The sequence below is a fragment of the Pteropus alecto genome, unplaced genomic scaffold (assembly GCF_000325575.1).
Source record: "Pteropus alecto unplaced genomic scaffold, ASM32557v1 scaffold110, whole genome shotgun sequence".
In the NCBI taxonomy this organism is placed as follows: domain Eukaryota; kingdom Metazoa; phylum Chordata; class Mammalia; order Chiroptera; family Pteropodidae; genus Pteropus; species Pteropus alecto.
Window position 1 is genome coordinate 12,484,750 of NW_006431920.1, and position 120,405 is coordinate 12,605,154.

General features: G+C 40.8%; 3 protein-coding genes, 1 long non-coding RNA gene and 2 pseudogenes across 6 annotated transcripts in view; 4 read left to right on the forward strand and 2 right to left on the reverse strand.

Annotated features, from left to right (window-relative positions):
• Nucleotides 1–2,609, reverse strand: part of TMEM169 (transmembrane protein 169) — an 11,465-nt gene extending 8,856 nt beyond the window's left edge. Inside the window, exons 1-2 of one of the 3 annotated variants that reach the window (XM_006906742.3) lie at nt 2,465–2,609; nt 1,043–1,140 (exon numbers count right to left, since the gene is read on the reverse strand). The gene's annotated coding sequence lies outside the window, so the exon portion shown is untranslated. The remainder of the gene's footprint in view (nt 1–1,042; nt 1,141–2,464) is intronic. The other 2 variants (XM_025043302.1, XM_015585363.2) reach the window with 2 other exon arrangements.
• A 5-nt stretch (nt 2,610–2,614) lies between these two features.
• PECR (peroxisomal trans-2-enoyl-CoA reductase) lies at nt 2,615–20,626 on the forward strand. The gene is made up of 8 exons (XM_006906744.3): nt 2,615–2,807; nt 6,311–6,444; nt 6,795–6,960; nt 11,935–12,016; nt 14,185–14,281; nt 15,429–15,539; nt 19,481–19,592; nt 20,072–20,626. The coding sequence occupies exons 1-8, from the start codon at nt 2,684–2,686 to the stop codon at nt 20,206–20,208; spliced, it is 963 nt and encodes a 320-aa protein (XP_006906806.1). The 5' UTR covers nt 2,615–2,683; the 3' UTR covers nt 20,209–20,626.
• Nucleotides 20,627–27,665: 7,039 nt separating this feature from the next.
• LOC112475493 lies at nt 27,666–27,790 on the forward strand (annotated as a pseudogene).
• A 10,842-nt stretch (nt 27,791–38,632) lies between these two features.
• On the forward strand, nt 38,633–90,577 carry MREG (melanoregulin). The gene is made up of 5 exons (XM_006906745.3): nt 38,633–39,136; nt 56,044–56,203; nt 86,918–87,008; nt 88,258–88,421; nt 88,947–90,577. The coding sequence occupies exons 1-5, from the start codon at nt 39,042–39,044 to the stop codon at nt 89,043–89,045; spliced, it is 609 nt and encodes a 202-aa protein (XP_006906807.2). The 5' UTR covers nt 38,633–39,041; the 3' UTR covers nt 89,046–90,577.
• Nucleotides 40,627–40,746, reverse strand: LOC112475471 (annotated as a pseudogene).
• LOC112475405 lies at nt 66,742–67,447 on the forward strand. Its single transcript, XR_003044716.1, has 2 exons — nt 66,742–67,024; nt 67,275–67,447. It is a non-coding gene; the product is annotated as an uncharacterized LOC112475405 (long non-coding RNA).
• Nucleotides 90,578–120,405: the final 29,828 nt, after the last annotated feature.

The window sequence follows — 120,405 nt, forward strand, 5'->3', positions numbered from 1 at the left end:
CTTTCCATCTCCCACTCCTGCTCCCAACATACATACATGTTAGAATATAAATTCTACAAAAGCAGGGACACTTACATGTCTTATCCACTGTACTCTATCTTCCATGCTTAGAACAGTACCTGGCATATGGCAGATGCTCAATAAAAGGTGGCTGAATATCGGTGCACTGGTTAAAAATCTTATTTATGTAAGTTGGCTTGGGAGTGCTCTTACTTCAAAGCAGGGTGAGGCTAGATGCCTCATTGATATTCCTTAGACACCAAGATTCTGTGAGTCTGAATGCTGAGAATCCCACAGAGCCAGCAGCTGCTCTGCATAGATGAGAAAATGAAGTTACCAGGCAGATGGAGTGGGGGAGGGGTGGGAAGATGGGTGAGCAGTAAGTGCATCTCAGAAGATGAAGGGCGCCAGTGTGGGCTAATGCAGTACGACAGGGTGGGAATGTGGAAGGATCATGGCCATGATGATGCCTTTTTCACCAAGACAAAGGGGCCAGTGATGCAGAGTGCAGGGAAGACCAGCATTTGATTCAGTCAAAAGAGGAGTCAGTGCAGTGTGGAGTGGTTGGTCTGAGAAGAGATGGCTAAATCAGGAGCCAGTGTTAAAATTTGGAAACAAACAGCCTCCAAAAGGCAGAACTACTGCTGTGCCTCTAGGTCTTATGGGTTTAGCAGATTTTCAAACCCTGACCAATGTCAGAGGCAGAAGCATAGAGGACACGCTTCTTTAACAAAAGATCTCTCAAAGGAACCCCATCTCTCTTAATCACAGGCTCTCTCCAGACTGCGAAAAATAGCTTTCTGATTGCTCATTCTGCAACCTCCTTGCTGCTTCTTGTTATCTTCAGTAGTTAAAACTGGCTTGAGGCCAGTCCTGTCACATTTTCACTGGAGGACCAGAGTCCCTCTCTCAGTCTACTGGGCCACGACACACAGGCTGCAGTACAGCCAGGCCCACTCTGATCTGCCCTGGCAGAGCCCTGTGAATCCATAGGTCCCACCCAGTCATGAAACGCATTAGACTATATCTTTCATAAAATTACCTTTAAAAGAAATTTAAAGTGTTCCTCCTTCCCACGGGAGAAAACCTGGAATTTTCTGGAATAAGAAATGCCTCAGAATCGAGTCAATATTTCTCTTCCTGTTAAAAAAAAAATTTGTTATTGGGAATCAAAATACCAGGAATTATATTTTTCTGCAACAATACTTTGAACTTTCCCATACAAATTTACTTCTTTGTTAAGGAGGCAATGGTATAATTTTTTTAAATTTAGTCATAACTGCATAACTCACTTAACTAATAGAAGTAAGAGATTCCTAGATAAACTATTTAGCAAATGGGAAGGGGAAGAGATTTCTTCCCTTTTCTAATGAGTGTTGATTGGAATCTGTCAGCAACAAAGATTGAGGGGCAAATGTTTCTTAAAGGAGGGCAGAAAAGGGCAGGAGATGGAGGAATAGTGAAGAAGCTATCTAATTCCACTCTCTATCAGAACTATTTCAAATTTGCTTTGTGAATAACTAGGTGGTGGGCTCAACCAAAGAATGATGGCATTCGCTTGCTTTTACATTATTTTAATACCCGGCCGGAGGAAATTCAACAGATTTAGAAATAGCATCCTGCCTAGATTGTTAAAACCACAACACCTGACACATCCCCTAGATCTGCAAAGATCTTAGGCAAAGTCTCATCAGGCTAGTACAGGTGTAATCTCACTCTAGTGGTTTGACAGCATGATGCAAGATGAACAATAAGGAGAATCGGAATAATAAATCACTGTTACTGGGCGCCCAAACACGGATGAGAAATTTCCCCCATCCTCAGCAGGCTCACTCTCCTGCAGAAGGAATGAACTAGAGGATAGATTCTCAAGCAGACACCTCTAGATGCTCTCTTGCAGGAAGCAGGCACCCTTCAAGGAAAGATCCTCTTTTGGACTCATCAATTTATGCAGCCTGGCAAAAATGGATCAGATGTTGGATCTGGTAAAGGTTACTTCTTCCCTTCATCCTTGAGAGGGAGATGAGGTGGAGGTAGGCTGGGGTTAATTTTTGAAATCATTTATTATCTTGCTTTTGTGGATAACTGCAATGGTACCCTCCTCCTCCCTCATTCCGATCTCCAGGGTCCCTTCCGGAGAACGAAAGGATCTGAAAGCCGAATTTCTTCCCCTCAGCTAAGCCAGCGTCTTCCCTTTCTATCCAGCCGCACACAGCAGCTGGGGCCAGACCATCGCCCCAAGCGTGATGCGGGCGGGCGCAGCAAGGCTCCCAAGCTGCAGCCTCTCCTTTCCCAGATGCCCTGGAGATTTAATGTTAATTAACCGTGAGAGCTATAGCACTGACGACTGAAATTTTCAAAAGACAGCACACTCCCGCTTTCCGTCTGCTTCTATTCTGCCACCCACCCCCGACGACCCTATGGCATCGAAATTAAAAAGAAAAAAACGAACGAGGAGTCTCACCTACACGTGCCAGGGACAGAGGCTGGCAGAGAGAATGCGGAAGGTGAAGAAGCCGCCGCAGGGGAGTGGGCTTTCCCTTGGAGAACCGAGAGCTTCTGCAGATGGCCAGAGCGACGACGAGGCGGAGCCAGGGCGTCTTAGGCCCGCCCATCTCCGAGGTTCTGCCGGCGCTGTATCGGAAGTTGGTCTGTCCTACAGACTATCGGACGCTGTTTGGCCATGGACGCTAGTTTCAAACTCAAGAGCAGCCTGAAGGCCGGCTTGCTGCAGAATCAAGTGGCCATCGTCACGGGAGGAGGCACAGGCATCGGAAAGGCCATCGCGACCGAGCTTCTGCACTTGGGTTGGTGAAGCGGCCCCCTCGGCTGCGAATGCCTGATATGGAATAACTTTATATTTGAATGTTACTCAATACCTTATTCTAAACAAGTTTATCAAATTTTCAAGCTACTCATACAAACAAAAAAGTTTATCCAAATCATCTAGCATAAGAATCAGGAGAAGGATTATATTTAACCGTTTTCTCATGAGATAATATAAGAGCATTGCAATAAATTCAAATAGTATCGAAGTATGTAAAAGAAAAAGAAATAGAGCTTTGTCATTCTGCTCTGCTCTTAAATCCTTTTCCTGGAGATTTTCTGTGAATCTACCCACATGCCCACCTATACACACACACGTGTGTATTTTGTTACTTACAAAACTGGGACCACAGTATTCTTATTGCTCTGTTAACTCCGTTCCATGTGAGTACACATGGTAGTATTTAATTCTTTTCGAAGTTATATAGTATTCCATTGTATGGGTCGCAATAGTTTATTTAACCATTCCTTTAATAGAAATTTAGGTTTCCAGTGTTTTACCCAGCATTGCAGTGGGTTTCCTGGTAATAACTTTGCATCTTGATTCAAGTTTGTATGTAGTGAAAAGCTCTACATACAATTAAAGTAAATAGACTTTCAGAGTTGTGTTTCAGTACAGCTCTACTTGGATCACATAACTTTTCTGAAGCCTTCAGGGTCCAGGTAGGTTTCAGTGATAATTTAGTAAACTTCTAATTAGATAATTCTTGTGAAAAAATGTACTTATATGTCTTATTTGAGGCCTTGGATAAAGTCGGGCGTTAATGACCTTAGTATTCCTGAAGTAGTTTGTTTGTTTGTTTGTTTGTTTCATTTAATGAGGTCCATTTTCTTTTCTTTCCTTTTTCTTTCTTTTTTCCCCCAAAGTTGTCTCCATTTGGAGTTTACTAAATTATAACTTAAATTTGAAAAACAGCATTTTTTTTAAGTATCTTATTTTAATATTCAGAAGCTAACACATCTTATGTAACTAAAATAATTCTGTCCAAATGGAGAGCCATTTTACTCTCTGCCTTTAGTAACTTCATTTATTCTATGTATTACTGCGAAGTAACATAATTATCCTACAGCCTGGGCTTTAAGGCTCTATTAGAGTGAGGACAGAGACACAGGAGTATGTAGAAGGTGCAGCCAGCCTTAGCTTAGTGAGGGAGAGGGAGAAGGGTTATTAATATAGTGGTGATGATCAGTGCAGTTGAATTTAAATCTTCCATATACCTTTAGGCTTCTCAGAAACGGAGGCGCTCTTCCCTTTCTCTGCTTTGAGGCCGCCCTGGCAAACATTTCTGCTTTCTATATTTGTATATGAAAAGAAAGAAGCATTCTTTTTAGGATGAGCAAAGACTTAAAGCAACAATGGGCAATAAGGTTCAGGATTAGTCAGTAAGGTAAATGGATATTCCAAAATCTGGTAGCTTAGTATTTTCACTTAAGGAAAACACTAGGAGCAGTGTCAACATTCCCAAGGGCAGCTATTCCTCTTCCATTAACATTACAATTCCATTAACAGTGGTTCTGTTTTCACTTCCAGTGTTAACTAGTTTTTTTATTTTGTTTTACACTTTTATCTTTCTTAGCCAATCCCTCTTTCAGCCATCCATTTTTGTAAACTGTTACATAAGTTTATCATTGGGAGACAAGGAGGCAACAGGACTGCATGTTTGGCTGTCTGTGCATGTGCGGAAGTATAGATACATGGTGACCAATCACGGGCAGACATTGAAAGAAGTGACATGATTAGTCGATTTGTCGCTGATCAGGGTATGCCTCCATTATGCACATTGTGGACTGAAGAGCTAGCTGTGAAGTTTGTGTTCTATGCAATCACTCACACACAGTTAATATCCCATGGTATCTGAAATTTGAACCATGTAGGTGGGGGACTAGTGTTATTTAACTAAGCTAAGGTAACTGAAATGAGTGTCTGTTAGAGCCGAGCAAAACAAGGTCTTATGTTTCACCCTTCCTTGTGTTTTACCCTTCCTGGCTGTGGTGCTCCTTTTCTCATGAATTTAATTTCTACATGTATTATAAATCCCATAATACATTGTTGTCATTTTTACTTTAAACAATCACTGTTTTTTTAGAGATTTGAATAGAAAGAAGGAAATTCTTTATGTTTAGTAACATAATTACCATTTCTGTTTTTCTTCTGTAGATTTTGATTTTCATCTGGTATCATTGTCCTTCTTGCTTGAAAGACTTTTTTTGATCTTTTTTTGAATGCAGGCCTGCTTTAATGAATTCTTCCAGCTATTATATATGTGAACAAGTCTGGATTCTGCCATCATTTTTGAAAGCTATTTTCACTGGGTCAAGAATTATAGGTGCATAATCCTTGCTACTGCCCCCTTTCCCCAAGTACTTTTAAGACATTTCATTGTCTTCTGGCTTATATTGTTTCTGCAGATAAGTCTTCTGTCCTTTTTTTTTCCCCTCTCTCTTTTGTTCTGTACTTCATGGGCTCTTTTTCTCTGGCTTTTAAAATTTTTCTCTTTATCACTGGCTTATTTAATTATATCATCAGTGTCATTTTGGGGTATGTTTTTATTAATTGACTTTTCTCCTCATTATGGCTTATATTTTCCTACTCCTTTGCATGCCTGGTAGTTTTTCATTGCATGCCAGACATTTGAATTTTACTTTGTTGGTTGCTGGTTCTTTTTATATTCTTATAAATATTCTTGAGCTTTGTTCTGTGATGCAATTAAGTTACTTGGAGACAGATCAATACTTTAAAACAGGCTTACTTTATGTTAAGCATTGACGTGAACAGCCTCTAGTCTAGGGCTAATTTTGCCTCACTTCTGATGCCATACCTTCTGAGTACTTTACCCAATGTACCCAAAGTGAAAAGCTTTTCCTGGTGGGAACACTAACTACTCCCAGTGCTGTGTGAGTACCAGGGTGTGTTCTCTCTGCTCATTTGGGGTCATTTGTTCCCCAGCCTCAGATAGTTTCCTTACTTACATGCTCTGATCAGTGTGCAGCTAAAGATTAGAGGAAATTCTCTGCAGATCTCTGGAGTTGTCTCTCTCCGTGTACCTCTCTTCTCTCTATGCCCTGTGTAATGTGGCCATCTTAGCCTCCCTAGACTTTCAGCTTCATCTCTTCCATTCAGGAGACTGCTGGGCTCTGAATAGGTTCCTCCTCCTTGTGCTGAAGCCAAAAACTCTCTTCAGGAAGCAAGCTGGAATAATCATAGAGCTCACGCCACTTGTTTCCACTCTCTAAGATCACTGCCCAGTGCTACCTGATGTCCAATGCCTGAAAACCGTGGTTTTGTGTATCTTGTCCAGTTTTCTAATTGTTTTGGGCTGTTGGGTAAACTTAGTTCGTGTTACTCCATCTTGACCAGAAGCAGAACTCGCAATTCACCTTTTTTATGGGAACATGTGCAAATTTGCTAAATTATTATTATTATTTGGAATTTGGACAACCAATGAGAGCATATTTACTCGTTCTTTGGCTTTTTTCTCCTCAGGCTGTAATGTGGTCATTGCGTCCCGTAAGTTTGATGTATTAAAATCTGCTGCAGATGAACTGAAGACTCTCTTGCCCCCTACCAGCAAGTCTCAAGTCACTCCCCTACAGTGCAACATCCGCAAAGAAGAGGAGGTAATGCAAATATATCTGTATCATTTACTCATTCACTTTTAATATATAGTAGTGATTCCTAAACCTGACTGTGCTTCAGATTTTCCTATTGTAACCATCTCAGATGAGGTTCACAAGAAGCAGAGCCTGTGAAAGAGATTCTTCTAATGATTTATTGAGTAAGTCACCTCAGGAAAAGGAAAGAAAGGGAAGCAAAATAAATTTAGTTTTATGATCTTGTGGTATTGTGATACTCGGGGTTACCCATTCATGGTAAGAGATTGTAAGCTCGGTTACTCTCCTAGAACAAGACATCAACCCAAGTAGCAAATTAGGTTATTAACCAGTTGGCTTTTAATGTTTTTCTTTAGGTGAATAATTTGGTCAAATCTACCTTAGATATTTATGGCAAGATCGATTTCTTAGTAAACAATGGAGGAGGCCAGTTCTTTTCTCCTGGTGAAAGCATCACTTCAAAGGGATGGCATGCTGTCATTGAAACCAACCTGTCAGGAACCTTCTACCTGTGCAAAGCAGGCAAGTGTGATTTGTTTAAAGGTTACAGACAATACTGAAAGAGGAATTGTTAGGGGCTTAGAAGCTCCATGTCATCGACATTTACTGCCCTAATTTTCCCACGTACAACATAGAAATGTAAATTGCTACATTTCCAAATAGTAATTTGGCAATATTTATAAAGTATGGATGGCTTTTGAATTTGTGATTTTATTTCTAGGAATTTGTCATGAGAAAATTATTAAGGATCTGTACAAAGATATGGCTATAATGTTGTTCATAACATTAAAAAGAACTCTCACATTTAACTTTCTTTTTCTTTAATAAATGAATATGTTAAAGCTGTTATAAGAACCTGTTGATTAATTCAGTCAAATCTTAAGGGAGAATGCCAGAGTCCACATTCTTTCTGACTAACAGCTAATTAGCATGTATGTATAGTCTTTGTATTAAAGGTTATGTTTCATAGGCGGTGACATTAAACTCCTGAAGTTAGGTAATTGAAGTGTTTCCTTACAAACTATCCAAGACATTTTTATGATGCAGAACATAGAACGAGTTTATTCTGACCTAAAGGATCTTCACCCCAACGTGGGTTAGACTTTGTATTCTTAGTATCTCTAAGCCAAAGGTCTTGAAGGCATTCCCAGGCTTCATTGTATCTTTAAAAATATAAAGATCTATATTAGTTGTGATGCAGGATTGGCTGCTCCAGTGTAGAGACCCAGAAAAGACAGTTTAAAGAAGATAATGAAGGGGTTCAGAACAGTCTCTCCAAAATGTGCTGCTTTGGCAGGTGAATTATTTTGAGCTGCAGGCATTTGAGACCTGGCAGGTTCAGGAAAAACATTTGCCCCTCCCTTAACTACCTAGAAGAATTTAAATTGGGGGCCTAGCCCATTCTAAGAGTTATTACCAAAGATACCTTTTTATGACCTACATATAGGGCAAGACAAACATCTAATTACTGAACATATGCTGTTCTTATTCTTCAGAGACCTCCCTCTCCTCTCTAGAGACCCAAGGTACTTTACCTCATCCTTAGCTCAGAGTGGCATATATACTTCATTTTAACTTTTCATCTCAGAACCGCTCAAGTATGTGGAGTCATGACTCTCTCATGTATGTGGGGATTCCATTCGTATGTGTATAATTAAATCTGATTATTTTTTCTAGTTAATTTGTCTCATGCAGATTTTATTATTAGGCTAGCTGAAGAACCTAGAAGGGTAGAAGGAAATTTCTCCCTCCCTAATGCATAAAAGTTCAGGTAGGTAGTTTAGGGATAGTATTGTAGTTCCATAGTCATAAGGACTGTGATATTGTGATTTATAAGTACATCTTCCATCCACGGTTCCTGGCCAACAGCTCCCCAAAGCCTTGGAATTTCTTGATCAATAAGAGCAATGGAAGCATCTTTTGTCATATTTGGTCTCTTGTTCTCAGTTCTTGAAATTGATTCAGAGCCATTAAGGTGAAATGGCTGTCTTGCTATACATAACAGACCCTTATCAACCATAACTGAGTTAATGTTAATGAAGTGACTTTTGGAAATCCCCTAAAGATGGGAGCGGTACTGGTTGCCAGGGAACCAACTATGAATAGAGGGTTAGAACTTTCAGTCCTGCCCCCTAATTTCTGGGGAGGAGAGAGAGGTTGGAAGTTGAATCAGTCACCAATAGCCAATGATTTAATTAACTGTACTTATGTCATGGAGCCTCCATAAAAGCCCAAAAGGATGGGGTTCAGAGAGCTCCCAGGTTTGTGAACCATAACATTTCCACACACCACAATGCTGGGCCCCAAATTCTATGAGGACAGTTAGTTCCTTTGTTCAGAACCTTGTCCTATGTATCTCTCTTCATCTGACTATTGATTCCTATCCTTTATTATTCTTGGTAATAAACTGGTAATGTGGTGAGTAAATTAGTTTCTCGAGTTCTGAGAGCTGCAATAGCCAATTAGTGGAATCCAAGCAGGAGGTCATAGGCACCTCTGATTTATAGCCACTCAGTCAGAAGCACAGGAAACAACAACCTGGACTTATGACTGGCATCTGATGACTATCTCAAATATCTTGAAGAGGTATCCTCGTAATGGCCCTGGAAAAGTGTCAAGGGAGAAACACAAAGATGATTTCAGAGTAAAATATGTAGGAGTTTTTAAGCAGAAGCAAAAAGTCAGTGTAAGGTAATTTGAATAAACTTATTCTTTCTTATGCTAATTATCAAATCATTTTACAAATTTTTAAAATATTTGATGTGGCACAACTGCTTTATTAATTTTCATTTCCAAACCTTTTTTTTTTTTTTTTTGGGCTATTTATAACCATTTATTCTTTCAGATGAATTTTATGTTCTAGTTTCTTTCCCAAAAGTCCTGTTGGGGAATTTAATTGGAATTGTGTTAAACTTTTTAATAATTTGGAAATAAGTAACGTGTTTAAATATTGTCTTCCCATTATGACATGTCTTTTCATTAATTAATTTTTCTTTTATATCTAAACGTTTGTGGTTTTTGTCATGGAGAGCTCATATTTTTTTTATTAAGATTCACCTAGATTTTTTTTATGTCTATTGCTTTTTTGAATGGGCTTTTTCCCCAATAATTTATCAACTAGTTTTGTTGGTTTACAGAAGAATTATTTTTTTAAATTGATCTTGTAGATTTATCAATAGATCATTACTTACCGGTAGTAATTACTTACTGGTTTGTCAAATTAGTCTTTTGGGTTTTCTAGATATATGATAATGTTGTCTGAAGACAACTATTGTATTTCATTGATTCAGAGATACAGTCAATTGTGAAATGCACCATCATTTTATAGACTGTTAAAAAAGTAAAAACAGTACTTTTTGTAATTGTAAGATGCCACCAATTGCAGGACATATTGTAATTTGCAATGTGAAAAAGTTGTCTTTGATTTTAAATATATTATATTTCATGTCTTCTTTTCTAGTGGTTTTACTCCTTTTTTCTGTCATATATTAAGAATTGGTAAGAATTCCCAGTAAAGCATTAAGTATTAGTGGGGAGGCATCCTTATTTTTGCTTAAGTTTCTAATAGGAATTATATTGAATTGATCTCAGGTCTTTAATTAATCTAATACTCTAAAAATTAGATTTCTGTTGAAGTGAGTCCTGAGGTACATCTGTAGCCTTGTCTTGACTTGTATGAATAGAATGGATGCCTATATGTCAAATCGGACTTGAAAAATGATGCAATATTAAAGAATGAAGTTAACAAAAAAGTTTAAGACTAATTTGCTAAAAACTACAAAACATTACTAAGAGAAATGAAAGAAGATCTGAATAAATAAAAAGACATTCTGTGTTTATGAATTGAAAGGCCCAATATGTTGAGATGGCAGTTCTTCCCAAATTGATAGGTTCAATTTGTAGATTCAATGCAATCTCTATCATTTTTGTGGGTGTGTGTGTGTGAAAATTGACAAGCTGGTCCTAAAATGTATATGGAAATGCAAAGAACCCAGAATAGTCAAAACAATTTTACAAAAGTAGAAAATTGGAGGATTGATTCCTCTTGATTTCAAAGCTACTTCTTGATTTGAAAAAAAAAACTGTGATCCTGGCATAAGGATAGATGTATAGGTAAATGGAACAGAATTGAGAGTCCAGAAATAAGCCCTTATATTTATGGTCAATTGATATCTGTCAAAGGTGCCAATGCAATTCTATGGGAAATAATACTGTGGCAGTTGGATATCTACATGCCAAAAGACACTTACCTCTCAGCATAAATGAAAGTTAACCAAAAGTTCAAAATGGATCATGGACCTAGATGCAAAAAGTAAAATTCTAAAACTTTTAGAAGCAAACAAGGAAGAAAATCTTTCCGACCTTGGGTTAGGTAGAGTCCTAAGATACACTGCCAAAAATACCACTTATAAAATATAAAATTGATACACTGGACTTAAAATTAAACATGTTTGTACTTCAAAAGACACCGTTAAGAAAATGAAAAGATAAGCCACGGACTGGGAGAAAAGATATTCAAATCACATATCTGAAAAAGCACTCGTATCTAGAACATGCAAAGAACTTTTACAATTCAAAAATAAGAAAACAACCCGATTAAAAAATGAGCAAAAGATTTGAGTAGATTTCAGCAAAGAAGATATGTGAATGGCTAATAAGCTCATCAGAAGATGCTCAGCACCATTAGTCATTAGTCATCACCTGCAAATCAAAACTTTCACGAGATATCACTTTACATCCACTAGAATGGCTATAATCAAAAAGCCAGACAGTAATAGTGTGGAGAAACTGGAATCCTCATGCATTTTTGGAGGAATGTCAAATTGTGGAGACACTTTGGAAAGTAATTTGGCAGTTTTCTGAAAAGCTAAACCTAGACCCTGCATACTGCCCATAGATATATACCCAAGAGAAATAAAAACATGTTTCTACATAAAGACTTGTGTTCATATCACCCCCCAAAGTGGAAACTATCTAAATGTTCATCTGCTGGTGAATGGTTAAATAAAAAGTGGCAATCCATACAATGGAATACCATTCAGCAATAAAAAGTAACTATTGATACATGTCACAGTACAGGCCAATCTCACAAACGTTCCAAGAAGCCAGACAGAAAAGACCACATATTGTGTGATTCTGTTTATGTGAAATGTTTAGAAGAGGCAAATCTGTAGAAACAAAGTAAATGAATGTTTGCCGGAGGATGAGTTGTGCTGCAAATAGGCACAAAGGAACTTTTTGGGATAATGGAAATGTTCTGAAACTGGATTGTGGTGATAGTAACAGGTCTGTATATCTATTAAAAATCATTAAATTATGCACTAAGTGAGTGAAATTTATGATATGTGAAGTGTACCTCAATCAGGCTTTTGTAAATTAAATTTGGTAAATGTAAATTAAAATTTAAAATATATCAAATAAAAAGCATGCTGGAGCAGGATCAGAGAAGGGTTGGGACAGTATTTAATATAATTTTCATTTATCTGTTTTCTGCAGTTTACAACTCCTGGATGAAAAAGCATGGAGGATCTATTGTCAATATTACTATGCTTACTAAAAATGGATTTCCAGGATTTGCGTAAGCATTTTTATATATTTTTTCCTATGTGTCAAAGGTTCAGAAATAGCCAAAGTAAAACCAGTATATCAGTGAAGTAGTATTTAGTATCAATTATTGTGCATACATCAAAAAGATAGTTTGTGGACCAGGAGCACTCAAGCGAAAACATGGAATAAGGCTCAGAGGTATATTGTTATCAAGCAGCTTATCTGGTGAGACAACAGTGACTAGTCTTCACAGCGATTGTTTACAGTTTTTGATTTTTCAATAGTTACCTCATATACACCTTGGGAGACAGTTAAGCTTGCCTATGATTTCCAGAGGCAAAAGCAAGAAATGATTCAGTCAGGTTAGCTTTGCAAAACAAACTAAGTAAAGCTTTGTTTCTATAACTTAACCGGTTTTGTCTGCTCAGGGGGACTATTCAAGGCTGGTTTCCCTTTGCTTTTGATATTAACAATTGTCTTTGGATTTTGTCCTCTGAATACGGAGAGTCGGGAAGGGAAATTTTCTTAAAGGACTAATTTTATTACTCCTTTAATGAGTTATGATCTCAATATTTAACGTTTCCCTTTATTTGGACTTTAAAAATGTACTTCTGAAATTCTCATTCATATTAGGGGTGGCAGATTTACCAAGAAAAGAAAAACAAGCAAACAGGATGCCTTATTTAATACTCTTTTAATTACAAATATGTCCCAACTATTGATGGGGCATACTTATGGTAAAAAAAATTTTTGTGGTTTATCTTAAATTTGAATTTAGTTGAATGTCCTATATTTTATCCGCTGAGAACCTTGTCGATGTTTCTAAATTGGTCCCTATTGTTTAGAAACCTCTGTGAAGGAGTGGAATGAAACTAACCTAATCTTCAAATTTAGATTTGAATATCATGAATATACTTATTTAATTTTAGGCATAACTGCTAAATTGTTACTTAATAATGAAATTTGACATATTTGACTCTTATTCCGATTATGTTAAATTTTTACATTGCAAACCGATTTTTTTTAAAGGAAAGAAATCAAAGAACTAATGAAACTGAATCGGTAAATTTTTCATAATTATCCAAAAGGCCTTCCAGGTAGAAAAACAATGTGCCAAGGAGCTACTTGAAAACCACATGTACAACAGTTAAAAAATCTGGTTTAAGAAGTTTAGTTTTGCTCATTCCTTTAGTATCTTTTATAAGTTCTGATTCCTTTTATTTTTAAATAATTTTTTTTTTTTTATTTTCCATCATGGAATCTTTATTTCTTTGAAATGAACCTATCTCGGTGTTATAAAAACAATGCATGCTAGTTTTTATAGATATAAAAAACTGTATAAGGTAGAAAGTCAAACCCTCTAAACCCTCTCATCCCAAAAATAACCCATTAACTAATTAAAATCATGATCTTAATTTCTGTATAATTATTAAGTAATCTTTAATCTGCAGGGTGATATTTTGGCACTGTGTAAATATTCTCTTTGACGTTATGATTTTAGCAACCATTGCTGATTCTTACCTGAATCATTGAAGGTATGAAAATGTTGATTTTTCTGATTTCATAATTAATTCTATATTTTTTAGCTGATATTCTTCCATAAAAAGATTTTTTTGCCACAACTATCCCTTCTCTCTCTTTATATATATATGTGTTTATTAATGTTATCATCATTATTAATAATTTTTTTTGGTATACCACTATGAACTTATGGATTTCCTTTCAAATTCATTGTTTCAAATATATAGATTGTCTCAAATTTAATAGAAATTTGTATTGTTTCTACATTTGGGTATTACAGATAATTCTGTAATGAATGACATTGTATATATTTAATTCATATTTGCGGAGGTATATCTTCAGTTGGGTTGCCGAGTGAAGGGTAAATGGATACCGTTAGGTTTCCAAATTTTTTTCCATTTTGCACTCCCATCAACAATATATGAGAGTGCCAGTTCTCCACAACCTTATCCAAATTGGGTATTTCAACTTCTGGACAACTGTGATGAGCATCTCCTCAGTTGTTGAAGGGCTGTCTGGATATCTTTTTGTGTGTAGTTGAACTGTATTGCTGTCTTGGCACATTTTTCTATGGAGGTTCTAATAATTTTCTTCTTAATTTCATCTAAGTCTAGTCTGTTTTTCCATTGTGCAAAGAAGTTTAGACTGATTATATTGTTTATATTTTATCTTTTAAAGGCACAGCGCAGCTGCCAGAGAAGGTGTTTACAATCTCACCAAAACCTTAGCCTTGGAATGGGCCAGCAATGGAGTAAGGATCAACAGCATTGCTCCTGTAAGTAGATGTTCTGTTTGAAAGCTGTTGACAGATTGTGTTCTTCTGATTATTGTGTGTTGTCGATAGAGGTATTTGTTAATATGTATGTATACTAGAAAAGATTGGCTTTTAAAAATAGATAAAATTAGGAAAAGCCTTCTTTGATTTATAAGTATTGTTCGATTTGATTGTCAAGGTTAAATTAAGGCAGTGATTCTTGTATATTATTAGAATTATCAGTGAAATATTTTTAAAATAGTGATTATATATATAATATTTTTAAAATAGTGATATATATATATATAATATCATTGGTATGTTATAATTGGTATGTTAGTGTTATAAGTACATTATTAAACTCGTATATGTTCTTCTGAGACATTTTTAAGTTTAGTGTCTAAACCTTTATACTTCTAGAATATTCCTTCTCTTTGAATGAAAGATTATAAATTAATTAGAAATCAGTATGTCACCCCAGTATCATTTAGAATAAACAATACTGCTAAATTTCTTCATCTTACTTTTATGCCTCCTGTTTCTTTGCCTCCTCCCCATAACCTCTTATAGTTTGAGGCCAAAACAAATAACTTTATCCTGTGTTACAGAGTTTATAAAGTCATTTTCTTGGCTTTATAAACCCTCGAAAGCTAGTGAAAGCAATATAAAAGAATTCCTAAACAATTAAAATTTTAGCTTATTTATATTGTATTCAAATGTTTTATTTGTGATTTCACTCTAGGCGAAAAGCCATGACAATATTGCATTTTCTAAGCCTCACATAACCATAATCCAGTCTTATATTGTAAAAGAGAGAAGCTTGGTGGAGGATAAAATAGACTTCCCTGTCCCATTGCTCCCAGCTAAGTGGCTCACTCATCTACTCGTGTAATTATGCTTTCAGAAACCAAGACTTTTATGAAAAAATCCAGGGTGTGACTGGTTATTAAGGAAGGGGAAGCCACAAAATGAGCATCCAGATAATCCATTCATAACAGCAATATTTCTTTGACAGTACTGAGAAAAATTACTATTAGAAATCTTAACTTTTCTATTAAACTTAAACCACTTAATTTTTGGTATGGGTCGATAGACTGCCTTGATGTCTTTACAATTAAATTTTAATTTTACATGCTTTATTTTGTTCCTGTTTTATTTTTAAATATAGGGAGTTATTTATTCCCAGACTGCTTTTGACAACTATGGTTATTTGGCAGAAGACCTTTTCAGAAAACACTTGCAGAGAATCCCAGCTAAAAGATTTGGAGTTCCTGAGGAGGTAATGTGTATTTCTAACACTGATTAGAATTACTTTGGTTTGTACTTGGGAAATGTGTAACATTTTAGTGTCCTTTTTATGTAGTATGATTGGCCGATAGAGATGATCACTTCCCCTGTCATCAAATCATTTCCGTGGGCTTTCTGGCTCTTGGGGAGTATCCTGTGCTTTGAATACTCACAGAGGTCCTTATTCAGAAGGGAATGCAGTGTGAATTAAGAAAAGCATATTCTTTAATACTCAAAAATTGGCAGACTTTTAAAGATTATTCGCAGTGTGGAACCTGAAACCATGCCAGTGAACTTTTTGTATTCTGTTACATGAAAATCTATTGATCTTTCTTGCACTTTGTCTGGGTGTTTCACCTGCGGATGATTTCGTAACACCAGACCATTGGTCTTTTGGGAAATATTGGTTCACTGAATTATGCAGATCTTCTAAATGTTGACACACAATTCTATTCTAAGTGTTGACATTCGGTATCCCAAGATCACGTTTCGTAACATCACCACCTATCTCCTCAGAAAAATCTTTAAATATTAGGAAATTGTCAAGCTCATGATGACAAGTGCAAGTTTTCCAAAATTCTGATTTTCACTTGAAAGTTCAAATGTTATCATTGACAACAAATACTTTCATTGTTTCTCTTCGAAGTGCCAGTCTCACTGTACTCATTTTTGAAAAATGTCTGCCCAACATCCAAGTATGAATAACTGTACTTTGTTAGTCATTCTTCCAAGTAAAAAACAGTGTTTCACAGAAAAAGTGACTAGTTCCATTTGGAACTCAACCATTCTACTTCTATATGTAGCAGATGTGCTTAATGTGTAATTCCTATTTCATCATGCTGGATATTAAAAAGATGTAGATGATATGGTCAAGATTAATACAATTAATAAGTTTTACTGCTTCATCGAGGACATTCTAAAGTGAAACAGGCTTTCTCCCCACAATAAGTATTGGACAGTAAAGAATAAAACGACTACTAGTATAAAGAGATCACTTGCTCAATTTTGTGTTCCTGCCATGATTTGTGCTGAGGCTCTAACAGTCTTTCCCACCATTGCTTTGGCACCATTAGTACAGATATCAACAAAGTGGGGGGAAAAACCAAACAAATAAGGACTTAGTATTATTCTGAAACAAATTTTGACTTTGCAAATCTCCTGAAAAGGTCTTAGGTATACCCAGCGTTTTGCTGATCATGCTTTGACCAATAATGTAGGTAATACCTTCAAGAAGTTTGGTTGTGCAGGGAAGCAGAGATGATGGTAGCTGCCATGAGATGCAGCATAAGGAGAGAGTTTCAGCTTGTCTGATCAGGTGCTAGTAACCCTACGTCATGTTTTCGAGATACTTCTGATTGCCCAGCCAATCATCAGTGTCCCATTCGGGGCAGAACTTTCATACCGGACCATGAACCCAACTCTTTATCAGTGAGTTGCCTTCTTTTAGGAGAGTCAGAATGTAGCTATAGTTTTAAAAGGACCTGCCTTGACCCTCCCATGGGTTCCATCAATATCTCTTAGAAAGGGATATTACAGCACATGACAGACCCTTCCATTGGCTTATAAGATCCTGCACACTCATTTTTACAAATTAAGAAACTAAGGACCAATGAGCTTCTGTAATTTGTCTAAGGCCATATATAGGTCATGGTACTGGGGTACAAACCCAAGCGTATTTAAAATCCTCATTATTGTTCATAAACAAAGCTGAAAGTAAACAGGTAACTAACTAAGCTAAAAGAGGTGTTACCCACATAAAGTGAGTACAAGTTACTAGTCTCTAATAGGCATTATTGATTGAGAAAGCTCTTGTGAATGACTTAGTACTTTAAGCCCATCCATCAAATGGATTCCATTCAAATGAATGTTACGAATACCTCTGAAGATATTACAATAACACTCAGTTAATTTGGTCATTTGATATCAAAATTGTATCAGTTCAGTTTAGCTCCATGTTGAGCTCCAAAAGTAAATCAGACATTGAATAGTTATATGTCTTTTACCTAGCAGATAGCTTTAATTCAGTGTTATTGAGTAATGCCTAGTGTATAGGCAATCACTGTAGTAGGAGCTGGGCAATGCAGCATCCCTTCATTTGAGGGGGAAAGATGCATACAGATTCTTTCATTCTGTTTACATTTATTAAGTGCTTATTTTATGCTAAACACCATCAAAGGATGGGCGCCACCACCCAATATTTGAAAACAAAATTCAGCATAAAGCCACATTTATTGCTGGTCAGGCACAGTCTCTCTGAGCAGACTATGGATCTTTTGCTTTTTCTTGGGGGGAAATGTGGTTTCAGGGATTTGAAGACTTACAAAGCTCATGGTTACCTGGGTGAGCTGGTTGTTCTTTGGCTGGATTTAGAAAGGAGCTTATTGGAGTGAGGGTTCCTAACTGGCTAACTTTCAGAATCGAGGCGCTTTCATCATTTAGTAAGCTAACAAAACATGTTGACAGGAAGAGTTGTCAATGATAAAACAGGGTAAACTAGTCTGATGGTTAACTCGTTGCTGTGGCTCATGTTTCTCTACCCTTTCCCAAAAATATAAGAATTTGTAAATTAATTCTATGCCAGCTCTGTGTAATAGTCACAAATGCAATTTTAGGCTTCCAAGTAGCCACATTAAGAAAAGTTTAAAAGAAGTGAACTTGGTCTTCATAATATATTTCATTTAACCCAATATATTCAGAACATCATCATTTTAACATGTAATCAATATACAAAACTATTAATTAACTGTTTTACATTCTTTTCATATTGAGTCTTCAAAATCTGGTTTGTGTTTTATACTTATAGTACATATGGAAAGTGTTTTGGTAGCGCCATATGGCCAGTGGCCTCTGTTTTAGACCATGCGGTTCTATCCTAGCTGCTGGGAACTCAAGGATAGAGAGAATGCTATGCCTGCCCTCTAGGGTCTCAGAATCTCAAAGAGGAATAGCGTGTAAACAAACATGGTTACAGGGCTATGTAGAGGACCAGGACTAGGGTGGGGCAAGCAGGCCATGGACATAAAATTTAAGGACACACTCGCTCTTAGGGTTGTGCAAGTATAAAGTCTGCTCAAGAGTGAGTGCCTCCTTAAATACTGTACCCTGAGCCCCTCCCTCATTAGTCTCTCCCTAGTCCCAGCCCTGCTTGGGAGCCTGATAAAATGGCAGATTCTGGGGCTCTGAGTTTACAATTCAGAAGCTTTCTGGTAGGATCTAGGAATCTGGAGTTTCAATAAGCATCTCTAAGAATTCCAAGGCAGGTGTTTAGGATCACTCTTTGAGAAACTCGACCTGTGCCAACAGCCTCACATGAGAGTTCCCTTACATCCAGTGAAATAATTTCTCTTGTTCACTGTGGTTTGGGGAGTAGATGTTGCTGAACTCATCCATGAACTGTCTTTTTAGGGGATGCAGGGGGATTCTGAAGTCCCTCTTGCAGAAAGCTCCTGTCGTCTGAGTCGCCGGGCTTTCAGCTTGCAGGACCATAGACTGAACAAACTTAATGGCATTTTATTGTTCTACAGACACATTGGCTATCTCGGGGACATGAATATAAAAGGCACATGGCGGCAGTGAGAAGTGGGTTGTGGTTGGGCAGTGAAAGGTGTGGAAGGAACTGAGTTGTTTGAAATGGGAAAGAGCCAAGATTAAGCACTGTGTTCACTTTGGCTTCTTCACATTGTGTGGCTTATGTGACACTCTCAAAGGCTCCATCCTATCTTGCCATCATCTTCGCCCTTATCTCTTACTGATTTTCATGATGCTCAAATAGAAAAAGGCAGTCGTCTCTGTACTATCAGATTATGGTACACACACACTGTAGGATTCATGTTATAGCCACGTGCTCTGAGATGTGTTTATTCAAGAATAGGGAGCAACCCCAAATGGTGTGTATCTGCTTTTCTGTGTGCATGTGTGTGCTTCCATTTCCAGGTCTCCTCCTTGGTATGCTTCCTGCTCTCTCCAGCAGCTTCCTATATCACCGGACAATTGGTAGAGGTCGACGGAGGCCTATCTCTGTATGGTCCTGTATGTGAGATACCAGGTGAGCAGTCAAGAAATGAGTAGTCACTAACAGTATGCCTTTCCATGTCACATTTTCAAAACGTCTTGAGTAGTTACTTAAGAGATACAAGTTTTCTCTTATAGAGCATCATAATGTGCAAAATGTTTATATTCATGATATGATTTTTAAAGGAAATGTTTTTAGTCACAGACAATACCTAAGTATCTTTACTATAGAACTTAGCTTTATATATTTAAAAAAATTTTTGTAGTTTGAATGTAGTTTGGTAGAACTTGAACCATGAAAAATATTTCAATATGAATATTTATATACAGGAGGAGATATATAATAAGAAGAAGTTGCCATGTTTTTTAGATTTAATTCCTTTTTAGATTTAATTCCTCTTTGTTCCTCCAATAAACAGCTTGTATATCTGAGCAGAAGAGGGTTTGGTGGAAAATAGGAGGACTTCTGAGGTTAATAGATTTGCGATTAACTTGAAGTTTTGTGCTTAACAGATCATGACAACTGGCCCGAGGGACCAGGTGACCTTTCTGTTGTCAAAAGGACGAAGATGTCTTTAATGCCTAAAACCGAAAAACCGAGCTCTGAACTAGGGGAAGAAGGAGGTGTCCTATGTCCCCAAATGCCTTAACGTCTCAAGAATGCACTTCTGTACCTTATAGGAGCTTATAGTTTATATGGAAAAAATACTTTCTGCATTTTAAATGTTATCAATTGTGTCTATGCAAAAACTATTCCTGAAATAAATGCATTTTTAAAGTCCAAACCAATGCCCTTTAGCCTTTGATTTAAAGGAAATTTTTTAAGAATGGAAATTAACATCCTTTATGATTATACTTTTTATTTCTAAGAAAGGTATTTGAAAAATGAAATAATTTCAAATTAATAATAGAGGTATCATGATCTCCCAAAAGGTTGTAATATGTAATTATAAAGGTAGGCAATAAATCTAATTGTGGCATCATTATGATTCTGACAGCTAGAGTTATACAGTGACTCATTTTACCTGGCAAGTATTTTTGTATCAATAAAGCTTTATGGTAATTATCTATGTGTGTTTTGTTTTATTCATGAAGTCAAATTTATATAAACTCTCTTAATTTAAAAGAGAAGTAAAGTTATGTATAGATTTTTTTGCAGTGCTTGATTTATGTCTTGATTTTTTACCCAGAGTATTTCCTTTTCCCCATGTTTTTCCTTTTGTATGCAAAAAATTTTTGAATTACATTGTGTGTGGATGTACTAGGGTTCAGTATTTTGCCTTCAATTGATCCTTTCTGGCAGTTATCCTGATTTCTGAAATGCCATTTACAAATTACGAGTGTTTGTTTTTTGACTTAATTAAACCTCTTTCAATGGGCATATTCCCTCTTTAAACATAGTAGATATTTCCTTTTTTTTAAAATCAGAAACTCTCAGTTCAGGTACCTGTGTATGATTTACCAAGCTCTAGGTGGGTCCCCTGAATCTGCCATTTTATCAGGCTCCCAAGCAGGGCCAGGACTAGGATGAGACTAATGAGATGCCTAGAGTGCAGAGTTCAAGGAGGTGCTCACGTTCGGGTTTGCACAAGTGCCCAGCCACTGTGATTTTGTGTCCGTGCTATTAATGTGAAAAGAATAGAAATCTTTTCTTCCTAGACAACATTTTAGCAGTGGCCTCTGGACATGATGCTGTCATAGTTAACTTAGAATTACAAGCCATATTGGAGGACAAGGTGGCCCTGGCACAGGAAGAGGCAGGGCTTGCCTTTCAAATTACCTCACGTTGATGACTGCTAAGGACCACTTCAATCCCTATAGTGTTGACATTTATTTCTGCTGAAAGCACAGAGCCTGTTCTACATAGCTCTACACTTAGCTACAACTTCTTATTAGATCTTATTAGGCCATCACTGGATTGCTGATCATTATGAATATTCTAGAATCATAAGTCTACTCTCCAAGACTTCTAAATGTGTCATAATAGTGTCCCATCAGTAACGTTCTTATGCTACTAACTCTTAGTAATTTTTGCTGTAGACTGGATGTTTCTGAATAGGTTTACTCATTCACTCAGTTAATAGTTTGAAGCTATTGCTGTGTGGTCAGCATTATGGTAGGAGCTGGGCATATGGTAGGAGCAGTACTAAAAAAAAGAATACACATAGACCTTGGCCCATAGAGTGTATGAGAGTGGGGCGGGGTGGGGGAGGGGGAGGAGGGAGAGAGAGAACCATTAGTGAAGCCACACAAATAAATTGAAAATTCCCAAATGTTCCAAGGGTTATAGAGGATAAGGTCGTGGTGCTACAGGCATATAACAGGAAGAAAATGGCATCTAGGAAAACAGAAACAATTCTGTGATTATTCATGTAATAGAGTTTGTTGATAAAGAGGCCCCTTGCGGATGTTATCCCTCCCACACTCACTGCTCTTTTGGTTCCTGGCTGTATCAATTCAAGTCCTCTGAGAAACAGATACCAGGCTGTGCCTAAGACTTATTGTGGAATATGCCTTGGAGGTTAAAGAGCAAGGAGCCCAAGAAGGCAGTGATAGTGTTCACTGTGACGCAAGTCTGACACTTGTAGAAGAGAAAGAGAGGAGTGGGCAGGAAACATCTCAGATTGCAGCGAAGCGATACCCTTTTCAAGTTAGGGTTGCTGCTTGTGTGTATTCAGTCACTGTGGGGCAAGGGGGTGCCAGGAGACACTCAGTGGATCACCTGGGTTCCTCTTGTGCTCCTCCCTGTTCCCAGTGTATAAAAGTAGCTCTGATGACTCCTGCTGGTGGTGATGACTCCTTTTCTCACCAGCTAGTGCCTGGACACAGGGAGTTCAAATACCCTGGGATCAGCCATAGTTTGTAGTTCATTGGGACCTTGCTGGGTCCCCTGGCAATAGTTGTTCCCTTTGGGACCAGGACCTTCCATGCTGCAGGGCCTAGAATTGCAGGAGTGAGAAGCACAAAGTCCTTCAGTGGATCTCTAGGAGTGAGGGTAAGTAGGGCCACTCCCTCTTCTGCTTATTGGTTCCCAGACATGTTCCCAAAGCCACTGGGGATACACATTCTGAAAGATGGTACTTCATCCTTTCAGAGGGTCACTGGCACTTCCTTTGTGAGCCTGGCTGCTTCTGGAAGTGTGGTGTGTGATAAATCAGTGGTTCCATGATCAGGGACCCACCCTTGCATCTCTTTTACTGAGAAGTGGGTCACCTGGTTGGGTGCTGTCGCATGGATTTCATGCCTACGGATTAGGCTTTGTTTAAGCCCCCAGAGAGTGGTGGCATCTGAGTCCTGTGAGCAGGAAAACTCTTACTTGGCATGGATATCTGTCACTGTGAGGAGTGACATAGATGCCACACAGTCATTTTGAACAGAGAAAGTTTAATACATAGAATTATAAGTTACAACGGGGGATTGGAGCAATGAGGGATTGGCTAGTAGAAAGTAAAGAAAACTTTAAAGAATATGGGCATAGCAGAGATAAGGAGCACCTACCGATCTACTGCTAAGGCTGAGATGAACCCACCCCCCTCTCCAACCCCAGGCTGACACCCGTACCTTGTTGGGAGGGCATAGCCTGGCTCACTTGATGGCAGAACCATCATTAATGGGGCTATGCTGGTAGAACTTGCCTGAAATCTGCTCTCTAGAAACTGTGCACGGCAGGCGTCTCACCACAGGCCTCTGCCAGAAAACTGCCTGAAGGAGATGCCAAGGGAAGCTGCTGGCCACTTTGCACCACCAGGTTGGGCGGGCAGCCTGCAGAGCTGGAGTCTGGAAACAACCCTTTACCTCCTGCCGTGTCTCTCCATCGCCCTCTACTGACAAAGCTTCAGTGTCATCTGGTAAAAGAAAAACCATTTCAAGGGCCCAGAACCATTTTCACAGAGCTGAGAAGCAATAAATCTATAACCGGCCCACTCAGACTTGCCATCAAGCAGCAGCCTGTCACTCTCCTCAAGGCACAAGGCCATATCTTGGCTCGGCGTTGTTCTCTGCGTAGATAGGTTGAGCATTTAGAGGCAGCTCCAACTATATCAGCTTTGGTAAAGTGGGAGTCTGCGCTGTTGGGCCCTTTTGTAGTTTTCCTCCATTCGTGTGCCATTTCTGCAATGGCAGATGACGAAGGCCAGAGAACAGCAACAATCTTGTCTGCATGGTGTTCTGTGCCTCTTCCACAATGATGCTTTTCTGGGGGGTATTAATGTGTGAGACAAAAATAACACTTTTCGCCCACTTCCCAGTGTTTATCCACATGCCTCTGGCCCAGACCCCCTGGTTTCCAACCATTCAGTCCTTTCCTTTTCAGGTTCCTGGCCAAATAACCAGGCTGTGTCCCTCTGTTCAGAAATCTGTATTCCCACTTTCAGCTATTTTTTTCCAGCATGAATACAAGTTACACTGCCTACAGATAGCCTATTAGAAAGCTTTGCCCTCCCCACTGTCTTACAGGGCCACCCTTGAATGCAGCTGTGATGAAGTTCTGACAACTGTGAAAGAGAGAGGGGACGAAGAATCTCAGGCTGCAGCACAGGCCAAGAAAGGGTTGAGCAGGCTGATGGAGAGTCCCTGAGCCAGTCATCCCTTTGTGCAGCCCTACGGCTCAGGAATCAGCCTGAATTAACAGCCTGGCTGTGTTTGGTCCTTGGCTGGGAGCATCCCGAGGGCAAATGCACTGGAGGATCCAGAGCTGTCGGTCAATCAGCTATGTTCCTCATAGCAAAGATCTAAGTGGCGCGTTTAAAGGCTGCCACATGCTGTATCTTGTACTTGTTTTGGCCCCATTTATTTTTAACACTATGTGGGGGCTTGGCTCAAAAAAGGGTCACCTATGATTAATCATGAAACACCAGCCTGTCTGGGCAGTACCTTCTTGGAATTCCAAGACCAGTCTGCAAAGCTTCAACTTGACCTTTAGTTTCTTCTCTTGGTGTTTCTTCTGCACGCCTTGTTTACAAGGTTTCACTTCACTGAAGTAGCTGCCTCTTGAAATAAGATCAACTAGCAAGAAGGTTCAAAACCTTATTCAAAAAAGGTGTGTTAGCTCAAAAGCTAGGGATTATCTAGCTCTTGTTTTAAGACAGTTACATAAAGGGATACTAACTTCCCAGTTATCTAAAGGAATATTTTGAATCTTCTCTTGTGGACAGTGCTATTTATGATTTGTATGGTGACCAAGGCGCTCTGTTAGTTAGTGTTAGCTTTCATCCACCATGTAGAGTGAGAGGCATATGTGTATTCTGCCTAGTGGGAATCTGCCTGTGGGCACCTGACAAATCCTGATGCATTCTTGGGGGTCTTCTCACTCCCCCCATCTTGCAAGCTGCCCCACCTGTTCCCATCTGTAGCCTCCAAACTTGCTTTCTTTGAAGTTGTCAATTTCCTAAAAGGAAACACCTTGAAAACCCCTTCTGATTGGGCCACTTCGCAGAGGTGACCAAAAACTTTTCTGCATCCTGTCCCCCTGCTTATTTTGCCCTTTCCTGTCCATTCCTGCAGATCTCTTGGTGGGCTCTTTCCATGAGTTATAGATTTTAGAGTCTGCTTTCTGGGTTCAAACCCCAGCTTCTACCACTTACTCACTTTTGTGACAGCATTGAGACAACTGAGGAATTTAAATATGGATTCGGTATGGGTAGATAACATTAAAGAATTACTGGTTATTTTGTTAGATGTGATAATGGCATGATGGTTATTTTTTTAAAAAAAACTGTGCTTACCTATTAGGGAAGAAATGTTGGTATTTTGGATTTGCTTAAAATATTCCAGTTTAAGAAACAAAAGGAGGAGGAAAGCAAGTGAACCGAGATTGGAAGCATGGTGGCAGTTGTTTATGTAGGTAACAGATACATTATATGTTTTATGGTTAATTTTACTAGTCTTTCTATCTTTGGGTAAGTTTGGCAATTCCCCAAATAAAAAAATTGTAAAATAAAAATAGTTTCATTAATTACTTGGTTAGAGGGCAACCTGGGAGTTAGTTGTTTATATACAAGGCTTATTTGGGAGAAACAGGAGTGAGTTTGCATCAGACATCCAGTGGTTTATGGGGGCACATCAGTGTGGCAGAGGGAGTGGGAGACCAGGTTTCAAATGGCATTTGCATTTAGTGGTACAAAACTGTTGCCTCTTGACTTGAATTCTGCCCTGCAGGCCCTGGGCATAACCCATGTGCTCCTGGCCAGCCTTCTACACCAAACTGGTTAGCATTACAGTTAGTTCCAGCCAGCAGGGAGACATATACAGATGGAAGAAATGGACAGTGGCTGAATTATTATGGTAGCATTGATGTACTTGAGTTCATAGATTTGATTGGGAAAATAATATCCAATTGGGAAACCTGAAAAAACTCAACAAATCAGTAAAGTAAAAACAATATTTCTCGTGTTTCTTTAACATTTTAAACCATTAAGCTTCCGTTTGCATCTGTCCAGACCGAGTCACAAATTTAGAGTTTGTAGTTCTAAGTATGACTCAACAGAATCACCTTTTTCAAATGCTAATAATTATCATAGACCTAAATAGCAAAGGTTTTTTTTTTTTAAAAAAAAGAATCATTTCTGTGGGTGATTCAGAATAGATGTAAATCAGAATTCCTTACCCTGTAATTTTAACTTTCTGAAGTAAGAGCTGTATGCCAAAGCTTATTTTGTTAAATTTCTTTGGCTTCTTGTTTTCAGATGAACAAAGAAGAGAGCTGTAGTCTATTTTAATCTGCCTGGGGGAAGATACACCTGTGAAGCATTGAGTCTGCATTTGAGGTTAGTGGAATTGACCATGGAGGGGAAGAAGGAGGGACTGAGTAAACAGTTCTCTTTGATATTGTTGGGATGGAGATTAGGGGAATTGGGGAGGGTGGATGCCTTTATCTGATTAACTAAAGAGATTTCAGCAAGATACAGAAGAAAACATTTTGGTGAACAAGCAGTGTTTGTCTCTGTGTCTATGGGTGTAGGAATGAGCTTGTAGTTGGCTTGTGAGTTCAAATTGGAGAGCATATTATATTGCCCGCAGAGTTAAACTCTAGAATCAATACATGATGGATAATAAAAAAAGCTAGTATTTATTAATTACTATATGCCAGATACTGTCAAGCACTTTCCATGCATGATCTCCTTTTAACTTTACAAAAACCATATGAGATAGGTTTCATTAGTACCAGCATTTTACAATGGAGGAAACTGGCCCAAACAGGTCAACTTGTTCAAGATCTCAGTTAGCAAATGCCAGAAGTGGGATTTAGAGCGTATGACTAATGCAATATACTAAGAGAAACAGACCAGCACCAGAATATCAAGAGGTAATTAAAAAATTTTTTTTAACTATTCAAACGCACACTAAAACAAAGAGAATGGTAAAGAACACTTCCCATTACCCAGCTTTGATAATTCTCCATATTTTTCATTATTTGTTTATCTTCCCTATTTGATTTCTAAGGATTTTGAGCAATTTCCAAATATCCTTTCATTTCACAGCAAGAGTTAACTTTAATCTGATTGAAAATATTAATGTGAACAGGAAAAGATGTGCCTTTCAAAAACGGGAGAGTGATCCACCATGGAAGCATAAGGAAAGCCCATGTGGCCACCACAAGCAGTGCCCACCTCCCGCTGGGCATGAGGTACAAGCTCTATCCGTGGGCTACAAACATTTGGTTTGCTTGGTGTGTCTGTCCCATTTTTGGAGAAGAATGCTTCCAACTCTCAGAGCTAAATTCATCAAACCATCTCCCTTTCCTCTGAATCCATGTCCAAAAAGAAATTTAAAATTTAGATTTTCTGTAGAGCTTTGCCTAAAGAAAAATGATGGGCTGGGCTGGCTCATAGGAATTTTCAGCTAGTTTGAGAGTTTTGTGTATTTCCATTTCTGGTGTGTTTGTGAACATGGTTCAAATTTGAGAACTCTGGAGAAAGAGAACAAATTTGGGTTTCTAGACCTGTGCGCCCAAGTGCCAGCCTCGCTAGAGGTGGTGGGAGTGTTATTACACTTTCTGCCTAGTCTTAATCATTTTGTCTTTGTTGCCTGAACTCAGCAGCCTCAATCTATCTTTACTTCCCCTTTCATCAAGCTACCTTCATCCTTCAATTTTAAAAGTTCGTTATTTGTCTATGGCCATGCTACCCTGAATAAACCCAATCCCGTCTGATCTCGGAAGCTAAGCAGGGTCAGGCCTGGTTAGTATTAGTACTTGGATGGGAGACCACCTAGGAAGACCAGGCGCTGTAGGTGTAAAAAATAAAAAATAAGGGATTGTAAGCTGACAAGGTCCTTGCAATCTGTGAGGTCAACCAAAGGTGGCCTCACCTGAAAAAAAAAAAAAAGTAAATTATTTATTAAAAATATAATGTGTTTTTGTTTGTACCAGTATTTTAACTGGCATTGCTATTTGTAAATGCTCCGATCACAGAATGGCATATAAGTGGTCTACATTTCGTTCTACATTTCGATGGGGAATATAATCACAAATACTTTCCTCTCTCTCCTTCTCTCTCTCAGACCAGACAAATAGATAGATCCTTATTTTCTTTTTTTAATGTGGCAAAATATATATAACAAAACTTTGTCATTCCATCACATAATTTTTAATTGTTTGTTTTGCGTGTGCCTTTCCAAATAGATAATCATTTTAGAGATTATCACCTAGAATCTCTGAACAACATTTTTGTTTCAACTAACTTTTAAGTCTGTATGAATCACAACACCTTAAATTTATTTGAAAGGAATTTTTACTTCTAAACAGAAATTACCTCTCACATTTAAATGAGCTGCTCATAGTTGTACATAATTTGTGTCTATTCAGTGTCTACTACATGAATAGGATACTTAATTTTAAATACAGATAATTTTACTTGACTTGCCTCTTGAAATCTAAATATATTCTGAGGACATAGTAATGACATTCTGATAATTTCCAGTTACTCAAAAGTAAGGACTCCTACAGTGGAAAGTTAATCTTGATATATAAAACTGCTTCCAAGGAAAAAGTTCTTTTTTACTCATTTTTAAAAACGAAAATGAAAGTGACATAAAATGAACCATTTTAAATGAACTACTTAATGGCATTTGGTACGTTCATTATTATGCGACTACCACCTCTGTCCAGTTCCAAAATAGTCCCAAAAGGAAGCTTTATATCCTTTAAGCAGTTGCTCCCCTCCCCGCTCTGCCCACTCCTGGCAAGAACCAGTTGATGTGCTGTCCCTGTGGATTTCCCTATTCTGGATATTTTATGTACATTGAATCATACAATATGTGACCTTTTGTGTCTTGCTTTTTTCACTGACCATAATGTTTTTGAGGTTCATCCACCTTGTAGTATGTCTTTTTAATCATTAATGTGAATGGGATTGCCTCCATTGGTAGACGGAATTCTCTGAATCTTATTTCTAGAATGTTCCCTCCAAGAGCAGAAGGCTTTAGTGATAATGTCTGGAGAACTTAATCTATTTTACTACAATCAAAAAAAAAAAAGAAAAAAATATAAGAATCTACCTATCTTACATTGATGTAATGTGATAAAAGAATTCCTGGCATTCCCAGAGGAAGGAAATTCTGAACTTGTGGGACAACTCGCAGGGACGGATTTAGGTCTAGGGGTTGCCGGGCAGTGGACGCTGTGATGTGCCACACAGATCCTCCCTCAGGAAGGAAGGCGTTATTCGGCCAGCTTCTGGAAGTGCCGCCAGCAGCCAGCCCTCAGCTCTCAGCCTCCCTCCTGCACAACCTCAGCTAAAAAAAAGCTGCCTCACCCAAAGCCATGTTCCCTGACCAGGTAACCCTCACCAACTCAGAACAGCTTCGAAACTCATTCTTCTATCTCCAGAACTCCCACCGTGGCCGGCTGAGGCCCAGTCCTGCTCCTTTTTCCCCTTTCTTCCTTTCTCTTCCCAGGTGTTGATTCGATGCGTGTTCCCTATTAAACTTTCTGTTAGCTAACTCCATCTCAGAGTCAGCTTCCCTGAGACCCCAGTGTGTGAGACCAGATTTCTTGCATGGGGTGTCCAGCGGAGGAATGAAGGCCTGAACTTCCTCTAAGCTGAGAAGCTTTTGCTCCTGGAGGCTGCTAAGGATATTAGAGGTCCTCTCTCCAAGTTTTTAATTTTTTTCCTCTTGAGGTCTTTAAAAGCAACGTTTTCTGGGTATTTGGCAGGGACGAGGGTGGGAGTGGGGTAAATTAAGGGTTTTGCCTTTACTTGTCTTACTTTTCTACAGAAATCATTCTCTTATTGCCAATATATGCATTTTCAAGGGTTCTTTTACCGTTTTAAAGACATTAATGGTGCCAGGAATCATGAAGGGGATATACTCAAATTTGGGCTCAAACTGTTATACCAATTCTTCATCTTTCCAATGTTTTTTTTCAATGGGCCTAGGACCATTATATTTAACACAATCTGGGCAAGGAATGGGTCTGCCTTGGACTGAGGAGTCCTCATGATTTGTCCAGGAGGGTTATGGACAAAAACAGGACACCGTGTCTCTTTACGGAGTGTAAAGGATAGGAAAAGTGTGAGAGATAAGGAGGGTGGCTCCGTGTCAAATCCCTCCCGGAATTGACAAGGCAGAGCTAATGGAGAGAAGACGACGTGATGCTCAGCATGGGAAGAGAGAGTGAAGCTTATAGACTTCAGTTACCAGACTTTACAAAGTCACGGAAAAGGGCACTTCTGTCATATACTTAAAGGGACCTCAACTTTGGCCAAGTACAACATTAAGCATCTATTGGTTTGTTGAGAGTTTGACTCTTTCCTCATCTAAGTCCTGGTGTGTTGTGTTGTCCTGTCATGGAGGGGCTGACCGACACCTTCTTTAAGACATAGCTGACTACCAATGTTCCTCTGGCACCAGCCCCCTCCTTCCTGCTGCATGGCTGTGTTCCAGCTTCTCCCCACGCCCTGCTCCTCACACATCTCATACTTTGCCTCCATTACCTTGCAGAACCATGTAGCTCTCTTTTTCGCCCTCTCATAGCCCACTTATCTGAGATAATTTTTTCATAGACCAAGTGGCCCCTCGATGCATTTCACCAACGGCAGTTCTTTCTCTAGGGAACTGCACTCCCACCTTTTAATTTATGTCAGGCTGTTTCCAAGATAGACTTATTTAAGTAGATCAAAAGCAAAATTAATTAATAATAAAATTTAAAAACAAAAACTCTTCAATTTTATTCCCTTCTTTAAGATTACTTCTTTTATATAAGTTGAGAAATATATGTAATGGCCTATGCACTTTTCCATAGTTTTCAGGTGAGTAAATCAAGTAGCAATGCTTAATAAGATCAAAAGAAACAGTAAAGCGATAATTAGTGACGTCTGGCACCTGCTTACCAAGAGAAGCTAGGGCTTACTGCTCCATTTAGCAGTGCCCTAACAGGTTAGGTATAGCCAAAAGCCAGTTAAAACCTTCCATCTGAATAGTGAGCTTGCCCTTTAAGATCAAAGTCTTCCCTGGCATCATAGCTGCAACCACTTTCCAACTGCTGAGAGAAAGAAAGCTTTCTAACCCATTTGCAATCCATTTCCACAGAAACCACAGTGCACTTACAATGGAAATCCACGAGGTGGCAGCATGGAAGACGACAGGAGGATTTATATACTACGAACTTGGGGAGCTTTACAAGGAGTTTTGCTTGTGTAGATCTTGGGTGGAAAAGTTGATGGGTTCTGGCTTGTTTATGTATCTCTGTGAGTTTTATGGAGAAAGAAGTAACATAAATGAATGGGAAACTAAAAACACAGTGGCATAAATTTGGTTATTCATTAAAATTCAGATTGGTAGGATCTGGGCATAAAGTTCAGGTAAACTTTTGGGGGTCTTTCATAGGAAATATGAACAGTGCTCACATATTCTTCAATATCATCATTTCTGATGCATTTCTTCTATTTTGAACTTCATGTCGCCTTGCATAAAATGGGCTTAATAATGTTCATTAAATAGTTTAAGTGGATTAGAAACCAGCGTGGCATAATTTTAGTTAGGCATAATATGGAGAGATTTTGGAGAGTGTAAAATACTTGGGATTGTAGGGGAGTGATCTTACAGATGTGGGAAAAAGTCATATATTAGGTCACATCTGTGGGGCTAAGAATTGAGACTTTTTGGTCATCTGAAGCAGGATAAAGCAGGATAAAGCAGGATAGTTAGCTACGACAGTAGAGTTAGCTGTGAAAGTATAGTTAGATATGGCAGGCTGGTTGGCTATGGGAGTATAGTTAGATATGCCAGGCTAGTTGAACATGGTAAAGTCAGGGGTGAGGTAAAGAAGGGCATCAAAAAGAAGGGTGCCTTGAGGCACAGAGAAGTATAGAACATTTTGGTTTTGTAATTTTCCAATGTTTGCTCTGGGTAGTACTCTGAGGATGAGTACTGCTTATTTTTCAACTTTGTATTCCACAAGAGATTGAGCAGTATCAGGCTTATAAAGTTGACACTCAATAAATCTTTGTTGAACTGAATAATTTTAGGTGGTCACAACTGCTACATAAGGCAATGAATGAGGTAGAATCTGACCGAAGGATGCAGATATTGCTGAACTCATTTATGAACTATCTGAAATTTTTAGGGGATGCAGGGAGATTTTGAAGTGCTTCTTGCAGAAAGCTCCTGTCGTCTGAGTTGCTGGGTGTTGGACCTGACAGAACCATGGGCTGGCTCTTCTCTGTGGAGTGCTTTCTGTCCACTCCAGTTGGCAGAAACTCCTTGGACACACATAACCAAGTATGAACCTCCAGTTGGCAGAAGCTCCTTGGACAAACATAACCACACCTGAACCAGTGCATCAGCAGCTGCCATCAGAGTGTAGCGGACATGTATTGTTTTTGTCTTGCCAGCAACCATTCCTTTTTTTGTGGTTCCAGACAATTTTTTCTTAGGAAACTCTCTCCCTCTTACTCCAACTGGCTTACTTTTCCTGTCCCCACATTCCTCTTCACTTAAGCACTGCAAGGGTGCGCTTAAGACTCAGTAGGTGTATTCCCTCCCTCTGAAATAGCAATTGGTTCCATTTCAGGCCAAGGAAAGCCAGGCCCCGGCCTGTTGATCAAGACTGACTGGGTGGAGTGGTTCTCTTTCTGATGATAATCTCAGCAGAAAAGATGGTGCAATCCAGGGCTACTAGAGACCTGAAGAGTGTTACCAACTCAGAGCCCAGAGAGGAAAAGAGAGTACTGTAGTCCTTTTGGGCTGCTGTCAGAGAAATACCATAGACTGGTGGCTTAAGAACAACAAAACTTTATTTCTCAGAGTTCTGAAAGCTGGGAAGTCCAAGATCAAATCACTGGCATATTCGTCTGGTGAGAACCTGCTTTCTGGTTCATAGACAGCCATCTTCTTATTGTGTCTTCACATGGTGGAAGGGATGAGGGAGCTCTCTGAGGTCTCTTCTATAAGGGCACTAATCTCATTCGGGAGGGCTCCATCCTCACGACATAGTCGACTCCCAAAGTCCTCACCTTCAAATTCCATCACATTGGGGATTAGATTTCAACATCTGAATTTGAGGAATAAATAAAAATTCCATCTATAGCAGAGACTAACTCTTATTTTTCTTCTGAGTGCCTGGAGCCAATAATGTCTACAGCTAGCATAACTTCTAAATTTTCCAGTTACTTGAGCCAGTAAATTTCTTTTTTATATTTAAACCAGTTTGAGTGATTTTTTTTGTCATTTACAATTGGTTGCTGATTAATACCTGGAGGAAAAGGGTCACAAAAATCTAGACACGAAGGTATTATATACAGTTGACACAACAAGGTTAGATTCTCTTCATGGTGGGACTATAAGAATCAAGTTTTCTTGAAGAATCTCTTAATATGTTCTATATCTCTTCTAGCTTACCTCATGTTTTTGTTCTCTCCAATAGCATCTTTTTTAAAGGTTAGACTTATTCCTAAATATGAAGTTGTTTAGCAAAGACTTGCTACCAAATTTTGAAGTAAGCAAAGATATTTGTCTATGTAAACAGAAGAATGAGCAAAGACTGATTATTAAGGTTTTCTCAGAGTATATATTTGGGGGAATAGAAGGAAGTAAAACTGACCAGAAGACTGCACCAAATAAAAATAGTTTGAAAATTTAGAAAGTATTTTGCATTATGGGAAACCACAGAGTGATATAACTAAAAGATTCTCAGATGGCAGATATTTTATTTCTCTTCAGGGAGGAGAAACCAAACAGAGAAACAGAAATAAAAGATATTACCTGACTAAATCAAGTATATCAAACTTTGGATTGTTGTGCCTAGCCTAAAAAAGAACTAATTTTTCATAATTCTTTCTCTCTCTCTCTCATCACAATTATCATTTTCTTGCCTCTTAACGTTCCTAAGTGGAACTGTATGGCTTTAGTTTGGAAAGCAACAAAAAAAGAGGAAAAAAAATATTGATTAACGAGTTATGGAGTAACTCACAGAATGATGGGAAAACTAAACAGCTAGAACAACTAGATTTCGGGAAAAACAGGAACAGGAAAGCTCCAGGCATCTAAATAGCAAACTGCTGTTGGATCTCCTCCTCAAGATGCTGTCTTGAAAATAATTCATGTCTCAACTCCACACATTTTCCATCTTTGAGTCCTTGCTGTTAAAATGCAAATTTCACAAAGGGGGCCTGATTGGCCCTTCGTGGCCATGTGCCGATCTTTCATGGGAGGTTAGAGGTTGAGGAATGAGAGGAGTACATTTATTGTCATGCCCAAGCCATGGGACCGGAGGGCGGGTGTTTCTCAAAGAAAAACAAAGTATTGTCACCCAAAGGAGAGGTGGGACATACTGTAGAGGCAGAAATAAGAGACCCAATAGGAACACTTTTACCTTGGTGACATCCAGTCATTCCACTCCCCAATATGACTTCTCCAGAGATAGAAGGCATGTTGGCTGTTCATCCTGGGTCCTTGGGGTGAGTGATGATGCTGAGGGTTACTGGCTTGTTTCAGAAGATATCTGTTTTCTCTAAGGAAAAGAGTGCTCTTTAGATTTTCTCTACTGGTTTGGGCAGCTCAGAAATAGACTTGAGAAATTAAACAAGTTTTCATGCAAACTCAGGGTTCACAAAACGGTTCTTTTTTTTGGCTTTCACACATTTAATTCGACACATTTGTTAAGTGCCTACTACATGCCTGCACTGTTCTAGATGTTGTGACACAGCATATCCTTCTATTCACCATTGTATCTCCAACACCTTGTTCAATAAATATCTATTGAATGAATAACTGAATGACACTAGCTTGTGCTACGTTGCCACAAGCACAGCTTTTCTGTGGAATGCACTAATGATATGATGTTGCAACTTAAGTATTTTGATTTTCCATTTCTTCCTACCCCACATATGCCTTTTCCTCCAGCTCACAGAAGTCATCAGTAAATTCTTAAAGAAGGAGGACTTCAAACTACACTAGTTATTTTCAAAGCAGACTCTAGAGTTTTCCCTGCCATGGAAAAATCTGAAAATATAGACCAGCAGTTCTGGCTTGAAAACAAGCAGCTGATGGGTCTGTGAGTCACCAGTCACCCCAGAGGATGGTCTACTTCCTCAACATCAGGTGCTTAGGGGTATTTGGTAAATGTCAGCTGTTGTCGCCTGTGGTAGGTGCGTTGGCATAGACGCAGGCAGTAGGAACAATCTAGCATCATTCTAAAAAAAGGAAAGCTCACTGCTCTCCTGCAGTGATGTTTGAAACAGGAAATGGGGCTGCCAAAATGTGGCTGCAGCTGTCTGGAAGCTGACCTGCAAGGTTTAGTGGCGTTGTCATGCCGATCAAAGGTCCAATTTACTAAAACACAGGGAACTCTTGAAGGTATCCAATTTCTGGGAAGATGAGCACTATGAAAACACGTTTAATTATCCTTAGACAACTAAGAAATAGACTATTCACGTAGATTTGAAAAAATGAGGTGGTATTATGTGTACTAATAAGAATAGGTCTCTAAGCCATTTTAACTGTATTAAGTGAAAAAAGCTAGCAGAGAGATTAATGGGTACCTTTTATATTGATTAAAACTCACTACAAAAAAAAAATCACACACACAGTGATACTATACATACATCAAAGGGACACCTATGTGTATGTGTGTCCAGAAAATAGTTTGTACTGATAATAATGGTTACTCTGGGGAGGGCTGGAAGGAGACAGGACTGTGGATTGTGGATTGTGGTCAGAGGGAAATTTAACAGCAATATTCCTATTTTTTAGAGGAATGTTTCATTTATAAACTTTAAAACTTAAAATTAATTTTAAATCAAAAGTATGAATAATTGTTAGAGCAGGCAACCATTACACATGATCCCTAGGAAGGCGGAGCATTAATATCCCAGTCAAGTTTGTTAAATAGACGTGGTTCTAGGGCTTTCTAGAAATATCCCATATGAAACAGACCACTTAAAAGATACCCACACATTACTGAGGCACATATGTGGAAAGAAATATTGTCATACGCATGCCAAGTAGTATTGGAACTGGCGTTTGCCTGACAGGCCTCTATTATTTGGATTTAATCAATAGTGCTGAATTCTGGTATTTTTATAGTGCTTTATGGTTTTCAAACAATCTCATTTGAGTCTCACAGCTTTGTCTAGTAGTTAAGGCCAGACTCATCATCTCCCTTCTGCAGGTTAGAAAATCGAGGTTCAGAAAAATTAAGTGACTTGTCTAAGATTAAAATTAGTACCTCTATTTTCTAGGAGCTGAATGCCTTCTCTGATTTGTCTATACTCAACAAATCTAACTTCAATAGTTCATAGTAGCTGTCAGACCCTAAATTTCATCTTCATGCTGGCTGAGTTCACATTTTGGCAGCTGCTTCTATCTACTTTCTACCTAAACCCAGGTGGATTGACTCAAATCTAAAATCCAATTTCAGAACACAGTGCATTCTACCAAGTGGATTTTCTAGCTTGTAGGGGAGCTAGTTGTCAAGAGCAACACTCAGCCTGTATCCTGGCACAGTTACAAGTGATAAATGACATGGTGCTGGGCTTGATACCAGCCCTGTGCAGCCTGGTGACACCTAGTACTCTGTCATATGGTGTTAACGTTTCATGATGGGTCCATATTTCCCCAACTAAGTCAGAGTCCTTAGGGACCTTCTCTTATTCTTCCTTTTCCCTCAACAGCTAGTCTCTCAAAAAACATGCACTTGATAAGTTCCTTCAGCCTGTTAATGTAGCCAGCACAGGACAAACCTACGTGTAGTGACACAGTTTAAAATTAATACACCACCCATGAGAATTGACACTTCTGAAAATAAACTCTTGCTCTTCCTCTTCACTCTTGCAAACTGGCTCCTCCCACACTCTTCTCTATTTCAGGCAATTGCAATTTAACCTTCACAGTTTGTAAACCCAAAAGTTTGCAATCACTCCTTCCTTTTTTTACACCCTATTTCCAACCCTTTAGCAAATCTTATTGGCTCTACCTTCAAATTCCATCTAGAGTCCCACCATTTCTTACCTCCTCTACTGCCACTTCCCTGGTCCAAACCACTGTTATTTGTCACCCAGGATCATTACAATGGCCTCTAGTTGCATTTTCCTAAAACAGCTCTTGGCACCAAAATTCTTCTCAACGTAGCCGCCAATGGATCCTATTGCTACCTAGGTAGGCCACAGTACTCTCGTTACTCAAAACCTCCCAAGTTTTGCTCAGCTCATATGGAGCAAAATCCAAAGTCCCTACAAAGTCTGACAAGGTCCCACATTCCATCATCTCCTATTACTCTTCCTCTGGCCCACAGGTCTCTGAGACCCCTGGAATCCATGCTGCTTCTCGGGCACTCCACAGTTTATTCTCTCCTCTGGGGTTTTGCACATGGTCTTCGCTCTGTCCGAAATGCTCTTTCCTCTGACATCAGGGCTAGATTGCTTATCTCCTTCAGGTCTTGGCTTAAATGTCACCATATCAGGGGCCTTCCCTGACCACCCCATTTAAAATTGCAGACACTCCCCTTATTCCCAGTGTTTGTGTGTGTGCGCGCGCACACACACACACACACACACACTCTTCCCAGGCACTTCTTATCCCCTTGGCTGACTTATTGTGTTAGAAGGTGATATCTACCTTCTAACATACTGAATAATGTGCTGTTTTTATTTGTCTAACTTCCCTACTAGAATGTTTGCTTCAAGAGAGTAGGAGCAAACAGTGCTTCTTTTGCCCAGTACCTAGAACATTCCTGACACATAACAGATGCTCAGTAAGTATTTGTTGAATAATTCAGATTGGCAAAGATAAAAATTAGATGGTACCTTGCATTGGTGGGGGTATAGGAAAATAGATACTTTCATATGTTGCTGGTCAGACTCTAAACCGGACTTACCTCTTTGGAGGGCAATTTGGCAAGAGCCATCAAAATTTAAAAAGGCATCTTATCCAGCAATTCAACTGCCAGACATTTACTCAATAGATACACGTCTAAACACATCGTTCAAGGATGTTCATTGCCGCATTACTTTAATAACGAAAGGATAGAATTCACTTAAAGGTACATCAATAGGGGCCTGGCTAAATAACATATGGGCATCCATATGACTTCATAATATGCAACTGTTAAAATGATAGAGGAAGATATATATGTGCTGCTATGGAATAGTCTCGAAGATGTACTGAGTGAAACAAGCCCGGGGCAGAAATGTGCGTGGTACACTACTGCTTGGGTAAAAAAGGAGGGGGATTTGTGTTCATATACTTACAAGTCTGTACAAACATAAACAACTACATATATACATAAACATATAAATACATACATAAATAGCTCTGGAATATCTCAAGAAACTGATAGTGGTTGCCTTTCTTGAGGAAGTTATTCAAGGACAGGGAGGCCTGAAAACGATTTTAAAAAATCATTGTGAATATAGTACTGAAAAAAACCCACCTCTATAATGGGTCAATCCATATACTCTTTTGCTAATTTTTAGTCTGCGTAGAGCTGACTTGTTAAAAATGCCCTAAACTCTCCTTTGAACGCGTGGGGGCGGGAGGAGGACGTTTAATATCCTCGGGGAGTGAAGCCAATAAAACGTATGAATAGATTCAGCCCGATCTCGTGCTCCGTGACCCGAGGGCTTTCCCCCTCCTCCCCGCAGCTCGGGTGGCGCGTCGGTGCCCTTGGATTTTGCCGTCTGGCTGGAGTCCCTGCTTCCTCCTGAGAGGGCAGCAGCGGAGCGTCTGCGGGACGCATGCGCCCCAATTTGCGCCGGGGGAATTAAAAGAAAGAGAGAGAGAAAAAAAAGCCCCAACGTAACACGCGCCCCAAACAAAACCCAAGGGGAGGAAAGCGCGCGGCCCTGCAGACGCTGGGCGGTGGAGGCGTCTCCTGCTTCGCCCGCGACATTGGCCGCGGCGTGATGCGCACGGACCGGCCCGCGACGCCCGGGCCGCCACTGTCCCCGCACCTGGACGCCGGCCCGGTGGCCGCGCCCCAGCTGCGTGCTCTCGCAGCCGCGACTTTCTCGGAGTCTCCCGGCGCCGGCGGGGCAGCTCGCTCTCCATGGGGCTGAGGGACTGGCTCACGACCGTGTGCTGCTGCTGCCCGTGCAAGTGCCTGGAGGAGCCCAACGTGCTCGAGAAGGAGCCCCTGGTCAGGTGGGTGCGCGCCCTGGCCGGGATTTAGGGTTACCTGGCCGCAGCCCGCTGTCGCGGAGTGGGGATACCTGCGTGCCCGTCCGAGTTGGCGAGGTGGGCTTGCTTAAGGGAGACACCGAGACATAAACTAAATCCCTTGGTCCCTTACAGGATAGCCTGTTTCTTGGGCTTGTCCCTTGGGTAAGATTTTTGCCTGAAAGCACAAATCCTCGGAGGCACCTGAGACGCAGGAAGATGCCTGTGGAAAGTGTCAAGAGTTCGGGGCAGGGCAGTACGAAGAGAAGTTCTCCTAGGGGTCCGATTAAATAGGATTGCGACTGACTATATATTTGATAGGTATATTTCAGTGCATTAGGCACTTGTGAGTTTCTGTTTAACTCAGCAAAAAAGTTGGATACTTTGTCATTCAATTTTATCATCAAATAAGACAATTTCAGTGACTGAGCACAAGGAAATATTTTTCACATTAAAAAATACGTTTGTTTTTTTTTCCCAAGGGGCAGCCTATTCACTAAGATGTGGTTTCATTACAGGTCAGGCTATGAAGTGAGAAAATTTAATGCACATTAGCAATGTGCTGAGTGGTTTTGTGAAGGGACCATAACAACACAGTTTTGTTCAGGACTGAGATTTTGACCAATTATATTTTAACTCTATTGAAATTAAGGTGTCTTGGGGGTAGCTATGCAAAAAAACCCAAAACCAAAACCAAAACCAAAAAAACAATATTTAAAGTGAAGTTGGGAAACAGTATATTAGATGGAATTCCAGGTTTGAGTAAGCAAATATATTTCAGCCAGTATTTCTTTCTTATGATGTATGCAACTAATATGAGAAAGCTTTCACAACTTTTTTAAAACTTGATTTACCTTGTCCTATTCCATCAAGTCTAAAAACTCCCCTTGACTTTTGAGATCTTATATAACCCCTTCCTGCCTGTCCACTCTTATTTCCCAGTACATTAAACACTGTACACTCCTTAATTTAATCAGACAGGCATCTTTACTACTCTAGGAACAATCTAACCAACCTTATTCTCTCAAACTTGCCTGAATGGTGACCTTTATCCTTCCTGCCCCCTCCTAAACGCTAGTCCTGAAGGTGCCCCACAAGCAGTCTTCTTTGATTACTTTGTCCTTATTCATCTCTCTCCCCTATGACTTAGGACTTAGAATTTGCCATCTGTCCCTCACGGTTTAGTGAGCACCAATGTGTGTAAACATATGTGTCATGTTGTTTTATATATCTAAACAGTCATACACACAGTACACAATGTTTTTCTTTGCACTTGTGGTGGTGCCCCCACTTAGATTATTAGATTATTGTGGGCAGGGAGATACTAAATAATCTATCCCTAGTTTTTAAATTTTATTTCTTTATTTATCTCTTAAATTTTTATTTATTTATTTTTTAGACGAGGCAACCCTTGGTTGACCTCACAGATTGCAAGGACCTTGTCAGTTTACAATCTCTTATTTTTTAATTTTTTACACCTACAGCACCTGGTCTTCCTAGGTGGTCTCCTATCCAAGTACTAACCGGGCCTGACCCTGCTTAAGCTTCTGAGATCAGATGGGATCGGGTTTGTTCAGGGTAGCATGGCTGTAGACTCTACCCCTAGTTTTAAATGTAGTGGGTGAAATCTAGAATTTCATACTCGAGTTGCACACTCAGTTTGTCATTGTCTGTAGTAACATGAAATGCAACCTTCAGCTTAGTCTCATCCTCAAAGCCTTGGGTCTTTCTAATTTTCTGTCCAGGATTGCTCTTTGAGTTAATAGTTTTGGTTGTTTTTAACTCTCCAGCCTCTCCTGTCTTGGTTTATACTAGGAAGTTAGTGAATATTGCACATGATTTTAAGGAGACAGAGTCATTTAGGGCAGAATAGCATAGTGCTCATGAGTCAGATTGCCTGGGGTTAAGTCCTAACTGGTTGACCTGGCACAAGTTATGAAATTTATTTGTGCCTTAATTTCCTCATCTGTAAAATGGGTATGAGAATAGTATGTACCTCAAAGGGTTGTAGTGAGAAATAAAAGGAACTAATCAATGTCAAGTGCTTAATATAGTGTCTGACATAAAGTAAACATTCAATAAATTTTAGTTATTAATTATTATTCTTCTGAGCATGTGAACATGAGTGGACTGGTGTTTTGTGGTTTAGTGTCATTCTGGCATCATTTCAGTATGGCAATATTTGGGAAGAGCAGCCTATTGATGGATGTGTGGAGCAGTGATGTGTATGTGTATGGATACCTTCATGTTCTTTCCTACCCAAGCCATAGGTTAGTTTGAATCTTTTTGTTGTTGTTTATTTTTAATTTTTTTCAATTTGTGAATTTAGTGGTTTTAGTATATTAACAAAGGTGTGCAATTATCACCACTATCTAATTCAGAACATTTTTATCACTCCAGCAAGGAACCATACCCATTAAGCAGTCACTTGCCGCCCTCCCTCCCCTGTCCCTCGTCCCCTCCCCAAGACAACCACTAAGCTATTTTCTCACTTTATAGATTTGCCTGTTCTGGACATTTTGTATAAATGGAATCATACAATATGTGGCCTTTTGTATCTGGCTTCTTTCACTTAGCATAATGTTTTCAAGTTTCATCATGTAGAGTGTATCAGCGCTTCATTTCTTTTTATATTTGAATAATATTTCATTGTCTGGATATATTATGTTTTATTTATCTGTTCATCAAGTGATGGACATTTGGGTGGTTTCCACTTTTTGAATCTGATAAATAATGCTGCTATAAACACTTGTGTACAAGTTTTTGTGTGGACATGTTTTTGATTCTTTGATTATACACCTAGAAGTGAAATTTCTGAATCATATAGTAATTCCACATTTAAATTTTTGAGGAACTGCCAGAATGTTTTCCAAAGTGGCTGGTTTGAAATCTTGATGTAGAGAAATCATGGGCAGATGGTCCTAATTTTTATTTTATTGAGAACTTCATCCTTTATGTCATAATATTTTTTTCAATTAAAAAAAAGATTTTGTAAAGACACCTCCTATTCTTCTCCTCAACTAAATCCTTTGCTCTATTGTAAAACAATGGTTTTCAAGTTTTATTTTGCATCCCAAGGTAACAGTGCCTGGAAAAGTTGTGTTCAGGGGGTAGAGGGAAGACATTTGTCATTTGTATGCATGATCATCTGTAGTCCTTTTTCCAAAATGCCCTGGGGACTCTTGTTAGTTCAGGAAAACAACTCTTAGTCTCATCTTGTTTGCCAATCTGTTTTTGTTTTTGACCTTGCTCCTTTTGCTTTTTCTGGAACCTGGTACCTGAAGAGAAATGCCTGTCTCCTGTCTGGTTTGCATTTGTATTTCTCTCTGTCCCACTAGTTCTCTCCCCACAGCCCCCTTTTCTTTAGACATATGCTAAGGCCTCCCCTGACTGAAAATTCATCCTGATACTGCCATGGCCTTCAGTTACCATCCTTCGCTTTACTTAGCGTCAGGTGTAAGCTATCTTTAAAAGCGGTCAACTGTGCCCCCCACCTCCTTCTTTACCACCCACTCACCACGAAATCTGGTTTTTGTCCCCTGTATGATTACATGAACATTGCTTAGAGAAAGAAATCTGATGTTCTTGTCTTGGTGTACATGGCTTACCTCCGTGCTGACCATCTGTGCCTTCTTTCAAATTTCCTCGTTCTCTGACTTCTCTGATTTTGCAATCGCTAGTCTCTGATCTGTCTCATCATGCTGGTTTTCCACCCCGTATCTTTGCTCATTGTTAGCTAGGCATGTTTTCATTCTCTCTCCTTAACATTTTAGTCAGGTTTTAAGGGCCATTTCAGTTGCCACTTTTGTGATGAAGCCTTAGAAAGCCTCCCCAAGTGCCTATGGTGTCTCTTTTCTTTCTTTTTACCCCTCAGATTGTTTACTGCTTTCTGCCTGCTCTTATGGTTATAAGGTGGTTGCTGTAACCCCTGCCAATTGGAGGCTTGAATCTTGATTGGAGGGACTAAGTCTTACTCACCTGAGTATCCCCTGTTTTATGCCCAGCACAGTGCTCAACATGGAGTAAGAAGCGAACACTTGTCTATTAATAAAAATGATAATAACAGCTGTTCACTTATTCTTTCAATATGCAAATTTTAAAAAATGTATTTAAAACAAAGTGTTATGAAGAATAATAAAGCGAAACCCGTATACCAAGAACCTACCTTAAGAAAACTTTAATGGAGTGGAAGCTCCTCCATGACCCCTCCATAACTGCATCCTCCTCCCATCTCCAAAGGTGACCTGTAAATTGAATCTGTGTGTAGCATTCTTAACTTTAAATAAATGGTGCATACCGCATGTAGGCTATCGCATAACTGAGATTTCTTTACACACATTCTGTCATTTAATCGTCACTATGACCGAATAAGATAGGTAATACGTCTCCATTTTATAAATGAAGAACCTAGGGCTTTGAGAGTTTAAATAATTAATTCAGAGTCACAACCGATAAGTCGGAGAGCCAGAATTTGAACTCGTGTTTGTTAGTGTCCAGGCCTTGCCTTGTAGAATGTTCAGGAAACTACCCAATGGTTTCCAAAAGTGATTTATAATTATTTGTACAATAGAAACTGGTGGAGATCACTAGTCTTAGTTCCTGTCCATTTTGGCCCCTTTCTCCTTCCCTTCTTCCATGTCCTTCATTAGCATAATTCTTCTACCTAGATATGGAAGCAACCTGGCCCTGTAAACCAAGTCCGATGGGAGTTAGGAGACTGTGTCCTCGTCCCAGCTATTAACCAGCTATGAGATTTTGGAGAAGTCTCTTAGCTTTCCAGACCCTTATTTTCTTCTTCTGTAACATGAAGAGATGAGATTTCAATGTGCCATCTTGAAGGCCTGTTCCATTCTTGACACACGTGGCCCCCTTCCTGTGGGCTTGTGTCAGCTGAAATCCTGTTTGACCTGGAATACAGGGGCAGTGAGGCTGTCTGTGGTACTGGGAAGGAACCAGGAGGCCCAGGAGATGAGAATTACCACCATTTTGTCCAACGCTCTTGCTGCCTGGGATGCTTCACCATGGAATAGCTGAGTAGTCATTTCTAAGGCCAAGAAGCTTAAGATCAAGTTTGGTTCTAGAGAAAGGACACATGGCCCAACCTTGATTAACATCAGGCTTCAGCCCCAGAGGAGGCCAAAGGTTTTGTTCAATGTCACTGTTTCTCACTTTCACCTCAGTTTTAGGACTGAGTCATGTAAGATTGATCTTAGCAATCATCTATGTAAGGTTTGGGGTTCTGCATGTCATTTTCCCCTACTCCGGCTATATTTCTAAAGTAGAATAATAGTGATCAAAACAACAAAAAATGAATATGTAGTGAGGACAGGATGATAATGCGTATGGATTGTTTTGGAAAGGCAAGATCATTGATCATTTCTTTACACACAGTCTGTCATTTAATCGTCACTAGTCTGTAGACTAGTGAGTGAATGACTTTTTCGTTCAAGATTTCATGTTACTAATTAAAAGAAACATTTAGGGAATGTAGTGCAACAAATCACCAAAAATTTGGTAGCTTAAAACAATAGCAGTTTATACTTTCATAGTTCTGGAAGCCAGAGTCTGAAATCAAGGTGTTGGCAGGGCCATGCTCCCTCCAAAGACTCTAGGGATAGTTATTCCTTGCTGATTCCAGCTTCTCGTGGCTCCTGGTGTAACCTTGGCTTGTGGAAACACAACTCCAATCTTTGCTTCTGTCTTCTTCCATGTGTGTCTCTTCCTCCTTGTCTCAAATATCCCTCTCTTTTCTCTTCAAAGGACGCCAGTCATTGGACTTGGGGTCCGCTTTAATTCAGGATGATATCATCTCAAGATCCTTAACTTAATTACATCAGCAAAGCCCCATTTCCAAACAAGGTCACTTTCACAGGAACCTGAGATTAGAGCTTGAATTTATCTTTTTAGGGGACGCTGTTCAGCCCCACTACAGGGTACTTTTTTTTGAGAAAATGTCCAAATTCAAAGCATTGGTTTTTATTTCACTTTTAGAGCATGGCTTCTTCTATCAGTGATCAGAGCATGTTATTGCCATAAAAAAGTCCGCCTGAGCATGGGTTGTGGCCCAGGAGATTATATGATTCGGGAGGCACAGCTGCAGTCAGTCACCTTTAAGCAGAGAGATGCCCGGGTCATCTGGCACCACAGGGTCTACTGCCGTGCGACATTCAATACAGACATCAGGCCTGGAAGAGTCTAAAACGGAATGTGAAAGAAGCACAGTGTAAATGTCACACACCAAAGCATCTTTCACAATAGTTCCTTTGAACTCTTGCAGGGAAATATAATTCTCACTCTCTAATTTGGGCTGTTAATAACTGATAAGCACCACCACTGTCCAGTTGTTCAAAAGCAAAAGAAGAAAGGGGGCAGGTTAACAACCGTGGGTGAGATTTTATTTGTGGCGCTCTCTTAAGCCACCGTAGTGAACCATATAATGGGCTTTAAGTCCGTTTTTCTCCCTGCTCTTCCCATTGCCCACCTGCGTCCTCCATTCGTGATAACAGAGCTTCTGCGCGCATCTGTGGGCAGGCAACAGAGAACAGATGTCAGTGTTTTATTTTTCTCCAGTGCCTAGAGTTCCTATTAGGGAAAAATAAAATAAAACCTCGATTTGCTCTCAATGGTTGTTTCATGCCCCAAAAGAAGGAATTGATAGGAGCCTATGAGTGTGGACACCAGAGTTGAATTTCTCTGACCATAAAGAAATGGTTCAGTTTGAGTCCTGCTGCTTCCAGCATGCGGAAGGGGGTGAGAGGCTGAAGTTGTGACATACTCCTTCCTTGCCCCATCTCTCCTGAGCCTTTATGGGTTGTACTTACTGCTTATGTGCTGGGCACTGTCGTGAGCGCATCATATCTATTAATGAAATCCTCACCATAACCATACAAGGCAGAATTCTTGTTATTCATAGTTGTTATATTCTATTAGTCACTGCAAATACTGGAATACTCCTGAATGGAAGAATATCGAATCATCGCTCCAAGGGGCAGGGTTAGAGTCCTGCCAGCTGATTCATCAGCTGATCGATACATACCTTGTTCTATGTGTGTTTCTGCTTAAAGACACTTTAGTTAATTTATATTATCGATGAGTATATATAAAATATTATGTATATGTTAATATCTTAATATGTTAATATTCATTAGTATAAATGAATATTGTTGATTCATTAACATTGAACTTGGACCAACAGCACTGTAGCTCATGCCTGAATGAAGCTTATCTAACACATATTTTACTGCTTCAGCACTATGCTTGGGGCCATTCTAAACATCAGAATCAACAAAAAGCACAAAAGTGCAAAAAATGTGGCACTAAATAGACCACCCAAAGGACACTTGTTTACAGGATGAAAGCTGAGACAAGAAGGTAGAGCATCACCCTATTGGACCTCAGCCAGGAACTCGGGCCTCAAGTACTGCGACAATACCATGAGTATTGATTTCAGGATAACAGATAAATTTTTGCAAGTGGGCGAATTTGCTAAAATTTCAGAATCTGGGAGTAATGAGGGTAGACTGTAATTACATCTCTATCCCAGCATGACAGATGAAGAAACTGAGGCACAGGAGCTTCAATAGCTTGCTCAGAGGCACAGATGGCAGAGCTGGGATTCAAATCTGTTTATATTTCAGAGCCATGGAAAGATCAGTGGCCTCCTAGTATGCAGAGAGGCCCGTGACTAGCTGCTTACGTGGTCTGTTAGAAATTGTTTGAAATAGGAGACTTGCCCTGAATTGTGACAGCCTGGGGTTGAGAAAAACTAGTCCCACTTTTCTGTATGATGGCTGGTGAAACCAGGTGTCAGTGGGAAAGAAGGGTGGTAGATTTGAGACACTTAAAAGAGAATCACCATGAAACCTAGAAGGGCAATAATCTTTTACCTGTAGAGTTTTTCATTTAACAGCGTGGACTCATATGACCTCTGAGCAGATCAAATTGTCTTCTGCCCTAGGAAGGGGCTTTAAAAAAATGTTGGCTAACGTGTTAGTGTCAGTGAGACAGTTCGGATCAGGGCCCAGATGGCCTGACTCTTTTCCCATTATATGCTGCTGGGTTCCCTGTGCTTACACAACTCACCCATGGCATCCTGCAGAACCTGCAGTTTACAAAGCTTGTAGCCTTGGGCCAGAAGGTGATTCACAGGAAGTGACTGCAGAGGCACAAAAAAAACTCCTGGCTGCTCCAGGAATCCATTCCAAAGCTTGTACTTCAACCTTCTTGAAGGACAGAGGAGAAAGAAGAGGAGGGTCATGGGTGCTGTTCCCAGAACAGGGCCTCAGCTCCAATGAGTACGAGCTAAGTGCTTTACCAAGATGTCAGCCTCTCAAAATTCACGTAAGGATGACTGTTAAAGGTTTTCCAGGCAACCTACAGCATCCCTTTCCCCATTTCGTGACTTGCATTAGTCAGTCTTAGTAAAATTGGAAGTTCCCAGGAAGATGACATTTCTTTCTTGTCCATATCATGTGATCTAGGTTTCCTGGAACGTTTTATTCTCTAGATATCTTCAGGTGATCGTATCACTACACGTTTGTTTAAAAAGTAAATTCTCTGTAAATGTTGGGCAAAACAGTTTATTCCGTTAGTGTTTGAAGTCCTCTTTAGTCTGGTAGATAAATATTTGTTTTGTGCCAGTTATGTACTGCGCACTCTATTCTTTTGCGCTTTTTTGGAAATACTTCTGGTACGACAGTATGTATCTAATGAACCCCTATGTTGTTCGACATGTGATAAGAGTTTGCTGATTCGCTTCTCACTTATTTTTTTTTCCTTAACTTTTAAACAGTTGTGTTGGTACGTATGATATCAGAGATTAAAAACATACAAAAATATGTACAGTTTAAAGAGCAACTAGAAAGTGAAGATGACTGTAGCCACCACCCAGGGCAAGAGGGAGCTGTTGCCAGCCCCACTTTTCCCACCCCTGATCATATCTAGACCATTGTGACAGTCATTTCCTTGCTTTTCTCAATAACTTTACCACCTCTGCATGCCCCTTACGTATTTACGTTAGTTTTGCCCACTTTTAAACCTTGCACAAATGGGACCAAACGATGTGTGTTCTTAACTTTGAGAGATCTGTCCGAGTTGCTGTGTGGAGCTTGGTTGCGGTTCTCACTGCTTCATTTTGTTTACCCTACCGTTGGTGGACTTCTGGGTGGTTTCCAGTTTGGGGCTGTTCCTTATGGTTTAGATTTTAAAGTCAATGCGTAAGGGGAAATTGTTCATCCCCCAGCCACGCTGGCCTTCGCCTGAGTCTTCAGATGCACCAAGCATAAGCCTGTCTCAGAGCCTTTGCACTTACTGCTGAGAATGTTCTTCCTCTGCGCAATAAATAAAGTGGGTAACTCCCTCACTTCATTCAAGCCTCCGAGAGATTTTATTGCAAAGTCCTTCTATGGCCGCCCTCTTTAAAACAGTGCCCCCACTCCCTCCCTCTGTGCCGTATTCACCGTGTATTTTCCTTCAGAACCCTGTTCACCCCCTGACATAAGCATGTGTGCGTATCGTCTGTGTCCTCCCACAAAACTGAGAGCCTCGCCTTCATAAATTTAAAGAACTCCAATGTTCCGAGCTTTTCTGTGAGTCTGGAGACAGGGATTCATCCCCATTTCTACCATTCACAGCCCTTTGAACTGGGGAAACAGAAGTTCATTCATTCGCAAATGTTTACTGAGCATCTACTATCTAAGTGCCAGGCCCCATTCTAAGCACTTGAGGTATATCACTGAGCAAAACGGATGCGGATCCTGTTCTCATGGGGCTTTTATTCTAGTGGGGGGGGGTGGGCACCACAAAACAGTAAAAGTAATAAGTAATTAGAAGATACATAAGAGTGTAGGAAAAAGAAAAGGAAGAACAGGGTAGGGGAGCATGCTTACAGTTTTAAGTGCATAGGTCAGGGTAGGCCTCATTGAGTTGCGGATGTTTAAACAAAGATTTGAAGGAGAGAAGGGAGCGAGGCATGTGGATATCTACGGGAGAACATTGCAGGTAGAAGGGTCAGCCAGGGCGAGGGCCTGAGATGGGAGTGCGACCCTGGTGGGTTCAGGGGACAGAAGAGAGGCCAGAGTGGCTGGGGTGTCACGTGGGGCCTCAGAGACCATGGCAGGACTTTGGCTGATACTCTAAGTTAAATGGGAGCCCTGGGGTGGGGCAGGGTTTGAGTTTGGGGATGCCTGATCTGATTTACATATTAAAAGGATCACTTTGGCTGTTGTATTAAGAATAGAATTGGTGGAGGCAATGGTAGCAAGAGATAGGTTAGTGAAAATCACTGTTGCAGGAATTCTTAAGCAGGACCCTGATGCCCTGCCTTGGGTTGTAGTGGTAGAGGCGGATTTTTAAAAATGTATTACCAGTAGGACTTTCTCATAGATTGGATGTAGGGAATGAGAGCACCAAGGGTGACTTGAAGGGGTTGGGCCTGAGAGACCTGAGGATGGGGCTTCCATCCTCTGCGTGGGGACGCTGCTGGTGGGAGGTTTGGTGGCAAGCTCAGGTCCTTGGCATTGACCGTACTGAGCTTGGGCATCTATTAGACATACTTGTGGAGATGAGGATAAGGCAGGTAGATATAGGAGTCTGGAATTTGTGAGAGAGCTGTGAGCTAGGGATACAGGTACAGATTTAGGAACGCTACCTCACACAGATGGGATTTGAAGCCATGAGACCGGATGAAGTGACCAGGAGTGAATGTAAGCCCAGAGACCTAGGGCTGAGTCTAGTCCTCCTGAGCCCCAGTGGAAGAGAGAAAAATAATGCTTCCCTGCCTGCTTCTCAGGGTTCTTGTCAGAACCATTTTCAAGCTTTTAAGGCACTTAAAGCAGCGAGTGTCACATGATCGCACAGGGCTCCGTTTTAGCCGTGGGAGAGGAAACGGGAAGGGTAGGGTCACATGCAAGGGTGGCGCTAGAAACGAGGTACCTGGTCTGTGGAACAGTGTTTAAACTTGGGGTTACATAATGTTTAGACATTGGATTAACTAGGTAAGAGAAGGGAGCCAGAGTATCTGTCTTGGAAGGAATGAAGGAAGAAAGGAAGGAAGAGGGAGGGAGGGAGGAAGGAAGGAAGGAAGGAAGGAACAGAGGGAAGGGTTGGTTAGGGAGGCATAGAGGAGGGCATCAAACAGCCTTTTGAGGTCAGTTTTCTGTTTTGGTTGCTGGTTACTGGAGATTTTATCTTTTCACTGTTTCAGAGCTTGGATCTTAAACCAGTGAATCCTGACACATGGCCTGTCTGTGGGGAGAGCAATAAAGTCACTGGAACTGATGACGTCAGCAGCCGGCCTTGTGTGCAGGGTATTCTGTGGGGCTTTCTCAAGTCTTTTACACAAGGTCCTTGTTGGTAGTGAGGAAACTTGTAAGCAGCTGTCGTGCTGAGTAGCACTTTGCACCTCAGCCCCCAGGCAGGGAGGCTGGTGTTTCAGTTTGCTGTCTCTCTTTAGCTGTAGACAATATTGAAAGATAAGCTCTCCAGCAATTTGGTCTTGTGTCCCCAGGTGGGACTAGGGGTGGAATCTTGGACTCATCTCATCCTACCCTTTTGGGAGTAAAAGCAGCTTGAATTTCTAATATAACTTCAGAGCCACCTCTTAAATGCCTGAGGTTAATAAAATATTTATCATCAGCAGATGGTGGCCAGGGGCAAAACAGTTTCTCACTTTCTTCAGTATCTTTTAGAAATCATTATGTGGGGAAGGGAGAGGAAGCGAAGCTTGGGATTCAGCAACCCCTTCCTTCCCTCTGTGGCCTTCTCCACCCAGACCTCAGGGCCTTTGCACTGAATTCTTTTCACACAGGCCCCAGGATCCTTCACAGTCTCAGGTGCCCGGAGGTTTCCAAGCTGCTTCTCCGCTTTGCTTTAGGCTTTTCTTTGTTCTGGTCTCTCCACCCTAAGGGTTTAAAGTTTTAAAGCAGGGTGGGTGGCGGCCTTGACTGGGTGCTGGTGCAGGATCTATGAGGAGCAGGGACGTGCGAGCCAGCGCCTGACCCAGGATCCGGTGAGGCAGCTGCATCTGCCAGATCTGTCTGAATGAGCTCTCACCCTCATTCACTTTCATCTTGACCAGGATTTTGATAAAATTAGTCATTGCATGATTTATTTAGCGATAGAATCCATCTTTTTCTATGCCCCAAAGAAACCTGACTTGTAATTCTAATCAAAGAGAAGAACTTGGCAGGAATGAGGTCCAGGCTGGAAGAGGCCATGGAGCAGAGCGGAGGGGCCAGCACTGCAGAGCCGAGCTGGCCAGACCCCCGCCTAGGAGGTGGCAGGAGCCCCAGGCACTCAGCACTGGTGACAGTCCTTGCTCACCCAGAGGCAGGAGGCTGCGGTTCTCTTCCCTATTTATACTGTCCCCTGGGTGTCAGTGACTAGGCAGAGTCTGAGGCTCCTGAGACGCCAGGGAACGCTGCTCCTAATTAGGGCAGGACCAGATGAGGGGAGAAGAGGGAGATGACTCCTGTCTGGAGACCTGAGCGCTTCTAAACAGGCTGGTGGTGACCTGTGCATCTTCATTCATATTTGTAGGTTAAGGAGGAGTGGCGTATGTTTTATAGGGACTGGAGTTGAACACGTTCGTGTGTGTGGGGGGGAGGGGCCGGGGGGGAGGCGGAGAGGGAGAGGGAGGGAGATTGTGAGAGGGGGACTGGCCAGGGAGGTGGCTATCTTAATTTCAAAACACATAGAAGAATGGTGGATTATTAAATAAAAAGAGGCTAGATTATTCATGACCAAATGTTATTACCGATTATTCAGGTAAATACTGGCTAATTTCCAAACCTGCTTTAGGAAGATTTTTAAGAAGTGGTAATAGTGAGTTATGTCTAGGATTTTCATTAGCAGATTGAGATCCCAGCTCAGTTTGCTCCCTACATCAAATACTTTTCATGTAACTATTCTGTGCCTGATCCTGTTGGGTGATGTGGGTTTTAAAGGAAATATTGGTTTGCAATTCCTGCCCTACAGGAACTTATCAACTTGTTGAAGAGACAAGACTTATACAAATGAAACAAATTTGGGGAAAATTAAAAGGCTGGTTTTAGGAAAGTACTAGGGTTTTGTCGCCTGAGAGTTGTATGTACTGTGGTGTCGGCAGCTACGGTCACAGCTTGAAGGCTGTGCACCTGGCATCTGGATGCCTGGAGGAGAACCCCTGGATGCATTTGCCGGTTTGTACAGCTTTGCATGTCACACACGTAGTCATTATCTGAGCCACTGTTTGTGGGTGCATCTCCATCACAGCATGTGGATATCAAGTCTTATGACATGGGGCTGCTTGGAGATGCTCCATCAGGCACTCGTTCTGGGAGGATGTCAGCTGGCTGCCTGACCCGGGAGAGGTCAAGTGACTTCATAGTCTCATCCCCAGCTGCAGAGCGGGACAGTGTAACCCCCAACCTCAGTTGGTGGTGTAACAGGAGGGATGGAGTGTGGGAGCTTCTCCAGTGTGTTACTCATCGTCTCAGCCTCAGCGTTCTCTCTGCCTTGGCCCTTACCTGCTCTCTCCAGCTCCCTATCGCACCTGCTCCTTAGGTCTAGAGATACCCCTGAGGTCTATCATCACTCTCCCTCTGATCCCATGGCTCCCTCGGGTCCTGATCTGCGGCCCTGCCCTCGCTCCTCAGCCTAGATCCTAACCTCTCCCTGAATGTCCTGCAGGCTCACAGGTCAGCTTTGCTTTCCTCCGTGATGCCCCAGTTAAAGGCATTCCCTTCACAGGTCAGCCTTGACCCCTTTCCTTGTGCCTCTGTGCTGCCAGTCACCAGCCACAGGGCTGCCACTTACCCGTCTCAGATGCTGCTGGGATCCACCCTCTCATTTCCATTCCCACTGCTATCTCCCTAGCCCACACCCTGTTCACTCTCACCCAAACCAGTATTTCAAAATGTGCAGCATTACATATGTATTTTTTTTTTAGCAGTGAAACTCCACCTTTCCTCTGCCCTGAAGAAATCTCCATGTAGCTGTAAGCAGTAAGATTTACATAGAGCAGCTGTTCTGGTTTTGGTGGTTTGTGGGCTTCTTTCTCTCTCTGGGGGAGCCCTGCCCAGCTTCTGCTCCACTCCTCCCCCACAGCGGCCCCCAGGCACCAGCACTAGGACTTTAAAGAGCAGGACATGAAAACCACACCTACCGTTTTGTGACAGCCTCCTAAGCCATCCTGCAGGGCCGCAGATCAGGACCTTCCTTCTTCACACGGTTATTTCTCTAAAATCCCCTCGATAACTGATCACAGTACATAGAATAAAGCCCGAACTCAGCACTCTCCTCAGCCTGACCCCAAATCATTTTTCCTTCTTCACGTCCTGCATTTGACCCCCTGCATTTGTCCACCGTGTGGTGGAGCCCTGCAGGGACACTTGGAATTCCCCAGCCCGAGGGCACTTTAAGCCTCCCTACTGCGCTTTGCTGTTCCCTCTACCAGGAATGCTTTTCCCTTTGCTCCTCTCCTTGGTGAAAAGCTGTGTAGTTCTCAGCTCTGGGTTAGATGTTGTTGCCTCCATGAAACCTTTCTTGAACTTTCTTCTTATCGTCACACACAATTTGTCACTCCTTCTTTGCTCCTATGACATTCTGATTATACTTAAAAAAGTTTTTTTTTTTTTTTTTCACTTATCTCACTGCATTATAGTCACACTAAGGGCAGGGACAATGTCTTATTTATTTTTGAGTCTCCAAAGCACCCAGCCCAGCACCCAGTCTGCAACGGGCATTCATTCTATGTTTGTTAAATAAACAAACAACTGAATAAATGAATTAATTGACATGCTCATTAAAGCCCAGATGGGCAGGGCACCAAGGCATCATTTGCCTCACCTGTCACTGGCTCATCATTCTTAAGAAGAGCCAGGCTGTGGGGCTCTGTTTCAGCCTTGGCAGTGTCAAGCAGCCTTGTGAAAATGGAGTGGTTCTGAGAATGGTGAGGCTGAGCTGTGTCTGGTTCCCAGGAAGTTACTCCTTTCCCTGTAGCTCTGAATCCTTTTGTCATGTTCCAGAACCTACACTTCTGGACTGCAGCTGGAGGGATTTAAGGAGCACTGTTCGGCATCCTCTGCCTAAGTCAGGTAGCTGGCCTCCTGCGGGACTGGGTTCCAAGATCCCTTCCCCCGTTGCCTTGGTTCACTCCTTGGTTCACTGGTTGGCTCTCCCAAGTCTGAGTCCTTGACTGGTAGCCTGACCTGTACCCCACCATCTAAGCGCTGGAGCCTCTCCCCTGCTGGGAGGGTTCCTGCTGTCGAACCCCAATTTGGAGACTGGGACTTTGCTTCCTATTGTAAGATTTCCTGAGGGCCCACTTCTGAGTTTCTCATGTTTGTTTAAATCTTCACAGTTACCTTCAGCCCACCTGTCATTTACTCGTCTCTCTCCTTCCTGGGTGCTAGGCATCTTCAGCCTGTCCTCATTTGCCATTCCTCATGACACACCTGCAGATGTGTTTGCCACCCCATGGCTCTGGGGCATTCTAGCTGTCTAAGAAAATGGCATCACTCACCGTCCAGGTGGAAAGCCGGAGAGCTTCTACCTTCTTCATAGTTTTGAATAGCATACTTTTCTTCAGCTCCACACCATCATTCTAATCCTGATACCTATCATGTCTCACCTGAGTTAACTCAGTTGCATTTTAATGAATCCCCCAGATCCACTCTTGACCCCTCTCAAGCATCTGCCACACTTTAGCTGGAGAGATCTTTAAAGGTGTGACACTGTTCACGTCGCTTCGCAGTCCTGCTTAAAACCCTTCCACGTTGTACCTTGCTGTTAGGAATGAAAACCATATTTCTAAATAATGTTAGGAAACACGGCCTATGAAGCCATGTGGGTCTGACCCCAGCTTCTCTTTTACACTCTGGCCAGTGTTCCCTTTCTTCAGTGCATATACACCCTGCTTCCTCCCACCACAGGGCCTTTGAGTGTGTTGTTCCCTTTGCCTGGAACTCTGTTTTCTTTCAGCATAAAGCTCAAGCACCCCTTCTTCACAGTGCCTATGTGATGCCTGCCCCCATTAGATCTCAAGGCTCCCTGAACTCCCCCTTTATAACATTTACCACAAATATAGAGTCATTCGTTAATGTGTTTCCGTCCATGGACTCCAGTGAAGTCCAAGGACAGGGACCATGTCTGTGCTGCTCACAGTTTTATTGAGCCCTGCGATTAGTATGGAGTCGGTGCTTTATACATATTATTAGATGAAGAGAAGAGCCCCAGAGTGACCCTATCTGTCCGGCCCCACGGAAGTTAGCCAGGCTGTGCACAAGCATATCTTAGGTGTGACAGTCTGCTACTCATCTCCTCCGTAGGCCCACGCATTTACCTTATGAAGGGTAAATCATAAAACCAGCATACAAAAAGAGGCTACTGAAATTCTTACTTGACATCCTGCATTATTCATTGAAACTCCTTGGATATGCATATTTACCACTTAATTTTCTTGTTGTAAGGAATTCAATAGATATTACGTACCATTGTACTTTAAATTTACTGGGCTTCCTTGAATTCAGTGCCAGTAAAAAGTTCATCGCTTCATGTTAATTGTCTTTCTTTTAATCATGTGAGCTATAGTCCTTATGGATTTCTTTTTGTTTTGTTTTGTTTTAGCTGCCAGGGATGTCAGTGCTCTATTTCATGTTTAACAGTAAAATTATCTCTGCTCAGGTGTCTGATTACATCTCTTCTCTGTTGTTTTTAAAGTGATTTTAAATTGTCCTATTGTGCTATGCTTAATTATTAAAGACAATACAGACCTTTTATAGAAATATATTCATGCATTACATTATATATTATGTAACATATTTTATTTATGTTATGCTAATAGATATGGTATATGTACTATATAATATGTGTATTATAAAACCCTTACACTCCTTTTTTTTTTTATACCATAGAGATAGCAATCCATATTCTTCATTTGGAGCAACTCTGGCGAGGGATGACGAGAAGAATTTGTGGAGCATGCCTCATGATGTGTCGCACACGGAGGCGGACGATGACAGAATCCTGTACAATCTGCTAGTCGTTCGTAATCAGCAGGCCACAGATTCGGAGGTAAGCACCTTTTGAGATTTTGCTGTGTGCAGGTGACAGTGTCTGTTAAAAAACAGCAATGACCGAGAAGACCCGCTTATGATAAAAAAAAGATGAAGGATGAGATGTTTGAAATGAAGGGCAGATATTTTAGTAGCATGTAGCTGCTAATTGTAGCTGGTCTTGGTAGACCTGCTTGATTAAACAGATAAGACTGATTTCTAGTTATTACTTTAATGATCCAAATTACAATAATACAGAAACAGCAAGGCAGTGCTGTTGAAGATCGTGAAGATAGTTTATCATCCTCAAAGACTTAACCAGTTCATCTGTAGTCTTTCCAGTAGTTTAGCAAGCCACAGTTAGAAGATTCAGACTGAAGGTTGGAGGGTACTTTGCATTTTCACTAATTCTGAATTAGTAGGGCCTGACTTCATTTTTATTGTTTTTTTTTTTTTCATTTTATTTTACTTTTTTCTGTTTATAGCTTCTTAAATTGTGCCTATGGATCAGATAGCAGCGTATCGCTATATTTGAGATGATTTTTGTGATAAGGCTTGAAACCACTCTTCATGAACTCTTAATCCAAATTATTGGTATGGAATACTAGAATATTGAAATAAGGACTTAATAAGTTAAGAGAAAATAGCAAAGAGGATCATGTTTTCTCCTTTATTTCAAAAGTAGCATTATAGTACTACATATAATGCAATATAATATAATATTATGGGTATCATTTTCCAATCTAGATTTTCTTTCTGACTTTTGAGGTCACCAGTTAGCCCTGAGTAGACACCTGTATTTTCTTCCCCAAATTTGAGATGCATATAAAACATATATTACTGGATCTATTCATTACATACTGTTCTGCACCTTGCTTTATCCCCCCCACTTAATAATATACTTCGGACAATTTTTCATTTCAATATGTTTAGACTTACCTTTTTGCTTTTGGGAGCCCTCTAGTATTCTCTTGGATGGATTTACCATCATGTGATCAACTAGCCCCTATGGATCATTAGGTTGATTCAGGTTTTTTGCTATTAGAAGCAATGCTGCAGTAGCTATTCATGCATACTCTATGACCTTCCATAGATTTTTTTCAGGCTTTAAGAGAGGAGAGGAGGTATCTGAAAAATGCAAAGAGGAAGGCTTGCAGAAATGACCGACTCAGCCATTATAGATTAACCACACCCTATAGATCTCTAAATGGCCTTCTGGAAACTCTTGCTACACCTACAAGATAAACGATCTGTAAATAGATAGGACCAGTGGTCTGGGAATTCCTTCCCCCTTGCAGCCCCCACCTGAAACTCCCCCTCCCATTCTGAGTCATGACCTCATTTGGTCACGACTGAGTCAATTCCACAAAGAACCTCAGACAAAGGAATCACGCACCCCTTGCATGGACACTGCAAAGGTATATAAACTATAAGAAATCTAACCAAGGGGAACTTGTGCTTTGGTGCTGTTAAGCCCCACATGCTCCGCTGGCTAATAAATTCTCCTTTCTCTAACAAAGTTGTTTGAGCATCCAGATCCCTCCATTGGGTGTCACTTCCTGCAACAGCTTGACCAGAGAGTGTGTGCGTTGAAAATGGAATTGTCACAGAACTTCCTCGGAGGAACCTAGGAAAAGCGCTTCAGGGTACAGAACTGAATAGCATTGGAAGCTCACACTGTTTTTAAGGGGAGCAGCTGCTGAGCTCCAGATAGCTGTTTGCTATGCTGAGAACGTAGATCTGAGAACTTTTGATTTTTAAGAGAAGCTGAAAATCCAAATTTACACATTAAATGTCCAGGTTTTTAAATGATAACTCATATTAAAAAAAAAATATATCAGCTGAACAAAATATGTTTGTGGGCTACTGATCTATAAGGAACATTTACAACAAAGATTACTACTACTTATTGTTACTATGTCCAGTATGATTGAAAAGTGAACTTGCCATGAATTTAGAAGGTAGGAGTGGGAAGCTAGTGAGAGATGTTTTAAATTTGAATGTTTCACATCTATGAACATTGCTTATTTCCTTTTTCACACAGGATGAAATTGGTACAAATTTTAATAAAACAGAGGCTTTTAGTTTTGAAACAAAAATTCTGCCCACTAAAGGAACAAGAAACCCTAGATATTTTTGCATAATACTCTTTAAAAGCTCAAACAAGGTATTAACATGATGTTTTTTCTTGAGTAGCAATAGCATGGGAAGACCTAGGAACATCCATATTTAGAGTTCTTTAAAAAATGAAAAAGAATTTCGAAACAATGTATGTACTACTTATCTATATTTTCTTATTGAATCTGAAGCTGGTGGAGGAAGAGCTACAAATAGTTAAGGCTAAATTTGCAGGATTTTTCCCCCTTAAATTGAAAAAAAATTCAGAAAAGAAGACATATTAGAAAGTGGATAATGAAGCAGACACATGAACTTAAAGTAACTTGCAGTGTCAGAAAATGTAAAGAGGAACATTATTGAAATCTAATAAAATCCACTTTTCATTTACACAATCTTCGAAAGCTAATGGACTTTTAGCAGAAGTGATGCATTTGCAGACCTCCACGTAGTAGAAAAGTTATTGCATTTGTCTTCGAATGATGTCATGAAATACTTTTTGTTTGACTAAGCAATAGTAAACAACCTCAAAATTATGGCACTAAATCCTTATCCTTCTCATTAAACTAGTTGTACTTCACATAAGACATTCTGTTCCTAGGGAGCTTCATAGTGGTTAATGAAATATCACCGCACCTTATTTATTTATTTGCGTAAGTAATTTTAATTCTACTGAGCTATCTTGCCCTCAAAAATTTTAATAATAATGAAAATAGTGCCAGATACTGTTCAACCACTTTATATATGTTTACTATGCCCTCTCACAACCCAGTGACATAGGTACCGTTATTATTTCTATTCGAAGCAATTTGTCCAAGGCGAAAGCTGAAAGTGTGGAGCCAGGATTTGAATCTGGGCTTTGTGAATCCAGAGACATAATATATAATGAGCACCATGAAGGATATTGTATGCGATTCAATATAGATTAAAAAATGCATGAGCAGAGTCTGTTCAAAGCCTGTTTCTGCGGCTTGCCGATGCCAATGATAGGAAAGGCATTCTCACCTCATGGGAACGAGAACTGTGTTTGCTTGAGATTGTGCTCGTGTTTCAGGCAGTGTTCCCAGTTGGAACATAACACACCTTTCCCAAGTTATGTTTTTCCACGGTGACTGCAGCCCATTGTGACTCCTTCTCCGGGTTTCTGTTTTATTAGCTCCAAGATGTTTCATCTTTCTCCTTCACTTTGGCTAGTGTCCTCTGACCTCTGTTAATTGGTGTCCCTTCCAGTGGTTGGGTAACAGTGCCTTTAGGAGTCAACAGTTTTACTCTGCTTTTGAAAAGGACTTTTACATTTTCGATTAAGAAGGTGAATGCTAAAAATTAAATCATTCTCATCAACGTGTATAAGCACCATTTTCGTTCAAAGTAGGTGATGTTTATTTGGCATAATCGGTGATAGAAATTCTATGTTTTTTTAAAAAAGTTATTAAATCATCACGTGCTCAGAAATGTATGTAGTTCTCACGACGAGTGTCTGCCTCGGTGCCACTGAGCAATACCGGGTCCACATAAACGCCAGATCAGATGCTTGTGTGGCTAGAGTGAGCCGGTGAAAATCATACTCTACTGTACCCTGGGGAACAGGCAAGTGTTATTATTTTTTTAAAACGGTAGAGGCAAAAACATGCAATGTTCCTGGTTTACAATTTACAGTTTGCTTTTCTGTGTGTCGGGACTCCCTCCTGGCGGAGTGTAGCCAGGCATTGTAAACAGTTGCTATCACATGTTTAAAACAGCTGCAGACATCCCAGGGGCTGTTTGCAGTGCATGCGTTAGACACTTAGTCTGTCATATCCCTAGCACCGAAAGAAAGGATGAAACAGAGTTGACTGGAACGTTCAGTTGGAGGAGGTAAAAAAGTGGGAGAGATGTTTGAATTGATCGTGTACCAGCCGCTGACTCAGACAAGGCATTCCAGTTCAGCTCTGCATTACTCCGTCTCAGGTCTTCACGCACTGGACAAGGCCTGCATCCAGTTTCTCTGCATGTGAGCGAACATTGGCTACTGTAAGACATAGGACTGCAAGTTTTCCACCAAGCATGAAGGAGCAAAATAACAGGGGAAAGCGAAGCAGTTCTCGAGATAATTCTGGGTCCCTCCAAAGGCCTTTTTCTCTGGGGTCCAGATGATCTGGATTGTTGAATGCAACCATTCTGTTTCGCTTTGCTAGTGACTGGGTTAGAGGGGGAGAGGATAAAAATGCTTATTAGGATCTGAGAATCCAGTGATCTTACCATCTGTTTTTTAGGTAATGGTATTTGTTTTTATGCTCTGTGCTAAGCAGTGTGCTGCATTTTCTTCAGACACATGCCAAATCCTCACAGTGACCCTGCGAAAGAGGCATTTTGACACATAAGAATAGAAGCTTTCAGTTGTCTGTACCAAGCCTTGGAAGAAATGAGCGGGAGAACTGAGATTGTAGCTCAGTCCGCATGACTGGGAACCCTATGTGACGAAACACTGCCCCAGGCTGTCTGGTGACTGTAGGAAAGGCCTCAGTGGAATCTTTTGGTCAAAGAGAAAGTTACCAAATAGATGTCGACTTTCTGCCTCAAGTGGAAACTTTGTCTTTGTTCTTGTTGACCATTACCCTGCGTCAGCTGAATTACAGAGTGATTTTGCTGTTTAGTGTCAACCTGTGTTGGGCACTGCAGGTAACGTGCTTCAGATGCTGGTGCTTTAGGAATTTTTAACACCCCAGGTACCACTCTGGGTATGAAAATCCATTGTACCATACCAAAGGATATTCTGTTTGATACACACACACACACACACACACACACACACACACACTTATAGATATTGGTATTAAAATAATCAGTGTTTCTTACTAGGTAGGTAGCATGTCAGAGCTACCTACGTGCAGAGTTGAGACAATAAATATTAAGCTTGATGTAGGCAGGGGGAGATCATTAGCTATTTAGGAAGATGTCAGGTGGTGAGAAACATGGGCTTTGGGATTATACAGATTTGCGGATAGGAGTCATGCCTCTGTCATGTTCTAGCAGGATGACACTGAATAGCTATGTAAACTTAGGCCTATCATACTACTTATTGTTCAGTTTGAGACAGTCACAAGGTCTTTAAGAGGAACGGGGAGTGCTAATAGCAAGTGTGCCAGGCCAAAGGTATAAATTGGGCCTGCCCTAGACAAGCTGGGACATATGATCACCTTCCTTTTTTTAAATTGAGGTATAATATATATAACATAAAATTTACCATTTTAACCATTTTTAAGTGTCAGTGGCACTAATTTCATCCCCATTGCTGGGCAGCTGTGACCACCATCCATCTCTAGGACTTTTTCATCTTTCCAAACTAAAACTTCTTACCTGTTAAACAATAAATACCCATTACCCCCTTCCCCAAGTCCCTAGTAACCAGCATTTCTCCTTTCTTTATGAATCTGATGACTTTATGTATTTCATATTAGCGAAATCATACAATTTTCTCTTTTTGTGACTGGCTCACTTCACTTAGCATAATGTCCTCAAGGTTCATTCATGTTGTAGCATGTGTTAGGATTTCCTTCCTTTTTAAAGCTGAATAATATTCCATTGTGTGTATAAATGATATATCGTTTATCTATTCATCCATCGATGGGCTTGGGCTGCTTCGCACTTTTGGCTAATGCTATGAACATGGGTATACAAATTTCAACTCTTTTGGGTATATACCCAGAAGTGGAATTGCTGGATCATATGGTAATTCTTTGTTTAATTTTTTTGAGGAGCCATCATACTGCTTTCCACAGTGGCTATACCATTTTACGCTCCTACCAACAATGCATAGGGTTCTAATTTCTCCACATCCTCACCAACACTTGTTATTAAGATCATCTTTCTTAACCTCCACATTGGTCAATAAAACAGCTGATAACTCCCAAGTGATCAGTTTTCGCTACTGTATAGAGTAGATACAGTTGAAACTGTGAGCGGGCACCCCACTGAATATCAGTGTTAGGGATGTAATCTTGGAAGAGGCTGATGTCTGGCAGGGCCTCCCTCTGAGCTGCTTAGCGATGGAAGGAACATGGAGAGGACAGAAAACGTGGGAGCTTTTCGTACCTGGGTTCTACTATTTTTCTAGGCATCCATATACTACTAGAGCGTAATGGCCAGGCCTCTTCCTTTTACTGTACTTTAGACTCTGTCCTCATTGGCCTCCTTCCCCTGTGCCCTCAAAAAGATACACGAAACCAGAAGTGAATGTACCTTGAGAGTGCTGACAGGTCAGTGAAATAAAGAGGATGGACAACAAGTTGGGGACCTCCAGAAAATGCAGTCTCTGGGGAAGACGGGCAGGAAGCTGGCCAACTTTCTCCATATCCAGAATGTCACTGTCACAGCAACATATTGCCGCACCTCTGAGCTTCCTGAGTTTTTGTGCTCATCATGGTGGAAATATCCAGAAGGAAGGCACGTATTTATTGGCAAACATGCGCAGAGTGCCTCGCTGATAGGAATTATATCTTTCTATTTGCTTTTTTTTAGAACTTGCATAAGCCAGTTGGGCCTGAGAAGAAACTGAAACCATAAAGATGCTTCAAAAGTTGTAATTTTTAAAAATTAAGGTTGACTGCTTATAAATTTGAAACACCAGGGATTAATACCAAGTGAAGCCTCTAGTAACCTACCTCAGTGTTGGCTTTGGTTTTTCTCAGAACAGATGAGATCATCAGAGATGCCCGCCTGCCATCCAGGCACACATCCTCCTACGTGCATGACCTGGCTTCTCACAGTAGTCTTTTGATGTAAGTGAACTGTTAAAGAGAAAACACACGCACGCAAAGAGTTTAAGTGACCTTTCTTTATAGCATTCAAGCAGAAATAGGCTTTTGACTCAGGTTCAGTGCCCTCGGCTGTGGAGTAGTGATGGAAAGCTACAAGGGTCTGAGAATGTAGGGTGAATAATTTTCATTGTCCTTTAATTTAAATGTGAAGAGTAACAATCAGGTGGTAAAACAAGCTTATAGAAAAGGTGTAAGATGCTGTCCAACTTATTTCTTTCTTAAGAAAACTCCAACTTGTAATTGTTTTTTCAAAGGTGTCTAGGTTATTCAAATATATTTGTCAAATATATTCTCCTATATTTGAGGATTTGTTACAACAAAAGTTCAAATTCTGCCTGATGTAGGTGTTAATTGGTTCATTTTATTAGTAATTGATGTGTATAACGTTAAATCACGTAGGTTTGATTTGGAATTAGAGTGTTGTCAGTTCTTCATACACCTGAAAGGCTAGTATTTCTTAGTCTTGATGTTAATTTGGTGTCAACAATGTAGGAATTTTTTTTTTGTTCTTCCTGGATACCCTACCTCTCAACTCAGTATGAGAACTAAGTGGTTGCCATTAAGTTAGAATTTCTACTTTCATCACAGTAAAGACTCACTCCTAGTTTCACAGCTGTTCTTAGGTCAATGTGATCACATGTCCCCGAAGGAACTGGTTAGTTGTTCATGCAAAGCTCACAGACTTGCAGTACCGTAGGTGATGTCACTTCTGCCCAAGATCTGATGATCAGCTTTGTAGGCCTTTGAACTTGATTTTCTCAGGGGACCTAGAACAATTTGAACTTAAGGGGTGTATTAGGGTTCTAAGAAAAACAGAACCAACAGATCGATCGATCGATCTATCTATCTATCTATCTATCTATCTATCTATCTGTATCATCTCTCTATCATCGAGAGATGTTTATTTTCAGGAATTGGCTCACACAATTGTGGAGGCTTGGTGAATCTAAAATCTGATGGAGGAGTCTGGTTGGCTAGAGAGTCAGAGAAGAATTACTGTTCAAGTTCAAAGTCATTCAGCTGGCAGAATTTCTTCTTGTTTGGAGGAAGTCAGTCTTTGTTCCGTAAAAGCCTTCAAGCGATTGAATAAGGTCCAGCCACATTATGTATGGAAGATAATGTGCTTTACTTCAAATGTACCAATTTAAATATTAATCTTATTCACAAACATCTTCACAGAACATCGAGAATGTTTGACTAAATATCCGGGTACCATGGTCCAGCCAAATTGACACATAAAATTAACCATCATAGGAGATTTTACTAACACTAACCAAATTCATAAGAGACTGCCTTATAAAGCCAAATGCATGTAGCCACCTGGTGGGCCACAAACTTGATGGGTCAGTGCAGTCTCTCCCCTATACTAAAATCTGTAAGGGATGCCAATGACCAGATTAGAAGGTGGCCTGGTGAAAAGGAATCAGACAAGAACAATGGCAACTGACATTTATGGAGCACTTCCTATATACCAGGTGCACTTGCTATATACTAGGTGCTGCTCTAAGCATTTTACATATATTACGCTAAGTACCATTGTCTTCCAGAGGTGATAATCTGGTGCTTTTTTCTCCATCATAAAGTGTTTCTTGTCATTTGGTTAGGACACCCCGCCCCTTGATGGTGGTAGATAGAAATTTCTGAACATCACCCCCAGGTGAACAGTAGTCTCAGGCACTGGACACAGGCAGCAGAATGTGGAATCTAGGGAAACCCAGAATTATGTCATATTAGATAAATCTGGGGCCGAGAGCAAGGGCTGTAAATCAAGCTGGACTAAAGGCACAGAAACTGATGAGTTTTGAGGCTGTGAAGAGGCTAGGCGGATACCCAAACAGATCCAGCAGATTAGGAATGGAAAATAGGGATCTCTAGACTTTGCAGTCAGAGTGAAACACACAGATTATTGAAGATAGAACTTCATGCTTTGCCAAGACTCAGCAAGTTCTACTGTCCCATTGTCTCCCACGAGACCTCTTGACACTATTTTCCTAATCTAATAACGATGTCATCTCTGTGCCCATAGATAGCTACACTTCTCCGATTGAAGGCTTATTCACTTTCTTGATTTATAATTTAATAAATCAAGCTGGACTAAGGGCACAGAAACTGATGAGTTTTGAGAAATCTCTGCCTGAAGGGAACTGTGCCAGCATTCAGTAAAGATCTACATTTTTCTCTTGGCTGAGATACAAGCGAGCCCACGGGAAGTGGTTGCCCCAGAATGGTATCCCTTGTGATCAAAATAGCTTCTCTGCTTCCTCATCAGTCATTTTGGCTCCATTCACCAGTTTGAAATTCTTTTAAAGGTGGAGTAGCCTAAATATGAGATCTAAATGAAATCAGCTCACCCTGCAGCTTTGCTATTGACAGTCCATCGTATGGATATTTGCACACGGTTAAACAAAGATATATGTGATTTGTGGTATTGTTTTGTAAAGTAAAAATCTGGAAATAAAAATACCCAATGAACGCACCAGTTAAATATAGCGTAAATAGCTGTACGAATGGATGCTATGCAGCTCAAAAAATAACGCGTCGTATTTATAGGTACTGACTTGGAAAGATAGTTATGATCTGTTGCTAAGTGGGTATGTATAATATCATTTGTATAAAAGCGTGTATGTGCTAATACATAGCTCTACCATTTTTGGAAAGTTACCTGTGAACTTCTTAACCATGGTGACTCCTGGGTTGTTAAAAGTGAGTGGAGGGAGGGAACTTTTTCCCCTTTAACTTTATGGTCTTCTGTTTGAAACCGATTTGAGATCATATACACATATTACTTCATATACCTATATTGAAAATAAAATGCTCTCCCTATTATTTCATCGCACACTCTGTTGGTGGCAGTTTCCCTGTGTCTTAAACTGTTTCGCTTTGTTTAACTGTGGGTATTCTGGAGAAAGGGGAAAGGGAGGCAGAGGTGGGGGAGAGAAAGAGAATGAAAGTTCATTTAGGAAGAGTTGGAGCCAGCTTTGAGGAATCCTGCCAAAATGGGCTGATGCAGAATGTGCGTGAAGCAGTCAGTCGGTATTTATCTTTTCAGCGTTGTAAGAGTCTTCTGATAAATCTTTCTCTGGAGCTTGCTTCCCATCCCTCTGCCTGTGAATTCATATGGAAATGAACCAAGCTGCCTCTGCCAGCTGATTCACCACCCTCACCCTTTCAACCACCTCGCCCCACCCCTTCCTTTGGTTGGTCTTGCTCATCTTAGAAAAACTGAAAAGGGCTCTTAATTGCACGGAGCCCCTGAGCGCCCTGGATACTGGCACAATGGGACGTCCTGATGTGAATGTGCTCAGCGGGGGCATCTCGGGAAGGCTGATGAGGCATCATCGTCCTAAGAGCAACTTGGCTCGCTTTCTGGTTTTGATTGAACACGTGGGGGAAATGGTAGCACCCACTCAGTTCTAATGGCGGCTCAGACCGACTGCTCTCAGACTTAAAATCCCCAGTTTTCTTGATATGAACCCCCTTCTCCCCTTGATTTGGGTGCCCCGTCCCCAGCTACCTGTTGTCACATGATTGTTAACATGTTCATGTTATTTACTGTGCAGGAGGGAGCTGTGCCATTAGATGGTTTTGCAATCCCAGAGACAGGCCACGTGGCTCATGAATACAGATGGGCCCGCCCTCTGGAAATACTGGTCACGCCTAACTACAAGTTACACGAAGTCACGCCCGGCTCTTACCGCATTGCTATTGTCATAGCTATTAAAGCAGTTAGAACGAATTTCAATGGACCTGAGTTAAAATTAACCTCATTTCTTTGTCCATAAAAAATATTTCGGGATGCGAGGCCACAAGCAGGTGGGAAATGTGCATTTGGGCTGCAGGGTGCCTGTCCTGGCTGTGGAAACACGTTTTTTCAACCGGAAACCAGAAGATCCAGATACCCTTGCCCATTCATCAGGCCCAGATACTGGGTGAGTCATGGGGGAAGGAGCGTAGCCTTTCGTAGGACAAACAATATTTTTTATTCATTTGTACAGCTGAATACACTTCAGTCTGTGTGAGCTTACTTTTAAATTTTCACTTTGGGTGAGTTTACCAGAAAGTTTTGCAACTAAGGACAAGCGGTGACAATAAAAGTCCACTGCAGTCACATTTGTCGTTAAACACAGGACATGTTTTGGGGCTGGGATCTGTTATCCATTTGTCTTATCTCTTTCCCAGCCATCACTTAAAATTTGGGAGACTCCAGAGGAAACTAGAGGTGGGAATGGCAGCAGCTTGGAAGAAGAGAGAGACCTTCAGAGCGAGGACTGGTCGGGGTGTCTGTTCTTTCGGCGCAGTCTTGGCAATTGGCAGAAATAAATTTTAAAATGCCCTCGTTGTCTTCTACCACATACGCTGTTATCTCTCTGAAGCCAGCGACGTTTCCGTATGTTTTCCAATGGAGAACGACTGTAGGACATACTCTCAAACTATTATCCCTTTGCCTCTCCAGGCAGAAGTCTGGTGGGAATGGGTGATGTGTGGGAGGATGGGGAGGGTTTGGAGTGGGACTGAGCTGCCCGAGGATGTACTTGTGCCCAGCAGGATGGGCAGCTTTCACATGCAGAACCCTTCTCCCTGCCTGCCTGGACCCCCTCCTAGCTTCCGGAGGGCCCTTGAGGGTTCCTCTTATGTTACCCTCTGCTTGTACCCCCTTTGGTTGGTTCCTCACCAAGCCTAGCTCTCTTCCTAACTATCTCATCCCTATCCTTTTTCCTTCCATCTTTCCACCCAGCTAAACATCCATGTACTCTGCAGAGACTCAGCTCAACTGGAAATTAAAAAGAAGCAGGTGTTAGGAGAAAACCAGAGGAATTCAGTGAAGAGTGTGAGTGATTTGAAAGAGGAACTTGTGAACCCAAATTTGTTATAATTAGTAAAATAATGAGGAAGAGAAGAGGTTTTCTGAGCAGAGAGGCCAGTTCAGCTCAGTGCTTTTTTGCTGGGCCTCCAGGTACATCCATACATATATCATCACTGTGGTTTTGGGCTTTCCCGAATTGAGATTGGAGCTGCCTCATCACCTTGGAAATGCTGCCAGAAGCTTGAGATCCAGTATTCCTGGGATAGGGACAAGGGTCCTGCATGAGGACCCTGAGGTTGGAGGCCAAGGCATTGGCGGAGTGGGACTGCTTCTTGTCCCAAGGGATTTTGTGGGGCCCGAGGGCTGAATTGTTTAAAGAGGTGAACCACGTCGCTGAGTGGCCTAAGAATGTGGACAACTAACTGGGGGTGCCCGATGTCTTTCCCAGCCGACCAGGGTTAGGTAAGGCAGGGGCATTTGAAAAATGATCTCCCTCCTAGTCGGCCCATCCTCAGCTGATGGGGAAACAGTGACTGCTGTTCATACCACTCTCTCCACCTGTTCCCCTGCCCTAGTTTTGAAAGGTCTTGTCTTTCTCTCATTTCCCCTGCTTTCAGTCCCCTTGGATTCTTCTTCCAGTGGCAGAAAGTCGAGGGCAGGGCTGCATAAAACAATCAGGGAGGGAAGCAAGCCGCTCTCTGCTAGTTTCGACCATCCTTTTCTTCTTTTTGCTTGCTAGAATATTTTTACCTCTGTCTGTGCTTGCCTCTGTGGGAATGTCTCAGCAGACACAGGGTAAGATCTGGTCGTTAATAAGAACTGACTCCAGCTCACATGTACCGAGGCTCTTGATTGCTGAGTGTTTGAAAACAAGAGCATTTCATCGATGCCTCAGTCCCCACGTGAACATTCTAATCCATGACATAGTATTTATCTTTTGCCTGCTTTAAACTGACGTTTGGGGAATAGAAAACATCTTTGGGTATATAGCAACTGGAGAGAACACATACTGAAATGTTTCGGAGTGATTTTTTTTTTTTTTAATACGAGTTTATTTGAGCCAAACTGTCAACATATGCTGGGGAGCAAGATCTCAGATGCTCCCCAGAGTGATGATTTGCTATTGAACTTCTGCTTCCAGGCTTGGGTAGCAGTCGACCCTACATACTGTTTTTACCAATTATGGCAGCTGACACCTTGCTCATCATGGCAAATGTCTCCTTATGAGGACACCAGTCATAGCGGATTAGGTCCCACCCTAATAACCTCATTTTAATTTGATTACCTCTTTAAAGACCCTATTTCCCGATAAAGTCACAATCTAAGGTGCTAGAGGTAGGACTTCAGTGTAGGAATTTTTTTGGGGGGGAGGAGACAATTAAACCTGTAATGGTAGGTAGGCAGGCATGTCATTGATAGGATTAAAAATAGTTGTTTTGTTTGGCGGTGGGCATAGCAGTAAACAAAGGGTCTGCCCTCGGAGCTTACATTCTACTGAGGGGAGACTGACAACAAATTAATATGAAGTATGTTGTGATAAGCACTTTGAAGAAAAATAAGTCAAGAAGAGGGGATAGAAAGTGACTCTGGGCAGGGGGGCAGAGATCTGGATGAGGTGAGGGAGTGAGCCTTGCGAAGGACATTCCAGGCAGAGGGAACAGCAGCTGCAAAGGCTCTGAGGTGGGTATATGCCAGGAGCAGCAAGAAGGTCAGCGTGGCTACAGCGGAGGGAGCAAGGGGTAGAGCTGCTGCACTGTGCGACACTGAGAAGACCGGCAAGAACCAGATTCTGAAGGCCCAGGAGGCCATGGCGAGGATTCTGAATTCTGTTCTAAGAGAGATGGGGTGCTCATTTGAACTAAATAAATAGAAAATGCTTCTTTGTCCCTTTGCAGGATTTGTTCTTTCTCCCTGGCCCCTGTTCCTCTCAGTCTGGGAAGCTCACATTCCTTGGGAGCCCCTCCCTCCACATTGAGAGATAATTCTCCATGGGTGTCTTGATCCCTGGGCACATTCTGAGCAGAGGCTCTGTCTGCCTTTCTTTCTGGACCCTCTTTTCAAGGATGTTTGCATGGTGAACATCCCGAGGAGGTGTAGGTAGTTCTTTCTCTGGAGCAAACGGCAGGCAGGCCTATGGCCCATTATAAAAGATTCAGGTTTCCTAAATTCGGGGTTCCCCTCCTGTAATGCAGCGTACTGAACATGTAGGTGTCATTTGGCCCTCTTCCTGGAATCGGGTCTCAGAGAACTGGCATAAAAAATTTTGATCTGCTATTGCTGGGTCCTTTGTTTCTGACCCAGGAATCTTGTGGGGTTTTTTTTTTTTTTGCCAGCACACATGAAACTGGCAGGGGAACTTGTTAGCTTGTAAAAGAGTCAGATCTTAGATGCCTCCCAGTTCCTGACACCCTTAAAATAGCTTCTGTGTTGGCATCATGGCTGAGATCTTGACCATAGGTCGCTGCTTTGGTGTATGTCTGTGGTTTTAAAATTTCTTTTCTGTTATCTTTGGAGCTTTCTGCTACCCTCCAGTGAAACGTACCAGGAAACTGCTAAGATTAAAACTTCTCCTGTCAAAGTAACGCTAAGAACCCAGATTTCCCCATCTCAGACAGCCTCTCCGGCATCTTTGGGAAAGCCACCCCACATAAAGTTCCAAAAACACTGCGTCGAGCTACTAAAACGCCCCTTTAAAACTCAAACTTGATATCCGGGAGCAATATTAGATTCCTCCTTTATCAGAGACTATTTAGTCATATCTTAGAAAAACATTAATATACCTGTTAATAGTAAGTCATTACAAATTAGTTTTTGGAAAGAATAGGATCCAGGACTGGTAAGTTTTGATTGCGGGGTGTGGAGGAGAAGGCTGGGACAGGGCCAGTGCAGTGGTGGGCCCTGGGCATTGGGGCAGGACTAAAACGTGGAGGAGGAAGAGTGCCGGAAACAAGAGGTCCTGAGAGGGTAGTAGATGATGAATAAAATCTCACTTCAACTGCCTGGTTTCCTTGATCCTTACCATCCCTTCGAGGTACCCTACAAGCTTTGAGAAGGACCAGCGAAGAGAGGCACACTTACTTTCATATATATTTTCAGTCGTTGTTCTGTGTGGAGGATCATATGGAAGAATGAATCTCCTTGCAGGAGCAAGTTTGAAAGCTCATCTTTGTTTGCTCTGTTGCCTGGGGCTCTGGCAACGGGTGTTAAAAAGTAAAACAGATGCTTATTTTGTAGAGCACTAGGAAGAGTGTGACACAGCGGGCGGTTCCTAGGGTTCAGGACTAATTCTGCTACTGTCTCCTGACTCTGCTACTAATTTGCTGTGTGACAGGCTCTCGGGGCCCAGTTTCTCTTCTGATGGAGGGAGGTATGGAGGACATATCTCAAAAGTCCTCATATTTAACTATGGCTCAGCGATATGGCTTTTAACCCCAGACACATTGCGTGTTGTACTCCCCGGCATCTGCATCTTAATGAGCTAGACCTCATACGTGACCTTTGAGTGAGATGCATGCACTATGTCTGGAATGAGGGCTGGGGACCTTTCTGAGAATAAAACAGGTAGACTGGATTCCTCCCTGCCACATTTTCCTCCCCATTCTAAACAAACTATAGCCCACAGGGCACATCCAGTTTTACTGGGGACAGAGACATACCCATTTGTTTACATATTGTCTTTGGCTGCTTTTGTGCTACAGGGAGGAAGTGGAGTAGTCATGACCAGAGACCTCGTGTCTTGTAAACCCTAACATATTTACTAGTTGGCTTGAGGCCATCCAAGCTTTGCCTTTGGTTGGGTGCTCAGTAGACTTGACTCAAATGATTGCATAGATTTAATTTTTCTCACGAAAGGGATACGTCACAGCCCCTTGGAGGAGGGCTTCCTTGCTGATCCTTGGAAGAAGAGATCCTCTTTAGAAATGGAGAGACTCCTCCAGACTTTTCAGTTATGGGTGCAAAAAACATTTTTTTACTTACTGATGATTTTTTCTTTTGAAAAATGACTGTATAATTATTATATGAGATTAGTCAAAATAAAAAAAAAATACACTGTAATTCCCAAATATGATAAATGCGTGAAATGCACCACAGATTAGTGCCATACTACTTTTTCCTTTTTCCATTTTGGGTTTTAAATGCATAGGAATTGTGTTAGGGGCTTCGTTGGAATTAATGAAAGCCTGCCATGTTTACAAGGAACCAGGCAGATGACCGATGAGGCAGAGGTCTTGAAAACTGAAAATGGCTTCCTTATTCAGCATTCACCAGGCAGCTTCCCAATTGGCTTGGCAGAGGGTCATCCATGTGTCTGTAACAGCCAGTAAAGACTGGAGTGGTTATAAACAATGTGTTAACTAGTGAGTGTCCAGGCAATTGCAAGACTGCTTCTGCTTAAGAGCTCGTCTTTCCTTTCTGCTGTGGCATTACATCATATTCAAGGCTTAGAGTAACCCCCAAACACTTGGATTGGGGGGGAGTGTCTGGAGGCTCAGCTGAAGATTATGGGGGAGTAAAAATGGACAGTGAGTGAGATACTGGAATTGTCAGGAAAAATGCTTTACAAGGCTTGAATTTAAATAATAACTCCAAGCTGTTAAAGGAACTCCATTGTCATAGACAGGTGACATAGACAAGCGTCTTAGACCTCTTGAGGAAGGTTCAGTGTGACTTTGTGTTCTTAGGGGTGTAACAGCTGGAGGTGTGCTTGGTGTGATTAGGGAAGTGATTTAGTTTTCAGGTCTTTATCTTAAAAAGCATGTGGATAATTTAGAGACGGTCTACTGGTCTACCGGTAGACAATGAAAATATGGATAAATTAGAAAGTTGGAGTCAAGTGATTGGGGAGAGGCGGGGTGAGCAAAACACAGATTATCGGAGCAGATTCACATGGTCATAGATCTTACCGAGTATCAAACTTTACTAATACTTTCAAAGTCACAGGTAGTTGAGAGGCTCAGATGAAGCAGACGGAGACCTGGGACCCTCTCCCCCCACAGGACAGGCATCTCTGACTGGATGAGTCTAAGTGAAGTTCACTGGGTTAATCTCACACCGTGGAAAGCATTTAAATTACCAAGAGCTCCATTGTATACCTATTCATTATTTTGTAGCACAGTTGCATTCTCTAGGGAGCCATACCCTGAAGAATGGGTGCCTTGAGTCTAAGCAATCCTTTGGCCAGAGACGTTCTGCCAAGGGCATTCTGTAGATAAGATTTCTTCCTAGAGCAAATATCATTCCTCTAGTTACTAGGAGGTTCAATTGATAAGGAAATTAGATAGGATCACCTGCCTTCTTTCTGTTTTCCTGGGAACTTATACCCTCTCCACCCCCAACTCTTGGTGGCGGGAACACACACACACACACACACACAGTGACTGGATCCCAGGCCAGCTGCTTTAACCCCTTCCTGAGGTGGGGGGAGTGAAGATGGAAAGGATGAGTTATTCAGTGTCAGGCAAAAATAAACAGTTGGGCAGCTTTCAAATAAAGGAAGAGCAATTGTGAGTAGGGTCCCTGGTGATGAGGTAGAGTAATTACAAAAAAAGGTTACCACTACAATAAGAAGTATTTGGGTTAAAAAAAAAATGGAGAACTTTCAGATATGGGGGGTTGTTAGTTTATAAAAGCAAATTATAACTCCTAATTTCTCTCTTTCCTTTCTCTCCCTATAACTCTGGCTCTGCTGAATGACCCCCTATTCCCCCACCTCCCGAAAAAAAAAGATCTTAACTCTACCTGGAACTCCTTCCTGGTCATGACCTTGTCCTTGCCCTGTTCTCTCACTCCTCCTCTTTGAAGCTGGCAGAGATCCTGGAAAACAGAGTAAATGCCCCACAGAAGCAATGGTGCTTTCAGCTAAATACTGGGACACACACAAGAACTTGCAGATTTATCAATGGGATTTTCAATGTAACAGAATTCATTGAAATCAGATGAGCTAAGGTTTGTGAGTTGCCATCCAGAATATAGTAAAGACTTTTCTAAATGAATTCAAATTACAGTAGTACCCATCAGTAGACTTTTCCATTTTGGAGATAATTAGACACTAGGTTACATTAATGAAGAAAGCTATAAAAAGAATAGTTCTTAGGGATTTTAAAGTTTCTGTTCTGATTATAAAAGATGTACATGACCATTGTGGAAAGTTTGGATAGAAAGTTTGGATGTTTTTATATACAGAAAAACATCACCTGTATATTATCCTACTGTGAGATAAACACTATAATACTGTCACCTGGAAAGAATCTGCAATGCGTAAGGATCCACACAAGAATGTTTTTTCTGGTGGGATTTGGCTAACAAGATGTCCCTTTGCAAATTTTGCCACACTTTGAAATTAAACCATTACATTTAGTATTATCTAGATCAGCACCACCCAAAAAATAAATACGCCCCCCCCAAAAAAAAAAAAAAAAAGCAAGCCGCAGAAGTAATTTAAAACTTTCTAGTAGCTACATTGAAGAAATTAAAATAAATAGGTGAAATTAAGTTTAATAAAATATTTCAACCAAATATATCCAAAATATTATCATTTCAACATGTAATTAATATAAATGCTCTTAAATGATGTATTTTACTTTTTCTTTTTTTTTGGTACAAGACTTCAAAATTCATTGTGTATTTTACATTTATAGCACTTCTCAGTTTGAACTTGCCACACTCCAAATGCTCCTAGCCCTGTGAGGCCCGCGGCTGCTGTATTGTTCTGTACAGGGCTGGATAGATGCTGAGGGATAGCCAGATCTCTGCGATGTCTTCATGATGATTCGTACACTCCATCCATCATTAAATCTAAATTTGCTTCAGTACTTTGAAGAAGCAGCCTTCCTTGATGAGAAGGTATATATTTAAAGTAATTGAGTGAACTGGTTATTTTTATCTTGACAGAAATTCGAGTCCCCGTTTCTTCTCCATGCACAGGAATTGAGTCTTATTACCCTTTGCCTTAAGTGACAGCAACTAATTGTCCTTCCCTGCAGTGACTGGAGCAGCAGAACTCTGAGGTGGTTCCAACTCTAGTTGATTAGGAATAACAATGTCACTTTCTTCCCACTGGCAGCATTAGCCAAATCACACCCTGAGTTTGGCCCTTCTCCTAAGTCTAAAGCCACACATGGGCAGGGACCCCCCAAATTAGACAAAAGTGACTTGAAATCTCTTTGCTTAGCAGCCCCTTTCCATGGGTTTTTGGGCACACTTCCCCAGCAGGAGCTGCAAGCTATCCCTTGGCTTAATCTGGTTAAAACCAGATAAAGAATTAGGTCAGAGGCCTCTGGCTGCAAAGCAGTCTGTTTCCAGAACTCCAGCGGAGCTGTGAATAAAAATAAACAAGGAGAGTTGGAAAAGCATTACTTGGCATTTGCATTTGATTTATTCTAGGTCAAATTTTTTGCTCTAGTTCTAGGTCAGAAAACATGAGCATTGCAAGGGGCAACGGGACTGCATTAAGCCACCAAAGTAAGGATGCGCCTTTCCAAGGTGCTCCCAGCAGCAACTCCGGGGTGACATTTGGGGTTTGAGGCCCTGCATGGTATGTAGAGTCAAAGTGCTGCCAGCTGCCAGACCTTAGGAAGGTTTCACTCTGTGATCTTTTAAGTATCAGCATCTGGGAAGGGGACTCAGAGCCTAGTTGTCAGTGCAGCAAGCTAATCCCACTGGGATTCAGAGAAAGGCAAATAGATAGCTCTGGAGAGTCAGTCAGTAGGGAGGAGACCCAGGAGCAAATCTGTAACCCAAAGGCTTATTCTCATCTCACTGAATTGATGGGTCTGATGAGGCTAGGAGAGAGAGAAAGAACCACTCAGAGTTTGATTTACCCACCTAAAAAGGCTCATTGCCCTAGCCCTAGTTACCAACAGACAGGCCTTTCTTGGAGTGAGTGCTCCAGAGTGATGAGATGTCTGGGCAGAAGCAATAAGGAGGTGTTGGAAGGCCCTTCAAGTCCTAGAGCCCCCAGAGACCTGAGTGCCAGGTCCTTGGGCACTATGTCCTCCTCGGCCTCCATTCCCTACCACTCCCCCCTTACCCCCCCGCCCAAAGTTCATCTAGTCTATTATTTATTCTCTAATACACTGAGTTTCTCTGCTCTGTTATTTGATCCTGTGCCATCTGGGCCGAGGTGGAAGCAGAGGGCTAACGAGTGGTCCGGCCGTCTAGGAACAGTGAAACACAATCCTATCTTTTCTACTTACACACCATGTCTGGTGGATGGAGAGAAGAGGCTTTTATAGTCTTGAAAGAGGATGCTCCTTCTGGGTAGGTGGCCTTGACACTGTCCAGAACCAGCTGTGTTTAAAGGAAACTCTTAGCTTCCTCTACATAATCAGCTCTCACCTCCCTTCCCCACAGAGTGTCCCCAGCCTGCCCCTTGTACTGGGATCTGGTTGTGTTGTCCTGCCTCCCGCTGCTGGGCAGTGAGGAGTGTGATGGCGAGGGGTAGCAGGGGAACGGATGCAGGGACTATCTGTCTTCTAAACCTGACTGGCTGTGCCAGAAGCCTCTTTTGGAATGAAAGTCTCTGCACATTATGTTCCATTTCTCTCTTTGTGTCCCAGTTTCTACATTGGTGACAGGGAAAGACAATGTGGTGGGCTAAATTTGGGCCTAATTGAGTGCAGCTTAGGGTACTGGGAGGAACTGTGGGTTTGGAGTCAGAAAGACTTGGAATTAAATTAAATTAATAGCTGTGAGGTCTCAGCTGAGTTGTTTAACCTCCTGCAGCCTCACTTAACATATCTCTAGAAAGGGATTCGTAAACCCATCTCATCAGATTTTCTGATGAATGGAATCATACATAGCAAGGGCCTGAGATGTGTCTGCCGCATAGCACAGCCTCAGGAAGGCACATCCTTAACTTGGTGGCTTAATGCAGTCCCGTTGCCCCTTGCAATGCTCATGTGTTCTGACCTAGAACTAGAGCAAAAATTTTGACCTAGAATAAATTTATCATTTAAAGAGACATGCGAAGAGTACTTTTCAAATATCCAATGCTTGATCAGGCACAGAGTAGAAGAGGTGAATGGATTGTTTCTTTTGTTTCATCTTTCTTGAATGTATTCTGTTTTCTAAAAAATATGAGAATCAAAATCATTTGATTATATAAACCTGCCTTATTCAGGTTTATATACATGAATTAGAGTCCAAGTAGCTTTTTTCTGCTAAGATTTAGTGCTGCTTTTTAGATTGAAAATCAGTACTCAGTCACTGGTAGAACATGTGATTGTCACATTCATTTGGGTTCAGCAAATCTTTTGGGACACCTACTGTATACAGAGGACTGTGTAATACATGGTTGGAGACATTACAAAAGCCTACATAACAATGGATATACAGTAAATAACTCTACAACAGTTTTCATAAGGGGGCTGAAGAATTTGAAACGAAGAAGCAGTTACTTTCAGCTGTTAGGAAAAGGGAAAGTTCCTCAAGGTGGTGGCGTTTGAGCTGAGCCTTGAAAAGTGGATGGGAGTTCGATGGCAGTGGAGTGAGGCGTGGTCACAGGCACACTGGCAGTCTCATGTGGCAGGAGCACACTGAGTACAAGGACATGTTTGGAACAAGAGTGGAAAGTCAGATCATGGAGAGCCTGCTTGAGAATGAAGCTTCATTCAGTAAGTGGTACGGAACCACTGAAGATTCGGGGAGGGAAATGATCCAGTCTCACCTTTAGGACGACAGCTGGTTGGAGGGAGATTGGAGACATTAGCTTCTGGAAGCCGAGGGACCAGTATTGCAGCTATTCGGGCCGATTAAGGCCGAGGCAGTGGAAATAGGAAGGAGGGGAATTTGGTGACAGAGAGAGAACCAACAGGATTAGGTGACTGGTTTGAATTCAGAAGGTGGGATTGAAGGGGCGCGAGAGCAGCTAACCTAGTTGGGAACAGAAGAGGGAAGACGTTGGCCCGTGGAGGCTGGTGGGGGCGTCAGACTGTTGAATAGCATGGTCAGCAGTCCATTCACATGGAGACACCCAGCAGAAAGGGGCAAATTAAAATCCAGAGCTGAGGCTTGGGGTCAGGGCAAAAGAAAGAGACTTGGAGTGACAACAGAAGTTGGAGGCATGAGGAGAAATTATCCAGGGAGATGGAGATAAGAAGACCCAAGACAGAGCCTTGAAGAAAGGATGGCATGAAACGAAGAGGCAAAGGAGGAAAGAAGGGAGTGAGGGAGATCAACTGGACGATGCACTTTGGACGGCGGATTTCAAGCAGACCTACTGCCGAATGACCCTAGGCAAGACGCTGGACCTCTCCTCCAACGTATGAGGATTCTGAGCCACCTCGCGAGTGGTGGCGGAGTCCACGCCCGCTGTACTCATCAGGTCCGTAATAGATGCTCATTCCATCGTTCCTTTCCCACAGAAACCTAGGGAGGCACGTTAAGAAAGGGATGGTCATCAGGACGGAATGTTTTCGAAAAGGCGAGGGCCTTCAGAAAGGACTACGAGACACCCCCATTTGGGCCGTAGTGACGTGAGGAAGGCAAGGAAAGCACCTTAGTACTTTCCGTGGGTAGCAGGTCTGAAAAAGGGCTGATGCCAGGGGCTGGTGAGTAAGGAGATGAGAAGGAATTGAGAGCAGCAAGTGGAAGCTCCCCTTGTAAGCCGTTTGAGCAATGAAGGGAAGGATGGAGAATGGGCTGGAGCTTGAGGAAGTAGTGAGGTTAAGGGAAGGGCGTTTCGGTTGCTGGCGTCAGTGAGACCAGCTGCCTCATAGGACGAATGAGCTAGTTCCTTGGAACATACTTTTTATCTTGGATTTGGCATATGAAGTTCAAGCTTTTGGCTGTTTGTTCAAAGGTACCAGCTGATTAGCTCCGGGAGGAGGGAGGCCATCATGTGAGCCAGCGAAACTGTGGTTTGTCACTTGAGCTCTGTGGAGGACTTGGCTGGGGTTCTGAAGTAGGCACTCTTGTAACCACTCTTATAATCTTGCAAGCCTGGGAGAAAAGGGCTGCAAGCTCTCCAGGGACTTTTCCAAGGAAAGACGATGTGGCTGGTTTCCTTTTGAAGTGAGGGGTGGGACATCCCAAGGGGGCGGGGCGGGGGGAGCAGAGGAAATATGTTAGGTAGGTCTAAGAAACCTGGGGGTTTTCTCAGGCCTGAAGGCTGAAGCATAGCTTCAGAAAAGTATGGGGGAGATTCACAGCTCTCTCTGTTGCAGATAAGCACAGCCCAGTCCAAAATACTGACCTTTTTCCCGGTCCTCAGAATCTCAGGCCTTTGCATCTTCTGCCACCGCTTACCGCTCACCACTCCAGCATCTTGAAGGGAATGGTTTTGTCTTTTTCTCAGTCCTCAGAGATGAAGTGTCCATGAACTGGACAGAAGGGAGCGGGGGAAGAAAGGGATGGAAAAAGTAGGAGGGGGTTGTCCTTTCACTTGCTCCGAAAATGGGGGACGGAACTGAAGTCCCCAAAAGGACTGGAGTACAACCTCCCAGCGAGTTCATGCTTGAGGGCAATTTTGGTTTCGGCAAAATTCTTGGCTAGAGCCTGGGACTGCTTTGCTTCTAGAAAAGTTCTGTTTTCTCTCAAAATTTCAATTGTGTCTTCTTAATTCCTCTTCAGGCACAGCTGTGGTGGCTTCGGTCTTTTCTCTGATCAGCCGCTCTTTCAGGTCCTCTTGCTCCACTTCCTTTCCTCACTTCCCACCTTGCTCAGCCACCCTCCCTTCCTGCTTTAAGAGGTAGTATGAGCAGTGGCTAAGTGCCTTGACCCTGCCACTAGACTGCCTGGGTTTAAATCCCAGCGTCTCACTACAGATGTGCACACTTGGGCAAGTTACTTTGCCTCTCTGAGCCTCAGTTTTCTCATTCTTCGGATGTTATAATAATATCCATCTTGTAGAGAAACATCATTTTATGAAAAGTAACCAAGCAAACACATGTAAAGAGCTTGGTAGTACCTAGGAAGTAGTAAGTACTGTTTTGTAAATCAATCTCTCTCTCTCTCTCTCTCTGTAAGTGCCTTTAAATCCTTTTTGGATTTTGTCAGGTGACACAGGGAAAATATATTATGTGGAAAGAACCTATAGGAATTATTATTTCTAGTAATTATATATTATATAGTACGTTTCTGTATAAAATTTAGAAATTAAAACAGCGTTCTAGTGATGGAGAGCTCATTATCTTACAAAGCCTCATTTTGGATAGGAAGTTCCTTTTAACATTGATCTTTTCCTGGCTTCCACCAAGACTAGCCTGTGTGAGCTGCTGTGTAGGCAGGTCCCTGCATCTGGTACTTTGGCTGTGTTGATATTTTCAACCGAAGAGTAGGGTATATTTTTATTTATTTCTAATAAATTTTGACCTGTAGATTTTTATTTCATAGATCTTATTTGTTATATGGTTCACATCTTGATTCTCTCATTCCATATATTAGCTATCCCTCCTACTATAGTGACTTTTGACATCACGAGGTCACTGATAAAAATGATGACAAGGCCTCAGAACTGAGCCTTATTGTACACTATTAAATATCTTTTCCCAGACTGACAGCAGCCATTTCGAGGACTCCTTCTGTCACTGCAAAACTACCCTAATCTGCATTATCCATCTCACATTTCTCTGTGAAAAGCAAACATGGAGAATCTGTTTGTTAAAATCCAGACTCCACTCTTTCATGTATTATATGTCTTTCTTACTTATCTGATATTTTCCACTATATACCTAATGAAAAAAAAAATTGGAGAAGCAGTCAATATGATTTTTCTTTTTTAGAGAATCTCTCTTCGTTTTAAGTAGAAAGTAGCATAAGATGATATGAATTAACTGAAAATTGAAAAGAAAGAGATAACAGTTACAGTGTTCAAAGAATTCATTTTACCAAGAAGCTATCGCTTTCAAGTAAAAATAGTTGGCTGCTATTTACTTCGTAGTTTCCTGATGCAGATGTTTAATTTTTGTAATGCATCATTGTTATAGGCACAGTTATATGGTGTCTTCTTTTAATGTTGGTGTTGAGTTGAAGTGGAAATTCCCAAAGGGATATGTATAGTGCATGACACTGTGGTTACTTCATACTTTTTGATGGTGATGTTAGAAAGAATGACTAGGAAGCAAAATATCTTAAGACATTTTCGAGTCTTAAAGCACACTTAGGAAAATATTGACATTTTTTAGGGGATCATTTTCTGTAAAACAAATACATATGTTTATTATAATTCTGTTTCTGTCTATATAGTCAAAAAGTAAAGTTAAAGAAGAATTTGGAACCTTATATCGGATACAGAATGACTGCTAAAATCTATCATTAAGTGAAAAGTACAGGATATAGTATGCTACCATTTATGGAAAAAATGGAAGGGTACAAGAGAAATTGGTAAAATTTATGACTTGTAGAGGTGACACTGGTAGGTGGGGAATGGAGCCTCTAGTCCTTTCAGAATTGTGAATTATATGAACCCATTAACTAACTTAAGCAAACAATAACTACATAAGAAAACGAACCTGGGTAGAGGAAGCAAAAATAACTATTCATTATTTTCTATTTCCTTTCAGTTATTTACTTTTTAAGGGTATGTGGCTTTGGAATTAGATGCACTTAGATTTGAATTCTGGCTTAACTTCTACTGGTAGTTGAGTATGGGGAGAGTTACGTTACTTCACAAGTAATTTGGGAAAGACCTTCTTGGGTGAGTTTTTATGCAGATCAAATATACTAAGGACCACTTCAGTTTGTGATTATCAGATCTTGAGGTATGCCATGAAAAAGATGAAGCAGATTTCAGCCTGTGTATGAGCATTTTCCTGTGAAGACTTTTTACCGTTCAAGAAAGTTATAAGACAAGGAAGGTCATCCTAATGCTTGGGTTTTAGATGGTGAATAGACTTTGGCTCAGTTATTGAGTCAAAAGTTAACTTTGAACTGATCATAGATCAGCCAGATAGATTCAACATATTTTTCAAGTGAGGGAGCTGAGTGGTTAAGCCAATGATATAGTTAGACCTTTTCCTTCTGGATCTTTAGAAGAATTCAGCCAGTTAGATATAACTGTTGTAATAAGTCTCCCCTGTCGTAATAAGTCTTGTGAAGGTGAGAAGCTCTGCTCTGATGGACAAGGAAGGCATCATAAAGCAATCCCTGGATGTAGAAAAGGACTGTTGTTATGTCTATGGCATCGCCTAAGGCAGTCTTGGGAAAGAAAGATTCAGACCCAGGCAAAGCCAGTAACACTGCATTTTCTGTAAGCCACCCTGGGACATCCCCAGCTGAATAGGTATACATACTGAACATTTTCCCCCAGGGGCTAGAGGTAGGAAAATATGAGACTAACATTTTGTGCAGTATTTATAGTTTCTTTTTTTGTTTATGTATTCAATGAGTGGACTTCATAACATGAATCTTCCAGATGCAAGGACCAGAAAAAGAACTCCAGTTGTTTGAACCTAAATGAAATTGGATTAGATAACAGAGTTTCAGAAGTAGGGTTGACTTCAAGTGAGATTTGGTCCTGAGGCCCAGGATGTCCTTAGGCTCTATCTCTCTGAGTCTTTCATATTTGTCCTCCTCTGAGTATTGACTTCTTCCTTAGGCTTTTCTCGGGGTAGTAAAAGTGATGAGAGCAGTTCTAGAATTTCTACACTCACATGATGTTCGTTGGAAGAGAGAACACGCTCCTGATTGCTCGCAGAAGCCTCATAGATTTTGTTGCATCTCCTTGTCCAGTTGGGTTATGTGTCCATTGCTGAGCCCATGGGATATGTTTATTGGCTTAAGTTATTGAGCTTCATGCCTGGTGCCCCTTCAAAGGATTCTGATTTCATTGGTTTGAGAAGTGGATTCAACGTATTGGTATTTTAAACGCTCCTTGGATGATTCTAATATACAGCTGAAGTTGCGTTCTTTTGGTTTAAACCAATCAGTATACACTCTTAGAGTTGAGCATGTAATTGCTCTCTCCAAAGGAAGGTCTGAGTGAACTTGACAGATAGATGGAGAAGGGGAATATAGATGTTGCGGAAGCAAACTTCGAATGTTTACTCGTGACAGGCATATTAGTTGCAGACATATTAGCTGTGTCCACATCGTCCTTTCTTCCTTGCTCTCGGAACCCAGCTTTAGTCTGGGGCTTTAGTCCGGGGCAGCCAGGCGCCAGCTCCAGGAGAGAGATCATGAGAACTACTGGTAATCTGTTCCTTCACTTTTTCTCCTGTGCAGTGAGAGAGTGAGAGTGACAGAGAGAGAGAGAGACAGAGCTAAATTATGCTTTGTACATAGCAGAAAGTACACAGAATGTTAAAATTAACATGGGAGGAATTGGAAGTGTAAGCTGCCACCGGAGAAGGAGAAAGAAGGGGAAGGGGAGGAGGGAAGAAGCAATGTTCAACAGTGGCTACTTCCGAGGAAAAAAGACTAGAAGATGAGAAAGCAAACTTACAGGTTTCATTTTATACCCTTCTGTTCTCTTCGAATTTTTCTTTTTATAGGATTGTTATTTTTTATAATTAAAAATAAATTGATCTCTTTTGAGGTTGTTTTCAAGAGTTTAAGATGGTTTAAAATATATGTAACCTGTTGATAGAGTATATTTCTTTAAATGTGTAAATCACCTTTTTAACAAGAAATAAGTAGCACTTTTTAACTGTCCCATTCATTCAGAACCTCACAATAACATAGTATGGATAAGAATAAAGTATGCGCATTTCGCGTGTGAGAAAATGATCCCAGGAGCTTAAATCAGAACTCAAGGTCAAAGCCACCTCATGGGATCTAACGCTAGAGGAGAACTAGCTGTAGATGGTCGTAGGAGATTGAGTTTTGTTCTGCCTTTCATATTGTTGCCTCCGCTTTATTATCTAGCAGCCCTAATCTGATTTAGTCAATGACTAGAGAGGAGAAAAATCTCAAGAATTCAACTATGAGCGTCTTCCGTGATTTGTTTTCAATCACAGGCTTTTCAGTTTGACTTGATTCTCAGGTATCTTAACTGATCTTTAATTGTTATTTTCAAATTATTTATCTAAAAAGAAATCATTATGATTTAAAAGTTGCAGGACATCACAAGACTTGTTTTTCTCTAGGACCAGAGAATAGGTGAGTTAGTTTTCTACATTGTGGGTAAGATTTCATACATCATCATTTTTCATTTGTCGCATTTAGGTTCTGTTCTTTGCGGTCAGGTGTTAAAGAGGAATTCAAATTCCCCTCTTACAATTTATTTTATCAAAACCAAATTCTTGGGCAGAACCCTACCCAAGCTTCTACTGTTTTTAGAGCTTGAAATTTTGCACAAAACGTACAGATACTTTCATATGATTATCCATGACTATTCTGTCCAAAGACAGTAATAATATGAATATAGGAAATGCATAATTTCATTTCACCTATCTGAAGAAATACCTGTCATGTGCAAGTCAGTTAACACATCATGTGTGGTTCCATCCTTAGCAGATTTTTACTTGTCATATTGTTGCTTTTCCATCAGTATCAGAGTCATAGACACTAACACTGAATGAATTTGTATAACATTCAGTGTTGGTATCTAGGAATACCAAAATAACTGAAAGATGGTGAGGTGGAAGAGAATGTTTAAAAAAAAAGTCTGAAGTCTGGATCAACCAGTGATGAACGGGTAGCTGAAAAATAGAGATTTGGCTACATTTAGTTGTGGGAACAGTTCTGAGCCATCAGCCAAAGAAGCCAAAAGAAAAATTAGCAGGGACCTTTAATCGCAAGTTAATGAAGCCACCTAGTGGTTTGTTACAAAATTTAAGGTTGTGTGAATATGTGAAGCAACTCTGTGTATTGATTGTGTGGGGTTTCTAATCACACGTGATTAAGAGTCTGATCACTTTTCATTTAGTCTTGCAAGGAAGAGAGAGGGTCATTGTCATCGAGAATAAGCACAACACTGCTCTGTGAAATATTTTATTTATTTGTATTCTTCTTAGTATCAAAAAAGACTTAATGCAACTTACATGAAAATGCAGTGAGATAGCACAAACTAGAAGATAAGAAAGAACAAACATGATTAAGGACATAGAAATAGTCAAAAATTTCAATGATTCAAAATGTCTCTAAGTTTTTCATGACATGACTCTACATTTTCAGGTAAGCCTGGAAACTGATCACTTACAAAATTTACAGTGTCCAGAAAGATAAAGCAATTTTCAGGAATGGAAAACCATACGTGATGCCACGAGCAGAGAAATTTTTCTTGTGGGGGGTCCTCACAAATGAGGTGCTGCATGATATAGTATATAATGTCCTCAGTCCTTGTAGTAGAAACCATCCCGAGTCTGGGAGGATTGTTTATTAAATGTGTCTACACTATTTGAGAAGAATGTACACCAGACTCCATTTTTGGGATTGGCATTAATGCATTTGAGTCTCACAATAAGTATACGTGGGAGGTAAAGGTAGTATCATTATCCCTGTATTGCACATGAGGCCATGAGACAAGTGAGGTTATGAATGTGCCCAGAGTCAGCTGTTACTAAATATCAGAGCTGGGATCCAGACCTGGGCAGTCTGGCTCTAGCACTCATGCTCTTTCCCAAAATGCTGTATGCCAAATGGCCAATTTAGTGCCATAAGGCCCACTCAATGAAAACGAAAATACCTGAGTACCTCCACCCCCGCCCCATGACTTATACATTCTCCAGGGGACAATACAGGTGTGCTTTAACATGCTGTTAAGAATGAGGTCAGGGTCATATATTTCTGAGATGACCAGTTAACTTTGCTGTCTTCTAGGGCCACAGGCTTTATCTCTGAGCCCAATCTCTATACACATTTACATGTTTACATGTCTTTGTTCAAAAAAAAAAAAAGACCAGCAAAGAGTACTCAGATTTTCCACTTCCTAACTTCTAGAAAATAGCTGGAATCCATGACCTTCTGGTGGCATCTCCTCAGATACAGATCTAGAATACAGTCATAACAAAACACTTTATTTTGCGAGCTTTTCTTTTTTTGAGTGGTACAAACGTTTGTGAATGGCAGCTAAATTGATTTCTCTTCACCAGTCCTGAAAGGTGATTAGCAATGGACGAGGCAAACCTTGAAAAGAGCTTGGTAGGAGAATAATGGCATCGCTGAAACATTTTCAGTTAGAGGAGTCAAAATATCGTATAACTTGAGTCTTCAATCGAGCATTTAGAATGACATTCTTTTAAGTTGTGCTTTAGGATAATTGTGTGGTTAGTGTTTTTGCTAAGAGGAAAAGTTATACCTTAGAACATGACTCTTCTATATAAATAAGGCTCCTTAAAAACAAATTTCTGTGACATTTTAGAGGAATGTTTAGCTCAACGAAGGAGTTCAGTAATGCTCCCGAAAGAGTCAAGTTTTGTTTTGGGGCCACCATGATTATCTACGACCCATAAGATTGAAGTTTTCAGAATCATAACCTTAGAATAGTTTTGCTGAAGGCTTATCATGGGAGTACAAATGAAAGGGAGTGATGCTGAGATACAGTGAAGGAAACATTGGCTGGGAATCAAGAAATTCGGGCTTCTTAAGTCTCCTTTATCCTGATAACCAAGGAGGACATACATTCTTTGCATAATTTTTCTCATGAACTTGGGACTCAGACATGGATTCAAATACCAATTCTGGTACCTATTAGCTGGGTGATACTGGATTAGCCAGGTAACCTCTTTGGGCCTTAGTTTCTTCATCTATAAAATGGCTTTAATAATACATGGATTTCATTGGTGCTCACCGTGTGCAGTTACTGTACTTTTTCATACCTTTAGTCTTTATAACCATCTTAAATGGAATAATCACTATTGTTTTCTCTACCTTGCAGGTGAGATCACTGAGGTTGAGAGACTAGGTCATGTGAGGAATTTAATTAAGACAATTTATGTAATGTGTCATATCACCTGTTATACAGCAGATCCTCCAGGAATGGTAGCTGATAGATTTCTGTCAACTCCATCTCACCCATATCCTCTTCTTTTTAGATATGCTTAGAAGTTTAGTGAAGAAGAGAACCACAGCTTAAGTGTGGGACTTAGAGGTTTAGGCCAAAGGATAAAAATAAAACTCAGTTTTTATTTTACTACAGGAGTGGCAAAAACTCAACTATGATATCTACACCCTGCGACAGATTCGAAGGGAAGTGAGAAATAGATGGAAACACATTTTAGAAGATTTAGGTGAGTCCGAGAGTGATTATGAAGTGGTAAAAATAAGCAGTTGTGATTATTCGCCTTCATTTTCATCACCATGGTTTACATAAAAAGAATGTCAATAACTGACTACTTAAGGCTACTGTAATCATTTTCCTCCTGTATCCCCCAGCATAAACATCTGATATTTCCATTAGCACAAGCCCAGGTCTTGAGGACACATTTTGCCATGTGTTATTCCATCTGTCCTGAAGATTGAGTAGCATGGGGCACTGAAAATTTTTGGCATTGTATGTTGATTGAATTAGAGGGGAGTGATTGGCCAACTAGTAATAGCTTTATAAGATGAGGCAATTGGGAGAAATATCGTTTGTAAAAGAACTTTTTTGTGTGTGTAAAATTCATTATAAATATTCAGAAGGGCGAGAAGACAGAAAAGCTTCAAAGTTGGGGAAAATACCTGTGGCATTAGAGTAGATACTGGATATTGATTTTTCTTAATTCTGCCAGGGTTGTGGTACAATAAACATGGCCTTCACATAATAAAATAAGCCCATTTTAATGTTGAAAAAAATGAATCGATCAATTTTGGAGTCTTTAGTCCTGCTTTGAAAGAAAGCATGACACCTTGACATCATAACTTTTCAAAAGTGGGTACCCAAGTTGCTAGCTGCTGTTGCTTTACTTGGGATATAATAGGATGAGGTGGACTTCTGCCTTCCTGACCCACCCAGTATTGTTGGGACTTAATAGTCTCCTTTTTTACAATATAACTTATTCCAGGCAGGTTTAAATCTGTGAGTCTTTTATACCTTTGGGTAAGTAATTTTAACCAGCCAACCATATTGTTCCGGGGAAGGGAATCTGGGCTTGGAGGAGTAGGGACCTGGAAATGCCCCTTTGTGGTGCCCACACTGCAAAGGCAGGTGGGAATTCTGGGGACGAGAGAGAGAGGGTGAAGAGGAGGGAGTGGGAGGAGGGTTTCAAACCAAAAAAACTACAGGGAGCAGTCAGTGGGTGAGTATCTGAGGCTTAACTCTGAGGAAAAAGTTAACAAAGAAAATTAAACACAAAGAAACAACAAACAGATTTTAATACAGGACCTGCCAGTCTCAGTGAGCTGGGAAGCAACACGTGGAGTTGTGTCTTTGACTTCAGTTTTCTGATATTTGTTCAGAATCCCCATTTGGTCCCTTAATCTCCTGCAGGGACAGTACTGTGGGACAGTCATTTCCTGTGACAACTTTATATGACAGGTAAATATTTTTTACTTTAGGATTTCAAAAGGAAGCAGACTCTTTGTTGTCAGTGACGAAACTCAGTACCATCAGTGATTCTAAAAACACAAAGAAAGCTCGAGAGTTATTGTTAAAACTGGCTGAAGAGACCAGTATTTTTCCAACAAGTTGGGAACTCTCAGAGAGATATCTCTTTGTTGTGGTAAGTGGATGCCTTTTTTTAAAATCTGGCTTTAAATTTTTTGTCTTTCTCATTCCATATACTCATCATTCTAACACCACCAGCAATGCCACAATATGAGGTGTCGGATGCTGTTGGCATCTTATGCACTGGTTTTCCATGGCCAGCAGCATCAGAATCACCCAGAGGACTTTAAAAGTTCAAATTTCTAGATCATATTCTGACCCATTGTGGCTTGGGTTGTGGTTCAAGAATCTGTATTTTCGGACAGTTCTACTTTTTGAACCATGTGTAGGTCAGAGATGTGAGGAATATTGTTTATATAACCTAAGATTGAAAAAGAATTTGAAAGGACTCTAGGAGTGGTGGAATGTTTCTTGGATGATGTAAGTAAAGGATTAAGGTGTGTCTGTAAATCTGTAGAAAATTTGATAAATACATACTCATTATTTCTAGGGTGGACTTTGTTGTCGTTAGATTGGTTTTCCCATCGACATGGCTTGGTTCCCATCTTGACAACAAATTTATTTTTAATTTTTTTGGCAGGACCGTCTCATTGCTCTGGATGCTGCAGAAGAGTTCTTTAAAATTGCCCGTCGAACTTACCCCAAGAAGCCTGGGGTGCCATGCCTGGCAGATGGCTAGAGAGAACCACACTGCCTTCTATTTGCAAATCCCTAGAGGAGAGGCAAGGAGGCAGAATTGGAATGCTCGCACTGGAACTCAACAGCCAACCAGAGTTGGACAGATTCATGTAGATGAGAGTGAACACGTAGAGGGCTTAATGAAAAATTATTCTGAATCCTACAAAAATCTAAGGATTTGGATATCTGGTCTTCAGGAGTACTTTCTACTGTGAGATGTTCAAGTTGCATTAAAACACCCTGGTGATCTTGCATCAAGGAGTTGGTCGGTGGGATATTTCATCATGGATGATTCATTCCAAGAACCCATTGCCCTTGTTTTGATTTTGGTTGTATAATATGCCCTGATCATTAATCCTACTGGGAAAATGGACTGTTTTAGTTATTAAAACAATAAGATTAATGGAGAGAGCTATCATTGAGCCCAGTATGGATTACCAATTTTTAAATAATTCTTATGTAATATAGGCTAACACCAAAATCATACCAGGTACTGTGTGACCTTTCTTTTATTTGGAAGAACCTATAGAACCTTGGAGGGTGTCAGAGGCATCATTCTGAGTATCAGTTATGATTATTCAGAAATATTGAGGTACTAGATAATAGAAATGTCTAGGAATGCTGCTCAGATGTGAGTTCCAAATAGAGTGATCACAAGCAGAACTTCCTGCAGCTACATATAAAAAACTCTTCAGTTGTGGTATAGGCATCTTTAACTCTCATCATTACTGATATCTGGTTACCTCTTTTTTGCATAATGTCCATTTCTAGTCCGAAAGCTCTTGATATTTTATCCGGGATAGCATCTGTAAAAAGAAATGTTTGACCTCCACTTTCTTCTCTTTAATCTGTCTCTGACTTATCGGCTGAGTGTTGCACCTGCCTGGGGCCCTCTAGTGCAGACTTGCAGCTCTGCCGGCAGTGTAGCTTTGAAGAAGGACTTTTATTCTGAAGATGATTTTCAAAATGGAGCAATGCTGCCAATACAACTTGCTTCTGTCCACAGACTGAGAAGTCCAGCTTCAAAAGTTACTTGCCCCTTAAACAAGGAGCTTGCCAAGAAATCATGGTTCTTTTTATTGAAAAGATTTTTCAGAACTTGGAGGGTTCATAAGTAGATTTCTGAGAACAGCAGCAATATTATTAATTTTACAGATTTTGCTCTTCTGACTTCAGGTTTAAAAGTAACTTGTTTTTAGTCTGTTCCAGGGGATTGTGACTTGAAAATTTCCATATCCTGACTAGCTCTTTTTGTAGTATACACAAGGTTTAAATTATTTGTTAGAGGAAATATACATTCTCCATTTATTAATGCATTGCAGAGCAATTTAACAGATGTTTCAGGAAAATTCTTCCTTAATAAGCTAAAAGTCTTATTTTTTATATTCAGTGCTTAATCCCTTTCATGTTGTTTAAAATTAGCCTGCAGATATTTTCTCTCACTTCCTCGGGCTCTTGCAAGATAAACGTACAAACAGTGAAACAAACAATCAAAAACAAACAATAAAATAAATGTGAAAATGGAAAATTGTCTTTGGAATTTGTGTTTTATCTTTCTGTATTTTTTGATGTCAAAATAGATGAGATTGTTTGCATTTATGGAGAATAAATTGTAACTATAGTCTTTATTTTTGGTAATGAATGATGAGTAAGGATAAGATTGTCTCTATTATTATAAAAACACATGGAATTATCGGGGAAATTTTTTTCAAGGAATTAAAAGGTTTCTGTATTTACTTTTCAGTTGGATGTGTGTTGTATTTCCAAGAAATAAGAAGAAACAGATGTTTTTTCCATAATCCTTTTAAATTAAAGAGTAAAGAAGCTAACTAAGAGATGGGTTTAAGGACATCCCCTCATCCTAAAGCTAGTCGAGGGGCAGATCTGTGCTCAAGTCCAGTGGACACTGCAGTACATGAGAGAGGCTCGAGGGTGACTGCAATGACCACCCCAGAAGTCACAAGGTGCTCAGCCGAACCAGGATACACAGAAGTGCAGGTGGCTGGAGGGTTTTCCTACTTTCTAAATGTGTCTCCATGTTGACCTGTAGTACTGTACTACTTCTCCAAGGTTCATCTGTGTATGCAAGGCGATTTCACGTGGTAGATGGATGGAAATTTTTATATTAATAGTTATTTATTTTAATGTGTACCTGTAATTGGCAGATCAAACACCAGATTTCCTATTAATGGATATTATTGTAGCAAACAATAAAGTATGTATGTTTTCTTAAAGGGAACACCCAGGAAGGCACAGTGGACACACTGACCAAAGTGATAGGAATGTATTGGTGAAGAGGGTCCCAGCATCACTGAGAAGCCCTATTGGCCAGAAGTGGGCTTACTGATAACAATGGAGATGGACGAATAGGGGCCCAGTGGCAGTGCCTCCCTGTCAGAAGCAAAGTGGGCACGATTGTCATCATGAGTGGTTAGGTCTAAGAGATGCCTACAGAAAGATTTGGAGATGATTAATAGAACATGGTATCCCTAGAAGCAAAGTGGGTGGGTAGACATTAAGGGTATTGCTCAAGCTATACCATCAAAAGATCTCAAGGATGGATGGCCGGCTGATCAAGAGATAGGTAGGGTACAGCCACCCTAATACAGAGTTATAACCTCTTGCTAAGTTTCCAGACTTTGGCTACTTTCCAGACCCAGAAACTACTGATGGAAGTAAAAGCCAGATCCTGAAGAAGGAGGGCTGTACAAGACCACAGCAAGTGTATGTGGCAATGATTCCCTGAGCCCTTCTTCAAAAGCACCTATAGTTATTTACTTGGACAACTTGGGGAAAGGAGTGTACACAAGCATTTTGAGGATGTGGGACACACAATCCAAGTTGAAACTGATGTTCAAGGATGAGAGTATCACTATAGTGTGCCTTTTAGAATGAGGGCTTACGGGACTCAGGTAATAAATGGAGTCCTATCCCAGGATCAATTCGCCGTAGGTCCATTGAGTTCATGGATCTACCCAGGGGTCATCTTTCCACTTCCAGAATAAATTGTTGGGCTGAACATTTTTGGGATTTGGCAGAACCACCATTTGTTTCTTGGCTTGTGGGTTAAAAATTGTCTTAATGAGAAAGCTGAGTGAAAGCCTCTAAAACTGCTCCACCTCCTGGCCGAGATAGGAAACTAAGGTCACATCCCAGGGAGGTGGCAGCGATCAGGGCTACCCTTAAAGACCTCAAGGATGCAGGAGTCTTGGTCCTGATCATAATTCCATTTAATTCACCACACTGGGCCCCTATTAAAACTAGATGGCGCAAACTTGCCTTCTTTTTCATTGGATTAATGCATTTATTCATTTCCTCTGATCACTTTCTATTACTAATATCACACGAAATATGTTTAAATTTGATTAGGTTGCATTGAAAGGAGTATATTCAATTTCCAAATCACTACCATGTACAAAGTAAAAATGACCAACTGCTTTGAACTTTCTGTTTACAATGTTTTAAGAAATTTATTATTTCCTTCCAGAGTATTAGTCCATATCCTGTTTTGACACACTGCAAAAGGGCACTTGGCATCTCGATTTTTCAATTTTTAAGTCCCTTAACATATGAGTTTAGAAGACTGGGTTTTGGAGAATTTAGTCAGGGACTCTGGTTTTAGCTTGAGTCTCATCCTTTGATCATTTATTAACTAAACAGGGTTTATCTGACCGCTACTCATCTATATTCTAAGTATTTAGTGAGATTAAATTTAGAACAGAATTATAAACACAAAAATTAAATTATGACATTTATAATAGCCCAATAAAGCTGAAAACCAATAGCTGTAGTTTTTAAGTAGTAATTTATTTTGAAATTTTTTCAGCATCAGTAGTAGGAAATAGATATATCATATACCTTAGAGACAAAAAGGATTTCAAGTATCCTAATCAAGAATACACTTTCCAAAGATGGTTGTTTAATCATTTCAGTTATCTTTATCAAAATTTACACCAGAAGATTCATTAAGTTGCGTAAAGGGTGTAGGGAATGCTTTTCCATGTATGAAATAGGTAGTAGTGTAAGGGGTTAGCTAGAAAGACTGTCTGGCCTCCATCATCTTTGCAGGAAGAAGGTGTTAAGAACCTGTCAAACCCAGCAGTGCTCAAGTCCTTGAGCCCTATTTGTCCTTTGCCTACTTCACAGAGCTGACACTATGTTGTCTGATTTTATTATTGGAATATTGTTGTGTCTGCCTAAGAATGAAACTTTGACTCAACTTTTTTTTCAGATTTTTATTTCGCTCTGGTGGGTCCTGAGAAAAGAAGCGGGGCATTTCTCTGGGATTACAGGAAGCAAACAGATCATTCTTGGCTAATAAGTGCTGTATGCTTAGAAGAATTTGGTCCAAGACTCATTGTGTTATAGTGCCTGTTTGTAAGATTATGGGGCAGGAGACTATGGCCTTTACCCCTCTCTCCTAATTTCTGGAAACCATAGGTATTTACTAAAAGACTGGACATTTGCTGAAAGGTCATATTTACTTAGGTCAATTTCTAAACCAATTTTTAAAATAGAAAAGTCATGCAGAACATTTTAAAATAGAAAAAAAAAAAGAATCCCATAATACTAAAACTCTAATACAAGCATAACATTTTGGGAGATTTCATTCTTTTTCATGTGTATATGAGAAATTTATATGTACAATTTTATATCTTGATTATTAAATTTAGGTCAGGGGTCATGAACTCAAATGTCTCCAAGGATCATTGAGTAGGGACTGAAGATCAAAGGAAGTTATGTGTTCCTCATCCAAAAGGGAACAGTTACGACTCAGCTCCAAATGATCATTCACATGCAAAAGAGCATAGTTTCACCAGTTATTCTGATTTTTTGACAAGAGCCAAAACCCATGATTTTTAGATAAGTTTTATCAATTTTAAATGTTAGTTACTAAATTAAAAATTTTAAAACATAGTAGAGCCGATGATACATATATATATACACATATATATATACACATATATATGTATATATACACATGAACTGATAGTTTATCACATTTCACATGTCATAAACATTTTCTGTTAGTAAGCAGCCTCTAGAGCATCATTTTTACAGATACATAATGTTAAATTGAATAGATGTAACACATTTGACAATCTTTCATCTATTTTTAGACATTTAGAAGTTCTTTTCAAGTTCTTTTCTGCAAGAACATCTTCTTGCATGTTTCTTTGTCCTGTGTTTAGTGGAATTATAGAATCTAAGGGCATGGATATTTAAATCACTTTTATATACATCATCAGATATTTTTCAAAAGGTTTGTACCAGTTTATACTCTCTCTAGCAGTGATGGTTTCTCCATATCTCTATCATCATCGGTATATATACCAGAAAAAATTGACAAAAAAAAAAAAAAAAAAGACATCCACTCTGTTTATTAGTTAAGGTGAATATTATTTTACATGCTTGCTTACCACTTTCAGTCCTTTGGTGACTTGTCTATTTGTTTCCTTTGTCCTTGGTCCATAGGGAAAACTCCTACTTTGAAATTTTAACGTCAATGTATACAGCAGCCGGGTATAAATAAACATCAACACCTGCTTCATGTTTAAAACATCTGTTTTATGGGGCTTTTCTCTTCTCCGCTAGTTGTCAGCTTTCATCCTTGGGTCTCTCACTGTCTCACATGGCAGCATCTATAATAGAGGCAAAATGGATTGAAAGCCATCTTTAAATAGCCTTTGATACTATCTGTGTCTTTTTAATTCATTTTGTGGGATATGATTCTCAAAGATTTAGACTGATGAAGTTTTACACCTACATTTTATGATTAGTTATCAAATTATTACGAATTACTATGAGTTTACAAACACAAATTTTCCTACTGTGACATTAGGGTCAAGACTAGCTCCTAGCTTTGAGATTCCATACTCAAAATTCCAGAGCTCAGAGAGACTTTATAAGGCATCTATTCCAAACTGCTCATTTTGCTAATGTGTAAATTGAGTTCCAGTTACTTCTCCAAAGTCACCAGCTAGCAAATAACTACATCTGAATTCAGCTAATGGATGGGTGCATTTTTGTATATTCATGTCTGAATTCCATTACAGAAAATGATTATTTTGCTCTTCTAAGACTGAAGAAAAATTTCCGTGGAAAAGCTTTATAAATATTGGTTTTATTCCTCTTTTACCTCAAGAGGTATGATGGGAACAGTGGGATTCAAGAGGAAAAAAAAAATCACTAAATATTTTACTTTATGTATATGACAGAAGTACAAAAATTCAGTCCAGATATTTTATTAGAGGTAGCTCTATGAGTGTCATTACTACAGAGGTTCGTATCCAATTTGGGGGCAAAACATTAAACTAGTGATTTTTATCCAAAGGTATCTGATGTCAATAAAATACATGCCACAAAGGAATTGCGTGCTCTGTCCTAGAAGCTGAATATTCACTCTTATACATCTTGAACGTCCCTCTCTGTGGAAGGCTCTGGATCTTTCTTTGCAGCAGCTGAGCAGGTAGCCCGAAGGGGCTTGCCATTCAAGCATAGCAGGGGTGCCAGAATAAGTCTAAAGTAGGAGTGTTGAAACTTGAGGGTGTTATTAGATATGCAGGTGCCTGGGGCCCACTCAAGATAGTATGCTTCTGCAGGACTACTGTGGAGACTGGGAATATTCATTTTAATAGACTTTTCATTTTAGAATAGTTTTAGATTGACAGAAAAATTGTAAAGATAGTGCAGAAAATTCCATATACCCCACTCCCAGGTTCCTAGATTATTAACATCTTACATGACTATGATCCAGTTACCATATCTAGTGAACCTATATGGATACATTATTATTAACTAAAGTCCACACTTTATTCAAATTTTCTTGGTTTTTACCTAACGCCCCTTTCTGTTCCAGGATCCCATCCAGGATACCGCATTGCATTTAGTTGTCATGTCTAAGGCTCCTCTTGGCCTTGACAGTTTCTCCGACTCCCTTGTTTTTGAGGAGTACTGGCCAAATGTTTTGTTAAAAGTACCTCAGTTGGGATTTGTCTGATAATTTTCTTGTGATTAGACCCGGAGGAAGACCACAGAGGTAAAGTGCCATTTTCATCACATCATACCAAGGGTACATGTATCAACGTGACTTATTAGGACAGTGTTAATATTGATCGCCTGGCTGAGAGACTCTGCAGTTTTAACTCCTCCCACTTTAGAAGATTTCAGTGCAGGTGATCTTGGGGAGTACATCTGGAAAAAGACCAGGTGTCATATTCACTCTAGAATTCAAACATGTCTGAGGATGTTTAAGGGATTAGTGGGTGAAGTAGGGACTAGACCCAGCTGTGAGTAATAGAGAACCCTGCACAGAGGTCTTCTTTGTCTTATGCAACAAGAAGTCTGGGAATGGACAGTCCATACATCAACTGTGGAATCTGTGGCTTGCTTCCTGCTCCTCATCCTTAACTTGATTTTAATCCTCACGGTTCCAAGAGGGCTGCTACCTCCAGACTTAGCATCTACATCCAGAGGAAAGGTGTAAGGACAAAGGAACAAAGGGCAAATTAGCTGTGCCTGTCACTTAAAAAAAAAAAGAGAGTTCTACTTACAAAATATGATTGTCCAGAACTGGGTCACTGGGCCAGCCACAAATACAAGGGAGTTTGAGAAGGTGAGTAATTTTAACTGAGCATATAATTACCTGAACTATCCTGTTCATTAGCAAGAAGGGAGTAAGACCATTGAGTAGGCAATCAGCAGTATCTGCTTCAGGGGAGTGCCACCAGTGATGTATTAATATTCTGCAAATTGATTCGCACCTCTCTTTATCCTTTTGTCTATTCTTTCATAGCAAAGAGATCTTCTAAAAGGGCGAAAAGGTTCATGTTTCCTCCTGCTTAAAGGAATATTCTTAGGAAAAATTCCCAAGTCCAAAACATACCCACAAGATTCTGCTATTTGGGACCTTGCTTATCTCTTCAGACTCGCCCTGCAAGCCAGTACAATGGCCTCCTTACAGTGGTGCAGACAGACTTTGCTCTCTCTTCCCACTTCACGGCCTATGCACATGTCTTTTATTTGGAACACTCTCCAGCTACCTGCATGCCATCTCCCCCTTAGCTGGTTACTGCTCCTACCTCCTATTCATTCTTCAGCTCTTTCTGTTTCAGTTCAATATAAGTTCATCAATAAAACCTTCCCCCACTCCACAGACTGGCTTAGGCCTCACTATAATATACGCAGACTTACAGCATCCTGCACTTTTTTTCCTGCGTGGTTCTTAACACAGCCATCATCTTGAATCTATTTATGCAATTATTAGATTAATGGTTGTCTACTCCATAAACTGCAAGCTCTATGAAGCAGGCAGGCACCACATCTATCTCTGCTCATTATTCGATTCCCAGTGTCTAGTGGAGTGGCTGCATATGGAAGATATTAAGTAAATATTGGCTGGGAGAATGAATGAGGAAAGCCTGTGTCCTGAGGGAAGAGAAAGTCAAGAGGTAGAGTTTGATTCAAGAACAAAGAATCAGTGATGGAGGGAAGCATTCTGACTCTAGCTCTGTTCGTCACTGATGTTTTCCTTCTCCTTTGCCACTGTGGGCTCACACCTGACTTTTAAAGTGAGGAGACATTTAAAAGAAAAGATCAAAACACTAAATGAGCTTTTTCTTGTGTTCCTCCTGGGACACTGGAGATGCTTGTAGTCTTGGCACCAGTGGCGTTGAAAATGGCATAAGGAAATGCCGCCTGTGAAACGTGGGTGCCTTGTGCAGGAATGGTCATAGTCTTAGCATGTTCATTGCTGCTTCAGGCAGGAGACCTACAATTTCACCACCAAGACTGGTGACACCACAGGTGACCAAAGGGACAGTGCTTATCTTAGTGCTTAAAAGCATGGGCTTTGACATTCAGATCTCAGCTTTGTCATTAACAATGTAGATTACTCTGGGCAAGTTACTTAACTGCTTTAATCCTCAGTTTCCTCTATAGAAAAATGGGTAAAAATGTTCATTATGAAATTTGGATGAATTATTGCAGGAAAAGTGATCAACACAGACAGCCCCACTAAGATCTCACTTGTGGAAGCTCCCGCTGTGGTCCCAAAGTGTGTTAGGAACCTGCAGATTCTGGAAAAAACTTAAAGATGGAGGGTGGAATTCCACAGTGAGTTGAGATGCAGGTAGAGAGATTTCGTTTTGTGACTGCTCTTGAAACTTCATACGAACTTCCAAGCTGATGTGGCCTGGGAAATATAGTTTCACACACAAAGGCAAATCTGAAAGGATCTAATTTAACTTTTGTCTTTTTTTTTTTTTTTTTTCTGCACAGGCTTCTGGAAGAGGCAGCAAGTCCTCACAAGACGGTGGCAGTGCCATGAAAATTACTGGCTCTTCTGAAAGCTTTATTGATCCTGGGCAGAAGAGGGACAGGGGCTCAGGAGAGGGCGTAGCAGAGCAGTCGAGAGCACACCCTCTGGAGCTGGATGCCTGAGCTCTGAACTGAGTTCAGCTGTATAAAATTGGGAAATTTACCCAACCTTTGTTTCCTCACCTATAAAATAGATGATCTAATTCTTAAGGATTTTTGCAAGAATCACATAATTAATTCATATTAAGCAGTTGTTCTCAGTGGGGACGAGGGCAATTTTGCCCCCCAGGGGACATATGACCGTGTCTGGAGACATGTTTTGGTTCTGCTAATATGCTATTGGCATCTAGTGGGTAGAAGCCCAAGGATGCTTCTAGACATCCTGCAGTGCACAGGACAGACACCCACAGCAAGAATTGTCCAAAATGTCAATAGTGCTGAGGCTGAGAATTCCTAAGATGTGGTATTGAGAAAAACTCCTGTCTCGTAGAAATTGCTTATTGTGAGTGCTCATTAATAAATTTCACATAGAGATAACAAAGCATTTGCCACATATAGCTTACCAAGTACTCATGCCTGTTTTGACCGAGTGAAGGGGACCGAGAAGAGTTTTTCTCATTTTCTGCCAAAACCATACCCATGACATTTCAGCTGTGAGATACGGTTGTCAGTTTTTTGTTTTGACAATGTTTTAAATTTCATAATCAAGAAAAATAAGTGACTTTTGACGATATAAATGCTGCTCTTTTGGTTTGGATAGTTGCTTATCCAAAGTTGGAAGATGCTTATTTATGTTTTCTTAGTGGATGAAGAAGTAAGTAAATGGGTAATAATAGAGAAAGCTCCAAGGTACAAACTTTGGAGAATATGTCACGGGCAGGCCTGAAACATGGGACTGTTAGGGGGATGTGGCCCTGGCAATTGATCTTGGGATACTGACTATTGATTCTCCCTCCAGTGAACCTTCAGAATTTTGCCATCCTTGTTGCTAGTTACTTGCCTGTGTGGGAAGACAGGTGTTAGCCATAGGGAGGGAAATCTCACAAAGCAATGTTCTAAATAGATCTCTTGTCATCCTCATCCACAGATGCAGTGCCATCAGTGAAGGGGCGAGGATGAGGGTGGGGCACCTTCGTACACATAGAAAGGGTGGCTTGTCTTTCCAACTGGAAAAATGCTGCCCAGTATCCTGCTCTTTGTGGCTTTCTGTGTTAGGTAAACTCATCTTGTATGAAAGTACCTCATATCCTCTGCTCAGGTCCTGGGCAGTAGTGGGACAGGAACTCAGAAGAAGGTGGCTTTCTGTCAATTGTCATCTAAAGAAAACAAATATGAGTTTAAAGGGCTTGTGTTCAGAAGAGTTAGGGCTCTGCAGAAAAGCCTCAGAAGCTGGTGGTAGGGTGGAGCTGGGGTGATGGGATGTGGGGATGTGGAAAATGGGGAGAGAGGTGGAGAGGGCCTAGAGAAGAATGGGGTTCGGGAAGGCTGACAGACTGAGGATCCGTTCTTTCTACCTAGTCTTGCTTTAAACAGAGTGTTCATATCTATTTTTATCTAAATCTATCTATGCTTTGTAACATTGTCATTCCAAATAATATCTCATTATTTCCCCTAAAGAGTTTCACTTTCAGTAAAAAATGTTGAAAATCACTGGCATATATAGATAAAAAATAGCCCCTTTATTTATAGAATGCAATAGGTTAACAGTTTCCCCCTGAAGTCTCTATTCATTGAGGAGTTCAGGATGTCAGGAAAAAGTTAATACAATACCAGGATTATTTCCTAAAGCTAGCAAGATCTTTTCAACCTGCACTGAGAGAAGGCTCTTAAACAATTACCCAGGGCTCTTATCAGGGGATCAAGGGGAGACTGGGGTAGAGGGGATGGGACCAACTCCTTAATTCGAGTGTGCTCTGAGGTTGCAAAATGTTGGGTCTCTCTGGAATCAGGACAACCTGTGTCCTTTCCCTCTGATCATCTGTGAAGGCAGTACCGTAAATGCTCAGGTGCATGCATCTCGATGATTTCAATTGGCTGGTTATTTGTAACAAGTTTGCATCTTTAACCCAAGGATCCTCCTAGCTCCATCCAGGGGCTTTGCAGAAAGTTTCTGCTTGAACACTAGATGCCACTGTTGGCTCACTCTACTGTCTGTTAGCCTCAAGATTTCTTAAATCTCTATGCAAAGGTCTGTTAATTTTTCTCTCATTTAATGATTGATATAGAGATTTGCATGTGGGGTATTTTTTTTTTTGGATAAATTTCAGATATCGTTTTTTTTTTTCTACAGAACATTTGACAATTGGCAGAAAATGGAAAGATAAATTGGCATGAAATGTTTCTTAAAGGAGAAATGTCAACTAACTTATAGGAAAGGCTTGTAGATAAAATTCATTTTGCGTCTTTAGGTTTCTGCCCGAGAAAAGACTCAAGTTACCATCAAGTCTACTTGTTTCTCTAGTTCTGTGGCATTTTCATCTTTGGCATTTATTTAGATATTATAGCAGAGATATGCCTAATAGTTGTCTTTATCTTTCAATAGGCCAGATTGCTGATGTCGTTAAGGTTTTTTTTTTTAATTTTTTTTTTACCAACTATTTTTTAGAACAGTTTCAGTTTCCAAGACAAATTCAGCAGAAAGTGCAGAGACTTTCTCTATGTTCACTAAAGGTTACTTGGAAACATAGAAAATTACAAATAACATTGGAGAACCATTGCTCCATTTTAGTCCTCAAAATTCCTCCATCCTTTCAGAAGAAATATGACTCTACTTGGAGACAGCTCTCTCACTGTACTTTCATGGCAAAGTGCTCAGAGCATTTATCATGTTGCATTGAAACACATGTTTACACAACTGTCGCTCCCAGATAAGACCTCCTCTAGGGTAACACCAGAACTTGATTATCTTTGTACCCCTGTGACCCAGTCTTTTCACAGTGCTTTGCCTACACCAGTTTTTTTTCAACCTTGACTTAAGATCAGAATGCCTTTGGAGTTATAAATGCACAGATCTCTAGACCTCCCAGCAGACCTCCTGAGTCAGAATCTTGAGACAGCATAGTCCAGCATGGTTCGGCACGGTGGAGGGATGAAAAACAAGGACTTGGCAGTCTTAGATCTGAATTCTCCAGGACATCTGTTCCACGACTTCGTTCCCCCCATTATTTTTTCCTTGCCCCTCATTTAATTGAAATATAGACAACCTTTTTATTGATATCTCCAAATAATTGATTCTATTATACCCAGTAATTTTTTTTTTCTGCAACAGTAAGAATTTGGAAGAATATTCATGAATTACTAGCCTCTTTGAGTCATAACTTGGGAAAAGTGACTCAATGACTCTAAGACATCCAATTTTAGAAAACCATCCAACTTTTAGATGGAGAACCGCACCCAGAATAAAAATGCCTCTTTAACTCATATTATCTGCATATAAAGCCAAACGAACTTATAAGTATCTCTTTAGAATTATATGTGATGGAAATCCCAAGATGTTGAATGTAAACTAGGATAATAAGTGGGAAAATTAATTATACCATAACCACTATTATGAATTTAATCTCTATACGATGTTACCGATAATCTCTTTGTTTTATATGCTATTGTTTAAGTTCAGTAAATACAAAAATCATTGTAAGGTCTTTCATAGTTTCACAGGGATCCTATAATCCTGCTTTTCCCATGATCATTAATTTTTTTTTTAAACTGGAGAAATTTGGGGGAACATAGCTCCTTTTCAGTCTCTTTGCTGGATCCCTCTCTAACGGTCTCAAAATGTAGGGATTTCTATGGAATTTTATTCACTGTTTCATTAAAAACAAATGTTTACATTAATCATTAATATATTATAAAGAAAATATTAAACCTAGTTTGTAATGGAGGAAGACAAGAGTAGACAAATAAACAAAGTAACTTCAAGTTACAATAAAAACAATAAAAATGAGCCCAGAGTGGAACTGGGCAAGACCTTTCTACATGGGGCAGTCAGGGACGTCTTCTCTGCATTTGACGTGGGACCCAAAGGATGAGTGACAGCCAGGAATGCAAATATTCGAAGGAAGACTATTGTAGTCAGAGTGAAAAGCAGTGCAAAAACCTGAAGATGTTAAAACTTTGGTATAATTGAGGGACAGAAGGGAGAGCAGTGTGCTTAGAGCATCGTAAGGGGTGAGTGCTGAGGCCCGTGGGAAAGGTGGATGTTATGTCCCTGTGATGGGCAGAGGAAATGACTGGAAGAGTTTGCACCAGGGAGAGCCACGATCTGATGCCGATTTTAAGACAGTCACTCTTGCAAATGACAGGAGATGGATTGGAGGATTGCAAGAATGGAAGCAAGATCAGTTAGGAATGAAAGAGGTGGTGGTTTGGATTATGGTGCAGGTGGTGAAGATGAACATAAACGGGTGAATTTTGAGATATATTTTGGGGATGTAACGGACAATAGTTGCTGATGGATTTGAATTTTGGAGGTGCTACAGGCAAAGGAGAAATCAAGGCTCACTCATAGCTTTCTAGCTGTGCAAGAGCGTGGTGCCATTTGTTGAGATGAGGAAGACTGGAAGTAGGGACTGGATCAGTTTTGATGGAGCACCAAGAGTTTTTCCCCCCAAAATTAAATAATTCATTTTGTTTCTAAACATATATAGAATATTGTTTCTTTGTAATAACTTTATTGAATATAATTCATATACTATATAATTCGCCTATTTAAAATGCGTAATTCAAAGGATTGTAGTAGACTCGCAGAGCTGTGAAACTATTACCGCAATCGACTTGGGAATATTTTCACTACTCTGTACCCTTTAGCAGTCATTCATTCTTCACATCTGCCCCCACTCCCCTACCCAAACTCTAGGCAACCACTAACGTAATTTTACTGTCTCCGTCGATTTATATATTCTGGGCATTTAGTGTAAGTAGAATTATGCAATTATGCGTCTGACTTCTTTCACTTAGGGTAATGTTTTCAAGGTCCATTCCCACTGTAGCATGTACCAGTATTTCATGCCTTTTTATGGTTAAATAATATTCTATTGTATGGCTAGGCCGCATTTTATTTCTCCATTCATTGATTGATGGATATTTGGATTGTTTCCTCTTTGGGGCTATTATATATAGTATTGGTATGAACATTTGTGGAAATCCAAGAGTTTTGTTTAAATTTCTGAAATTTGCAGTTTTTATAGGACAGCTGAGTAAAGGAGTCATGTTGCTGCCATGGTTTTATGTTTTCTTCTTCCAGGTGACCTTTTGAACTTTGATATTGTATTGAGGAGACCCCATTCCACTGTAAACCAAACAACCTGAATCCTTAAATCACCACCTCAGGACTCTTTCTTTCTGTATCTATGCTGCGAAATATTTTGGAAGCGTCTTGCAGTTAGTCAGTTGGTGGACATTCCATGCAGGAGTTAGCTCGCATCGTTGTCATTCTCCTAGGGGACTTCCTGGAGGAAGGTGTGCAGCCTGACAGGTGTCATGAGAGACAGAGTGTGTGGGGAGGAGAAGCTGTAGTAAATGAGGCAGTCCTGAGTAGAAACCCCGGTCAACTGCTTAAACTTCCTGGCTCATCTGTAAAATGACCATATTCAATAGCGTTTATCTCACTGAGCTGTCATTAGTAAATAAGATCATGTCACACACCTGCTGGCACGCAGTGATTTCTCAGTCACGATTTTACCACTGTGATGCAGCCACATCTCCGTGGGCTACTGGTAACATTACATAAATTTTTTCTCTGGTCAGTGTGGCCGTTGCCAAGTCTGATTCATATCACTTTATCAATAATACATGGATAATAATACATCCCTCATAGAATATTATAACGATGAAATGAGATAAGAACTGTAAAGGACTTGGCATGAAATATTTCATCAATAAGTGAGAGCTATGACTGTTTCTTTGGTAAGCATATATTTTTTGAACACTGCAAACCACTGATCTAGTCCTAGGGATACAGCAATGAATGTAATCAAGTCCCTGTCCTGGTGACTTCTACACGGTTGCCATCATCATTGTTATTACGAATCTGGTCCGGGTTGCTCTGCACATAGTGGAAGAGAGAACTAGGCATGTATGTCTTAGGTGTTGCCTAGGAAGGTACACTGACTGTATTTCTATTTTACCTGGAAAAGCAGCCTCACAGCCTTTGATCTTTCTCCTTCCTAGGAGCGGACAAACAAAAACCTCTAAAGAATCAAGCTGTTCCCATCAGATCCTGTCATCTCTCTCCCTCTGCCTTTCCCACGGTCCTTGTACAGGTTCCCGAAGAGTCCCACTGCTCAGTCCCACTGCCTGCTCACAGCCCGCGGCGTTGAATTCTGCTCTGTGTGTAGGGTTTTAAGTCTAATCGCCTGCAAACTTGGAAATTATTATTGATGTCCTCAACTGTTTACTAATGTGGAGCAACTGTGATTTGTGCTTTCATATTTTTTCAAAGCCCATTTACTTTGCAAGTGCAGTTCTAAAAGTGCTCAGGGGGATTCCCAAGTGGCAGATGCTAATATATGCGCGTGCCGATGGTTTATCAGAAGATGGCAGCAGAGACACGTTTGGTCGGTCTCTACCGAGGGACTCTGGACCTTTTAGAAGAGTTTCTCCTTCTGACCTGGCATTCGAAAACCGAATTTGTTGTCGCTCCTGTGTTTTCTTTTTTCTGCGTAAACATCAGAGACAATGCCACAGACAGGGCATTTTGAGAGATCCATTTGGAAAAGAGAGCAAGGTTGTTTGTGGATAGCTATCCTTTTACAATTGCTTCGTAAATTGCTGTTGATGGGCCTACGGTAGTAGATTAAAAGTAATTAATAAGAAACAAAGTGATGGTGCTTATCTCAATGGGGTTTTTACTAGGACATTTTAAGCGTCTTCATAGGTTTGTTAACAATGGATAACGACATAAAAAAAGACTTGCGAGGAGAGGATAGATGTGAAAGCTGATTTTATTTGATTACAGGTATTAAGATGCTTGTCCTGGATTGTTTTTGTCATCTCTTCAAGGGTTACTGGAGCAGAGCTCACTGCCCTTGCAGGAAAAAGCACCTTCTGCAGTTTCTACTGCGTTTTTCCCGGATTCTCGAGAAAATGTCTATTTATGTCACACAGTTCACGGCCTGGCCCTTGGTGCCTTGTGTAGATTTCCTGGATAGTTTGATAGGGAACAGGGGAATCTGCAGGCATTTTGAAATCCATGACACAGGTAGATTTTCCAGCTTCAGCTCTGCCATAATCCAAAAAGGGGTTTTAAAAACCGAAAAATGCAGATACTGCTATGATGACATAGAATCTCGAGGCCGAAAAGGGGTGCAGTGGAGAACGCGTGGCTCTGCTCCCGTGAACTGCTAAGTCTCCCACATACATGTGCGTTTGCACATAGTGGTAGCTATGTAATTCGTGGGCCCAGGGTAAAATGAGAATATCAGGTCTTTTGTTCAAAATTATTAAGAATTTCAAGATGACAACACCGGATGATTACATCAAGTGCAGAGACTCTTCTGAGTGTGGTGCCCTTTGCAAACTGCATGAATTTCACATCTATGAAGCTAGCTGTTTGTGTGTGTGTGTGTGTGTGTGTGTGTGTGTGTGTAAGAGAGAGAGAGAGAGGAAATTCTTTTAAAAAATTCTGTTTTCGCTGCTTAGTGTCTTTAAGGCAGAGTTTCTCAACCACAGCATTATTGACATGTGGACCAGACCACTCTTTGTTGTGGGGGCTGTACTGTGCACTATAGGATGTTTAGCTGCATCCTCTTTGTTGTCTACCCCATAGACGACAGTAGCGGCTCCCACACTTAGGTGTGACAATCAAAAATATCTTCAGACATTTGCCCAACAGTTTCCTTGTTGGGCAAAATCACTCCAATTGGGAATAACTACTTTAAGGAAAGGTTTTACCACATTTCCAAAGATAGCTTAATGGATTATCTTTCTTCTTTCTTGTTTTTCTGTTCTTTTCTTTTTTTAATTCTTATCCAAGCATGAAGGGAAATATGAAATGCAGTTTTAGACCTGTGTCTGGTAGGTGCAGAATACCAAACATGCAGCCAGGCTGATCTGGCTTTGGGGACTCACGCTGGGTTTAGGGCACACCCTGGCTCTGCATATGCGTAATTTGTCCTGGTTGCCTTGGGTGAGTATACATTTCACAGAATGTCTGTTCTCTGAGCCCTGAAATGTATCCTTTAATCTTTGACTCAAAAAACCCCTTGACTCTGGGAGGAAACACCTAAGGCTTTCAGCTGACAAGCAGGGAGAGGACTGTTTGGATTGCTAATTTGTTTTCACTCCTTAGTCTGCTTTTCCTTCGTGCTGATGTTCTTTAGTTTTTGAGTATGAATAATTCTGCATAGCCTGAGAGGAGAAGCAGGAGGCCTGCTTGTAGAGTTGTTTGTACTATAATGAAAAAGAAAGTTTAAAAGCCTAGTGAAGCCTGAGCATTTGGAAAGAGAGGTCTAAAATGCACTTTAAGAATTACTCATAAAACACAACGAATTCTGGAAGCCTCTGGAAGGTCAAGGAAATAAATTGCCCATTCACTTTAGAAAGGCCACCCCCACGCAGAACTGCCCCCCATCAACGTCGAGTCAATGTAGTGTCCAAATCACTTACATGCCTTTTGGGATAGCTTTCTTAACCCTGTAATTCATGAACTGTCATCTTGAAAGCCAACTAAACATTCACATTTTCTGGATTGTGAGTTGTAACTTGATAACTAATCATCTGAGATATTCAATATCTACTATTTTGTGTACAGATAGGTTCTTCTGGTCTGGAGATGGTTGGGTTTGTTCACATTTAAGGTCAAAGAAATCAAGGACACTAGGTCTGAGGACGATACTGAGACTTCAGTTGTGTTAATTAGCCACAGGCTGGGCATGTGTGTGACAGTCCTTCTGAAAACGTACGGGTTTATTAAGTGCTACAGTGTGTTATAACTATTCATTCATGTGGAGGTGATTCTCTCCAAACGGAACTCTTTGAGGTCTATGAATCTCCAGCAAATAGAACAATGCCCAGCATATAGCAAATGCTCAATTAATGTTTCACAGAATTGGTTGAGAGCCATGAAAGAAACAGGACGAAAGAGGAGAATGGATCAATAGAAACCATCTTCATGAGTGGAAAGACAAATTAGCAACTGGTTTTTTTCTAATGGGAAAAGGAAAGCAATACAGAGTGGCAGGATGGAATTTTAGGCCATTCCTTCCCACCTTCTTTCTTGGAGGGATCTTTGACAGTTGGACTTAGTATAACACTCTGGAGTTTTGGTGTGGTGGCTCATCAATCCTAGCAATAAACAAGCTTATTATTAATTATTATTTCTGTAGCTGTTATATGCTGAGAAAATAGAAGAATCAGAATATTCTTCTCTCTTCCCTTCAGATGGAACTGGCTGGCTGAGAGCCTGTCATGAGTTCAAATGACTCAAAAGACCGAGGAGACATTAGGAGCACACCTGGAAGAGAACAAGGACAGAGACCAGAGAGGCAGGCTCTTTGATGCCCACCTGAGGCAAACTCCGTGGGGAACTTCAATGAGGAAAGTAAAGGACGATGTTTACTGTCCTCTAGATTCCTGTGTTAAAGGATAATTTTCAAAATAAAATGTAATCATGAATCTCTGATGTAAAACGAACAAATGTTAGAAATGTTATTTAAATCATTAATTAATGAGGGAACCAGTAAGATGTGGCAACTGGTTCAAAGAAGAATTCAAAGAAACAGCAATAATGCATCAATGAATTTACAAATATGCAAAACCGGGCATGTTCCACAGCAGGGGAGGAAAATCAATTGTCTTTTCGGGGAAAAATTCATTTGCGTATCTATTGACAAGAATCGTTCGCATTACTGTCAGTTATCTACAATTTACAGAGCTGTAAATAAAATAGTTGAAAGTTAATAGAAGGCACAAAGTCCTCATGGAGTCAAAAACCCTCGAAGATGACACTTAGACAATACGGAGTTTTCCACTGAAGACAACTTCTAATTTTTTGGGTCTATTTCAAAGGCCTTTACAACATTTGGAAAATAGACTATACTTTCCGGAAAAGAAACTGACCTGTAAATTCCTCTTCTAACGACTTCGGTAAACCAGAGTGAAACGTTTGTGGAATAGCATTTCAGAAGAGGGAGGAAGGGTGAGAAGGAGGCAGATGTTTACCTATAGGGTGGGCATGGGTACACCTCCTCAGAGATAACAGTTACAGCTAAGCTTTAGCATACATACTATTAACCTAAGTTTTATCTTTTTTAGCCTCTGCCCTACCTTGAGCTACCTCCTGTGGGTACACGAAACTCTTGAAAGGTTACAACTTAGAGATCCTTTAAGAGCAGAAGAGGATAGTATCATCCTTCCACAATTCCTAGAGTGCTAATGTGGGGTTGACTCTCTGCTAAGTGTTAGGAGAAGGAGTGTAATTAGAATGGTCCTTAATGAGATTTGAAGGGTAGAAGGACTTGGATATGGGGAGAGGAAAGAGGAGAGAATCTTCTAAGTGAATGGAACGCTATGAGAGGAAGGAGCTAAAAACATACAGTAATGGTGATCTGAGAACCTGCCTTTTTCCCTCTTTCATCAGAGCATTCTTACAAAGATGGAAAAAATACAATATCTCAAAAGTCAGTTCCAATTGGTTTCTATTGACTTCATAGCTGACACCGAAAGAGAGCATTCGAACTTGAGCGGTAAAGATAAGAAAGAAATCTACACTTTTTAAAGATGGAGACACAGATATCGGCTGGGGAAAGCAATGTACCTGAAGCGGCTTGGTATTTCTGAGTCATGGGATCATGGTTCCCATTAGTAGGAATATGCAAAGCCAACCTCCAGACTTGAGGTTGAAAGGTGACCCTTGAGAATTTACCCTTTTATGAGGAATTTAGCACAAACCATCACTTTGAATCATAAAGCTCTGTCTGCTTACTCATTTTTTTTCCTTTTTCTCCAATAAGCAAACATTGGTCAAGAGCTTTTATTCTCTCCTTGCACTTGAATTTTTGAAAATTCATTATAAATAATATAGTTAACTCCAAGTCTTAGCACCGTAGAACTCGAACAAGTTAATCTGAAAAAGAAAGGGAAGAAGGTACAAACATTTTTTTAAAACCATTAAACTTTTTTTTTTTAAACACAAAATGTGGCTAAATTATATCTTGCATAGTGTTCCACTGAAGACAACTTCTAAATAGTCTAAAAGCCAGATATAATTTGTAGTTATAACTAATTTTCATAATGTTAGCTTTAATTCAGAATAGCTGGGGTTTTAGAATTGACTTAGGATCTTTTTCTTGCTATTAATTTAAAATATGACAATGAAACTGTAGACTTGATCTCCTTTTTGAGTAAACATACAGACAAAAATATGTCTGTGAAACTTGAAATCTTTTTTTTTTTTTAAGTGAATAGTTAGGACAATGACAAGGTTAAGCTAAAATAGAGAATTACTTTTCACTGCATTGTATTTATATCAAGTCCGACATCTCAAAAAAAGTTGGTCCTGCATCATTAATTTTAAAGTAGGTTGTCTGTGAATTAATAGAACATAACACCTCAAATTCTCAGCTGAATTAAATAAATAACCCAGTCAGGGCCCATGGTAGATACAAATGTCTAGTTTAGATCTCCCAAGTTCCTAAGAGTGATTGCTGAATCAGAGGAAAGGGGCAGAGTTTGACACATCAAGTGATTTATAAGTCCCTGTTTCATGGAAAAAATCAGGCTAAAATCAATTCAGGTTTTACTTGCATTATGTTCTCTTTCAAACTGCATGAGGACTCAGGAAGTCAGTATACTAGGTGTGTAAAGATATAAATTCACGTCGTGTGCTCCGAAGTCTTTCTACTCCCATCGGTGAGTCTTGATAGCACATGAACAAGATTGAGGAGGACAAATGAGGCAGTCTCCTTCTCTTGATCGATGCCAGAAGCTGAAGTGAGACGGGAGAGTGGATTATCGAAAGCGTCTTAGCATTCTAAGATTCTTCGGCACCCAGAGAAAGAGTGAGTTATGGTTTCTGAGAATTATGCATTTGGATTTACCACACATACAGGGAAGTTGGGAAAAAAGGCTAGTGAGAAAAACAGAGACACAGAGAAGGGCCTCAGTTCCTCAGTGCTTGCTCATTCATGCGCTACCTGGCCAGGTCTCCAGATGTCATTGCTTCTCAAGTCCTCTGCTGCTTGTAAAAGAGATTAAGAGCCAAAGTGTTTCTCTGTGGGGGTGGAAACATGAACTTTTGCTTGAACCGATAGAACTTTAAGGCTGGAATATCCCTGGATGGCTATTCCAGAAGAGTCAAAGTATCAATTTGCTCCTGTTATTCTTATTAAAATTTTATCTCCACTTGACAACAGTGGCTGCTATAAAACCACCTCTCCAATAACAGTTGTTATGAGGACCAGAACTGCCCGAAGTCCCTGAATGTCTGCGAATGGCTGTCTTCTGGGTGCTTCCTAGATTGCTTGGGGATCTAGGTCTCTGGAATTTCCTCTTCTCTCCTGGGGTGTGAAGTTGACTGTTGAGAAGATGCCTGCTTAGAGGGGTGATCCTGACAGACGATAGCGAAGTTTTTCTGAGCCAGAAATGGAAGGTTTGGACTTATTGTGGTGCCATAAACTTGCAACTGAGTGTTGGGAATAGAGAGCTTGACAGGATAGCTGAAATGATAGAGTAATATGGACTTAATGTTAAGGGAGGAGGATATCACAGAGGGAGCAGATTGGATTGTGGCTGCTGAATGTTACTGTTTACATTCCGAGACCCAGAATCTGTAGGACAGGAAACCAGTTCACGGAGTAGTGAGATTGTCCCTTGCAACCTCTCCCAGGTATAGGTGATGACCACTGTATGACCTAAGAAGTGTGAATGTGAGCTAAGGAGATAGGCTCTTGTGTATGGATTAAATAATTTGTGCCTTCTTTATAGCTACACTTTATTTAAAGTTCTGAAAACAGCAAAACTCAAAACCAGGGAGAGGCAACAGAAAAACCTCTTTCATCCTTATCTGTGGCTGAAACATCTCAGTTCAGAGTCAGCCTACCCATGCCTTGCAAATCTTACAAGTCTTAACACTTAACTCAGAAAAATGTTTAAATTATAGCAATTCTTTACATTTAATCAGGAAAAAAGATGTTCAAGTTAACCCAACCTTAAAAATTTTTTTTTTGTTTAAAAAAATTTAAAAAAAAAGCACTACTTGCACAAGGCAAAATTTTAAGTTAGTACATAAAAATGTAGTGGGAAAGTAAGTTTCCTTCCCAGCCAAGCCCCCAGCTCCTAATTCCTCTCCCCAAAGACAACAGCTAAGATAATTTTCTGGTATAAGTTGCCAGAGACAATCTTTTCAAGTCCAAATGTGTATGTGTGTGTTTATGGATCTATAGTCTTTTCAAATGTAAGTGTGAGTGTGTGTGACCCACCTCCATAAATATTAGCACATTATACATATCGTTCTGCGTTTTGCTTTTTTCATATTTTGTCTTGGAGATCATGTCATATGATATTGAGCTGCCTCATTTTTTAAATGATGCAATGAATATTACAACACACTTTTCTTTGTGCATAGCTATGAGAAAACCCATAGGATTAGTTCTAAAAGAGTGGAATTGCTGGGACAGAGCAGATGCATTTTTAATTTTGATAAATATTGATAAATCTTTCTCCAAGAAAAAAAAAGGTACCAAGTTATACTCACATCAGCAACGCATCAAAGTGGTTTTTTTCTTACCTTTCTCCTAACACAGCTCAGATTTGTGGTAGAGCTAACAATTTCTTCTTTCCATCTCCCCTCCATCTATGAAAAGTGGGGCTTCTATGCAATATTAGCCAACTTTCGAAAAAGGAATTGTTTCCTAAATAACATGGCTCCTCTTCTGCCGTCCGAAGTTATGGGAGCTTCCTCATATTTAGGAAACTAGGACAGTTGATTCCATTTGGTAGAAATAGTTTGAATTCTATTTTTTATTTGATTCTAATTTGATTTACACACGTCCTAAGTCCCACTACTGAAAACCAGAGGACGTAGTTCTTCTAGGTACCTTGAATCGTTTAACAATTAAAAGGAAAACGAAAGACCTAGAAAAATAATTAGTAAGGTATGTTGGAAAATACGTGGAGAAAAATGTATCTCTGGATATATGTCTCTTCTTGGAGTACAGATCAGCACATGCTTGTTTGCTTGAGGTCCAGATGGAATCAGAACGTGGTAAAAATAAAGGAAAAGATCAGCTGTGCAACCAACCTGTCCTTTGGGTGGGCAATTTCAAGGGAGTGAGCAACAGATAGGAACTGAGCAATAGGAAGCAAGTAGTTGGCTTTCCAGGGGTTTGGCTGTGAGAGGAAAGGAGGAGGGAGTCAGTAGAAAGAAAAAAACAGAAGATGCAGGAAGACAGGTCCTGGAGGAGCCGGGAGAGGCCGAGCTTCCAAGCGTGGATGGAAAGGAGAGAGGACACTCACTGCAAAGAGGAAAGTAAATACCACTGACCCTGGAACGAAGCGGGGTTGGGAGTGCCGACCCCCGTGGAGTTGAAAATCTGCGTATAACTTTTGACTCTAAGATAAGCTTTTCATATCTTTGGATTCAAACACCCAAATGGTATTTTCCATCCCCGATGGGAATCTGCGGTTGGGAATGTGAAAATACCGTTTTGACCAGAACTTAGTTGAATCTGCAGATACGAAACCCACGGATAGGAAGGGCTGACTATATATGGGGGGTGGGCAAAAACTGTGGGTTGGTGGACCAGAGCAGTTCAAACCTGTGTTGTTCAAGGGTCAACTGTAATTAATGATGGCAACTGAGACAGCTCAGAGCAGAGGGAAGAGAAGTCCAATGAGTTCATTTAATGTAGAGCATGCGGGACTTGGAGAAGACCCAGGTGTAAACCCCGGATCAGCTGCTGCAAGGTTTGTGATCTCTGTTTGGATTTTCCCGCTTGTGAAATGGGGCATTCTGCGTATCTCAGAGCTTTGGGGATCAAATGGCACAGCGCGTGTGAACATGTCTAACACAATGCTTGGAACAGTTGTCGCTAGCACATAAAGGTGGGTCTGCATCTAAAGGTTGAAGGTTTGAGGCCCAGGAAGATGTGTGAGCCCATATCCTGGGAACATAGACCACAGCAAAAAGGGGGGTGGTGGGTGACCTGAAAAGTCAATGGCATTGGGACATGTGGGGAGGAATAGGTAACATTTTGAATCCAATTAAAAAAAATTACAATTTTTGATACATTCTTGCTATAAAGGGACGAGATCGAAGGGAAAATACCAAGCAGTTAAATGAATACAGTTATTTATAGTCAACCAGAACCATTTAAAAAGGTGATCTTTCCTTGCCAGATAGGCAGCAGAGATGGCTTAGAAAAGCTGGCAGGACCTCACTATAAGCATGGGGATGTGTCAGATAGGCAGTGCCCTGTGTGCAAATCCTCTTTCAGAAAAGAATGCAAGCTTGTTCTCTTGGCTCATTTTCCATTTTTACCATCATCTGTCCAGGTGTTACCAAACCACAAAGGCATTTTGTATTAAATACAAAAGCTGTGAAGGGCGGCACCTGGGATATCAGTGTATCGGTGCAGCTGCAACGTGTTGAGTCATTTCTTTAATAAGCTCTGGTCTTCAAAATATGATCCCTATTGTTTCAGGAAGAAAGTTACTTTCCCTGTTAGGAGGCTCTGGTTTGGCTGACAGAGGCACAGAGACAAGCCATAAGGGATCTAGGAGATGTCTTCTCTGTGTTTATCTTGCCTCTCCTTTCACTCTGATTAGGTTAAGTTCTCTGATATACTGAGATATGTTCTCTAAGGTCAAAATGGGCACAGGGCTCAAAAGGAATCCTTTGATAATGAAGGATTGTTGGAATCGAAGAGAAGGCCCCCCCCAAAGGCCTCTGTGATATCAGGATTTTACTAATACATTACAGATTACTGTTCCTGTGAGGATATCAAAACACTCCATGAGCATTACAGTGCTTATTCTCATTTTGCATTGATAATGAAGAGGAGCAGAAGAGAACAGAGATCAGATCCTTGTCCACACGCACACTCAGAGCAGCTCTCAAAGAAGGAAAAACCAAAGTTTCCTCATTGAGGTTTATATTCATATCCATCTTCCCAGATGGCCACAGCTCCAACCTGGCTGAAAATGCGAGAATGCAACCTTTGCCCCTGCCTGCTACCTTGGAAAAAAAAAAAAAAAGTCATGGCCGTCGATTGAGGGTAATGAAGCCCAGCTGCAGTGGTTTGCTCACCACCAGCTCTTGTGGGGGAAATGGGGCTCTAAACCCAGACCCCTCTTCAGGCAACGAGGGAAGAAAATGTCTGGTCTTCGCTTGACATCTGGACCTCACCGTGGTGCAAAGTAAAACTCATCAACTCAGGTGGCCAAGAAAAGCAGATGTTTAGCACGGCTGAGTGTGAAGTGTGGGGGAAATGGCTTTATGGGCCTTTGGCTGAGATGCTCACATTTAAATGTTATACACAGGAAGTCATCAGGTAGTGAAATAACATAAACAGACCTTACTTCGTGAAGTAATTTATTTTGAATTGGCAGCAGCAGCAACAACCTCTATAGCACAAAGGAACATAAGGATCTACTTTTTATTGGAAAGATTTCCCAGCAAGCAAGGGCTGCTTGTAATGAAAAAGTAGGGGCACCATTTCCTTAATAGTGAACATTTATTCATCATCAGAGGGGATGATGTTGACTCGTGGCAATAATATTTCCCAAAGCACTTGTGATGGTAGGAGTTCTTTAGTCTCTACTACCACCTGTAGAGAAATAGGAATTATTATCCATAGTCAATACGCTGGTCAGAAAATGTGGCCACACAGCAAATAAATACTAGAAAAGAAATTGAAATGAAGTCTCTTCTCCAAATTCAGAGTTCTTCCCACTCAGCTGGTATTTCTTTAAGCGGGGGATGTACCACTGGTGGTGCATAAGATAATTTTAGGTGGTATATGAATTAAAATGAAATCATTTTTAATGAGTTATTTTAATCTATCCTAAAAAGTCAGAATAACATAGCAGTTAATTCAGATTAAGTCATGGTAAACTCAAGTTCTGGAGCTGTCATACCTGGATTCCAGTCCCAATTCTACTACCCGCTGTGTGATTCCTTCCTCATCGGTCCAAACCTCAATTTCCTAATCTGTAAAATGGGGATATTAGCGGCTCCTGCCTCAGTTGTTGTGAAGATGAGCTAATATTTGTAAAGCACTTAGAGTAGGGCCTGACAAACTGTAAGAGTTCTCTAAGTGTTTATTAAGGAAGTAATAAAAATAGCACATTAAATTTATGATTGCGTGGATATTTTGACTTTGCAGAGGTAATTAGGAATTTATGTTTAAAAAGGAATGGGAATAATTTTGAAATAAAATAGGTTACTCATAGCACAGGTTGGAGTCCTATATGAAGAAACTGGCACTTGGGAAGTCTTACTTTAAAGCAGGAAGGACAGCAGCACAAAGAAGTTGGAGGCTGCATCTCACTGACTTTCTTCTGAAAGGGAAGAGTCTTGCCCTATATCAAGATACTTGCTAGTTTGCTGTCTCTCTTTATCCTCCCACCTTTTCTAAAGAGGTCGTCTTCTCAGGCGATATTCCTTGGACCCAGAGAGCAGGCATGACACGTTACTTTAGCAAGAAACACAGTTACTATCGCCCAAGCAGACCCAGGACAGGAAAGCTGCATTGGTTTCCTGCTCTGCTTGTTTTAGTCCGCTTGTCAGGAATTGGAGGTGGAAGCCAGACCTGATGCAGGGCGATGGAGGAAAGAGACTTGGGCACGCTGAGACAAAGGGAGGAATTATCAATTCAAAAAGCCAGACACCATGACCATAAAAAGGAGACAGGAACAGAAATGCCTCTAAATGACTCATCTTGCTTCTACACCAGACGGTTACCTCAGTGACACTGAGGGACACAGATCTGTCGATACCATCATTCCTAGCCGCTGAATGGCAGGAGAAAGAAATGAATGTGCCATTTATGGTGTGTCTCTTTTAGGGACAGATTCACTATAACCCGCTCCTCCCTGGACTGAGGTCTGCATTCCGGCCAAGGGTCATACAGCACAAGCATCCTGGTTTGTTGACCGGAGTTTTCCCTCCCTGCTCCCTAATAAGCTACTGTAACAGTTTACCTTCTCTGAGACAACTCTCTACTGAGACCTGTGTTCTCTGATGACATTTTGCCCTCAAGTCACTAATAAACAGCAACCTAAAATCTCGAGCCAAGTAAGCAAAATAAGGTGGCTTCTTCCTTTGTTATGTTTGACAACGAAATCGCCCTTGGCTCTGGGCTGGAAGCTGCATCAGGATCAGAGTCCATGTCACTCTGGGTTGGGGAGACATGGAGAGTTTCAGGCTCTCAAGTGGTAATTTTAGAAATCCGGCACTTAGGAGAGGACCTGGGAGTCAGGTGGGGTTGGACTACCTGGTTCAGACAGGCTCGTTCTGCTGCAGCTACTTTGGCATAATCAGAGTTGGTAAGTTGCACAAGAAAATTGTTCCGATGGCCTTAACCAAAAGTTCAATTTACTGGAAGGATTAGTGGTAGCTAAGAGAACTGAAGAAAAACAGAATAATCAGATCTTATAAAAGAGGGAAAAACATAGGCAGCTCCAGAAATCTGCAGGATCAGTAGCTAGCATTTATTGAGTGCTTACTATGTTCCTGCCCTTGTTCTAAGCCCTTGACATGTAACAATTCATCTGACCCTTGCAAAAATGCTATGAGGTGGATACCATTATCATCCTGTGTGTGAAAAGGTTAATAAAACCCAATTCCCCTGTGGCATGACAATCTGACCTTTGGTTAACTCCTAACTGTTACTCTGGAAACCAGATATAATGATATATGTCAACCATAATGCTGGGCAGCAGTGCTTGTGGTAGAAATGACCCCTGATTGGTTAATGGCTCCTAGACTGGGAAAACTATAAATACCTATTAGGAAAGTATCGTTTTGAGAGCTTCTCTGACTCTTACAAATGGCATGTCCTTATGTGAGGACTTGCAAGCTATGCCTATGGAATCGTTACAAGAACTGCTAGCTCTTGGGGAAGGAAGTGGAGAGGGCATGAGGTTTTAAAGTCAGAGCAACTCCCACTTGATGTGAATCTTGGCTCCTTGTACTTGATACCTACTGTGTGGATTCTTGTAGGGGCTAACCTGTTCTAACGTCTGATAGGCTTCTGAGTAAACTGACAGCAAATGTAGAGGCTGTTGCTGTCTTCTGAGCCTTACTCTTTATTTGAACCTAAGAAGACCCCCGTTGGGCACTGCATATCGCTTTTATATAGAAAAAGAAACTGAGACTGTGAGGTGTTAAGTAACTTTACGTAATCCAAAGACGTGTGGAAAATAAATGGTAGCTCCATGTTCATTCCAGAGTAACTTGGCTCTAGAGCCCACATTATGTCACGATGCCTCTTAAACAGTGGGCCCGTCTGTACAGGGCACACCATTGTGGGGTTGCTCAACTCAACGTGCAAATCCCTAGAGGAAAAAGGCCCGGCTGGCCCAAGGGGACCATGGGCAGCCCAGCTGTCTGTTGTAGTGATAATCCCTGAGGGAAATCAGAAGAAAGGGAATGGATGTTGATTGGACAAAAACAGTGACTGTCCATAGTTCCTGGAGTCAGATAGAGTTCAACTTGCTGCTGCTGCTGCTGTTGAAAACTTATGTCACTTATGTCACTCAAGGGAACCTCCATTTGGTACTTTTCCCAACATGTCCTGCCAGGTCTTATATAAAGCATTAAATTATTCGCTCATTCATTTATTTGTTCACTCATTTAACAACATTTTGGGAGCCCGAAGAATGAAAGGGTTCAGCGGTGTGGTTTTGTGTCAGGCAGGAAAAGTGTCACTGGGTAACTAAAGTTTATCAGAAGCAGAAGACACCAGGGGTAGTTGATGGAGAGAAATTAAAGATCAGTGGGAGAAGATGAGAGCTAGTTGAGGGGCGAGGCTTTGGAGAGCCTGAGCTTACTGGATCGTGGGTGCAGATTGGGCTGGGTCGGGACACGGCCCTGGTGCCCACCAGGAGGTGAGAGGCGAGCAGTAGGGCAGCGTTGGAGAGGGTGAAGTTGGAAACAGAAGACGGAGCGGGGAGAATAGGATGGGTGGGGCGTTTGGAACCCAGTGGTGAGCTGGCAGGTGGGGTCGTGAGAGAAGACAGGAGGGGTTAGTGGGTTTGCAGGGTCAGGAGCACAGGCTGAGGAGGTGCCCTCAGGAAGGACTCTAATCCATAGGACCATCGGGAACCACAGTGCTGAATGGCAATGATAGCTCGTGGCTTCTTAGATGGCCATGCCTGGAGGTTCAAGGCCAATTACTCTGGGGTTTGGGGGTTCGGGCAGTGGGTCTCTAACACTGCTTGGCTTGGGCTCTGTCCTTTCCCATTGTACCAGTCTGCCTCCACTTTGCTATGAATTCCCTCTGGGCTTTACCTTCTGGTCACCTCATACTTTGGAATTTTTTTCCTTCTTTACTCCTAGCCCGAGATCTCAAGGTATCGCTGGTTGCCTGGCTAGTGAATTTGAGAAATGAATTCAGAGAATGAGGTTAGTGTTAGTGACAGAAGGATTTACCTGCTTTAGAGAATATGTTTATATTCAATCTGTCCTTGGGAAGTCATTGTGGGAACTTTAGATACTGAGACATTTCTTCTAGTTGACAGAGAAATATTTTTAAGCAGAAGGACCTTTGTCCAGACTTTAAACCCTGTCAAAAATCTGGCTAAGGAAAAACTTTCGCAAATGAAAGGTGGCTGAAAATTACGCATATTACTTTGCAAAGTAATGGACCCCTTGTCATTTAATGTGTACAGGCAGAATGATTACCAGTTAAATTTTCTCAGGGACTCCATTTAGAATGGACTGAATCAGTGGCATCCTTTTAAAAATGATTTTTCCCCTCTACGAGACCTCCATGCAACAAGGAAAAAATAACACTCCATGAGAATCCAGTCTTTCTCCATTTTCTTTACCTCATAGAGAAGAAGGATTCATACTTGCTGAACCAGTGGCTCAGCTTTCCTCTATGAGCCAAGGGGGAAAAATCCCAAACCCCAACCAAGGAAGCCAGAGAGGTTAAGTTGAGGTACATAATAGAGAACTGAGCTAGAGAAGGGAGGAGGGTTGGAGGGTGAGCCAGACAGGCTGGATGCTGTGGAGCGGTGTTGGTCTGGCTTCGAGAGAAGGATGGAGAGTAAGATTTCAGGAAGCAGCTGCCATCTCTGTGGAAGGTATTGAGAATGGCAGGGATTGGGAGTCATGGATTTTAAAGATATCTTGGTGCGTGTTAAGAATATACTCCTTCTGTTTGGCTTTTTCTTTAGAGGCTGAGTGTATATTTGGATTGCTTCGAATGACATTTTTTTGAGAGACAGCAGTTTCTTTGAACATGACTTCACATTGAGATCGGACCACAAGGCTGTCTGGTATTCATAGGGAAGAAGCCAGATATAAAATAGATAAATGATAAAATAGATATAAAATAGAAAAATGGTAAACCACTCTGGATGAAGCCAGGATGGATAGCCCAGGTAAAAATAATAAGGTAACTCACTCCAGCCTCGCTCTTGTCCCCTGAGTGCTTGCTCTGACTGCTGGGGCTCTGCGAAGCCCAGGTTGAAATCACCCTCTGAATATACCCCATAGTCCCTTCCAACTCTGAAAGTCATTGTGCAATGCCAGCCTTGCCTCATTCTCAGTCATAGACACTCACCACAAGCAAATGTAGACTCTTTCTGGTTACACATCTTCATTGCCACATTTTGGAAAAGTCACCCTCAGCATGGAACCTGTCCGGCTCTGGGCTGTGGGGTGGTGTAGTTTGTGAATGGGGCTCACTGTGGTTCTGTGGACCCAGGTAGCATGACCCAGCTCCCTGCCTTGCCTCGGGCCGGATGTCTAGTTACACATCACAGCCAGCCTCTGGACCAAACTGCTCACATTACCCAATATTTTCCTCCTGCCTCCAGACACGACTTCTCATAAATCCCTTTGCTGTATCCCGTTGGAACAGGGCTCAAGGGTTTAC

Coding starts and splice junctions, on each gene's coding strand:
- MREG (XM_006906745.3), top strand. CDS start 39,042: ATGGGGCTGAGGGACTGGCTCACGACCGTGTGCTGCTGCTGCCCGTGC. Junction 56,204..86,917: donor AGCAGGCCACAGATTCGGAG/GTAAGCACCTTT, acceptor ATTTTACTACAG/GAGTGGCAAAAACTCAACTA. Junction 88,422..88,946: donor AGAGATATCTCTTTGTTGTG/GTAAGTGGATGC, acceptor TTTTTTTGGCAG/GACCGTCTCATTGCTCTGGA.
- PECR (XM_006906744.3), top strand. CDS start 2,684: ATGGACGCTAGTTTCAAACTCAAGAGCAGCCTGAAGGCCGGCTTGCTG. Junction 15,540..19,480: donor GATTTGGAGTTCCTGAGGAG/GTAATGTGTATT, acceptor TTCCATTTCCAG/GTCTCCTCCTTGGTATGCTT. Junction 19,593..20,071: donor TCCTGTATGTGAGATACCAG/GTGAGCAGTCAA, acceptor TGTGCTTAACAG/ATCATGACAACTGGCCCGAG.